Genomic DNA, 121,896 nt, shown 5'->3' with positions numbered 1-121,896 from the left:
TGTGTCCGCATATGTAACTTGAAAACGGCTAAATGGATTTTCTTCATTCCTTCAGAAAATGTATACCTACACATTAATAAAGTTAAAAAAAAAGAAAATATGTTCGTTTCCGACGGGTTTATATGATATTTCCTATAGCGAAAATTACGAGTACCTAAGGTAAAATAAATCGTGAGAAACTAAAATTAAGAATCGCATGGAAATTTTTCATGGGCATTTCAGAACGGGTCATACTGGGTCATCTATAGTATTTAAAAGCAATTATGTCACTGGATTTTTTGGCCCAAAAATAATAATTCGAGGGGGCAATAGTAAAATTTTGAGGATTTTCAAAATAATCTTTAACAAATCCAAGGATTTATTTTATTTATTTTTTCATTGCATTCATTCATTTGAATATGTACACTGCCGCTAACCGCAAGTCAGACTTATCTCTATATGGATACCATGTCCAGATATGTCTGACTTGCGGTTAGCGGCAGTATAGCTGTGAGATGAAATCCAGGAGCAGTAACCCTATAGTGTATGTCAAATTCGACGCTCTGGCTCTCATCGTTCCGTTGCATTTCCTAAAACCTCAAATGCATAAAACATTTATCTTTCACACAAAGGTGTTTTGCTATAAAACTATGAAATCAGTGCAACAACAAAGAAAACATCGAATATGCTTCGCGTACAAGAGCATATTTTTGCGTGAATATTGGTGTCGTCATACTGAAGCAAAAAGAAGGCGGAGTTTGGGCGCGTGTGAATATGTATGAGGGGAAAAGGAAAAGCAAAAACGTACCAACACAACGCCGCACGTTTCTATGCAAGGGGGTGGAAAATGCATGCGCCACCTTCGGTCGTGTATATGGTGATATCGCAACACAAATGGCACTTGTTTCGTGCCATGTTTTTGGACACAGCAACGGGTTTCATACTTTTGCTCCCATTTCGTGATTTCTTGGCTGATTTGTGGAGCTCGTTTTTCCCCTTCCGATATGTGGACTGGTTCAGCTTGAATTTTCCAGCAGCCGTCTTCCAGCGTGTAAGAACGCCTTTTACTTCGGTCGGATGTGATTTGTGCCAGTGAGTGGAGGACTTGAATTTCTTCGGTTTTTTCTTTGTACTTTTGAACAAAACCGTCTTTTTTTATTGGCGTTGGCGCCAAAGACGCTGGCTCCTTGTTGCGGGTTCTGAATGGTTTTCTATCTGGCTATTAGAGTCTTAAGGCGAGCTTGTTGTTGAGATGTAGTGTCATTTTTGCTTGAAGATTTATTAGTGGAATCAATTCAGTGAACCATACGTTGTGCAGTGGAATTGGTTGGTTTGGAATTAACAGCAAGAAGATACATACTACGGAAATATTTGGAAGCAGTGGAGATAATTAGGCATAACGAAAGGGTGTGCATTAACAAAACTCACAAGAATTTGGTGACGGCGTGTGCGTGTTCGTTTTTAAAAGTACACGAGTGGAGTATTGTGGTTACGTAAATGTATAGTCGCGACAGCATCAATTTTAACGTTGGTCAGGAACAGTGACGGTTACAATCCGAGGAATTGGCCCGTCAACATTTTGTAACAATGATTGATCAACATCAGCAACATAATTATTGTAAGTTTATATTTGACACTGATTTTTTTGTTGTACAAAATCACATTTGAGAAAGTTTTAATGGAAAAGTGGATGTTTAAACGATTTTTTGATTGGCAAAAACACAATGCAAAAGCAATGGGAAAGTGGTTTGTTCAAAATTCATCTCTCCTTCTAAATTGTACGTATTTTGTTTCTCGTGCACTATAAATCTTCTTATTTCTCATAAATGGCTATACATTCCTACTGGAATTTGACCTGCTTTCAATTTTTTATGAGCATTTGCACAGTTATTATTTTTGAAAGTTTTTCTATGTCTGCCATTATTGCACGAATAGAATATGTATGTATAGTCTGTCTCACATTAATACTGCCTATGATCGCATATTTCTAGGTAACAATCGGGATGCATGCCTACGGGAGAAATAGAATTATAAAGATTTTGATATGCAATGAGTATGAAATCTCGGTTTTGATTTTTTTTTCAAAACATCATAAAAACTTTTTCCAGTTGTACTTTTTGATAGCAACATTCACATTACTTGATATTTGAGTACAAATTAATTGCGTAAATTTTAGTTCGAGGCAAGGCATACCGGGGACAACATTTTCCAGTGTTACTGTTATGTGGTCAATTTGCTCAATGTTACGAAACAACTTGGTAGTTTTTTCTGATTTTCTGACGACATAGGTTTGACAAAAAATCGAAAAGAATTCCAATGTTACAAATAGGTCTGTGATCGTGGGCAGAATAGGTACACCCCATTTTTTGGGTTACCTTTTTTGTTGAACCGATCATCACCATTTTTTGTGTGGATTCAGAATTTAGTGAACTTTGGTCAGCCTCGACTTGTCCATTTAGCTGAAAATGGATATGTGAAAAAATAGGTGCCCTATATTAAAGGGGCCACTTTGAAAAACTAGTAAAATTGAAATAAAGAGATGAAACCATTGAAAAATTAGTAATCATCGTTTTTCTAATCATATAACGTATTTTAATGTAATTAACATGTATGCTAAAAAGTGCTTGACTTGCTTCCAAGCACTTGTTTTGTCCCAAAACATTTGTTTTCGTTCATTTCATAGCTACTAGAAATAGTCACTGGCGGAGTTAAGCTGGGGCACGTAACGCACCAAATCGAATATTTTCCTTGAAAATAAATTACATACGCCAACATTGTTCTGAAAAAATCATGTTTTCCGCCAATTTTTATAATCACTGGGGCACGATGGGCCGAGTACGCAACACTTTCCTCTCAAAAACTCAAAGTGCGCGTTGATCTTCCACGAGCATTGTCCAGGTCTCGTGTCCGTAGAAAACTACTGGTCTGATGAGCATTTTGTAGATAGTCAGTGTGGTACGGCGGCGAACTCTATCCGTTCTGCAGAGTCCAAAGTACGTAGGATGTCCTCGATATCGTCACCACCCATACAAAGTCGTGGTGGGTGGCTTACATTTTCCTCTCTTGAGCCTCTCCATATCATGTACTTCGTCTTCGACGTGTCGATGACTAGTCCAATCCGTTTAGCTTCGCTTTTCCCCTGAAACCCCTGAAACTCCAACTACGCACATCACTTGATCCATCGTCGCCTTGACCAGCGGTGTTAGTTTATCCGGAAATCCGTGTTCGTTTATTCGTTGTCATAGCTGATCTCTATCGATTGTAACGTATGCGGCTTCGAAGAAGTTGAATAGATGATGTGTGGGTAGATTGTTTTTAAGGAATTGCTAATTAAATTTCCGGAGGAATGTCCAAAATAATTTTCGAAAGAATTCCTGAATGAAGTTCTGAAGAAACTCCTATACGAAGGGATTCTAAGAATTTCTTCCTATATAAACAGTAGAGTGGGGCGCAATTATATGGAAAAACGCAAACATCATCCAATCAAGTGAGATCTAGGTTTTTCTGAATCGTTCTGGGACCCCAATCACCTGTGCCAAATATGAGCTCAATTGGTTGCGTCCTCGCTTTCCGCATCGCGTTTTAATTTTATATGGAAATTGGTATGGGAAAACGTACTTTTTTACATTTTTGCTCTTAGCGGCTTTAATCACGTGATTCAATATGTTAGCTTATAGTCTGAAAGATGTCGAAAGACTTTGCCGAAGAAGGTACGTAGCTAGAAAGCCTACAAAAAATGTGATTACGCTTCGAAAATTGATTGTTTAAACCATATGCAAGAAATTAATGTTTCTGCCAGCACTACCGGACAATCTGTAATAGCATATTCAGATTGGGCTATTTATGACTTTGTTAAGTGAGAGGGTATCCAATTATTACGAGGTGTTCAGACTGCAGCAAGATAATATATCTTGACGTTTCCATTTTCCCTCATTTGCACGGTAATACAGGGTTGAATTCAAGGAGAGTTTTAAAATTTAATTTGCGAAATCAAGCATTTGTGTGGCGACAATTGAACATTTTTTCTGAACAAAGTTTCTACGAAAAAAAAAAAAAATATTTAAAAAAATATGAAAAGGAATTTTCGAAGAATATTTGAAGCTCTCATTAAGGATAATGAGCGAAGCTACATTCATTAGTTGGGTGCGCCGTTCTTCGGGGAATCAGACTATTCCTCAATTTATTTTTAAGTTTAAAAAGTATTTTGATTCTGTATTATGATCGAACGGAGATTTGATAGAAAAATTTAGATACTTTTGGGAATTCTCACAAATAAATAAAAAATGGACGATTGGACCAATTTTCAAGAAATATTATCGAACTAAAATGTATTTCCACCAGTATCTCCATGATTTTTTTCAAAAATGGAAACTGAACCATTGCGTTCTACTCGACAATCAATGATACAGCTTCTAACAAAATCGAATCGTGTGAATGTGATATAATTTAAACTGGATTTTGGATGAATTAATGCATTACCAATCCATGTTTTATTTAAGGTTATTCTACTTTATATATACATCCCATTCAAAACGTACAGTTGTCCCACGTGAAAAATGTTGAAATCCAAAGTATATTAAGCCATTCAAGGAGCAGAATTAAAACAATTTATGAAATCATGTTTATTCATCAAATATATTCGTTTTACAACCATTCCAACGTTTTAAATTGTCTTCCGCATTGGCCCTTGAACTTTGAAAATTTATTCGATTTGTTCTATTAAATCTAGGTTTAAGTTAAATACTTCATGTTAATTCTAGAGAGCATCTGTTTTTTAAGCAATTCATGTTGAATAAGTGGAAAATAAATAATTATCATTATTTTTCATCATATAAAATGCTTTCCACAAAACCATCACAATCCGAGTTATTCTTCAGCGCTCAGAAGATTTCCATCGAACATGCATTCGACCCTGCTGCGACAGAAAGAGCATGACTGTCAACTACGAAACGAAATGAAAACAGAGAGAATTTTCTCTCTGGCAAAGAGAGTGTGACGCTTGTCAGTTTTGTTTTGTTGAATTTCTCCCTGCATTCCAGTTAGAACGAAAGCTCTCTCGTAATAATTGTTCGTAATAAATTCTTCATGACTCTTTTTAGCGGGTATCATTTGACAGCGCAAAATGTATGGAATATTACGTAAATAATGACATCATAAAGCGTATTTACCCTGAAACGCCAATTATTATGTCATTAATGGTGTAATCTGAATAGGCTATAATTGTCAGAGGGCAAACCCCATTTTCCTTCTAGTCGGAATTTTTACTTTGTGAAATCATTCCGAATATCTCCCATTAGCTCCAAAGTATTATAAAATCAATAATACTGAAATAACACTTAGTCAAATTATTATTGGTCCACGTAGTTCGGCAGTGCTGGCAGAATAAATGATTTTTTGCATATGGTTTGAACACTCAATCTTCGAAGCGTTATAACTTTTTTCGTGAACGTTCCAGCAACGTACCTTCTTCGGCAAAGTTTTTCGGCATCCTTTGGGTTATACTTTAGCGCAATGTGCCACTTGGTTTACGATGAACTGAAACCTCTAGAAGTAAGAATGCAAACATATACGTTCTCCCGGGTCCGCGACGTTAGGCATAAGTACGTTGGGCATAAAGACCTTAGGCATAAGTACGTTAGTTATAATGGACGTTAGGCATAATGTCTTCTTCTTCTTCTTCTTCTTCTTCTTCTTCTTCTTCTTCATTGGCATTACATCCCTCACTGGGACATTGCCGCCTCACAGCTTAGTGTTCAATTAGCACTTCCACAGTTATTAACTGCGAGGTTTCTAAGCCAAGTTACCATTTCTGCATTCGTATATCATGAGGCTAACACGATGATACTTTTATGCCCAGGGAAGTCGATACAATTTCCAATCCGAAAATTGTCTAGACCGGCACCGGGAATCGAACCCAGCCACCCTCAGCATGGTCTTGCTTTGTAGCTGCGCGTTTTTTTTACCACACGGCTAAGGAGGGCCCTAAGGAGGCATAATGTACGTTAGGCATAATGGACGTTTGGCATAATTCTGCCTTTTTTATGTCATAGGCTGTTCTTTGGGTCATTTTATGCCTAACGTCCATTATGCCTAAAGTACATTATGCCTAACGTCCGTTATGCCTCACGTCCATTATGCCTAACGTACTTATGCCTAATGTCTTTATGCCTAACGTACTTATGCCTAACAGGGTACACCCCGTTCTCCCATACTAATTTCCATACAAACTTCAAACGAGATGCGGAAAGCGAGGAAGCAACCAATCGAGCCCAAATTCTGCACAGTTGTTTAGGACCCAGAATGGCTTCGAAAAACCATTGATTTTAAAAAATGACCATGACGCCCCACTCTAATAAACAGATTTCAGAAGTATTCTTGATGGAATTTCCGAAGGTTTTTTCGTAGTAATTTCAAACAAATTTCCAAAGAAGTTTATAGAGGGATTTCAAAAGGATTTTCCGAAGGAATTTCTTGAAGAATTTTTGAAGAAATTCCCAAATGAATTCGTAAAAGAATGCTCGAAGGAATCCCTAGAGCAGAGGTTCCCAAACTTTTGGATATGCGACCCACCTAGCAGAATCCCATATTGCTTGCGACCCACCAGGTACCAAATGTATTGATTTTGTGAAATTAGATAAAAATGAGTTCGCGTTAGATTGGACAAATCATAATAAATTGCTTTTTACCCCATCATTGTATTTGTCCAAATTTCGTCATTTTTTTTAATTGGATGTGGATTGGATTTGGATGGGATTTGAATTGAATTTGGGTTGGATTTGGATTGGATTTGAAATTTATTCAGATTGGATTTGAATTGAATTTCGATTTGATTAGGATTGGATTTGAATTAGATTTGGATTGGATTTGAATTAGATTTGGATTGGATTTTAAATTGATTTGGATTTGATTTTGATTGGATTCGAATTGGACTATGATTGGTTTTGGATTGAGTTTAGGGCTTAGATTTGGATTGTATAGGACCTCTTTCTACTTGCCCGAATATCGTTTAACAAAAAAGGCCGTCATCCAATCATAACTTAGATCCTAATTTAAAATATGGATTAGATTTGTGGGACATAATAATAACAAAATTATGAATTAAGATTTGTCTTTCGCGACCCACCTCTGAACAGCCCACGACCCCCCTAGGGGTCGCGACCCACAGTTTGGGAACCTCTGCCCTAGAGGAATTTCCGGTGAAATTTCTGAAAGATTAAAAAAAATCGAGACGCGCTTTTAAAACAAAAATTGATTTTTAAAGGAATTAAAAAAATCCGACGGAAATCCCTAAGTAACAATTTCCGTAGGTATTCTTCCAGAATTTCCGTAGGATTTTCCATATGTATCTCCAAATAAATTTTCAATGGAATTCCTGAAAGAATTTGTAAAGGAATTTCCGAACGGAATTGCCAAATTAAATCCTGAAGGAATTTCCGACATTCTTAAATTTCTGCATGATTTTTTTTTGGACTTTTCTCCATGAGTCCTTTTGGAATATCCTCGAGGGATTTCTTGGAAAAACTTCCGGAAATTACTTTGGAGATATATCCAGAAATTCCTTTGTAAATTCCTCAAGATATTCCTTCAAAAATTAGAATAAGGTAAAAAAATCGGAAAATTCATTAAAAAATTCTTCAACGATTATTTTTACAGAAATTCTTCTAGAAACCCGATACCTGGGGGGTATATAGCCCCTTCATCTATTTTCTTTGTGCTTCTTTTCAAAAATTGTCGAATTATTGTTTTACTACCTCATTAAGTTACCACCTTATCTTAGTGGTAATCCTCCGTAACGCTGTGTAGACACCTTTGCGTTGTGTATTACGGTGTAAGATCTACCACGGTCACTTTGTCAGCTACAGGCAAATCCTGACCCAACGAATACCTTCCCCAATATCCAACTCCGTGATATTTAAGAAGGTGTCGCTGAGTCGGGGGCCTCTCGTTAATTAAGTACTACACCAACATTTCCTTCCCCTCCCAAGTTACGGTGAAGATGGGCGTGGCCAGCATTAGTAATCCTCATGCTTTTGTGATTTTTATCCTAGATTGAAATCAAGGACCACACCCACCTTAATTTCTGATAGCAATCTGAATAAGGTTTTCAAAAGGAAAACCTGAGTATCACTAGTGTCCAATCTACGAAATACACCGTAACTATGGTATGCTACTATACTGACATGTTATGCTCATTAAGTTATCTTAGTGGTAATGTGATAAATCCGGTCCAACCACCTAAGGCAATTGCGGACCAATCACACTCATCCATATTATCTTTTCTCAAGCACGTGCTTTCTGTTGAAGCCCACAGTATCGAAGTGTGTTTGTTTACCTTCCGATCATTCCTACAACGACTAAAATTTATAGCGTATGGCTATTGCGTCTAATTGTAGAAGAGCTTGAGATCCTGGGACTGAGTGAAGTCCGTTGGGCATGCTTTGGAGAACACACGAGGTGAACACGCTCCCCGGCATCGCGGAGTTGGCTTCCTATTAAGCGCTCAGGCACACTCTGCGCTTATGAAGGGGGAACCTATGAGTGAAAGGATAATTGTTGCCAGATTTAGAACACAGGTCAGAAACCTTACTATAATCCAATGTTATGCGCCAACCGATGCTGCCGATTTGCAAGACAAAGAGAACTTCTACAGTCAACTCAATGCCGTCGTAGATGGCATCCCGAAGGGTGATATCAAGATCTGTTTGGGTGGCTTCAATGCGAAGATCGGATCCGACAACTCGAACCATGAGCGCATTATGGGACGCCATGTTCGCAGAATTCTGTGGTAATAACGAAATGGTGATCGGGGTCTTTCAATCAAATCGACCACATCTGCATCAGCCGAAAATGGAAACGGAGCCTTCTTGATGTACGGAATAAACGTAGTACCGATATTGCATCTGATCATCACCTCCTCATCGGCGAAATACGCCTGCGCATTGCGCGAATTCGTCGGAAGGAGGAAAGAGTTGGACGACGATTCAACACACGCCGACTGGAAGATGCGACGGTGAAACGGTCCTTCGTCGAAGAACTGGAGACGGGTGCTGCAGATATTCCGGAAGGTGGCAGCGTGGAAGACCAATGAACCGCCATCAAGAATGTCTTCATCGCCACCAGCGAGAACAATCTGGGCGAACTGCGCATCCAGAGAAAACAATGGATCACCGATGAGACTTGGAGGAAGATAGAGGAGCGAAGAGAAGTCAAAGCCGCGATAGAGCGATCAAAAACCAGAGGAGCCAAAGTCTTAGCCCGTCAACGATACTCGGCTCTTGAGAAGGAAGTAAAACGCCCATGTCGACGGGACAAGCGAGCGTGGGCAGACTCTCTGGCCGACGAAGGAGAGAGAGCCGCCGCAACCGGGGACATTCGCCTCCTCTACGATATCTCACGACGCTTAAGCGGGGCGAAGATGAATGCATCGATACCTGTGAAAGACGCGAATGATCAGTTATTGACCGACCCAACTGACCAGCTGAAACGCTGGTTCGAGCACTTTGAAAAAAAATTTCAAGTGCCAGCCAGGCCATCCCTACCTCGTCATGATCTGCCTAGGATCCGACGTATAACACGCGTCAATACCGAAGCTCCATCAGTGCAAGAGATTCAAACAGCCATCCAAAGCATGCAATCGAATAAAGCCCCAGGGGTCGATTGCATATCAGCCGAGATGCTCAAAGCTGATTCCATGACATCCGCTCAACTACTGCATCGTTTATTTCGTAATATCTGGGACACAGAAACTTTCCCGGTCGACTAGATTCAAGGTATCTTAGTGAAGGTGCCCAGAAAGGGTGACCTGATTGTATGCGGTAACTGGCAAGGCATTATGTTGCTGTGTACCGTTCTCCGTGTAGAGTGCTGCACAATGGGGTCTAGTCCGACCGTATCCGGGTCGTAGCTAGTGTGAGGCGAGGATGTATTCTATCACCGTTACTGTTCCTCATCGTAATCGACGAGATTCTGGTAGATGCGATTGACCGTGAACCAAACCGCGGGCTGTTATGGCAGCCTATAACCATGGAGCACCTAAACTGCCGTCAGACTTATCTGTTTAAGAAATATCTGGAAAAACAGGCAGATAAGTGAACGCACCAAAATACGAATTTTCAACTCTAACGTGAAATCTGTGCTGTTATACGCTACCGAAACATGGTGTGTATCAGTGGAGAACACTCAACGGCTGCAGGTGTTCATCAACAGATGCATGCGGTATATATGTAATTCGGGCCTGGTGGCCTCACAACTGGATCTCAAACAACGAGCTTCATCGTCGTTGTCACCAGAGGCCGATAGCAACAGAAATTCAGGATCGAAAGTAGGGCTGGGTCGGCCACACTCTACGTAAGGGCGGAAACGAAATCTGTAAACAAGCATTAGACTGGGACCCAGCGGGACAACGCAGCAGAGGCAGACCCAGAGGCTCTTGGCGGCGAAGCCTCAATAAAGAAATAAAAGAAGTCGACCGAAATCTAACCTGGCAACAGGTTAAAGCGATAGCTGGACAACGCTCAGGGTGGAGTCTTTCAAGTCGGCCCTTTGCACCACCGGAGGTGTACATGATTCATAAGTAAGTAAGTAAGTGTCGGCATTGATGTATATTTAAACTTCGCTGAAGTTTACGCTATGGTAAATTTCATCATTTTAATGACTGAGAGGTTTATTCCATGTTTGAACCTGGGCTGCCCCAGTGTGCGCTGTTTTTTTGATCGGTGCATATTTATGGTTTCTAATAAAATGAAATAAAAGTCTACACACATGTTTATCTTCGTAGACAAACGTAAAATTTTTTGAAACCCCCCCTAAGAGTCTACGAGGTTTATGGACAGACCCAGAGTCTATTATATAGAGTTACGCAAAGAGGATCTTCTTACACTTATTCTGAATAATGCTCTTGTTAGTCTGTTGCCAACTTTCACTTTTGTTCAACCTTTCAAGTGACTTTTACGGGAGCGTTCACTTCGAAAGCTTTTTAATTCGATAACCTGGTCACCCACAGAGTGCAAACACGTGAGTTTCTTGTTGCTACTTTATTATGGAATGTATTGATGTTTTTTGAAGCTGTTTCTAGATCAAATCTAATACATTTCCATTCATGCGTTTTAATTCGCCATAATAATCATTAGGCGATAACAATACTTCCGCCTCACTAACAAGCATTTGTTTACTTTGCTCGATAGGTAGACGGTTTGACAGTTCAATAGGTAGATTTGGCTTCACTCTTTGCGCAACTCTATATATAATAGACTCTGGACAGACCCATTCCGTAATAAATTATTGGGTGATGGATGTTGAATCTAAGGGTGATTAGCGTTCACTGAAAACATCTTCTTGAGAATCATGGGAATAACAAACTTATTTCGTAAAATTATTATTTTGTAAACTTATTTTGTGTCCATACAAAGCTACAACAGAAGCCGTGATAAGAAATACGCTTTTATAAATATTTTGAAGTTTTAAAAGTATTTTTCATGCATACATTTGGATCTTTTATAAAATTTTGAGCAGTACGATATGCAGCTGAAGGATTAAGGAAATGTAGGACATGGCCCCACTGAATAATTAATATCGTAGGTTTTTTCTTCTGAATCAAAATTATAACTAAACCATTTAATTCTAATAGCAATTTTTAAATGTCTAAACACGTATCGCACCTACATTTATCGGAAAAGGGGTGTCCAAGCCCACGACGCTGACAGACACCACGTGGGTTCTGTCTCTTTTGTCACGATGATGAGATTATCATAAAAGCAACACGATTTAATCAATATGTGCATGCATAATTGTGCGTGTTTTCCCCCTGATGCGCATTAGAATTTATGCCTGCAGACCGTTGTCCTAGAAGGCAACATCAAAGAAGTAAAGTTCATCCAATGTTCCGTGTGATGCACATCCGAGCGAGGGTTCGCTTATTAGGTTTATGTGTCTGTGCTAAGTCTGCCCTACCAGTGAAAGCGAAATCTGATTATGATTGATTAGTTGCGCTACCGACGAGGTGTTTCCAAAACGGAGAACACCCGGATCTAGGACGGAAGACTTAAATGACAGTAATCGGATGAAGCAAATCGGGAGCATATTTGCAACACGTGAAAAGTGTTGGCGTCGGGGGATTAGGCTTCGACTGTTTGTAAACATTTGGCGTGACAAGTGTGTAGAAACAGGTTCGCGGTATGATAGTGTCCATATGGTTGGGCGGATTGATTTTTGAAGGGTGGAAAGTCCACTTATAGAAATATGCGTATTGATTCGCTTTTTTATGAAACTTTAATGGGTTGCTAAAATTTAACATATCCCCTAACTACGTTCCAGGGCACGTGCAACTGAAAAAGCATTTATAAAAAATAGAAAGAAGCAACACTTTTAAGTAAATTTTTCACAAACTTTAAGCTATTCAAAGAAACGTGTAATTTTTGGAAAAAATGTTCCGTGTTTTATTCATTTTTGCCTTTCGCGTATACTAGGTATACGCAAAGGCTATAGGATCACTCCACAAGCGAACTTTTGATAGAAGGCTCGGAGACCCGTAGTGTTTTATACCAATCGACTCAGCCCGGCGAATTGAGGTGATATCTGTATGTGTGTGTGTGCGAAAAAATGTGAGACACACTTTTTTGTACGCTAAGTACATCCGATTTGTTTGCAACAGGTTGCATTCGACGCCATTCCTATTTTCGCTATTGAAAATTGGACCAATCGGCCATTGCGTTCCGGAGTTATTATAAAAAACATTGTTGTTTCCCCATTTTTCCCGAGGCCCCCCCTTGGAAAAAAAAATAATTAAAATCGAAAACATTTTATTTTCAAAAACTGCTGCAATAAATTTAAATGAACGCAAATAAATGTGAATTAATAGAAATAACTATCTATCTCCCTAAAGTGCAATTTTGACCTCTCTTATGTGCTTTTCTTGTTACTCTTATATGTTTTCTTGTTTTATAATACACGACAAAGGCACCATATCCACCGCTAGGTGGATTATTCTGGGCTTTGTATATTTTGAATTATGTATTGTGCATTTAGATTTATTCATATTCAGTCTTCCAAATAAATATACATTTTTTTAATTCTCCAGTTTTTGAATTAGTCATATAATCGATCCATACAATATTTTTAAATACTTTATACAAAAAGTAAGACGAGGAGAAATTTAAAATGCCAAAGTAATGCGTGATGTAATTTTTAAACTGATTTTATTTCTACAAAAAAAACTGATTGATCCACCTATAGGTGTTTCTGCTTTTCTCGTGCAATAGATACACTAAAAATCGTAGTTTGGCCATAACTTTTGATCACATACACTCAGTGAATGAAAAAGGCAAACACAAATTAGTTATATACTTAAACTGATAAACTGTAATAAAAATATCCATTTTTCGAAATTTAAATGAGATTTAAAAATGACCAGATTTTAACCAGAAGTACGAGGAATCAGAGAATTTTATCCCAGTTATTGAGTAAAACGTATCCAAATAATGCTTAATTTTACAAATTAAACAAATGTACGGATATCAATCTCCTAACCTATACACTAACAGGTCGTTCAGTATTCATCGGTTGTGTAATTACGGTCTACTCAACATAACTCCCACTGGCTGCCCGTGTGGCCAGGCTGGTGACGACAACGTGTTCTGCTTCCACCGTCTGCAAAGTGTGAATGGCGCATGTTTGATTTCTGTCGTTTCCATCGTCGTCGCTCTTCCAGGCCCATCATCACTCCGCACGCACTCCGTCTTTTGCAATGTGGCCTCTTAACTCTTTCACGACATAATTTATCGCTTTTGTTGTGCTTTCGTTTTCGGCGGCCCTGAAATAATTAGGTACCATAAACATAAATATCGGCTTCCAGTCTTGATATGCTGACACTTTGTTTCTCTATGCCAGAGACCATCAGTGCAGCCAAAGTGAGGGTGTTTAACCTTTTCCTTCCGACTATCGCATTCTATGCCGGCGGGTGCCTGTCGCCTCCCGTAGCTGCTGCCTGTAGTAGAAACTTTTGAAAATAATAAAACGATCTCCGGCGACATTGTCGGAAGTGTTAACGGAGAAGTTGTGTCGGGCGGCGCGTGGTTGGTACATAATGTACTTAAATATTCATTCAGCTTATGACATTATACGTTACAATGCCCTAATCCTGTCAACACTTTGCCGCTGGTTTAACCTTAGATCATCGCTGACTTGTCTCAGGAACATGCCTACACTTAAATGAGCGACAGCCTAATGAATGAAAGGAATTTACAAATCATTTCTCGTTGAGGCATGGTAAGGAAGTTCAACAGAACAGATGTTTGTCTACGTAGGTGGGCTGCTTGCTTGCTATAAAGAGTATCGCGTCAATTCATAGGAAGATTGTAGAGTTGATGTTTATTATTTCCAATGTGCAATTTTAAGAATAGAGTTCTACCTGCCAATAAAGCTAGTTATCAATACAGGGTGGGAAATATTATCAGTGTTAACTCTTTCCGTTATTATTATATATTAATATTAATGGAAAATGTGAAAACAATAACACAGGTTGAAATATATCCAACGGATTGTCAGCATAGTTTGAAAGCCATTTGTTAAAAATTCTCTGGAAAAGTCTGTTACAAGTTTCCTCCGACAAGGTTTCATCTTTTCTAACACTCAACTAATATATTCCTGAAATTTTACTGTTTGCTTACTGTTTAGGACGTAACTATACTTAACTAGCGAAACATCTTCTTCTTCTTATCTTCTTATTGGCATTACATCCCCACACTGGGACAGAGCCGCCTCGCAGCTTAGTGTTCATTAAGCACTTCCACAGTTATTAACTGCGAGGTTTCTAAGCCAGGTTACCATTTGTGCATTCGTATATCATGAGGCTAACATGATGATATGTACTTTTACGCCCAGGGAAGTCGAGACAATTTCCAATCCGAAAACTGCCTAGACCGGCACCGGGAATCGAACCCAGCCACCCTCAGCATGGTCTTGCTTTGTAGCCGCGCGTCTTACCGCACGGCTAAGGAGGGCCCCACTAGCGAAACAGTGCATGTTAAAACTATATAGACGTTGATCCACATACAGTTTTAATAAAATTTCATATCAATGTACTACAACTATGTAATACAACTATTTGTTGGCCATAAGCTCATCCTAAAATGTTTTTCTTTCTCTATTGCAGTTCCCATGGAAATGAAATGTACGATGCCGAACGGACTAGTTGGTGATGGTCTTGTCGGGCTACCGCCAGCAAATGAAAATAACAACAATTTAAACAACGTCATCAATAACAACAGTGGAAACACCGCCGGACCCAATAGTGGTGCCAACAACAATAGTTGTAGTGCTGGTAAAACATCCTCACTACAAGCAACCTGTTCACCGGTGCAATCAACCGCAGCTGTGACCACACCGCCAACGTCCGGACCAATGCCGGCCATGGGTGCATCGCTGGCCGAACGCTTGGTGGCTGCCGTCGGGGTGGGCGCGGCGGCGGCAACCGTTGAAGCCTTGTCGACAACCCAATCGAGTGCGACGACAACAGGCTCGGGAAATGCAACCGCCACCTCCCTTTGCGGTCAATGCTGCAGCCCCATCTGCGATCGATACATAATGAAAGTTGTGGACATATCGTACCATGAACGCTGTTTGCAGTGCACTTCCTGTGCCATCCGGTTGATGCATTCATGCTTCATGCGGGACGGAAAGTTGTACTGTCGGTTCGACTACGAGAGGTGAGTTTAGTTTCTTTGTAGTACTTCGATGCAGGCTTAACGGCCATTTAATAAAGAACTTTGGTTGTTTCAATAATTTAATCCAAATTCGGAATTCAGGTGTTTAATACTTTTAGATTAAAATAAGAAATTCAATATTCGAACATCGTTAAAGTGCACCATCACTTGTAAATATTTCATCTTAACCTTTGAAAGATTTTTGTTCTTCCCGTACAACGAGATTCTGCAGAATGGCTATCATTTCACTCCATGCGCAGACAATGATATTTGTAAATTCAAAAAAAGAACATTATTTTAACGGCAGGTAATTAGAAATATTTTTGTTTTTTTTTTAACAGATTTTATTTGCTACTAGCTGTATGTACCCAGCCTTGTCCATAATTGCCAGTTTGATTCGCAGTTTGTTTTACGTTCGAAAAATGATAAAACCAGTTGGTCAACAGGGTAATTGTATTTTATTATTGATACATTGTCGTTTGATTAGGAGAAGGAGAAGGCAGACTACACTTTTGAGAACATTGACTCCAATAAATAAATTCTTGTAATAATCTAAATGATTTCCGGGCAAAAGTTGGCATGATTAGGAACAGTAAAAGAGAAATGATTATTTGAGGTATATTTTCACATAGATAAAGTAGATCGATGTGTCTACATTGTATTCTAACATTGTGTCTAACGTTATTAAGCTTAACATATTCATGCATAATCTCGTACTCCAAACCATTCATATACCTTCCCCGTTCCCCAATGACTGTCCCATCTCATCTGTAATCATCTGCTAAGGAAAAAGAATATGTTCTCCAATATTGGTGGAAATCGGTTAAAGGGTTCAGAAGTTATACTGAATTGTTCGTTTTTTTAAGTTTTCTAAACAATGAGTCGACCCATGTGTTAAAAAGTTATACAAAACTGTTCGTTTCATAAATATGCCCTCCCTCAATTTTCTCTATGACAATCCCAGCCAGTCTAATATCGTCTTCCTTAGACAGAGAATGTGTTCCAAATTTGGTTGAAATCGGCCAAAGCGTTCAGAAGTTACACTGCGTTGATCGAAAGCTATACAATACACCTCCCTCTAACCTCCCCCCCTTTTCCAATGACCCTCCAACCATCAAATATAAATATGTCTCCTTAGGACAGATAGATAATAGGGTTTCTTACCCAATTCCCGGCCTAACATGCATACGACTACATTATTTAATTGATATTTATGACTTTTCCTGAATGTTGTGGGCCGTGAAATACTGCAATGAAGTTCATTTCTGCTTAAAAAAGCTATTCTTGCTAAACATTAAACGATGAAGCTTTTATTTGATTTAAATTAACGCTGCACACTCATTTCAGTCATAACGATTGCATTTCCGGCACACTTCAAACCAGTTCCCGGCCTAAGCTCAATTTCACTCAATCTTTCAACATTTTACTCTCATTCTCTCTCGGGACGGTAGAAAATGCGACGTATGTAAACAAAAAGATGCACGTTCTACGATAACATGATGCCAGATGGTATTATTTATAATATTTTTTGTTTGGTTGAAAAGATTCATTCACTCATCCAAATTTCTTCCAAACATTAAAAATTATATTTTTTTCACTTTTTGAAATCGAGAGAATTATAAATAACATGAAAGCGTCAACGTATTAGATAGTTTTCATATTAACAATGAAGGATTATTTTCATTCTAAAAGAGGCTCCTGGCCTTTTGGCAGCACGGTTCGGCTAAAAGTTCTTAGGCTGAGGTGAATTTTTGTGCGGTTTGAGGATACATTTCTAAATGTATTCTTATATGTTTATATAAGTTCTGATGAAACGAACAAATATTAAGGATTGAAGTACGTTAGTTCAGAATTATTGTGTGGTGTTAACAGCGTCAAGCAATGATTGTATCGAGAACTTTGACGATTTTATATGATGATACCGTTTTGTAAAAGTAGAAAGACTCACTCCGGCTCAGTGGTGTTGAAACGAAGAACGAATATTCGGAATCTACATTTTTATTTCCTATAATTGGATCAATTAGGAGTGAAATAAATGGTTGAAAGATATTGAGTATTGTGCGAAATAAATGGAGACTTTTAAAATTATCAATCATAAACCTACGGCTTCCAAACAGTATAAATCCTTAGTTTTTTGTGCAGTGAGCCGGGAATCGGGACCATAGTCCCAAGAAGTGATTTACCCTATGTGCTCCAAATTTGGTGGAAATCGATCAAAAGATTTAGAAATTAAATTGCATTCTTCGTTTTCTAAAGTATACCCTTCCTCCAACACCCTCCTCCTTTTCCAAAGATCATCCCAGCACCACCCCCTACAGCGTCGATATACCTATGCCTGGCGTATTGTAGAGCTCCATAATCGCCGAACACTTTGAAAGTTTTCCGGTCCGCCTCTTATAACGAGTTTTATACAGAGCAAATTTTGTTTCCTTCTATATGTTATGGGGCCTAAGCTTGTTACGTTACCGGTAGAAGGCCCTATTCGCAGCAACTTCACTTCAAATACATTCCCATCAAGCAGTACTGCAGCACCAACACCACTAGGTCTACCTCTATCTCTACCTGCAACCATGTACTTTAACTTGGTAGAGGAACCGGTTAAGCCGATCCTCGCCATCTCCCTCTTCAGTGGGACAAAAGCTTCCGCTACTGCCATGCGATCGTTGGTTACTGCACAGCTGTGTAAAACAAGTTGAAATGCATCATCAGAGCAAGTGATCCCCGTATTTGGAGCTTTCTAAAATATATTTATCACGGGGTTTAGCCTCCCGAATCAGTTCTCTATCATGACAGCTTGCGAAAAAAGTGTATACAGAGATGATAAGTGAGAGACTTGTTCTTTCACTTTAGGATTCAATCCCTGCATGCATCTTTAAGGATTATGCTAGAAATCGATTAGTTTAGTAAACATAACTAATACAGCATTTAAAACACATACATTTTAAAGCATTCATCATTGGCTGAAAAATTCCAATTAAAAATCATGATTTGTTGGAAATTCTTCGGTAAGCTAAGCATCCTGTGCCCCTTTGAAACTTCAACAATTCGTCATCAATTTTTGCTCAAGTTTTACTTAAATTTACTTCATTCAACCAAAATCTCAGAAATTGTATCTGTATTTCTATTGTTTTTACAATCAGCATGAAATGACTGTTTCTGCACAGAGTGATGAACTTTGTTAAAAACTTAAAAATCACTCTAATAAAGCTTGAAAAAATGTTTCTGCACAGTAAACTGTCTATAAACTTGTTATAGTCCAAAGTCATTCTCGTCATATGAAGAAAGCGAAAAAATATAGTCTTCGTCATAACACAGACAAACAGACGTAACACTAGAGAAATTCCCATCGATCATGACTTCAACGCTCAATTTGAAATAGAGCGATTGTGCAATTCACAACTAGAGGCGCTGGAATTGTAATCCTTCGAATTTGACATTTCACTTCAGCGCCTTCTGATGACAATGTCATACGAAACATTGTTTCGTGTAACATGCTCGCAAGATGGTAGTAGAGGAGTTGGGCGATGGATTTTTCTGAAAAATGTTCAAGCTGTTACGTCTGTTTGTCTGTGGTCATAACATTGCACGACGCGACGCGACACCTATTCGGTTTCTTCGCTCCGCATACCTACTACGAAGATAGTTGCGCAGCCAAAAGTTATGACGATTTCCGTCCTCACTCCTCACATAATTGATTGCACGTCATTATAGACAGAGGGGTTAAAATCACAATGGCGTCTCAAATAAACAAATAGGGGAAAAGACGGCTTTGGCAGGTTTTGTTCTATTATTGGCAGGGGGTTTTTGTCGACCAAATTTTATGAAATTTGGCCACAATATTCTTTGATATGCAAAGAATATTTAGGCCAAATTTGAGCATAATCAGTCATAAAAAAACCCCTGACAATAATAGAACAAAACCTGCCAAAGCCGTCATTTCCCCTAGTAGGAGCTTTGGTAACATAAATGGTTCGATACCATTTATAACGTCTTCATACGTTACTTCAAATCCATTATTACAAAGAATTAATAAAAATCTTCGCATAGCAGCGATGTCGTCAAGACGATTTGGTTGCACGACGAAAGCTATTGTCGTGCGCGTCATTGACGATGCGTCGAGCAACAATGAAGACAATACAACTTGTCGCTACTGATAGGCCAAACACAATTGATACGTTTGCGTGCGTTTTGACAGTTTTCCCATGAGAAAACTGTCAAAACGCACGCAAACGTATCAATTGTGTTTGACCCATGAGGCTTTTCGTGCTGCCTTTTACCTATGCCACTATGGGGCGGCTCCATAGTGGTGGCCAAACACATTTTTTTAGTTTTCCGCATTTTTTGATAGTATTCTAGTAAGTTCAACATAAAATTAGTCATATCTATGTATTTTCGTCGCATCCGGAAGGTGTAAGAAGTATTTAACCAAGTTATGAGCTACGTATTCCTGAACAATAAACTTGAAGGTTTGTTTTTATTTTAGCAACAGTTCAAATGCAAACCAAAACTAGAATATGGTTGCTGTGTCTAAGAATTACTAGGAGAGATGGAAGCCCCCTCCCTCCTAGCCAAGATCCCCATTTTTTAAAATATGTTGTATAATAAAATTGTTTTATCAATCATGTAATTTGATGAAGAATTATTTGTCTACCAAACCTCCCCCCCACACACACTTATCTACGCCCCCCCTCCTTTCTGGAAATATGTTTTACCGTACATTATAAATCATTCAAACTAGTCGAAAGGTATATTTTTAATATGTTTTTATTATTTTTACTGGACACATAACAACATCTTTAACTAAGTTGACGATTTGTCTCTATTGTTTATACTGCAAGGATGAATATACTACAAAATAAAACTTGGTGAGCGTGGGGCACAACCGTAGGTGGAGAGATGTGGCCTCGAATCGTGTTAAATTGTTGATTTAGTATTATTTGTTTAGATGTAGACTAAATAAATGAATGAAAACATAATTTTCATTGATAATTGTCATAATAATTGTATTTATTAACTAAATCAAATTAACAAAGACGAACTCGGTGGTCTAGTGGCTACCGCTTCTGCCTTATAAGCAGGAGATCGTGGGTTCAATCCCAGGCTCGTCCCTTTCCTACTTTGTATTTCTATCTAAGTTCTTTCTGTGTTTCACGTTATACCAAAACGATTCCTACTGTTATAACCTTCCACACAATCCAAAAACCTCCCGTGGCACCTATGAGAGGTCGTAGAGTTCTCTGCATCTTTCTTAAGTAGGTGTCCAACAAACCATCCTTCCCCTTCCTCAGCATTCGCAAGGACGTGGCCAGGACACATCTCGACTATTGGAGACTGCATTGCTTCCATCTAAGAGTTAGTATTAGTCCCAAATCAATATCTGTGGTAACGGATGAAAGTGATGCTTCTCTCATACAATAGTCTTGGTTTGTACCACCTACGAATTTGTGCGAAATGCTAAATGCTAATGCTAATGCTAATTAACTAAATCAAATTAACAAGCAATTCTACTCATCGAATCGATCGATAATCGTAATTAACAAAAAAAAACATTTGCTCGGCCTTGTGTCAAAATGACGCTCACTAAACTGTGGTGGTGGTCTCTTGCGACAGCTCGGCCCTGCTTGTTAGATATAGTCTAACTTTGGCAAAAAAGACATTTATTACAATAATTGCGCATTTTTTTTTTTACTATTTTTTTTTTAACCGTGCAACCACAACAACGTACCCAAGCATAGACAATTACCTTTCCAACGGTAATTTATTCGCTGAGAAAATTGCATTTGTTTGAAATGCATTTTTCCTACAATTTTCACAATTTTCCCAAGTCTGATGTCTGTGCAATATGGGGAAAAGGGTGGCCATTAACCATTAACGATTTGCTTGCGCATATTTGCGCTTTTACGAAATAAAGGAAAAAAAAAGAAAAATTGTTTTTCTTCTACAATTTTTTGATAGTAATAGTAATAGTAGTTACGTATACACACGAGTAATTGTGTGCGGATTTTATGTTGAAAATAGTATTATTGCTATACTGCCCACAACCGCCTATTTGTTCCATATGACTAGAAAAAGATGCGATCATAGGCAGTATAAGTAAAGGTATAGGATTGACTGTTTTTTTAAATGTTTTTGAAATAGGTGATGATGTTTTTTGGGTCAATACTCCTAAAATAAAGCAATAATTAAATTTTGAAAGTCACAAAAAAAAATTCTAATCAAAATTTCGTGAGTCAAGTATACTGCCGCTAGCCGCAAGTCAAGCACAACTGTATATGGAGACCCATATACAGATGTGCTCGACTTGTGGTTAGCGGCAGTATAATTATTCTCATGGTTCTTGATTATTAGGTGAAGAATCAATGTATTTGATTAGCATATTGCCTTATTGTGATTGATATAGGAACAGATACCCTGTAGCAGATACTTACTTACTTACTTATGGATCCTGTACACCTCCGGTGGTGCAAAGGGCCGACTTGAAAGATCTTCATCCTGAGCGTTGCCCGGATATCGCTTTAACATGTTTCCAGGTTAGATTTCGGTCGACTTTTTTTACTTCTTTATTGAGGCTTCCCCGCCATGAGCCTCTGGGTCTGCCTCTGCTGCGATGTCTCGCTGGGTTCCAGTCTAATGCTTGTTTACAGATTTCGTTTCCGCCCCTACGTAGAGTGCGGCCGACCCAGCCCCACTTCCGATCCCGAATTTCTGTTGCTATCGGCCTCTGGTGACAACGACGATGGAGCTCGTTGTTTGTGATCCAGTTGTGAGGCCACCAGGCCCGAATAATATACCGCAGGCATCTGTTAATGAACACCTGCAGCCGTTGAGTGTTCTCTACTGATACACACCATGTTTCGCTAGCGTATAACAGCACAGATTTCACGTTAGAGTTGAAAATTCGTATTTTGGTGCGTTCACTCAGCTGCCTGTTTTTCCAGATATATCTTAAACTGGCAAAGGCAGCCCTTGCTTTCTTGATCCGTGCGCCTATGTCGATCTTGGTACCGCCGTCTGACGTCATTTGGCTACCAAGATATTGAAAGCTTTCAACATTCTCCACTGGTTGCCCGGCTACTGTGAAACTGGAAGGAGTCACCGTGTTTACATCCAACGATTTGGTTTTGTTGACGTTGATGACTAAACCTGCCAAAGAGGAGCGCTCGGCAAGGTCGTTGAGCTTACTCTGCATATTAGAGCGCCGTTGCGCGAGGAGTGCAACATCATCCGCCAATTCGAAGTCGTTTAGGTGCTCCATGGTTATAGGCTGCCATAACAGCCCGCGGTTTGTGCACGGTCAATCGCATCTACCAGAATCTCATCGATTACGATGAGGAACAGTAACGGTGATAGAATACATCCTTGCCTCACACCAGCTACGACCCGGATAGGGTCGGACAGGACCCCATTGTGCAGCACTCTACACGAAAAGGCCTCGTACTGTGCTTCGATAAGGCCGATGATTTTCTCAGGAACCCCCTTGCTTCTCAGGGCGCCCTACATATTCTCGTGATTAAGACGGTCGAAAGCTTTTTCGTAGTCAATGAATACCAAGTAAAGGTCTTGGTCCAAGTCCAAGTCTTGGAATTCGTTGGCCTGCTCCAGAATGATGCGGAGCGTGACAATATGGTCCACACAGGGCTAGGATAATTTTGCACAGAACTTTGAGAACGGTATACAGCAACATAATGCCTCGCCAGCTATCGCATACAGTATGGTCACCCTTTTTGGGCACCTTCACTAAGATAGATATTACCCAGATATTACGAAATAAACGATGCATTAGTTGAGCGGATGTCATGGGGTCAGCTTTGAGCATCTCGGCTGATATGCGGTCGACCCCTGGGGCTTTATTCGATTTCATGCTATGGATGGCTGTTTGAATCTCTAGCAGTGATGGAGCTTCGGTATTGACGTGTGTTATACGTCGGATCCTAGGCAGTTCATGCCGAGGTGGTGAAGGCCTGGCTGGAACTTGGAAAAGTTGTTCGAAGTGCTCGAACCAGCGTTTCAGCTGGTCAGTTGGGTCGGTCAATAACTGATCAATCGCGTCTTTCACAGGCATTGTTACATTCATCTTCGCCCCGCTTAAGCGTCGTGAGATATCGTAGAGGAGGCGAATGTCCCCGGTTGCGGCGGCTCTCTCTCCTTCGTCGGCCAGAGAGTCTGCCCACGCTCGCTTGTCCCGTCGACATGAGCGTTTTACTTCCTTCTCGAGAGCCGAGTATCGTTGACGGGCTAAGACTTTGGCTCCTCTGGTTTTTGATCGCTCTATCGCGGCTTTGGCTTCTCTTCGCTCCTCTATCTTCCTCCAGGTCTCATCGGTGATCCATTGTTTTCTCTGGGTGCGTAGTTCGCCCAGATTGTTCTCGCTGGTGGCGATGAAGGCATTCTTGATGGCGGTCCATTGGTCTTCCACGCTGCCACCTTCCGGAATATCTGCAGCACGCGTCTCCAGTTCTTCGACGAAGGACCGTTTCACCGTGGCATCTTCCACTCGGCGTGTGTTGAATCGTCGTCCAACTCTTTCCTCCTTCCGAAGAATCCGCGCAATGCGCAGGCACATTTCGCCGATGAGGAGGTGCTGATCGTACGCGATATCGGCACTATGTTTATTCCGTACATCAAGAAGGCTCCGTTTCCATTTTCGGCTGATGTAGATGTGGTCGATTTGATTTTCTGTAAAGCCAGAACAGCTCTCCGTTTTTGCTCATTTCTACGAGACCATGGCGTCCAATAATGCGCTCATGGTTCGAATTGTCGGATCCGATCTTCGCATTGAAGTCGCCCAAACAGATCTTGATATCACCCTTTGGAATTGTATCTACGACGGCATTGAGTTGACTGTGAAGTTCTCTTTGTCTTGCAGATCGGCAGCATCGGTTGGCGCATAACATTGGATTATAGTAAGGTTTCGGACCCGTGTTCTAAATCTGGTAACGATTATCCTTTCACTTATAGGTTCCCACTTCATAAGCGCAGAGTGTGCCTGAGCGCTTAGTAGGAAGCCAACTCCGCGATGCCGGGGAGCGTGTTCACCTCGTAAACCAGAGTATAGCAGAAAGTTTGACCAACGGACTTCACTCAGTCCCAGGATCTCAAGCTTCATGCGGCGTGCCTCATTGGCAAGTTGTGCCAATTTACCCTGCTGGGCTGGGGCTAAAATGTTCCATGTTCCTTTTCGTGTCCATTGTTTCGCGCTAAGAGTCGTCGCCGTAAAATCAGTCCATATTCTTTCATAATCGGATTCTCGAACAAATTGATGTTTCGAGAACAGTAGGTTGTTGGCCCAAGGTTCCCTATCCACCGGGATGGGGCTGCCATCTTAGGTATAGCTTCCGGGGAATAGCATTTCATACTCAGCCGCTGGATGCCAGAACAGACACTGTTGGAGCCGCACCTCCTTGGTGGACAGACGCTCGATCAGTCGGGTCAAATTTGTTTAAAGTCCCACCCAACACCAGGACTAGGCTAGTGCGCTTTGAGCGGCACACGGTCGCTTTGATAGGGCCTGCTTGGGGACACATGCAGCTTTTTATAGAAGTTCAACAGAGCCCACTGTTGAACCCCACCACATCCTAGGCAGACCCCACAGGACCCACCCTCTTACTCTAGCTGATGTCAGAAGGACAACAGTGCCCAGGCTGCACTACCAGCTAAGTACGCAACCCTTAGCTGGCGGTCAATTGTCATCGGAAGACCCGTAGAAGCGCGAGTATTGGAACTTGTGAGGACCAGAGCTGTGTTAGGCGCCCCTTCCCGGATGTCAACTCACCATTTCGCAGCCCTGTAGCAGATACCGTTGCTTTTTTGCTAACATACGTGCTTACAACTGAAAAAATATCACAAAAAAAAAGAAATAAAGAGAAATTCGTTTACATATAATTGCTTTGATTTTCATGGGATGAATATAGGAGCTATGAGATGAAGTCTAGGAGCTGTAACCCTACCAACAATTGAGAAGTTTTGCATGGTGATTGTATCATTGCTGCAAAAATGATATTGTCTTACAAGGTTGCCCACGTGCGAGGAAACCAGAAAATGACAAATTGAGCATGATTTATTCCGCACCGCATATTCCGGGTTGTCATTAAAATGCAATATGTCATCCATACAAACAATGCTTCTTTTATATTGTGCGCAGTCTAGAACAGCCAAAACTAGCTTTTTAAAGCAGCAGGGTTTGCGTTGTAACAACATCGGAGGGGAACATTTTTTGTCTACCAAATCAAGGGGAAAGGCTCGCTGTCGACGAGCGTCCGAACAAGGAAAAGGGACATTCAAATCGATCATATTTATGCTGATGTAACGATGAGGCGTACCGGGTGTAAAATTACCCTTTCGCAGTGAGTTGTATCGTTAAAGTCACATCTTGTTTCCGCATGGTTCTGATGCTTCTTTCCGTGAGTTTGTGATTTGGTCATTAATTTAAAACTCACGTTCGCTCATCCATCGGACGTAAGTCGAGTGTTCGAACACTTGTTTCCTCGTTTGTACGAATTAAAGTGACTTTTTCCCTCTGGCTCGGGATTTAAGAAGCGAGCTATTGCTTTATGACGAAAGCAAATATGTTTATGTCATCTTAACGACAGACTGTGGAAATGAAATAGGTCGTAAGATAAAATGGATTCAAACTTGGAGGGCGCCCAGAATCTCACCCTCGTTAGGGTCTACTGTCTATGCTCTGTGCATTGTGTAACATGCTGCGCTGGTAGAGCCGGTACGTAACCTAGATAGGTTTTCAAATTTTTTAACTTTGCGGTTCTCTTTTGCTTTCAGTGCCATATATCTATTTAATTTAATGATTTATTTTCAAACTTAGATCTAATGGACTGTGAGGTCTACTCCATATCTTTCGGTCCATAGTTATGCAACAAAAGATTTGTTATAGCTAAAACATATTATAGCTACCTATTCCTGCTATCTATGAGAGCAAATCGAAAACTAAATTTGATATTATTTCCGATAACAAAATAAGTACACAGTTTGATGTCAGATCATACAATTTTCAATCATAATGATTCATATTCGAAAACAAATTATGATTTCAATTTGATGTCAAAATCAAAATATGTTTATATGCTCTCATGTTTCAAACTTTGCTCAGGATAGCTTTCCAGCTGACATTGTTAAAATCATTTTTTGAATCTAATGTAATCAATGCACAGTAACGGAAGCCACAACTTGTCTGTGTCAGTAACGGTCAGAATTGTATCAACAACGGTAGATTGGCCTTTCCGGAAACCGAATCGGTTACTTGGTCAACTACTAGCACCCTCGGTGTACACTTCTGTCTGTTCCAAGAACCGCTGTCTTTTGGATGCTATGGAGGTTATGAGATAGTTCCAGCTCTCCTAAGGATCTCAGAAGAGATTTCGGGACGATTCCGGTTGCTGAGATAACAACCGGAATTATATGCACGTCCTCCAGGTGCCACATCTGCTTCAACTCCTCCGCCAAGTCGTGGTACTTCGTTATCTTGTTGGAGAATGTTGTTTGGACATTATGGTCTAGAGGAACAGCAATGTCGATGAGAGTTACCCACTGCATCCTTTTGTAGTAGACCACAATATCGGGCCGATTGGCACGAATGAGGACATCCGTTATGATCTCGCGATCCCAGTACAGCTTCACGAAACTATTTTCCAGAACCGGGACAGGCACATATTTGTATCCAATTTCACCACAATATCGCTCTTCTTCTGCCATCCACACCCCATCGCCATTGTGTATGACGGGGTTCTCCCACAGATTGGTCCAAAACTGCGTGACTTCTCCAATCTCCAGAAAGCCTTCGACAAAGTCGGCTTTGTCGTTTCGGATGTGGTTGTAGAACTCCCTTTCGTTGATGTTGAACATTCGGTTTTGCTCCTTCCTTTTCGAACATTCTTCATAACGTCGCAATCGTTTAGCAAGAGCACTCAACCGCTGTACATGGGTGTCGAGGAGGCGAACATAACCGAGGCGAACATAACTGAGCTCTGTGGGTTTCACAATTTCAGCAACATTCCGAACCCTGCTTTTGCTGTGTTAATCGACCAATCTTCGACCGCAGTTTGGTGATGCGGGTTTCTGGACTTCGCATCCACGATGGTTTCTTTTAGCATTGCGACAAGTTATACGAAGGCTTACAATCGTGTCGTCCCACCAGTACTCCAACCAGGTTCGGTCGTCCAACCTATACTGCAAAACGTTATGGCGATATATTTACTACTCGATATTCTACATTCTCAGAACGCTTGTCTGAACGTCTTTGTTTTGCCAGCGTTCAGAAGAACCACATTTAACATCGGTAGTGTTTCTAACAACAGCTCTGGCGTTGGTACGACGACTGCCTTAGTCAACCACCCAAGCGTTGAATAAATCACCTGCTGTAAAAACTGGTTTAAAGCTGTTCAACTTTGCCGCAATAGTATCTAAGACACTGCTGTACTGCTCCATCTTGGAGGAGCATTGCAACATTGCAGCCAAGGATGTTAATGATCATTCAGTAATTTGCGTTCGATCATTTAGTAGTTTGTCAATAACATATTCCAGAAGCTGAATTTCAAAATATGTTGTATGGTGGACTTCTAGTGCGAAGGTTTTTCTACAACTTTGCCTAATGGTTCGTTATTAGAATTCAACTAATAACGGAGTTAGAGCGCTAGTTGCAGTAACTTAAACTAAATGATTGGAATTTTGTTATCATTTAGTCTAAGTTACTGAAACTATAGCTATAACTCCGTTACTAGTGGAATTCAAACAACGAACCATTAGGCAGAGTTGTAGAAAAACCTTCGCACTAGAAGTCCACCATACAACATAATTTGAAATTCAGCTTCTGAAATGTGTTATTGACAAACTACTAAATGATCGAACGCAAATTACTGAATGATCGTTAACATCCTTGATTGCAGCTACTGAAAGATATACCATTGACTTTCGCTATAACGATGCCAACGTCATAAGGAGATGATAACGTTCAGATGGCCACTATTCTGAACTTATCCACGACCAATTCGACATTGTTGTTTCAAAAGGGCGAAAGTCGCAAACGTAAACATTGACTTCTTCTGTTGACTTCAGGAAGATTAGAGACATCTGGCGGTATTTTCCACTTCCGTTCGATAGAAAGCGCGGAGCGCCACCAGTTCCAAGTGGTTATTAGCTGGGAGCGGTACTAGTTGTTGAGAAATTTGCAGGAAAAGGCATTGTTTACGTTTGCGACTTTGGCCCTTATGAAACAACCGTGTCGAATTGTTGTAACAGCATTTGAGCAGCCTTGCAGTGGTTTAAGTTTCACAGTGCTTCTTGGCAATGTACTGGGCCTCTGACATTACTAAGGGCCGGTACCTTACAGGCGAAACATTTATGCCCATAACCGAAGCACTTGCAACAAACATGAAGTGGTTGGTGTATGGTGAAGAGAAACGAATGTTCCTTTTGAAAAAAAATGTGCGGAATAATGCCGTTATAACTCTGAGCTTTGAAGAATAATATTAATAACTTGTTGAATTGGAATATCACTCGATATGAAGCGGAATGCGAAGGATACATCTGGGAGTAAACTCTTGCTTGCACTATGATGTGATATCTTCTCTTAGAACAAAAAGTATTTATTTTTACTTTTTTGAGATTTATTCTTTCTTCCAATTACACCACTATTACTTATTGTATATTACACTTTTCTTCCACTCAAAAAAATTCTTCTTAGTTAACGGTGTTACTTCATTGCAGAGCTACCTATTTTTATGTAATTAATTTCCAATATGTATAGCTCTAGAGGCCAACCGACGCGACGTAGAGGTTGTCTGCAAATTATCCGTACAGATTTTGACAGTTTGCTTCTAAGTTACAGAACAAATAAAAATAATAATTGACTGATTCTGTAGCTCTGTGGGCATTACAACTCAACTGTTTGAAACGAATGTACTTTCTGGCAATGCTGGGCGTCAGGTCATGGACAGAAATGATTATTAGAATTAGACTATTAGGAATGACCTTCCAACTCACAGGATTTGAATCGAATTTATCATTCGGTACGGTCCATCTTGATAACAAGAGCAACAAGAACACCGAATATATCACTGAGATATATGAAATCATGTCATCATTAATAAATGAAGCTTGGTGCATACAATCTTATATTATTGTATCATACAATGCATGCTGGTTTTTAATATGTAAAAAATATAACTGTAAAACAGGTTTCTTTGTACGGATAATTTGCACACACCCTGTACAATACTTGACGACTCAAACCCGCCTTTTAAAGTTTTCCAAGTTAATTTTAAACTTAGATCTAGATTCGTGCACTAGTAGATTTTTCCTTTTTTTTGGAAAGGATGTTTAATTTTGATACACATAGTAACCTACTTGGATACCTGGTTGGCTACAGCGTCGATACACCTATGCCTGGCGTATGTGCAACTTATGTAATCGTTCTGCTAAATTTATTTATTTAACGTAGGGAAGACACCCAGAAATCGCCATCCCCCCAGTTTTTGCCCACCTATTTTAAAACTTTAATTTCTCGAAAACTAGTTGTTGGAAACAGTTAAAGTTCAGGTTTTTTCATAATTGATTGATGCTTGTGTGGAAAAACTTAAACTGTAACTATTTTCAACAACTAGTTTACGAGAAATTAAAGTTTTAAAATAGGTGGGCGAAAACTTGGGGGAGGGCGATTTCTGGGTGTCTTACCCTATACAAAAATGGGAATAATTCTATCAGTCGGTATTCCATTTGTAACATAAATATTGAGAACCATAAAGTTGAGAACCCGTTTCCAGCAGATCTATCCAAAAAGAAGCTAACTATTGAATGCATTTTTTATGTTCACTCATTTCTACACTTGGGCTGGGGAAACGATTTTCTGCCCCAGTTTGCACACCCTTCGTATAGGCCGTCTGGCTGGCTGGATGGCTCCAACTGGCCATGGCCAACCAGAAATGGCCATAAAACGGATGACGGTTATTTGTCTTCGGGATGCTTGGCCTTTTTCGTTTGACCATTCTCCCACATTCTGGTTATTGGGTGATTCTTTTCCGCTTTTATTTTGCCATAACCGAACGACTTTAGGTGCACCAATATGCGGGGACATCGTTCATGGATCATTCAGAAACGATTTTATGAGCTGGGACCGCTTTTTACACAACAAACGGTGTCGTTTGGACAGTTGAGGGTTGACGGTTTAAGATTTGTTGCCAAGAATTTCGGATTCAATATGAAAGTGTTATGAAGTTGACCTTAAAGTTGTGCTCTTAACAAAGATGTGTTGGACCTCGGTTAGATGTTCGATAAAAGTAATCAACCCTTTTCAAGAGTAAAATTCATTCATGTCATTTTATATTTATTGCACTTTTATCACGTGTTATTTTTGGCTGATGTTTTTGCTGAATTTGTTCAATATCACAATGTTTTCATGTTTAATCAAGGAAGACAATTTTCCTGTCGCATATTATCGATTCAGCTAATAGATCTATTCAAAAGTCATTACTAAAATGCAGTATAGATCCACACATTTTAATTCATTACAACATAGACAGTATGACCTTTAGATGGACGCAAGTTTTTTTTTGCAAAGAAAAGAAAACTTTTCAAGTGGTTTCGAATGATTTCATAGCTATTATAATTGAATCGGATCTGGTCCGTCTATTACGATATCATTTGCTTTTCTCTTCCCCAGATTGTACGGCCGGAACAGATGTCTGGGATGTGGTGAAAAGATTGGTGCGGACGAGTTAGTAATGCGAGCGTTAGATAATGTGTTCCATCTCAAGTGCTTTATCTGCGTTGTCTGCGGCGTACGGCTGCAGAAGGGCGATCAGTACGTCATCAAGCAGAGCCAGCTGTTCTGCCGGCCGGACTACGAGAAGGAAGTGGAAATGTTCCAAGGATACAATTACGGTGAGGTTTGGGAGTTCCGTTTTTCTTCTATGATTGTTATGTTTATTTAACGAGAAACGGTTATTCCGTAGATGATTATTGCTGTGATGATATTTTTCAAACGAGAATCGACGGCCGACGTGGGCCGAAACGGCCTAGAACGATTCTCACCACGCAACAACGGAGGGCGTTCAAAGCATCATTCGAAATATCGCCCAAGCCGTGTCGAAAGATTCGGGAAGGGTTAGCCAAAGATACCGGACTAAGCATACGAATAGTGCAGGTAGGATATAAACAGCTCATAAATATGACTATTTATCAATTAAAGTTCTTCTTAAACTCATTTGTTATATGAAAATAAGGTAGTTGAAGGATATAAAATCCGGACCAGGGGATCGGAAAAACAAAAACATTCATTATCAATTGTCATAAGAATTTAAAAAAAATCTAGAGATTTTTAGTGAAATGGCAATTTACAGAAGATTTGAGTTTCAATCAAAGCTAATTGTATATAATGTCCATGCTGGGTGGTCAACATGGATCACCCATCATCATTAAATAAATACCTACCATGTTTGAAAACTCGATGTGCATATGCTCAGTATGTGAAAAATCTAATTCGAAAAATGTATTGGAAGTAATCACTTTCCTTTTATGGGATTGATGCATAGAATATTAAAACCTTATCGGGTCGGATTATCAGAAATTTGAAAATCTTTAGTAAAATGCGTGTGTGTATCTTATTCCTCCTCCCTACTATTAATGTCTTCCATTCAGGTGTGGTTTCAAAATCAGCGTGCCAAGATGAAAAAGATGCAGAAAAAGCAGCTCAAGGATGGCAATAAGGGGAATCATAACAGCAACAACAAAGGAAACGATTCACAGGATGAGTTGTCCGAAAGTGAGTCGAAGCTTTCTCTCAAAATCAAGGATGAAAACTCAAGTGAGTACCTATCGTCGTTTTTCAATATCTTTTGCTTGTACATAAATTCTTCAAGATGGAGAAGTCCACCACTTCGAAGAATGACTCAACCAAGTTATAAATAAAATACCTGCAAGGAACCTACTTTGGCAACCACCGAAATTCCTCCCACATCTTCCCGGAAGGAACAGCTTAACACTTCCACCCAAACCACTTGACAGGTCTCTACTCGACGATACAATGACGACGGATCGACACGGTACATGCTTACTCAACAAAGCCTCCCAAAGTTGAAGGTGTGAAGCAACTTTTCATTTGCATTTCGACATACTTCTGTTCCTCTGGATATACATTTTTGACACCCAAGGTGCCATTACTCTCTGTCAACCCGTCGGGCGGCGTCGCAAGGCTTCTAACCCATCTGGAGCGCTCCATCCCATATTGTTTCACATGTGGGTCTAAGCAAGTGGATAGCGAACTCCCCTGGGTTGTCAGCTATGTGGCACTGCCTGGATATATTTAGTTGCCACGTGCGTGTGCGAAAGGTAAAATGCCACACTCCACACAAGGGTTGCGGAGAGAAAAACCTTTTGTTTTGTCACATGCTTTAGCCGACGGAGTCTGAATCATTGCCAGCTATTTGCGGTGAAGCCGGAAGGTGAGTTTAATGTAGTAGAGTTTCATCGTTGAACTTCATTTTGAAGTTCTTGTCGTGAAAAAGGAAGTTGGTTTGTTTAATATGTTTCTGCGCGTTTGTTGCAAAAAAAACTTATTCGCTGGCGAATATTTCATGTTTTTGTCTTTCTCGTATAGTCTGTGTACCGAAGGGCTAAATTTTCGGTTCAAAATATTTTTTTAATGAGAAGCCCTGAGGCCCATAGTATTATCACAGACAAACAGACATAACACATTGAACATTTACTCATCAAATTCATCGTCATTCAAACACTAACGACATCTGTTGATTTCAGTTAGTTGGGCAAATCACGAACCAGATGGCGGTAGTGAGCAAACGTCAAACTCGAGCAAAAACGATGCACGCGCCACGAGTGATCGATTGGCCAACTAATGATTATTTGAATTGAACAGTAAATCAGTGAACGATGGAAATTTGACGAGTGTTATGTCTGTTTGTCTGTGGTATTATGTACAAATCGATTCAGTACGTCCAATTGAGATGATGTGTATGTAAGTATGTTTTTACCATTTTTAGGCACTAATACCGATTTGCTTGTAATAATATAAATTTGACGTGGAAATCTGTCCTATTGTTTCCTATTGAACATTGATTATGGGGTAAACAGTAACAGTTCCCTTTTTAAAAAGCAAAAAACTTGTACAAAAATCTTGTCCATCGACAAGACATTATTTCCCTTAACGGATTTGATTGCGATAAAGGGGGTTCTTAAAAGAGTACATTGGGGTCGCATTTTACGCGTTTTATTTTTGCTTGGTTTTGGCTATAAGATTTAATGAAACATTGAGCTGATCCCACCAAAATCAACAAAAAAAAAACGAAGAAAAACAGGGGAGGCTGGTTGGCCGAAGGGACAGGTAGGTTTTTTCGGCCCTAGTGAGTAAATGTATGCCATTATAAAGTAATGTAACCCGAATCAATTTACATTCAATTTCCATAAACTTGGTACACTGGAAAGGGCTTTGTACATTTCGTCGAATGACGTTCAGTCGAATGACATTTGGTCGAAAGCAAATTTGGTCGAAGCGACATTTGTTCGAATGGACATTTGATTGAATGGACATTTAGTCGAAAAGACATTTAGTCGAATGGACATATAGTCGAAAGGACATTTAGTCCAATGTTGAAATTGAATTTCAGCATAATAGGTCGGTAATAGCAATATGTAATTTAATAAAATGGATAACTAGTCAATGGATTTTTGATTAAATTTGATTGAATAATCCACAAGATATATGGATGAACTTAATGGAGGAACTCAGTGGACCCAGTAAGGATGTGCAATCAGCAGCGGATGAAACGAATACGGAAGCAAATGAGGAGTTGACGCCTAAGCAAACGGAAACTTCTGGAGATGGTGGGATTTAGAAAAAAATATACGATGGGAAAATACCATATTCTATTATTTTTTATTGGCACATGCTCAAAAATCAATGATATTAATATTATTTTACCAACACTTCATCGTAGTCGGCTTCTCGTCAAATGTTTAGTCGAAGGGACATTTAATCGAAAGTAAAGCGCAGCGTAGATTTTGTTATTCTTTTCATTGATTCTCATTCTTTTACTTAATAATAAGCAGCAATTCGTTTATGGTTGGCTGAAAACTCAATTTCGACCAACTGGCCCTACGACCTAATTTCTATTCGACGTAATGTCTTTTCGACCAAGTGTCATTCGACGACACATCATTCTACTAACGATACATCGTGGTTGGTTAGAGGGGTTCGCCAAAGTCAATATCCTGTCGGGAATGTTTACTGTTTTCCTATTATTTATTCTTTTTATGAACTCGTCATTCTTTAGTCATAATTGGAGCAATAATTATGTAACTGTTTGAGACACCACAATGAATCATTTAGTTTTAAATAATTATTGACTAAAGGTACTTTCTCTCAAATATCCATTCGGCGAAACGTCACTCGACGAAATGTACCATGATTATTCATTCGAAAATCTGATTTTGACTAAATGTCCATTCGAAGTGTCGTCCTTTCGACCAAACGCCATTCGACAAAAGTACGATGATTGTCCGAAAACCTCATTAATAAAGACAATAAAAAAAAAGTACGATGATACTGCATTTTAATAGCTGCTTGCGACTAAATGTCCGTTCGACCGAATGTTTATTCGACGTAGTTTCCTTTAGACCAAACGTCATTCGACCAAACGTCATTCGACCAAACGTCATTCAACGAAATGTCTTTCGACGTAATATTATAGATTCCTGGACACTATTCGAAACCATACCCTATTCAATTCCCTACAAAATGGTGTAACCATTTCCAGGGTACCCTTACTCTTCCGTATGTAAATCGTGTTTGTTCTTGAAAATATCCATCGGGGTAGGTTGGCCGAAATTTGTGTGGACTAGATGGCTGAGTTGTAAATTATACAACATACAATGACATACAACCAAATTTGATACACCTTCAATATTTGATCAATTCCGAACCAAGAGTTTCTTGAAATATATGTTTTAAGGTGTCTTTGTGTAATCAAAGGGCTGTTGTTTCATTTCAAATATTGTTCATGCCCTTTGTAATCAACAAAACCGAATTACCTATGCTCTCAAAAATTGTTCCAACTCATGTGATGAATCAATTCTTTGGAGTATACTGCCGCTAATCGCAAGTCAGTCTCATCTGTTAAAAAGTGAAAACGAGAAAATCGTTTGCAACAGTTTAGCATGTTTTCTCTACTATTTATGTGTTTAGACTGATTTGATATAAAAAAAAGTCATGTTATTATACAGAATCAATGGTTTTGCAGTAGAAACATTGTTAAAACTATTAATATCAATCCTTTTTGACCCTTCCTTCGGAAGTGTCTATAATTTCACTTTGTATGCGTTACGCAGGTGTGTTACGTATTATTCTATCAAGAAATCTCTAGAATTATTAAATAAAATGTATAGTATTTGAAACAAATTCACTTTTATATTGAAAATATAAATTTAACGAATGATATGATATGGAAATATGCCTATTTTTCTGATTCGTTTCAAAGAAACAAATTATTTTAATTGAGGAACATATAGAAGCATGTACAAAAAAAAACTGATCGATCCACCTTGCCCGCTGTGCACCTCGCCTTCTTGTTCTCGTTGGATCGTTGTAGAGAACCATTTTCACCGGATTACTGTCCGACATTCTGGCTACGTGCCTGGCCCATCGCAGTCTTCCGATTTTCGCGGTGTGAACGATGGATGGTTCTCCCAACAGCTGATGCAACTCGTGGTTCATTCGTTTCCTCCACGTACCGTCCGCCATCTGCACCCCACCATAGATAGTACGCAACACTTTCCTTTCAAAAATTCCCAGTGCGCGTTGGTCCTCCACGAACATCGTCCAGGTCTCGTGTCCGTAGAGAACTACCGGTCTTATAAGCGTTTTGTAGATAGTCAGTTTGGTACGGCGGCGAACTCTATTCGCGTCTTGCGGAGTCCAAAGTACCGTATTGACTCGAAGTCCGGACACCTAAGCACTGCTGAATTTTCAGTTCAGTATTTCAAACGGAATTAAGTACTTGACACTGAGTAATAGCACACCCTGTCAAGATTAACTTATCAAATTTGCTGTAGTGTACTGAAAATGACATTTTGTATGCACGAAATAGCTAATATAATCGAAAACATTGAACATCGCTTGCTTCGAAATCCGGACACAGTTTAAGGGATGCTTCAAATACCGGACAATTTTGCTTCGAATTTCCGGACACTTCGAGTTTGGCCTATATTGATTCTCAAATAGCCAATTTAATCCGTTCAAAGACAACTAGGATATACCTAGCATTCATATTTCTCGATTAATATAAATCCGTAAGATAAATTTTCTATACACAGTTGTATGGAAATCTGGCATCCCCCGGTTGTGTGTACCATCCGAAGTTTCTGCTCCAAAATTGAGACTACCAAAAACAGCATTTGAAACCAAGCGGGATTATTTAACTGCTATATAACAACATTGGGAATCCAATAATTTCATACAATTTCACGCTCACCCTTTTTGAAGATAGAACACTTTTTTGACATTGGACGTGCCTGTGGGTAATGAAATATTTTCTTCAAAACTACCTCTCAAATTCAATTATGCATTATCTTATCATTGTTAAGATATACTTCGAAATACAGACATTAGTGGTATTTATGTGTCTTTTGAAATCCGTTTCAGTTTGCTATTGGAAATCAAGGATTGAAAGGAGCGATTGAAATAATGACTTCATGCGGATTGATAAATCCAGGCGTGTCCGAGAAATGTTGAGTTTTTTTTATTTGACGCGTGTGGTTCACAACGTGGGTTTTTATGCAATTCTGTTAAAAATGCTAGTTTAACAAACTTGTTTTTTCTTTTTCTACAAAAATGAATGGTTAAAAAATACTTTTGAAGACAACCTTTCACTAGAAACTGATGGCAGGTTTTGCTAATTGTGTGCAATTAAATATTTAATTAACATTATGTCCTATTGGTCTCCGGAAGGTCAAGGGGGTGGGGATAATAAAAAAAAAATATTAAAATAAAAAAAAAATCAAAAAACTCCTCGGATTTGTTAAAGAATGTTTTGAAAATTCTCAAAATTATCCAAATTTTATTTTCTTGCCCCCTCAAAATATTATTTTTGGGCAAAAAAATCTGAAGGGGAGGGGGACATTATTGTATTTAAATATTTGTATCGGCCTAAGTATATATCGATAAGCTGAGAGCAAGCAATGTTCCTTTTGGGGTGTAGCAACTCAAATCTAATGAAATTGTAACTATGCTTGTTCATTACGAATCAATTTTAATTAATGATTTTAAATAATTTAACTGATAAACAGTTTTTTAACATCATTTTAGCATGTCCGGAAATCGAATCAATTGTAAAAACTTGCTTCGAAGTCCGGACAAACAGAAAATGCAATAAAAATTATAAAACTATTAATTCCCAGAGAATTTCTCTAATTCATTACAAAGAGTGCTGTTAGTTATAAACCTTTTCACTGGCCAGATTCAAACTACGGGTCACTCGCGGAATAGCGCGTTTCGGAAGTTGGCTTTAAAAACACGTATTTAAGATTAACTGCGACACGACGGACAATTTATTCTAATCAGAATAACAAACTACATAACGTTCGAATATGAAGTGGACTGTATTTTACTTTCCGACCGACACGGGTGATATGCAAGAGCGAACTAAAAATTCTAATATGTGCTGCGATCGCTGCGATCGACGCGACGGCAGTTAGCTGCCGAAGAGCTACCTATACTTTGACCTGACTCGATGACGATGAAACACACTCGTATTGTCTGTCTTGCTGCTGCCTATCTGATTGCCTAGTGAGGTGCATCTTGGGATGGAACATTCTAAATCTGTACGTAACATGCCGGCGGCCTTGAGTTCACTCAACACAAACTTAACTAACAATTGGACTAACATTCTAACTGACTAACATAACACAATATGTTCAGATGATTGATTGTAACAAACAGTAGTAATTCACATAATACAGAAATCTCGATCCTGTCGGGCAGCTCACTGATGACGATGTCCTAATCACGTAAACGATGAATCCGTGCACTGATGTCATGCGTCTAGCAGAAATGGAATTCGCCACTGGAGACTCCGATGATGGACTGATTGAATCTGTTGAAGATAAACACAACTGTAATCCTAGACACGGACTTACAGAGGAGACACGTAACTTATGGTTCGGCCCCCTGGCGAAATGCGGACGGACTGTCCTAATATTGCCAAAGTTGCCCCGTGGGGGCAATGAATACTCATCTGTTGTGCAGCTCCCTGCTGCCGGTGATACGATGATTTGAACTGATGAACCAACGACGATTGAAAAATGGAACTAACATCCGATGGGGTAGGATCTGCGACTCTTGCACTTCAGTTGGCTAGTAGATACCGATGACTAGCGATGTACAGGTGAACAGGAGATCTGTTGAAGAATACGAAGCGATTTGGATCCAGAACAAACACAAAAGCGGATCGACGTAACTTATAGATCGCCCCCGTGGCGTAGCGGTAATGCACCGCAAAATGCCGACAGTTGCCCCATATGGGGGCGTACTTAGCCTTATGATGATCCAAAAGCAGGAAACAAGAACTGAAGAAGTCTCACTGATCAAGCAGACGATTTGGCAGCGAGGATGTCCGAAGCAGGTGCAGTTGATGGTCACATCCCTAGTGAAGGAAAGCAAAGCAGTAGGTTCCAACAGAATACTAAGAAGGGATGCACGTAACTTGAGAGTCGCCCCCAGACATCAATGGCGAAATAATTGCCGCCTGCTGCCTTAAGCGTCAGAAATACTTATTTTACTTGACGAACTTGACTACTGAGCGTGCTCCACTTGACTCTCATTGTCCCGGATGGGAAGTATACAAATCTTCTGGATACCTCTACGGAAAGTTCCATACTGCGTACGAACTGTAACTACTCGAATGATGTCATCGGCGCCTGGGTGGATCTCCGTCACTCGTCCCAAGTGCCACTGCAACGGAGGCAACTTGTCTTCTTTCAGTAGGACCATCGTTCCAATGTGCAAGTTGTCTCTTCTCCTCGTCCACTTGTTTCGGTTGTGAAGGTCCGACAAATAATCTGTTGACCATCTTTTCCACAAGACTTGACTGAACCGCTGAACTCGACTCCATCTACTCAGTCTGTTTTCCGGAATTTCTTCTAGACTTGGCTCCGGAATTGCAGTCAGCGGTCGTTGAATCAAAAAGTGTCCCGGAGTCAGCGCTTCCAGATCTCTGTGGTCGTTGCTGATCGGAGTAATCGGTCTCGAATTGAGGCAAGCCTCGATCTGCGTTACAACAGTCTGCAGCTCGTCTGAACGGAGAACGGTGTTACCGATGACTCTTCTCATGTGTCCCTTGAGCGACTTAACTGCAGCTTCCCATAATCCACCGAAGTTCGGCGATTTGGCAGGAATAAACTTGAACTCTATCGAGTCGTTGGCTGCTTCCGAAACTACCTTGTTCCGAAACTGTTCTGCTCTGAATAGCCGATGTAACTCACTGATTTCTCGTCTCCCTCCAACAAAGTTCGTAGCATTGTCACAGAAGATCACTTCGGGCTTCCCACGTCGTGCGACAAATCTTCTCAGGGCAGCCAGGAATGCCTGAGTTGTGAGATCAGCTACCATCTCTACATGAACTGCCTTGACTACTAGACAGACGAATACGCACAGGTAACACTTAACTGTAGCCATCTTGCGCGACGCTTGTCGCACGTTGAACGGACCGCAATAGTCTATTCCAACACGAATAAAGGCAGGAGCTGGTGTCACTCGTTCCATCGGGAGGTCGCCCATCAGTTGTTCATGGACTTGTGGACGAGCTCTGAAGCAGGTCACACATTCGTGTACTACCTTACGTGCCAAGTTTCTGCCTGACAGTGGCCAAAATCTCTCTTTCATGCAGGAAAGTATAAGTTGAGCTCCACCATGAAGCAATCTGTGATGGTAATCTTCCATGATCAATTTCGTCAATGGATGGTTGCTGTCCAGAACAATCGGATGTTTACGGCTAGACGACACTGATGCGTGACGAAGTCTTCCGCCAACACGAATTAAACCATCTCTCAACTGTGGATCCTTCGTGTGTAATCTCGAGCTTGCTTTCACTTCACCCTTTGCAACCAGATCTGATAATTCGACAGGAAAGCATTCCGACTGAGCCATTTTTACCAACGCTATTAGAGCTTCTTCATGTTCCTTCACACTGAGAACTCCAATTCTTCTGAGATCACGATTAGCAACTTTACAGTTGAATACGAAACGACGTATCCAAGCCGTTGAACGAATCAATTTGAGCAATGATGAATACCGGATAAACATTTCACTAGTCGGTAGTACCTGCAGTGCTGCTGTCACCAACGGCTTTTCCTCAAGCGTAATTGAATCAAACTGCTGTACTGTGTCATCGCTCATCTTCGGCCATGTACTGGAATCCTCTTGAAGCCACTCAGGCCCATTCCACCAAACAGAACTCTCGGCTAGCTGTACTGGTGTAACACCACGCGAAATAATGTCAGCCGGGTTTTCAACTCCAGGTACATGATTCCAAATACCTTCTCTTGTGATGTGTTGTATTTCCGATACTCTGTTGGCGACAAATATTTGCCATCTGGACGGATGAGACGAAAGCCAGCACTTCACGATCATGGAATCAGTCCAGAAGTATGTTCTCGCTGGAATCTGAATGCTCTCTGCTACTGACTCGTACAAATGCGCTAACAGCAGGGCTGATGACAACTCTAGTCGTGGTATCGATTGTCGTTTCTTCTTCTTGCTTAAGTCCTCCAAAGGCGCTACTTTGGATTTAGCCATCAGCAGACGAACTGTAGTCCTGCCCTCTCGTGTAACACATCGCAGATAGATTGCTGCTCCGTATGCTTTCTCCGAGGCGTCACAGAATCCGTGTAGCTCACTTGAAATCACATTATCGTCGAATGCAATCCAGCGGGGAACGGAAACTGCATCCAGTCGATCCAAATTTGTCTGGAACTGTAGCCATTGTGACTGCAAATCTGCGCTCAACGGTTCATCCCAAGAATAATTTTTCCAAAGCTCTTGGAGAAACATCTTTGCCTGCACAATCACTGGCCCTGCTAATCCGTAAGTATCGAATAAACGAGCGGAGTCAGAAAGAACGATGCGTTGCGTAATTGATAACGACTGCTCCCAGAGTGGCATTTTGAACCAGAACTTATCCGTAGCTGGCTCCCAACATAGTCCAACATAGTCACGGTAGACGACGAATCGATGTCTAAAAGTTCTCGCTTGTCTCGCAAATAATTTGGAATTGCCTTCAAGATTGCTGGCTGATTAGAGTACCACTTTCGGAGATTGAAACCAGCAGAACTGAGTAGCGACGATACATCGCGACAAAGGCTTTGTCCTTCCTTGACAGATTTCGCACCAGTTAGCATGTCATCGACATAGAAATTGCGCTTTACGATCTTGGCTGCTGCAGGGTACGCCTGTTCTCTTTCTTCGGCACACTTCTTCAGACTTCGAGTTGCTAAGTACGGCGCTGACGAAGTGCCGTAAGTCACTGTAAACTGATACGTTCGAATTGGCTGATCGACGGACTCTCACCAAAGAATCCTTTGCAATGGCTGATCTTGTTCGACTACGTTGATCATTCGATACATTTTCTCTATGTCAGTGACTATAGCGTACTTTGGACCACCGGTCCTACCATCAGTGTGTCGTTCAGGGAAATTCCAGAATCTGTAGCACATGAGGCGTCAAAAACAACTCTGAGCTTCGTTGTCTTACTGTCCGGTTTCATGACTGCATGGTGTGGCAAATAATAGCTGTGGATAGGTTCTTCCTCCTCCTTACGTACTTCTCGCATATGGCCCATCAGTAAATACTCGTGGATGAATTCAGTATAGAGAGCCTTCATTTCTGGATTTGCAGTCAGACGGCGCTCCAAGCCCATGAACCGTTTGGTTGCTATCTCCTTCGACCTTCCCAAATGTTCCATCATGAACTGCTTCTTCGGTAGCACCACTCGAATTTTTCCATCAGCGTCTCTCGTTGTCGTCTGCTCGAAAATCGATTCACACGTAGATTCTTCGACGGAAAGACAGCTCTTCGTTCGGCATGACTCCAAGTCCCAAAAACGTGCTAACTGCTCGTGTATCTCTTCTGTGGTGACTGAGGCTGTAACAGCGCTGAACGTGGTGTCTGGACTATCAGTTATTTCTCCAGCAACTATCCAACCCAGTTCGGTGTTTCGTAAAATCGGACCAGAATCCGATAGTTTCAACTGCTCACTCAGCAGCAACTCGTAGAAAACTGATACGCCAAGGACTGCATCTATCGCACTGGATTCGTGGAACCTTGGATCAGCTAGGCAGATGTCTGATGGCAGCTTCCAGGAACTGATGTCAATAGTTGTCTGCGGCAGATTCACAGTAATTCGAGGCAACACATAAAATTTCACATCCTTGGTTTCGAATGAAGAATAACGTGACAGGATCCTCGCTAACACCGATTGTTTCGACACTGTCATAGAATCACCAACACCTTTCACAGGCAAGTTCTCGTGTGAACGCTTGAAATTCAACCTTTGAGACAGGTTCTCTGTTATCATGCATATTTGAGAACCGTTATCCAGCAATGCACGAGCGATGACCGTATTTCCGAAGCGATCGGCGAGTTTCACGAGAGCGGTTGACAAAAGTGTGGTGCTTCGCTGGCTACGAACATTGTGTGAGGTAGCAGTGTGGTGAGAAATAGTTGATGTTTTTGTGGGAGGTGGCTGTCGTGTATGTGGTGGAGTGGTGGTTTGGACGGGTGTTTGTGGAGATATTTGAGTATTATTCATCCGGGATTGATGCGATTGCGAATGCTGTACTGACTGTTGACGAGACTGAGATTGAGCGTTTGAGTTCGCGACTTGAGGCCTGTTTGGGATGCTCGACGTTTGGTTCTGCGTGCTAGAAGCGGATGGATAATACGGATGCAAAAGATGGTGATGACGTTGTCCACACTTTGCACAGGTACATCTCGAACAATCTGCTACAAAATGTCCAGAACACAAGCAATTCAAGCAAAGTCCAAGTCTTCGGATCAACAATTTTCGGTCGATCACTCTCATTTTGTCAAAACGACGACACTGTTCGATGCTATGCGGTCCACCATTGCAGACTGGACAATTACATGAAGCAGAAACAAGCGTGTGAACTGCTGAACTCTTGAATGATCTTCTTTGATCACTTGAACTGCGGGCTGACGTAGAATGCAGAATTGCGCAATGCTTCTCCAGAAAATCATTCATAGCATCATACTGAGGAATGTTCTTCGAACTGTGATGAGTTTCCCATTGACGAAGGGTTGCTGTATCTAGCTTCTGCGACAACATGAATGCTAGAATTGTGCTCCAGTTCTCAGTGTTTTCTCCCAACTTTTCCAACTGCTGAAGATTGACCTTGACCGTCATCAGGACGGTATTCAGGGCATCAAACGACTCCGACTTCATCACTGGAACAGAAAACAGCGCCTTCAGATGTTCGTGTGCTATCAGCTTATGATTCTCATATTTCGCCTCGAGAATATTCCACGCAATGTTGTAGGTGGCAGCACTCACCTGAACTTGGTTGATCTGAAGTAATGCTTCATCTCTCAAAGATGCTCGCAAGTAATTAAACTTGTCGATTGGACTCAAATCACCGTTGTCGTGAATCAACGATTTGAAATTATCGCGGAAAGTGATCCAATCTTGCAGCTTTCCGCAAAACGATGGAAGCTTCAGCTCCGGATACTTCAACCGGGAAGGTTGGCAGGCAGCTTGACGTTCAGGAATCTCTACTTTCGTTCTAGGGCGTTTAGCAAGCAACGCTGACTTCAAACGAAAATACGAATTTTCAAAATTCTTGTATGTTTGCACACTGTCACCGCCGACGGGAGCATTCTTCGCGCTATCAACACCATCGTCATCAGCTGCACTTTCAAACTCTTCGCTGGTTTCGTCTAGAAGCACATCAATGTTCACCCTAATGATACAGAACCGATCAAAAATTTCATCTAGTTTCACTAAACGTAATTCAACCATATCACTGTCACGAACTGCATCAAAATTATCCACAAAATCCTTCACATTCGCCAAAGCTGCGTTCAACTGGTTCTTCTCTTTCACCAGTTGCCTCAAACTGAACTTCGACATTCTGAATAGTACAAAGATCACACTTCACTAGCACTGAACCACGAACGAGACCTCAAGCGGAGCGGATTGACAGAATTGACAGCTCAATTATTAACCACTAACTGTTGAAATTAGTCAAATGGCAAATCGCAATTGTGCCGAACTAAATAGTCAACCGGAGAACTCAAAATTGTTTCTCCAAAATTCCACAAAATAAATTCAATTTGTCCAAACCCGCACCACAGTACGGTAACAGAGCGCTTGCAAATTTAACTCAAGACAATGCGCTTCTATTTGGCTAGCGTCACATGCAGACCACGCTGAGCCCAAGCCTCCTCAACCACACATTCACACACACTCTACTTAGCTGAATTTAGATGGTTGATCCTTCGGGGTATCCAAAATGTCGAAATGCAGCATCAAAATCCAATATTCAGCATCAGTTGTGAAGAACGTTGATTCCAAACTGCATACACGGCCACACAGGATATTTTAAATCACTTTCGCTAACTGCTATCCATTGGCATTAATTAATTTGCTCACTAGCAGAAGACGGGTATCGATTCCGCATCAGAGCACACTTTGCACTCCGCATACAATTTTACAAGTTCACTTTTTCACGCGCAATAACGACGGACAATGGGTCGGACACACAATTAACCCAAGCCACGCGCACTATTCACCAAGACGTGGTCCCGCGGATTGATCTTATCCGGCTCGATCAGGACCAAAAATGTTAGTTATAAACCTTTTCACTGGCCAGATTCAAACTACGGGTCACTCGCGGAATAGCGCGTTTCGGAAGTTGGCTTTAAAAACACGTATTTAAGATTAACTGCGACACGACGGACAATTTATTCTAATCAGAATAACAAACTACATAACGTTCGAATATGAAGTGGACTGTATTTTACTTTCCGACCGACACGGGTGATATGCAAGAGCGAACTAAAAATTCTAATATGTGCTGCGATCGCTGCGATCGACGCGACGGCAGTTAGCTGCCGAAGAGCTACCTATACTTTGACCTGACTCGATGACGATGAAACACACTCGTATTGTCTGTCTTGCTGCTGCCTATCTGATTGCCTAGTGAGGTGCATCTTGGGATGGAACATTCTAAATCTGTACGTAACAAGTGCCATAATACTATGTTTATTAATTACTAATACTCCTTGCAAATGATCGAATATAGAAAATATGAGCTTAGTTTTTTTAATGTTGAGTCTTATGCTACATTCTAAGAAAAACGAAATTCACCGTTGATTATGACATGCCTTCAACTTTCACCTCTAATTTTCAAGTTTTTATCACAGATCACGGATTACTTACATTTGTTAAAATGGTTTCAAGTCTAAGAATCGTTCCCTGCACTGATAACCCAAGAAATACTTCTTGGGATGGTAAATAAAGTCAAATAACAATTGAAGTGTCCGGCTTTCGAAGCGTCCGGCAATTCGAGTCAAAACGGTACGTACGATTTCCAGCCACTATGCGTCTCCGAATTTCTCTGCTGGTATCGTTATCGGCGGTCACCATGGTGACTCACTGCAGTGAGCCCAAGTACACGAATTCTTCAACCACCTCGATTTTGTCACCACCGATAGAAACTCGTGGTGGGTGGCTTACATTGACCTCTCTTGAGCCTCTTCCTATCATGTACTTCGACGTGTTGATGACTAGTCCAATCCGTTTAGGTTCGCTTTTCAATCTGATGTAGGTGTCGCGATCGAAGCATCCACGCTCCGATTAGCAGAGAGCGGTGTACCCGTTACTCGCCATCGGAGCGGATGCTTTCTCCTTCGAACGATAATTCAAGTAAGAGCACTGCTCTCTACTTGAATTGACGTTGGTAATCTGCTTTCTCCAGTGACATTTCAACCCTTGACCCTTCAATAACATGATCACCGTTTTCACCATTATAACTATCACTAATCACTCCAACTTAACACTAGGTCTATTCCCTGTTGATCCGGTGATTAAATTTGCTTCTACGAGCCTCTATTTTTGATCATTAACAGACGTTTCTAAGCTACGTTGCTCAAATGGTCACTGTTAAGGCCTGATTCAAATAGTTTTCTACAAAATAATCCCGGTAGCATCACTTATTATCGTTTTCACCACCATCACTATCATAATTACTATTGTCACTGTCATCACAAATATCTTATTTACAGTCATGAACACACACACAATGAATCGATCTTCAAAACAGCGCTGTTATATATCATATAAGAACCGACACTTCATTGAACATTGAACATTGAACCGAATATTTTACATTATTTCTAGTATAATTATAAAAAATTCCCACTTCTAGCACCTCAACTCAATATTGAATTTCATTCTTCATACTCACTGCGAACATGTTCCCATCCCAAATCAACTCTATCTTTTACCTAGCTTCTTCTGTCACTATGTCTACACCACCAATACCAACTTGTGTATTAACCTTTTCACTAACACTTGCAAAACCACACAACATCACCATTTTCATATCAACAACCATTTTTTTCACAATTTCATCGAGATCAGCAATTATCACTACTATCCCTACTACAATGTTAACGCAAACAAAAACTAGTAAGTCATTTTTATTTTTCTAAATTTGCAGTTTCCATCAAACAAATGAAGCTCAAAAAATAATAAGCTTAAAATCTATCGCGAGAGTCAGTCTTATTGTAGATATGATGATAAAGAGAGAAAACTCGAATAGAAGTGCTTTTTAAACAATAATAACGCACTAGATTTTGATAAATATGATTCGTTTAAAATTTATTTTGGAATCTATTTAGTCTATTTACCAGGCCACACTTCAGAACCGTGCGCCCAGCAATTATCAAAAATTCTCAACTTAACAACACCGAATACTGTTGCTATGGGCCTGTTGGTCTTCAAAAGCTTCGAAATCGCCTCCGAATAAAATTCAACAGGTAATAATTTTACAGACATTTCTTGAGCTTCGAATTTTTGATAGGGTTAGGAAGTCTTATGGTAGATCTTTATGTCTATGGATCTACTGTTAATCTAGTCATAATTATGTCGAATGTTTCGCACTGTGTCATTATCACTCTGTCTGTCTTAGTTATCTTATGTTTCCTACGTTATTCAGTTCAATTCTATACTCATTGTAGATTATGTTACGTTTTGATGTCAGTTCATTGTCTCTATTGCTGAAGGTCATCTCCTCTCAGGCGAGTATCCTAGTTCAAGCGTATAAGTAAGTACCGCTTAAGAGTTAAGCAAACGTGAAAAAATGCAGAATGTCTTGATGATATTTTCTACTGGTTAATTCCTACCTAGCTATGTTTAAGCGTGGCTACGACTCATCATCATCAGGGAACGCCTCTGAAAAGTATTGCCGCATAGCAGAGATCATTATCACTGATGAAAAGGACCTCTACCTGTCTGCACCACCATTCAAGGCTCCAAGATACGAGTCCGTTGAATCACATGCACATGCGTAAAATCAGTGCATCAATGCCAGATTATATGTGACGCGGCATTAAACAAAAATAGTCAACATGTGATATCACCACGACAGGATATGTCTTTGGTTGCCATATCAGTGCTAATGGCGTAAGCCCACCCATCGCGGCAAGATAACCTATCCGAGGGGAGGGAGAAATAATGTAAGAAAAATGCTTGAGAATATCATTTCAAGACCAAAGTCTCAAAACTACCCATACGCTGCTGCAAACAAAGACCCAAACGACGACCCGACGAATCCAACAGCTCTCCCATGCAAACCAACATCATCAACACGCACGCGAGGGTCTCTGCTGTTGACAGTGCTGGTCCGCGCGAGAGCGCCACCAGACTCCCGAAATCGACACTCGAGCTCGAGTCCCCGCCCACAAAGACAAGTCACTGTTCAAACGAATGTTGCCTTAATTGACTCCCCCATCCCGGGCACAGATTTTTTCCGAAGGATACTTAATATAAGTTCCACCGGAAAGCCAAGCACCAGAGATTGAGGAAAATCAGATAATCCAGCATCAGGCGTCTCGCGTCTGTTATTTAAGCAGAGAAGATGTTATAGGTGATATTCTCAATACGGCCGTTCAGAATGGTTCAGCGGATGTAAATTATGGATCATTATTAGGTCTTGTAATTTTGAACAAAACATTCTGAATACACGCGATAAACTATGAATATTATTATATCGGAGTTTTTAATTAGGATCGCGAATCAAGTAAAAATACTGATAAGTATAAGTTTGTAATTACTACCGACATTGTATTTGTGATCAAAACTGACATTGTGTTTTTAGTTAAAACTCAAGTATACTAAATACGTAACGGAATAAAGTAGTGTTATTAAAAAAATTATAATAATTTACATTATAAATTCTGATTAATATCAAGATACTGATCCAACATCACATCTTCAAGGGCTCCTCACAAGCTACACATTTCATTCAGGCACTTTAGAACGTCCATGTAGTAACTTGTCCACACTTGAAATCTGCCCCGACCAAGTTGGCAGAACGCGCCCTTACCCTTTCTGAACCAAAGGGCAGGGAGAAACCAGAATCCAATGTTTTCATATTATTTTATCCTGATATCATTAGATTTTTAACGTCGGTGTCCGAAATTAGTTTTCATCTTTCGCCTTTCATTTTTTCACAGCATTTTCATCGATTTTCTTTTCCAATAATTATTATTGAAACTCAATTCACCCAATATTAGCACATAACTTCACGATTTAATCGATCATTACTAATTTTACAAAAGCCTGTGAACAAAATAACAATCGGCCGTAAGGTTACATAACAATCGCAAAAAAAATGCAAAAGCTCCATACTGCCGTTCTACGCATACTTGTACCAAATTCAAAAAAATGCAACTGAGAAAATCGCATGTAGAATAAAACTGCAATTTTCATTTCTGGCTTCTACCGGGTAGTATATTTAAGGAGTTTACATCACTAGACTAATGGGAGAGCTCCATTCTATTGAAATCATACATATTTTGAATATATAAATATAATTTACGTTCCACATCATAGAAATAGTGTTGCGGTACAGTTATACCACAGACAAACAGACGTAACACTAGAGAAATTACCATCGACCATGATTTCAACGATCAATTTGAATTTGATTGATTGCGTGTTTCACAACTAGAGGCGCCAGCGTCGTAATCCTTCGAGTATGACATATCACTCTAGCGCCTTCTGGTGACAATGTCATACGAAACATTGTTTCGTGTAACATGCTCGCAAGATGGTGGTAGAGAAGTTGGGCGATGGATTTTTCAGAAAAATGTTCAAGCTGTTACGTCTGTTTGTCTGTGGTTATACCGAGAAATAAAGCCCATGTTTGCAGGTTTCTACGCATGTTGGTCCCGCTGAGTGGTCAATTTCTTTAATGACTACTATGAATGACTACTATATTTTTAATTTTACTCTTCACGTGGTTGAATGTGTTAGATTACAATTCTATCACTTAAGATGAAGATCCTTAAATCTGGTCATATTCACCTCTAAAATTGAACAGGCTTGAAAGAATTGATCATTGAATACCATTTCTATAAGCATCGCTCGTTTATATAACAGATTCTTCCCTAATGATAAATTTATTCCCTGCGAGACAAATATGCGTAGAAATTCAACAATGGGACAAACACGGTACCCCGGTAGACCGTTATTATAAAATAAAAATGTCCATCGAAACCAAGTACAGGGCTCGATTCCTGTGGTAATTCTGCACCTCTGGACCAATTTTTAAAAAAATCCCTAGGAGGAATCTCGAGAAATCTTGATTTGAAGTTTTTAATTAAGAAATTTTAAAAGAATCTATATTTTAATTCAATAATATCCCCAAAATACTTTCAAGGCTGAATTAAAACTGATTAAGCTCACCAAACTGACTTAGGTATGTTTTTTGTATTTCTTGAAGCCGTCTATCTTCAAGAATGCTACCTCTCGTTCAGAACCATTAATGAATTCATGTGCAGGCTACAGATTCTTTGTTGAATGCCATTCAGATTAAAGTTTGTATTTTTTTATTGTATTCACAAATGTATTCGAGCATCAGAAATAAAGATTGGAGTATGGAAAAAAAATGATGAAAAGAACCAACTGCTTAAAGATTTGTTTAAAGTAGTGAAGTTGTTTAGCATTATACAACAGGTTAGATCTTTGTCAGATGCTGAAACAATTGAATTGACGGAGCTTTATCATATTCTGAGATTTCCCCGCAAAAGGATCATCGGACTGGTAATGACTCCAAAGATGGCGGTAAGGAAAAGCTACGATTTTCAAGAAGGTGCTCAGCATATAGAATTAGATCTCGAAAATGGTAAAATGCACAAGCGAAAGAAAAAAATTTACAAGCTTTGTCCATATTCTTTTGGGTTTTCGGTTACGACGAAGAAATATTCAATTTTTGAACTTTTAACAACACTCTAATAAAGAAACAAAATTAACCTTTGCTTATCTCCGTCACTACACATCTAGTTCGGAATTGTTAATACGATTTTAAAATTGCTCGAGAAGCGCTATGTTGAGTAAATTTATGGGTGAACCAAATACAGATGAGGCATAAACAAATTGCATAAAGTTCACTAGAATCCCGATCTTTCGGATTACGTCATTACTCTGCTTAAACATCAACAGTTTTCTAATTATTATTTCTATCAGCAGGTTCTGAATGATTTCAAAAAAAGGGTACGCAAGATACAGCTCTTTGAAACTCGAGCATGGTTTTGAGGAAACAATCGATGACTTTGCTAGCAGCTGGAAAAATCCGCAGCTTACATTTACGTCAAAGTACCATATCTTGAATTATCATACTTCAGAGTTCTGTAGAGGTACCGGAATAGGTTTTGGCTTACATATCAAACATGCTTTTTCTAGTCCGTTGATTAGAACTTTGACGAGATTTGGCAGCAAAGATCGGTTAAGTGCTGTGATCGAGTATAACAGCTTCTAACTACTATTATTCTACACGAACTCTGGTCTTACTTCCCTCCATTATGAACATAAACACTAAATTAAAATTAATTTTTACCTTTCATTCTGTTAAACATTGAAAGCAACACTTATACTAAACTCGAGCAAGTTAGCCATACAAAAACATATTTAAGTCAGTTTGGTAAGATAGGTCAGTTGTAAATATTTATTCGCATACTCAGGGCGATCTTTGGCGTTGTGCAAGAGAATGGTATGTGGCGGCGAAGGATGAAACAAGAGCTCGCCCAGCTCTACGGCGAACCCAGTTCCCAGAAGGTAGCTAAAACTGGAAGGGTACGATGGGCAGGGCATATTTCAAGAATGCCGGACAGCAACCCTGCAAAGCTGGTGGTTACTTCCGACCGGCAGGTTCAAAAAGAATTGAAGGACATATATCTAGGTGGATTAATCAGGGTTTTTGGTGATATTTTTGGATTCTTATATGGACTCTTTTGAAACTTCTTAACTAAAAACTTCAAATCAAGATTTCTCAAGATTCCTCCTAGGGATCTTTTTAAAAATTGGTCCAGTGGTGAAGAATTACCACAGGAATCGAGCCTGTACTTGGTTTTGATGGACATTTTTATTTTATTATAACGGTCTACCGGGTCACCGTGACAAACAGCCCAAGTAATATTTCAAGTTTTATTCCGCTCTAAGGATGGTTTTCAAGATCAGTTTATAAGATCTAACAATAAAACCGAGTAATACACGGCAACCTTCTGATGACCACTATAAGAGTAAGATATTGCCAAGTGGCCCTCTCCAGATAACCACTATAAACCTATTATAAGAGCATTTAGAAACCCTTTTTAAACCACCCGCAAAAAGGGAATTCGGCTGCGGCAGCTGTCAAAATGTTGCATTAAAAAAAGAGAAACAAATCTTTGCAGAAAAATAATAACAAAATGGATTGTTGATGAAAATTATGATGATGACAACAAAATAATATTTTATTTCAGGTTGTTTTTCGCTTCAGTGGGATTGAAAAGAAGTGCGCTTGCGATTTTGTGGTCAAATGTTGGGAAAAAGAAGGTTGAACACCACGCGCCGACCATACAACGAAGTTCAGGGAAAAAAATCGAAAATATTGATTACCACAACATCTAGGATGTCCACTAAATCGATTAGCATTTTTGCCCAACCTATTAATTAATAAAATTATTTATCGGAAAAAGTATGGTAAGCGGTGAAAATTTCGTTAAATCATGCATTTCAGTGATATATTTCTCTGACTGCGAAATGCTTTTCCATTTTCAATATGGCCATCATGGAATTTGATCAGAAAAATTTTGCTTTAATAAAACACCGTCATAAACTCTTCGCAATACAAACATTCTTATGGGGGTAATTCATATCACCAAAAATTGTACCTTTATTCGAGCGTTGAAAATTGGATTTAATACGCTCTTCATCACTACCATAGATCAGCTTCGTGATTGCTGTCATAAGTCCTCAATAAGAATTAGATAAATCCAAGTAGCATGGAAATTGTTACTTGGGAGACTTGATCTTGTTTTCACTGACTGTCCGAACAAAGTTCGGCATTTTTCAATGTTTTCGGAAAATATGCATGAGAATAGATCGCTCTGTGATAAAAAGTTGAAATCTTCAAAAACAAACATGGGACTACTATGCGTAGAAGGGCAGCATAGCTCCCTTGGAATCAGACAACCCAAACAGACAAGTAAAATATTTTTCCACGATAAATCAAATCAAACAAGTGTATAAATGCGATATAAACCTATATAGTGGGTGAATATTTGGGATTTTTATGTCTTACGTATGTGGTGACAATTAAATCATCCTTGAGGATAGAAAACTAGAACATACTAACCTGAGAATACTCTCCAGAACTCTTATAACCAATTATTTCACCTGATACGATTCCACGCCCAAATCAAGATTACATATCCTCCTAAGAGATCCAGTTCCTAAGTCCTCCAGCAAAGCTGCACATTGTACCGTACGCCGTAGCACAAGCACAGCCAGGAAATTTCCTCTATCGCGGTTCTTCACTGCAAACTTTGTATTTTTCACCACTATTCACATTTTGTTATTGATTTACATTAGATTATACCTATTAAAAGATAAAACTTAAGCTAATGATAACTGAGATTTAGAATTTGCATAGAAATGGCGGATCGAAAAAAATACGTCTAGCTTTAATCACAGCACACTTTGTTGAAATGGGGGGACCATAATACGTATGTAAACAAACTGTATGTTGCGTATTATGGTCCCGGGGGTGGCCATAATAGGCAATCTGGCTACATTATTCACAGCAAATAATTTTGAAAACTCAACGACGTGTAAAATTGCAGCTTATCCCATCAAACGAATCAACATTCGATATTCAATTAAATTTGATTGAATTTTACAAGCAAGCACCGTATAAATTTATTTCGATTTAAAAAAATAGTGAGATCGATTTAATGTTACGTTTATTTGCATGCTCCAAATATGTGCATGAAAATACATTTAAAACCACAACATATTTTTATCTGTGAATTATTTTAGTAGTAAAAACAGGCTTGTAAAATGTCATCTGCATGTCATTTGACTAATTTGTTCATAACTTTTTTCAGAAGTCAAATTTCCTTCATATTTTTGGATGTCCTCATAACGCTTGAGTAGGGCTATATTTTTGTCCAAAGGTACATTGCTCTAAATATAACATCTAAGGCTGGAGAGTGAAAACTTTCCAAAATGTCACGTGTCATTTGAATGACATTTTGCCTCCCACGCCCCAGATTACATATTTACAGCAATGTCTTATTAGACAATGTTGTAGGCACATTTAAGGGCTATAAGTTCGACATATCTCAGGAGCCGATAGCCAACTTCTGAACAAGTTCTGGAAAAATTATACAAACGAATGCAAATGACATTTTACAACACTGAGTAAGGGGGCAGCAGGGACAGCAGGAACAGCATGATGTCCAAGGGCTTGACGACCCCTCCCCAGCTGTCTGCGAGTCAGGGAGAACTGCCTAGGGCGTGGTGGGATTTAGCAGTGGGCTCTGCTAAAATCCCTCCCAAAACCACAAGTGCCCGTAAGCGGACTCCTATCAAAGCGACTGTGTGCCGCTTCAAAAGCACAAGCCCAGGGAGGAGTGCCAACTGGCACGTGGAGTGTCCCTACTTCGGTAGGGTAGTGCGTGAGCTGCTTCGGCAGGGAGTGAGTGATCTGTTTGTGCTGAGGCAGGAGTGTCATAGCGAGTCGCCGCCGCTATGGCAGCCTCGAAGCGCAGCAGAAGTCTGAGTATGGACTGCACATGCTAAGGTAAGAGTGTCGTAGCGTAGTATCGTTGATTAGTCCCCACATACCGCTATCGACACCTCGAGGCATGGCAGTGGAGTGTTAGAATAAGTTGTGGAGTGTACCTACTTCGGTAGGGTAGCGCGTGAGCTGCTTCGGCAGGGAGTGAGTGATCTGGTTGTGCTGAGGCAGGAGTGTCATAGCGTGTCTCCGCCGCTCTCGTCGCCCTCACGCGCTGCAGAAGTCTGAGTATGGATTGCACAGGCTGAGGCAGGAGTGGAGGAAACCCATCGACACCTCGAGGCATTGGGGTGGAGTGTTGGAGTGAGGACCTGGAAAAGGGTCCCATGGAGCGAATGGTCTTTGGTGGAGCTGCTTCGGCGGCAGGGTAGCAGTGGGTTGTACCCACACACCTACAGTTGTGCACATACATGTGGTGCATGGGGAGTGTCCCTGCTTCGGCAGGGTAGCGTATGGTCTGCTTCGGCAGTGGTGTGATTGATCTGCTCGTGCTGAGGCAGAGTGTCGTAGCGCAATATCTGTAGGCCCAGGCAGTTACCGCTATTGACACCTCGAGGCATGGCAGCGGAGCGTCCGGGAGAGCATCCAAGTAAGACTCAAATGGAGTGAATGGGGTGCGAGTCAGTCTCGCGTGGGACGAGTGCCTGTGTGAGCGATAATGAGTGAGTACGCTTAGTACTGCCGTCCCCCCAGAAGTAGTACTGCGAGGTAGTTCCTGGGGAAACGATGGTGGAGCCCAAGGGAGTTTAGTCGGTATTACCGGTATGGTCGAGTCCGACACTCCAGTACACTTCCGTGTGGTAGTTTGGCAACTACAATGCACGTGTACTGGGTTAGTGTGTAAATGCATTCTCCCTTGTAAAAAAAAAAAAAAAAAACACTGAGTAAAAATGAATGTTGCAGCATGATTTATGTACGAAACGCATTGCTGATAACAGTTACTTGTCATCTGGTGCTACAGAATGGCAATATGTCATGAGTCTGACTCTAGCGAAGCGATTGAAGTAAATGTCCGTCCTTAAGGGGTCCATTACTAGCACTCACTCCCTAATGCATCGTTCGATGCTGTCAACGTCAGCAATCGGTCTAATCGGCACCAATGATTCATTCAACGCCAGTTCAAGATTTTCTAATTTTCACGTAACCGCTAGTTCCCACTGATCACTCCCTTAAATGCAACTCCATTAATGTAACACAGTGCTTCGCATCCATCAATCCTATCATTTTTCGCAGTCCAGTCACGATAGGTCACGATCATAAATCGCCGATTTTTGTTAGAAGTTCATTCGTCAAATTTGGCGTTGATTTTTTGTTGTCCTTTTTCTAAATTCATCGAAGTTAGCTCGGTATCCTATTCCATCACAACGAATCTGTGATACATTTTAAATTTTTGCTTGATCTCTTCTTGGGTTTTTGGAATTTCGCTGAAACTCCGAGAGACTAAGAACCCAAGCCCTCGCCCAAGTCGATGTCCTCAGATTGGGCAAAAGTCCTGCCGTCTTACGAACCATTCGAGCTAGAGGGGAGACCGTCGACGAAAAACATTAAGTTATTGTACCTATTACGCTTTTTATGGAATTGTGGTTAAAGTTAAAATTGACAGCTGATCACCAGCCTGTTCTGGAGAAGTCGGATAAGGATAATGTTGCTTTGAGAATTGTTTTAATTCCGCTTGTGCTGGAGCGTTCTCATTCTTTACACTTTACATGGAAGAGACGAACCAGTCTCCGGCTGAAAACCTCTTTAATAAAGCTATAATAATAATAATAATTTACGACTTTACAAGGGAAACAACCTTAAGGCCTTTACAACAGAGAATTATTGGATGACCTGGAATGGAACACATGGTAATGGCATGTCCAGTTTGATTCATGGATCGCAAAAATATTGATGTATGGACCACTGACCAATAGATGGACCAAGAAGGCCGATAGATGTTAGATTAAGCGTTGAGGCTTGAAAGTTTGAACTCCAGTAAATTCTTGGAAGATCTGAAACATATGATGATAACAATGTATCTAATTTGGGTCTTTGGATTTGTTATGATTGTGTATTATACTTAAAAGTGTTCATAAACTAATTTAAAGTATATTTATAAATTTAATTATGGCGATTATATTTTATTAACTTTGTTACCCCTTTGTTGAATAACCATTGCACGGAGCCGTCGATTTCATTTTCCGGTTGAAAACCGTCGTGGAGGTCGTTTCAGTTGTGAAAGGACTCATAAAAGTCAGAAACTTGTGAAATATGTTGAAACAATACTCAATTGTGTGAACCGCACGCCATATCTAATGCTCCATTCCATGCGTTACCATGGTCTCCATCGTTCACGACTCACACTCGTCCATCTTAAGAGGAAAAAAAGTCATTTTGCTGTAGGGCTTTGTCATGGTTTGAAATAGCTGGATCGGAAAAAATATTCCTCCAAGTAGGTAGGCAGACAAGTGGGAGAGAAAAACGTGCCAGACGACACTCATCCTTCAGTGTTTGCGATCTGTCGTCCTTCACGATTTTCCCCCTTTGCAGCTATGACAAGCAAGTACGGTTTGCTCGTCCCGTTTGTGCAGTGGTGGTAAATATGACACAATAGGGGCCATATTAAAGGCCTTCCTTATGGGGTAGCGAACTAGTTAGTAACTGCTTTGGGTACGTTGAGAATAGGTCGTTTTGGTTCTTGTTAAATCGTTATAAAACTATACTAGAGTATAATTCGAATTTCTTAGCCGATAAAGACAATTGTTTTTGTCTAGCGTGCAGAACTGTAGTGAAATGTAGCAAAATGCAAAACTAGCCTGTTCATTAGCGAAAGAGAGCGTAAGCAAAGAGAACCTTTCTTTTGCACATACACAGAGCGATGGCCCGATCTCTCCCCTAAGGCCCATTGTCACCCCCGTTGACGATACTATGAATTAAATCTCCCTGGAATTTCCCTACAGACGCCTATGTCGATGGGCGGATACACATGTCCGTCTTTTGAATCCCCTTCATAGTAATGTCACTTCACTATAGTTCGGCGGAAATAAAATAAAAATTTGCCGTTATAGTTTACGTTAAACAGATATGCTTCCTCTTATTCGCCAGAGGCCACATTGCTGATGTAAGCAACGCATTACTACATCATTGATTCTCCGCCAATTCTGCTCACTCTCAATATACTAAACAGCTTACTTCATTCCCAGCATTTTAACCACCAGACTATACTTCATTTTGGAAAAATCTTCGTTAGGTTGGAAAAGAGGGTGCCCACAATATCGGTGGATCACGTGAACGTGTGCGTGAATTCAATGTGAAAACTTTACCCTCTGAATAGGGGGTTCTGGGTCGACTGACTGACGCCATTATTGATTGGACTTTTCCACCACTTCGTCAGACGATTAGACAGAACTAAATCCTTCCACCCTTTGCACATTGGAAAAGCGCTGATGGTGGCCGACGACGTTGGAGAGGTTTCTTATCGACTGTTTGTTTGCTTCCATTGCAGGATCCAACAATTATCTTCACGACAGCTGTAGTGACACCGAAGGGGGTGTCAACGATGGTGATTCCTTTGGATCTCGGATAAGTGCAGGTGCAGAGGCATTCAAGCCGGTGAAAGAAGAGCTCGATATGGACGAGGAGTATTTTCGCATGATGACCGCCGCCACGCGGTTTGGAGGGAAATCTTACGGAGGTAAGCAACGTTATAAAACTTTGTATTTAAAAAATATATATCGTGAGATACGTTTCTGATAACTCTGTAGTCGACTAAGGTGTTTAACGGAATTTTACGCTTACTGTTATGGATAAAAAAGGACCCTTCCTTTTAAATTCAACTACAATACGGCGAAGAGTAGTAGAAGCCGAAGCATCTTCACACATTTTTACAATAAACATGTTTCCCCTAGAGGCAGTTTTCCACAAGTTGACAGAAGAGTATTTTCTAAAGTTAGTTGGCTATAATCTGATGTTTACAATACCTTTGGATATATCGAGACATATTTTATTTCGATAAAAGTTAACTGGATGTGAATACTTATACTTGATTTTTAACATTAAAGTTTTTAACATTTAACATTTAACATAAAGAATTATCCATTCTACATTTTGCTTTTTTTATTTTTAGTATGTAATCAATACAAATCAGATCTTATCATTTATTATTACATGATTTTCGCCGGGTAATTGAATTAATAGCCGTCTGTGCTGCTGCGTGAAGCACGAACTTCTTACGAATAGAACGAAAATCAATAAAACATTTTTTATGCCTCCACATTCTTCCTGCATTCGGAAGAACGAACTGAGATTCTTTACAAGGGGAATATAGGTGCATGAATGGACGACATGCTGTGTACGCTTTTTTTTAATACTTTTGCATATCCACATAGCGCAAATTCTGTTCAGACAGAATCAACAATGAATAAGGCGCCACAGATTGGAAGAATAGATGGTTCAGCGGAATTTAGGGGCGTTAAGATATGGCTGTCTGCATCTTCCATAACGATGGCGACGGTACCACGTCAGCTTTAAATAAGTATTAGAATGTTGTTTAATAAAGGTATTATCGAAGATTTTCACGTATTCTTTTTTGCATGCGAAGGTGCATGTTTATGCATAGCCACCTAGTAGTTTGCAGCAAAAATATTGACGTGTAAACATTAACCGCAAATTTAAAAACATCTGAAAATATACGCTATGGAATTATTTGAACTCATATTTTTGTGTTTGATAGCCTTTTATTTTACATTCAACTTTTTCCTGTACACAATATTGAATGCAAGCCGAGAGCGACAACCAGTATTTTTAAAAAATGATTGGAAAAAGAGTCGAATCAGACGAGGCCTCATTTATTACTCCATTGTATTATTTTTATTTATTTATTTATTTCTTCTCTATTATAGTATAATACATCTCGGTCCATGGCTGCACGTTGGCCGCAAATCGTTCCCACCTGACCGATCCACCTTGTTCATTGCGCTCCTCGCCTTCTTGTTCCCGTCGGATCGTTGTCGAGAACCATTTTCACTGGGTTTTTGTTTGACCTTCTGGCTACGTGCTCGGCCCACCGCAGTCTTCCGATTTTCGCGGTATGAATGGATGGTTCTTCCAACAGCTGTTACAATTCGAAAACTCCAAGACTCGTGTTCGCAGAGGACTACCGGTCTAATAAGCGTTTTGTAGATAGTCAGTTTGGTACGGCGGCGAACTCTATTCGATCGAAGCGTTTTGTGGAGTGGTCTCGTTATCGGAGGTCACCAGTGAGCTCAAGTACACAAATTCTTCAACCACTTCGATTTCGTCCTCACCGATACCAACTTGTGGTGGGTGGCTTACATTGTGCAGCATCATGTACTTCGTCTTTGACGTGTTGATCCGTTCAGCTTCCCTTTTCAGTCTGATGTAGGATTCTTCCATCTTCTCAAAGTTACGTACCATAATATCAATGTCGCCGGCGAAACCAAATAGCTTAACGGACTTCGTGAAAATCGTACCAATCGTGTCAATCCTTGCCCTTCGCATTACTCCCTCCAATGCGATGTTGAATAGCCATAACCCTCTACGCGTTTCGAAGGGACTTGAGAATGCCCCTTAAACTCGAACTACGCACATCACCCGATCCATAGTAGCCTTGATCAACCGTATCGGTTGATCCGGAAATCCGTGTTCGTGCATTAGTTACCATAGCTGGTCCCGATCGATTGTTACATATGCGGATTTAAAGCCGATTAATAGATGATGGTTGGGTATGCTGTATTCGTGGCATTTCTGCAATATCTGGTGTACGGCGAACACCTCCCTAGCAGCACAATTCAGACTGATTGAGTTGCAGCAACTCATATGCAACCTAATTCGGTGGCATATGAGTTATAGAAATTTATATACAACATGTGTGCTACTCGGCCTGGTCTGTGGTGGAGCGTTCACCTATGAATCCCGCCTGGTACTGTACCACGTACTCTGTAGCAATTGGTGTTAGTCGACGGCACAATATTTGGGAGTGTACCTTGTAGGCGGCGTTCAGCAATGGGATTGCGCGGTAGTTGCTGCAATCCAGCCACTCCTGCGGCAGTACTTCATCCTCCCAAACCTTGGTAATTACTCAGTGCCTTATCGCAGTGTTTACATAGCTCTCCTGGCCCAGCTGCGTTGTTGTCTTTCAGCCGGCCCATCTCCTCCTGGAATTTTTGGGGACCCAGAGCCGAAAACGTATATTCTGCGCGCGTGCTCCCAAGTTTGCCACCATGACGCCATTCTTTTCTGCTACATCATCATTCAGATGCTTTTCGTAGTGCTGTCACCATCTTTGGATCACCTTTCGATCGATCGTAAGAAGGTTCCCGTTTTTGTGCTTACACATATCAGGCTGTGGCACATGGCCCTTACGTGAACGGTTATGCTTCACATAAAACTTTCGTGCGTTACAGTTACAGTACCGTGCGGGACCGAAATCCGTACAGCACCGTAATCCGTCCACCTCATGAGATATCAATTAATTAAAGGGGGATAAAGGTAATTAATGTAGGAATAATTTACCTTATCCTGTTCAGATACTTGGCAGTAAGCTTTTAGGGCATGGAAATGAAAAGAAGCCTTTGAAATTAAAACAACAAAAATCGAAAACAAGTCGCCACCCACCAAACGCGGCGTTTTTGCCGCCATTTTGTTTTTGGGTAGAGCATAATTGCACCAAAAGTAACAATGTTTTAATTGCTAATTGCGAATCATTACATAAGATAAGCGGAATACAAATCGAAGGGATCGCTTCTCAAGGTGCGTATCGAACCATTTACAGTGGTAGTTTAGTCAATCAGACTGCTTCAATTTGAATATTTAGTTAAAAATAGCTGTACGGATATCGATCTTTTGATTTGAAATCCGTCAACGGTGGACAGATTTCGAGTCAGGAGTAGTTGATTTTATTCATAATTTTATCATGTTTTTCGTAGTTTTTAATGAGTAAATGTGAAACACTTCAAAAGAAAAAGCCTTCATGCTCCTGTGTCAATGACAAACGTTTTATTTACATTCAATTCCTATTTTCTAATGACTTTTTCATAAACTAAGGTGCTTAAGTGTACGGATTTCGATGCCCCACGGTACAGTATTAGCGCGGTACAGTTGCTTGTGTGTATTATATGCTAAATTATTTTGATGCAGATATTCCAGGTTTTCCGAATTGAGATCGAGAACTTTAAATGCAACGAATAGCGATTTACTGTCGACCACAGTGTTATCAAGGATACACACAATAAAAGCGTAATTGCTCAAAAATGCATGTGAAAAGCATAATATAAAACCATCCATGTAAAAGAAAGATAGTTACACGATAGGGTATCTTTTTTATTCTTTCTACCTTTTAGTTGGTTGCTACTCCGTGATTGATCAGAACTGGTGCAAATTACACTACGATCCAAGTAAATAGTGGTTGGGATTTACCTTCTATTCTCGAAGTGCACGTTTCAACAGCTCGCAAATGTTGATCAATAACGGCGCCGGCCAAGTTACAGTCTGTTGAGAAAGGAAGGGAATGTTAGTGTGTGGTTATTGTTGCTACTAGAGACCGAAAATACCTCTGCATCTCCACAATTACCACGGGAAGGAAGTTGTGTTAGTTGGGTGGGGTAATCAGTAACATAGATCGGGATTCACAATGGAAAGTGATGTGACCTATGCAACTTCTACACAACAGTATTAGCATTTTCTTAATTTGTTCAATTGTTCATCCTTCGGAAGAATAAACAATCAATCGCTCAAAGTGAGCGATTGTTTATTTGAATTTCCGATAAGGCGTCCGCGTCATCATTTCTTCAACGTGAGAAAATTGAAAAAGATACGGAATGAAAATTGAAAATAAAGTAATATTTACGGCTGTTCAACCACATTGATTGTAAAGCTAAATGTCAATCAGCATCCCTTATTTTATCTCTATTTTGGGGTTAAATTAGAATGTTCAGCCAGACATATTTTGTTAATTTACCTTTATTTTACATATCGTTTATTTGCATTACTTTCGCGGGTGTGTGTCGCTTGCCGTGACCAGTATACCGTTATCAGGATCTCACTGGTATTAATCCTGATGTGCTGGTTGGCACTCGTGTTGGGCTTGGGTCCGCTTTGAGCGGCACTCGGTCGTTTCTCATGTCGTTTTCGTTTTTGCGGTGTAGCTGCACCGGGTGTACACTTTCTGCACTGAAATTGTTCGTTTTTGGTTTTCGCTCTACACTCAAACCCCACTTTTTCGTGCACCGTACGGAAAGTGTAGCACGCATAAAATCGAGAGTGTAGCTTGTTCGAATGGTGGTATTACCAATACAGCCGCATGCCACGTGCTTGTTGCTGTCAAATTCTGTTGGGTTTTGATGTACCGGGTGCGCGTTGGAGTTAGATTTTTTTAATAAAGTGGGAATGGTAATTGCGCGTTTTAATTCTATTTATCTAATACAAAATAAATAAAAATGTAGTTTTATGTATGTCATAAGAGAAGGATAATTAAAAACAGTGAAGGACATTTACTAATCGATTAGTTTATAAAAGTTAGGCGATGAATCAAGGTAAAAGAAATTGCTTACATTCAACCAGTTGTATTGTATACTAATTCATGTTCCTGCTATTAAATTTTATCTTTCGTTACCTTGACCATTGGTTTGAATATATTATTAGTCATGAAATTATTCTAATAAACAAGTTTTTTTTGTGGAACTTGAAAATAGTTCCAAAATTTTGAACCAACATCAGAACTTGTTCTTCGAAGTATCTTTTGGAAAAATCAACTAGCTTGAGGTGAAGAATCATTCCATAAACTCTTTTGAATTCCAAGTTTTTGGTATTTGCAAAGGATTTTTACAACCTTTTCAGATTTTGAATATTCAGCTTTGATCTATTGAGATTTTGTTAATTTTTATTATCTTATAGAATCTAATGACTCAATAGCAATAATTACAGTCTTGCTTTGCTAGCTCACATTTTATTACATGGGCCACCTTTTAGTTGAGCCTTTGCTGGTTAATCCATGGAATTGAAAACGTAGTTGAGCATATTTAGCATAATTGAACATAATTTGTGAATTGTAATGTTTAAGTTGCAGTACATATGTTCAAATGGCTGACAGGTCACCTCTTAGAAATAAAATTCAATAGATGAGGCGATGTGTTATAGCCTATTCAGATTACGCCATTAATCTTAATAAATATCGTGTACAAGTGGAATTGAAAATTGAATGTATGTGGATGGGCATCAAGTTACTCTTTATCATATTTATTATAATAAATGGCGTAATTTTAAACGGCTATTAGCTCAATCAGCATATCACGAATGTACATGTATAACAAGATTAGTTTAGAATCGAGCTTAGAATGTATAAACTGATTCGAGCTTTTTTAATTCGTTTAATAAATATCTTTGCAAAGCAATATTTTATAAAACTGGAAAACTTTGGAAACCAATTTCATTTATAACACATTCTACTTTCCACTTAATTTGTGAGTGCTAAGAAAAATGTATGTCTCTTACGAACCGAAGTTCGCCGCATTGTTATATAATAGCAAATTAAAGATTAGTACAATACAAACAAACGTTTCCCTAAGAATCCAACATTCTTCTCAAAAACCTGAAATGGCCCAAGAATTTCCAATGAAAACCCAAAAATCAATCTACTTGTAGTTTTGTATTGTGATTAATTGGAATATGCTTTTGTATATTTTAATACTTACATCAGAAACAAAGAAGCTCTTAATGAATCATTGGCCGTGAAATTTTGCAATATTTGATTCGTTTTGAAATATCATGCATCGTTTTCATGATGTCAGGCAGTGAGTACTGTGTTCAGCTTTAGATAATCGATGCAATTAAACAGAAAGTAAAAGTAAAATGTCTATAAGAGTGACACTATTCATACAATTTCAATTTAATCCCAACAAGAATGATTGGAATAACATACATATTTCAAAGCAGGCAGCAAGAACAAAAACAAATATGACAGAAGCATGGAAGATGACCGATGTCACACATACTTTCGCAATCTTATTGGGACTGCACTGAAAATGTTCGTTTATGTGGTGCAAAATTATGCACTTTCCGGTGTAGCTACACCACAAAAACGAAAACGACATCAGTCAACACATCGTACATGGTGCAATACATGTGGAATACACGTGGAACGTTATAGACGGAAGCGGAGACAGCAGACCTGCCTGTTTCAGAAGAAGAAACGCCGCCTGGAAGAAGCGGAGTGCGAAAAGATTGAACAGCGGTGCCGTTCTCAAGAAACACGCAAGTTCTATCAGAAGCTCAACACATCTCGCAAAGGCTTTGTGCCGCGAGCCGAGATGTGCAGGGATAAGGATGGGAGCATCTTGACGGACGAATGTGTGATGATCGAAAGGTGGAAGCAGCACTACGAGGAACATTTGAATGGCGCTGAGAGTACAGGCAGTGAGAGTCAAGGAAGCGGAGGAAATGACTACGTCAGTTCAGCGAACGATGGAAGCCAACCAGCCCCCACCTTGAGGGAAGTTAAGGATGCCATCCAACAGCTAAAGACCAATAAAACAGCTGGTAGGGATGGTATCGGAACTGAGCTCATCAAGATGGGCCCGGAAACGCTGGTCACTTGCCTGCACAAACTGATAGTCAGAATCTGGGAAACTGAACAGCTACCGGAGGAGTGGAAGGAAGGGGTTTTATGCCCCATCTACAAGAAAGGCGACAAGCTGGAGTGTGAGAATTTTCAAGCGATCACCATCCTTAATGCCGCCTACAAAGTGATATCCCACATCATCTTCCGACGCCTGTCACCATTAGTGAATGAGTTCGTGGGAAATTATCAAGCCGGCTTCGTTGACGGCCGCTCGACACTGGCCAGATCTTTACTGTACGGCAAATTCTTCAAAAATGCCATGAAAACCAGGTCCCAACGCACCATCTGTTCATTGATTTCAAGGCGGCATACAACAATATAGACCGCGTAGAGCTATGGAAAATTATGGACGAGAATAGCTTCCCTGGGAAGCTTACCAGACTGATTAAAGCAACGGTGGATGGTGTGCAAAACTGTGTGAAGATTTCGGGCGAACACAAGGCTAACTAAGACAAGGTGATGGACTTTCGTGCCTGTTGTTCAACATTGCGCTAGAAGGTGTCATGCGGAGAGCCGGGTGTAACAGCCGGGGTTCGATTTTCAACAGATCCAGTCAATTTATTTGTTTCGCGGATGACATGGACATTGTCGGCCGAACATTTGCAAAGGTTGCAGAACTGTACACCCGCCTTAAACGTGAAGCAACAAAAGTGGGACTGGTGGTGAATGCATCGAAGACAAAGTACATGCTTGTGGGCGGAACCGATCGTGACAGGGCCCGACTGAAAAGCAGTGTTACGATAGACGGGGATACCTCCGAGGTGGTCGAGGAATTCGTCTATCTTGGATCCGTGCTAACGGCTGATAACAATGTTAGTCGTGAAATATGAAGGCGCATCATCTGTGGAAATCGGGCCTACTACGGGCTCCAAAAGAAACTGCGGTCAAAAAAGATTCGTCATCGCCCCCAATTTGTTATGTACAAGACGCTAATAAGACCGGTTGTCCTCTACGGACACGAAACATGGACAATGCTCGAGGAGGACTTGCAGGCACTCGGAGTATTCGAGAAGGTGTGTGGCGGCGAATAATGAACCACGAGCTCCCCCAGCTATACGGCGAACCCAGTATCCAGAAGGTAGCTAAAGCCGGAATGGTACGATGGGCAGGACATGCTGCAAAAATGCCGGACAGCAGCCCTGCAAAGACGGTGTTCACTTCCGATCCGGCAGGTACGAGACGGCGTGGAGCGCAGCGAGCGAGGTGGGCAGATCAGGTGCAAAACGACTTGGCGAGCGTGGGGCATATTCGAGGATGGAGAGATGCGGCCTCGAACCGTGTATTGTGGCGTCAAATTGTTGATTCAGTGTTATCTGTTTAGATGTAAACTAAATAAATTAAAGAATTGTATAGATGACATAAAGTGGTCGTATCATGGTTATACTTGGTCCTTAAAACCACCAAGTCTGAAGGAGTAGCATGTGTTATGTGAGACTTGAAGTATATATTAATATAAAATCGATGCTCCTAAAATGGAACGCATATCAAGTTTTAATGATTGCAATAAAACTGGGCCAACTGGCCATGATATTGCTGTATAGTGGTCTACAAGAGGTTGCGAGAACTGGGAGGTCTCATGGGAGGTTTTGAGATTGGGTTCTGAAGTACGCTATAGAACTCTGATATGTAATCAGATTCCGATGCTAATTTAGTTGTACAATATGGTTCTACGTATTGACATCTGTTGACAATCATAAATTTTAAAACAACACAATTGCCCCTTTTATCTCTACCAGCTTAATTTAACTTTAAAGTTGAGCTAACAAAAACTTTTCAATCAGGAGGCAACAAATCGACCATGTGATGCTACAAATGACAGTTTTTATAGTGACGGTAAACCGGACAAATAGAACAAATAAAATCATACAAAAAACAACGATGTCAACAGTCGCAAAAAAGTTCCTTTTATCCACATCACAGCAAGAGTCCCGCCAGCAACCGAGAAACCGACCCATAAATATGTGCGGCATCAGCGGATTATAGAGTCATGTAATGGATTAGCTACCTGTGCCCGCATGTGTGTAAGCTACGTACCGCCGGCCGGGATCTGTTCCGGCAAACTGTTACCAGAGCAGGTTTTTTTGTCCCTTCAGTAGTGCGAGAGATGCCTCCACAGGAAGTAGCAATAGCGATTATGCTCGTGTGTGTATGCAACCGTTGAGATCATGTTTGCCATAAACATAAATATTTATGAGCGATTTGTCGCAACATTGGGCCTCCCTTGCTGAAACAAAGGGACAGAGCCTATAAGCGATACGTAGGTATTTTTTATTGGTGGGTATTTTTTTTAACTGCTGCCACTCCTGAGTATAAACGAGAGTTCACTAAAGAGAATTCTCTATAAGAAACAATAAGCGAAGTGTTTTATTTTAGTTAGAATTTTTCTAAATATGTTTTTTCTTTGCTTGGTAAATAAATCTTCTATTTAAAAAAATATTTAATGCGTCCTTTGTCACGATTTCACCCGTGAAAGGATAGCCTGATTTGCAAGTTTTTATCACTAATCGATTCTCCACAACAAACATCTCATCATATGTGTTGCAGATAAAATTGAACGTGATATTGTTTTCATCCTCAGGGACTGTATTCACTACTTTGTGTAGTCGAATTTAAGAAAATTTGATCAACTTAAATCCTCCCTAATAACAATAGCACAAAACCAGCCAATTACGCCATTCCCTAAAACCGTGTCAAATAATTATGTATTTCGCGTCGAATATCATAAAAAACGGGTGATAGGCTGCGCGGCTGCAAATCAAAACCATGCTGAAGGTGACTGGGCTCGATTTCCGGTTTGGTCTAGGAAATTTTCGGGTTCGAAATTTTCTCGACTTCACTGACCATAATGTACTATTGTGTTAGTCTCATGATACACGAATGGAAAATGATAACTTGACTTGAAAACCTTGTAGTTAATAACTGTGGAAGTGCTTAATGAACACTAAACTGCTTTTAAACAGTAATAGGAACTGCAACCCTGTTTGTTCAATTACAAGTTTGTGAATGTTCATTTACATATTTGTTTTTCACTAATATGAATCCATGCAAGCCTTAGACGGCATGCCAACCACTTCCCCATATGTTCAACATAATTTAGTAACAGAATGTTCTCTTTTTCTTTACAGATCCCTCGAACATTGTGAAAAGTGAAAATATTCCACTTAACACAATGATCGGCATGGAGTACCCTTCGCTGCAACAACTGACAACAACGCTGACCCCTGCCCACGCTCAACTGTTAAACCCGATTGACAGGCTTTACTCAATGCAAAATTCATACTTTTGTGGTCCGGATAACGGAGCCACGCCACCGGGCAGCAACGGATCCGACCAACCACCACCCAATAACAGTATGCACCACTCCCATCATCCGGGTTCGAGTGCTCTCCATCACCATCAGGGGTCACCGTCGAACACCGGAACACTGACTGGGTCCGCGTTGCACCATCCTCTTCAACCAGCGGTACCGCCGACGCTACTACTTCCCGGTCATCCGCTACATCCACTTCAACAGCAGCAGCAGCACCACCATCACCACTCCCATCGCCAACAGCAACAGCAGCAGTAAATCAATCAAGTCGCGTCGAACATGTGACTGCAGAATATACAACAAGTGGACACGATCCTTGTTTCCTGAAAGAGGGAAATCGTTGCATGCGGTTCACAATAGGACCGATCTATAATATCGGCAAAAACATTTTGATAATTTGGAGGAAGCTCAAATGAAATTGTGGTCTTCTTGGACTTGTTCGTACTGTTGACCTACAATCAATGTCGAGAAAGAAATTAACAAAAACATGTTAAATTAAAATACAAATGAATAACGTTTTCTTCTTGTTAGGTTCTATATTATACTAGTCGACCCGGTAGACGTTGTCCTGCAAAGTATTCGAATCAATTTTTACTATTTACTTAACTTTACTCGTAATGTTCACTTGAGGAAACTAGAATGAACATATTTGTAGAAGGAATAAAGAATATCCATCCAGTCGTTTTCAAAGCATTCGGATACGAACTCACACCATTTCATCTTTATATATATAGATATGGGCGAAAAATACTTTGACTACAAAATGCAAATTCCCTAAACGAAGATCCATTATTTAAATAACGCTGACATTGGCCATTTTCAGCCACCTCCCTCCTATGTCACACTTTTTGTATGAAACATCTGAAAATTTTGTTTGGACTACAGGCAACCATCCCCCTATGAGCGTTACCTAATTTATGGATTTTTCCTAATCTAACTAAAAGGTAAATATCAATTTGTTTTCGTTCATTTTGATGTGAACATTTGTAGTGCATCTATTTGAGCTTATTATATACTTAAAACTTGTTATTATCCGTAACAAACAAAAATAACTAGTACACAACATACAGAAAACAACATCATTATACCTATACATTTTTTGATCCACAAATCTGTTCTGCCATAGCCGTAATCACACTCGAAGATTGTGGGACAACATGATGAACATTTCCTCTAAAAATACCATATCCATGTTGGTTAAACAAAATACTCATTCAGGTTCGAAAAGCTTTCAAGAATTGTTCTTCCGAACGGTCCCATTGTGCGCGCGGTCTCGATTGTAAAAAAGCAACAAAATGTTAATCGATTTATCGTAACATATTACATATAAACAGAGGGGCAATTATGCTAATCAATACACACTATCGGCGATGTGGAAACGATTGATATATGTAGCGACGGCGGAAATGGACGACACCGTGCAAACTTCCCAATTGGCGCCCATCGTTGCTTGCGCGAGAAGGGGATATGTATTTATTTCCTAAATTGATTCGAAGCGAACGACGCGTCGAGCTTGATTGGTGATTGAGATTGATGAGCGGTTGATTTACAGTCGCTGGGGGTAAATCTGATGAAAGTGTTTAATCCTTTCGGAGACTATTATTCGACAGGTAATATGACAGGAGCACGTGGAAACGATTGTTTTGCAATGTGTGATTGCAAGTAATGATAACGTTTATGGTTGTGCCATTCGTTGACTAAATGCTAGCTGTGTTCGATAAATGTGTACAAACGTAAAATTCTGATTAGGATATCTAAATTGTTGTTCAAAGAATGCTTAAAATTGTGTAGCCGAAACATTAAAAAGTCCTTTGTGAATAAGGGAATAAATTTTGTAGATATGCATATACGGACTTATTATCATTCATGTCAGAATATCCCACCAATTGAACGTATTCTTTTTTTTGCACTTGATGACAATTGAGTTCTCTCAATACAGTCACGAACTTTAAAATCACTGTGCAACATTAAGAATCCGTCAAGAAACTATTCATAACCCAATTAGTTCAACCTTTTAGTTTTATAGAGCTGATTTGTATCTTTACAAAACAGCTATTTTGGTATTGATATTTCTCTGGATCAATGCTGATGCTTTTAGGGGAAATTGCGGCTTCGGCAGGTTTTGTTCTATTATTTTCAGGGGGTTTTCTATTACTAATTATGCTCAAATTAGGCCTAAAAATTCTTTGCATATCAAAGAATATTGTGGCGAAATTTCATAAAATTCGGTCAACAAGAACCCCCCTGACAATAATAGAACAAAAGCTGCCAAAGCCGTCATTTCCCCTATTTGAATTCTGAAAAAAAAAATCATTTTCCATTGTTTGTTCCTGTTGTTCTTTATGACGCGTTTCGCTTTTTTAGAAGAACGCCATTGTATCGTGCCGTGCCAGCGCATTGCCGGCTTTCCAGGTGGCCTTACCACGCCCTATGTCCTCGGAAGGGGGGAAGGGTCGACTTCGCGCCTGCTTCCCTCTGCACGGCTGGTATCAAGAATAATGATGCCGCACCCCAAATTGACCTCTCTGCGATAGGGCCAATTCGCCATCACACAGAGGGACTTACCGACGCGGTGCCTACGCCTGCCCCTGCCTTGACGAGGCCCCCTTTCCGTCCTCGGGCACGGAACCCGCCTGGTTGACCGACGCCGCGATAGGGCCACATGATCGTTTGAAAACTAAGTGCGTACTCTTGCCCCACTCTACTCTAATGTTTATACTATGCAATGTTTAACAGTAAAAAATAACTGAACAGATTAATTTTAAAGCCTTTACGGGTTTATTTTATTTCTGAGTGTTCTTGAGCCGAGGTGAATTTTTGTTCGGTTTGAGAATACATTTTCAATTGTATTCTAATATGTTTATAAAAGTTCTTGCGATAGGGACACGGCTGGTATTTTCGTCTGTTCGTCATAGTCTCGAAAACCACTTTTTGTAAAATTCATATGTACCAAATCGTAAGCTCATGAGAAACGTTCTGCTATAGTGGAGTTCTAGCAAATGTACGTTGCTTTCGTTGGTATTAGCCACTACGACGATGGACGGAAATACCTGCCGTGTCCCTACGAATAATTAGAAAAGATTGAAGTGCATGAGTTCAGCATTATTGTATGGTGATAAACAGCCTGAAGCAATGGTTGTTTCGAGCACTGTGACGATTTCCAGGTAGGTGTTTATTTGATTATACCGTTTTGTAAAAGTGGAAAGAATCACTCCGGCTCAGTGGTGTTGCAACGAAGAGCGAAAGTTTGAAATCTACATTTTTATTTTCTATAATTGGATCGATTAGGAGTGAAATAAATGGTTGAAAAATATTGAGTATTGTGCGCGATAAATAGGAGACTTTTAAAACATTATCAATCATAAACCTACGGCTTCCAAACAGTATAAATCATTAGTTTTCTGTGCAGTAAGCCGGGAGCCGGGTCCTAAGGCCCAAGTAGTGATTTATACCCTACCTGGTTTACAATTCGTCTTTGAGTGATAAAACGGGCTACTTTTCCATACCAACGAAATGGGTGCTTTAATGACCATTACGCAACCCAAATGAGTTGCATAATAGTAGTTTGTGCAACAAGTTGCAAAAAGATGATTTTTTCAGCATGAGTTGTACGTTCATCCAACGAGGCTTGCCGAGTTGGATAAATACTACGAGTGCTGAAAAATCGAGTTTTGCAACGAGTTGCACACGTTATTTGCAATGACAAAAAATGGACTTAAATTTGATAAATCTGTACCAAAATTGTACAGTCTAATTTACTCCACATGATCATTCTTGCCAATAAATTATGTTGCTGCGCAGAACAATCAGATTCCATGTTACCGTGCCACATTGCATAGTTCGATACGCCGTGAAGCGATAGATATACTTGACTTTGGAAATTTTTGATGTCATGTCCACCAAGCTATTTAATTTATTACGGGGCGCATAGAATACACTATTTGAGCACTTACCGAAGCTAATTCAGCAAAATGTAGTCATGTAACTACTGTTCTGATGTTGGTTTTTCATTATAGCACCCAAATGAGTGCTATAATGAATATTATGCAACCCATTTGAGTTGCATAATGTTCATTAAAGCACCCATTTCGTTGGTATGGAAAAGTAGGCCGTTTTATCACTCAAAGACGAACTGTAAACCAGATATTATGATCAGGAATTGCAAAAAATCCATTATAGCACTCATTTGGGTGCTATAATGAAAAACCAACATCAGAACAGTAGTTACATGACTACATTTTGCTGAATTAGCTTGGGTAAGTGTTCAAATAGTGTATTATCTGCGTCGCGTAATAAACGAAATAGTTTGATGGCCATGACATCAGAATTTTCCAAAGGCAAGTTCATCTATCGCTTCAAGGCTTGTCGAGCTATGCAATGTGGCACGATAACATGGAATATGATTGTTCTCTGCGGCAACATGATTTATTGGTAAGAATGATCATGTGAAGTAAATCAGTCTGTACCGTTTTGGTACAGATTTATCATATTAAAGCCCATTTTTCGTCATTGCAAAAAATAGCGTGTGCAACTCGTTGCAAAACTCAATTTTTTCAGCACTCGTAGTACAGCTCGTGCTGAAAAAATCATCTTTTTGCGACTGTCGTGTCCTCAATTTCACTAGCGAACTAGTTGCACAAACTATCACTTTCCAGCCTGTTTTTCTTTTCCAAAAAGTGATTTCTCTACGAAACTTTTCGTGATCAAAAATCAAATGAATCCGCCTTGTTAAAAGCACTTATATCCGAAGAATGCCCGTTCGCCTGCATCCTTCAGGATGCAAAACAAGGCAGCTGCGTTTGGCTCGTCGTCTGCTAAAGCCTCACGAATGCTGGCTGGGATACCGTAGTGTATCCTGGGGTATTCATATTTCGAACATCTGCACACGAAGTACTCTACGGTATTTCTGATTTCGCACAGATCGCATTGAGCCCGGAAAGGCCCCCACCAAAATTGTAGGAGACCCTGGTGTGTCCGGTCCGGAGTCTCGACAGAACAATCTGCTCTTTCTGTGAAGTAGAGTCGTGCCAGGAGCCGGTAGTGTCTTTGACCTTTCTTAGGGGTAGTGTATTGTCGCTGTTCCAAACCCGTGCCCAGTCCTGGCCAACTACACTTTTTCATTTTCATTAACGTCGGCCAGCGGGACGGAACGGGTGTAGGGCGAGTCTTCATGCCCCACGCAGGCGAGGGCATCGGCTTTCACATTTCCCCTTATGCCGTAATGGCTGGGAATCCAGGCAAAACAGGTGTCAGGTGCCATACCTGCAAGCAGTGGCGTAGCCAGAAAATGGGTTTGGGTGGGAGGGGGTTGGGTGGTCTTTTTCTGAACATTTTTTTTCCGAAAAAATAAATTTCTTCTAAAAAATTTGTCTCTGGGGGGGTTTTATGCCCAAAACCACCCCCGTGGCTACGCCACTGCCTGCAAGGATTACTTGGATCCACGGATGCTTTGGTGTGTGGCTCTGGAGGGCAGCCACCACACTGGCAGAGTCCGTATGAATCGCAATCGGTTTGTTGGCTGGAAGGGTGGCAGCGACAAAGATGACTGCAGCTTCGGCGAAAAAAAACGCTGCACTGAGGCGGTAGGCTCTCGGACCTGGCGAAGTTGGTATGCCAAGTCGCATATCGCCTATCACTATGAAAGCTGTTTCTAGCTCATGTGTGTTGCCGCAGCTCTGGTATATGGTATCATTGCATCTCACATTGGTTCACAGAATTCCAGACCCCACCACCCCTTACCGCCAATTTTGTAATTCATTTCAACATTTTTATTGGGGATACAAAAAAAAATAAATTCGGGAAAACGTTCCCTGGAAAGTATCTGTAAATTTAGAAGAATTTCCCTTGGATATTCAGAAGAGTTTCCCCTGTAAAGTAGAGAAAAAATCCCCTGGAAATTCGTAACAATGTTCTTATATATTCAAAAGAATTTTTCTAAGAAATTCGGTAGAATTTGGGTGATTTTTTCCCAAGAATTAGGAATTTCTCCTAAAAACTATAATTATTTTTCTTGGAAATTCGGAAGAACTTGCATTGAAAGTTTGACGGAGAAATGGAAAACCGAACTGAAGAGCTTTTCTATCATATTTAAAAACGCAATAGAAAGATCGCTAGTTGGATTCATATGTATTTTGTATCCTAAACGTTCTTATAATATGCGTCTATCATTATTATCTTCACAAAAGTAATAAAATCGAAAGAAGCTTTAATACAGGTTACAAAATAATGTGCGCTGTGATCTAAATGTGAAAACAGTTAATATACTTTGAAAGTTCAACAAACTTAAGAAAACATATTTTTGATTGTGTGAATAGATATAATAAGAATAAGAATTTTATTTGTTACGAAGTAGATAAGTAGAAGTTAATGTTGAGCATATTAATTCAATCATACGGCAATTTAAACGCAATCTTTCAATAGTGCTCCATAAAAGATAAATCTTTTTCGTTCCTTATTAAGTAAATAAAATAAAACGCAAATATGGATTAGGAAATAACTACAGTTCCAATTTCTTCTTGTTATTTATCCTTTCACGATAACTTTCCCGTAACGGATTGACTGTTGTCGTTGTTTGTAACCAGCGCAAAGTAGTGACGCGTGTCCTACGCCATGCGTCAATTTTCCGAAACGTTTACTCCACCTACCCTGCGTAGAAAAATATTCCAATCATGGCACATGTTGTCGATGACTGGCGATGATACGGATTATCCGGTATAATTTTCCAGCTCCAACTGGTTTGACCTTATGCTGTTTGTTCGTCCGAAGATAGCTTTTTGAACACGGACTCGATAGACAGTTGCCGCCGCCGTTGTTCGACATGTGCCAAAACGAGGAAAGAACATTCAATTTGAAGTGGTATCACAGTGCTATTTGCCCTCGATTTTTTTCCGCTTTGAATATTCTCCCGCACGCACGGCCGTAGTTGGTATGCTACTACCGCGCCGATACGATACGAGGTATCAACACATCATCCCCTATCCACTGTGGCTGCTGTAAAGAGACACAGCAGCCAGTCAGTGAGTGGAAGCCGTGGAAGCCTGCAGCCAAAAGGGAGCATCACGATGTTTTATTGTCTGACGTTGCTCTGAGCCTTTGCACCACAGGTATTAGATGCTAATCCTCAACAAGACTACTGTCGGGAAGCGCGCATTCTGTCGACGCACTAGGTGGTAGGTATTCGTTCGAATATTTCACCGACGGCCGTCTTTCCCCTGCTGTCGGAAACAAATCCCATAGTGTTGGATCAGGCGATGATGGCGCATAACGTGTTCTTCTTAGGTGAGGTATCGGAAGCTGTTCCGGATCCTATCTATACGGCATATTTGATGGTATGGAAGCTCTCATCTTTGATGTCATCATCGTCTATTTAAAGGATCTTCTTTAACTTCCTTCCCCGAATCAGGACATTGCCACCTCGCAACTAATATAATAGTAGGTAATATTTCCACAGTTATTCGCGTGGTTTCGAAGAAAACCATGCTATTATTTATGCCTTGTATCATATAAATAGTATAATAAACATAGATCTAGCCAAAGATTAGAAAATAGTCACCTCCAACACGATCTGTAATCAGATCAGTGGTTGTGGTGTTTTTTGGACACATGCATAGAACGATCAATGAACGCAGCAATCAATGGCAGCAAAAATAAAGCGATACATCATTATTACTGAAACATAATCGTACTGGAATCTGACTTGGCCCATCGATAAGATGCTGAAGGTGGCTTCTTGAAGTTTGATACCCATATTGATATGGTTCTGGACGTTTGTCAAACTGGGCACTTCCCCCGGGGCACCTGGAACCTACTACAGAGTGGTCAGGGCAATTGTTCGTCCTGAATATGCTTCCTGAAGCATCTCCATGAAAAATCTTGAAGTTTGATACCCATATTGATATGGTACCGGATAATATACACATGATTGGAAGGATTTTATTTATTTATTTATCATCAGACTAAGGCCGGAGTGGCCTGTGCTGCACATAAAAGACTTCTCCATTCAGCTCGGTTCATGGCTGCACTTCGCCAACCACGCAATCTGCGGAGGGTCCGCAAGTCGTCCTCCACCTGATCGATCCACCTTGCCCGCTGTGCACCTCGCCTTATTGTTCCCGTCGGATCGTTGTCGAGAACCGTTTTCTCCGAATTACGGTCCGACATTCTGGCTACGTGCTCGGCCCACCGCAGGCTTCCGATTTTCGCGGTGTGAACGATGGATGGTTCTCCCAACAGCTGATGCAACTCGTGGTTTATTCGCCTCCTCCACGTACCGTCCGCCATCTGCAACCCACCATAGATGGTACGCAACACTTTCCTTTCGAAAACTCCAAGTGCGCGTTGGTCCTCCACGAGCATCGTCCAGGTCTCGTGTCCGTAGAGGACTACCGGTCTAATTAGCGTTTTGTAGATTGTCAGTTTGGTACGGCGGCGAACTCTATTCGATCGGAGCGTCTTGCGGAGTCCAAAGTACGTACGATTTCCAGCCACTATGCGTCTCCGAATTTCTCTGCTGGTATCGTTATCGGCGGTCACCACGATTTCGTCACCACCGATAGAAACTCGTGGTGGGTGGCTTACATTGACCTCTTATGAGCCTCTTCCTATCATGTACTTCGTCTTCGACGTGTTGATGACTAGTCCAATCCGTTTAGCTTCGCTTTTCAGTCTGATGTAGGCTTCCTCCATCCTCTCAAAGTTACGTGCCATGATATCAATGTCGTCGGCGAAACCAAATAACTGGACGGACTTCGTGAAAATCGTACCACTCGTGTCAATCCCTGCCCTTCGTATTACTCCCTCCAAAGCGATGTTGAAAAGCAGACACGAAAGACCATCACTTTGCCGTAACCCTCTACGGGTTTCGAAGGGACTCGAGAATGCCCCTGAAACTCGAACTACGCACATCACCCGATCCATCGTCGCCTTGATCAACCGTATCAGTTTATCCGAAAATCCGTTTTCGTGCATTAGCTGCCATAGCTGGTCCCGATCGATTGTATCATATGCGGCTTTGAAGTCGATAAATGATGTGTGGGCACGTTGTATTCGCGGCATTTCTGCAATACCTGACGTATGGCGAACACCTGGTCTGTGGTAGAGCGGGAGGCTGCAAAGTTTATGCATCGTTGGCCGTTGTCGTTCGATACGGTATGCAGACTATCCGGTCCGATGACCGGTCTATACATTTCCTCCCTTCCTACCTGAGCGTTCATGTCACCGATGACGATTTTGACGTCCCGCAGTGGGCAACCATCATATGTCTGCCACAGCTGCGAATAGAACGCTTCTTTCACGTCGTCGGATCTCCCTTCGTGTGGGCAGTGCACGTTGATGATGATATAGTTGAAGAAACGGCCTTTTATCCTCAGCTTGCACATCCTTGCGTTGATTGGCTGCCACCCAATCACGCGTTGGCGCATTTTACCCAGCACTATGAAGCCGGTTCCCAGCTCGTTGGTGGTGCCACAGCTTTGGTAGAAGGTAGCCGCTCGATGCCCGCTTTTCCACACTTTCTGTCCTGTCCAGCAGATTTCATGCAGCGCTACGACATCGAAGTTGCGGGGATGTAATTCATCGTAGATTATCCTATCGCAACCTGCGAAGCCTAGCGACTTGCAGTTCCATGTTCCAAGCTTCCAATCGTGATCCTTTATTCGTCGCCTAGGTCGTTGCCGATTGTATCGAGTCGTATTAAGTTCTATGTCGTTCGTAATAGTTATTTTTAAAGGTGGCTTATTGGGCCTGCGCAAACCTCCTGTCTCGTCGGAGGGCCGTCGTGTCAGGGCTGTTTAGCGTCCCACCTAACACCAGGACTTGGGCTTGTGCGCTTTGAGCGGCACACGATCGCTTTGGCAGATCCTACTTGCGGATACTTGCAGCTTTTTATAGAGGTTTAACAGGGCCCACTGTCAAACCCCACCACATCCTAGGCAAGCAGATGGCCTGGGGAGGGATCGTCAAGCCCTTGGACATAGTCCCTGCTGCCCCCAATGATGGGAAGGATACGGCAGCCCTTTACTTTGCACCGTTAAATGTGCAAAAACGATCCATAAAAGAATGAAAAACGATCCGTAACTAACATCTGAATGTTCCATAAAACGAAACCATAAATCCATAAAATAGTTCGGGAGATTCCATAAAAAATAATTTTATGATCCATAAATCTTTGAAAAATGATCCATAAAAACTATATTTTGATCAAATTTGCGCAATTTTCATCCTGATGATGATCCATAATTTCAGTAATATGATCCATAATTTTGGTCATATGATCCATAATTTTGTTTATATGATCCATAATGCTTGGAAAGAAGGCCAATGAAACCACACATTTTATAAAATCTATGGATCATTTGCCAAAATTTATGGATCATATCACCAAAACTATGGATCATTTGAACAAAGCTATAAATCAAATGGCCAGAGTTATGGATCATATGAGTAAATTATGGATCATATTACTGAAATTATGGATCATCATTACGATAAAAAAATGCTCAAATTTGAAGTTTTATGGATCAAAATATAGTTTTTTAGTGATCATTTTCCAAAGATTTATGGATCATTTGTCATACGTTCATGGTAATATAGCAGGAATTGTATTGTTTTTCTTGACTATGTTAATGGAACATATTTTCCCAATAATTGCTGAATTTTAGTTTAGTTATGGATCGAAAAAATATTCTTTATGGGATCTCCTGAACTATTTTATGGATTTATGGTAGCGTTTTATGGAACATTCAGAAGTTATTTATGGATCGATTTTCGTTTTTTTAAGGATCCGTCTTTATTGTTTATATGCAAAAGTATGTTTTGCCGAAGGATACACATAATTGACCATAGTATCCGGAAACAGGTTTACTGAAATGGCCATATCTCGGATGTTTTTCTACAGATCTTAGCGCAACCGCCCGCATTCAATTTTCAATAAGATCTAGTTTCTAGGAAAATAGTGTTCATCGATGTAACTTCAAACCGCACAAAAATACGAGCGGCAGAAAAAATGTGTTTTTGACATGGCCTCCGAAAATCCGGAACATCTCCGGTTTCCGGCGGCCAGTATTCGTGACCGAGCATGTTCCTAAATCTTGTCTAAATTTGCCGTTGAATGCTTCCGGTTTTGTCCAATTTCATCAATTTTTCAAAAAGTTATTATAATTTGAATTTGGTCCAAATTTTGCCATTTTTTTAACTAAATTTGTTTGCTAATTATCTAATACATGTATTCATCTCTTAGACTAGGTGTTCCGTGTTTTCTTAACACTATCATCCTTATTTGCTATGTTACTTTTTAGTTATTATTAATACATTTCAATTGCCTCTGGCAGTTAGGATTTTTCCTCTGGTTTAATTGAACCATGTAGGAATTACAATGTTTTTAACTTAAACTAAACCTAACCTAATTTATACTAAGGGTACAAGGAGCTAATAATTGCAATAGAAGATTGCAACGATTTTTGTCGAAAATTGGAAATTATTTTGTTGGAAATTTGTTGCAATGTCTCAATATTAGAAATTCTATGAAGTTCATTGGTACTATACCACGGAGGCAACTTCAGAATCATTTTTAAAATTGTATTTTGAATCCTCTGAAGTGCCTTCTTTCTGGTATTGCAGCAACTAGTCCATATTGGCACAGCATACAACATGGCTGGTCTAAAAATTTGTTTGTAAATCAAAAGTTTGTTCTTAAGACAAAGTTTTGATTTTCTGTTTATAAGTGGATATAGACACTTAATATATTTGTTACATTTGGCTTGAAGGCCTTCAATGTCATTTTTAAAAGTTAATTTTTGGTCCAGCAGAAGTCCTAAATATTTGGCTTCGCTAGACCAATTAATTGGAACCCCATTCATAGTGACAATATGTCTGCTAGAAGGTTTCAAATAAGAAGCTCTCGGCTTATGTGGGAAAATTATAAGCTGAGTTTTGGAAGCATTCGTGGAAATTTTCCATTTTTGCAAGTAAGTTTTGTCGTCGTATGTGAAGAATTTATGGCGCTTCTCAGTTAAATACTGAAGAAGACGTTTGCGATCGTCAAAGGATCTCGGCAAAACACGGCAGTCACCCTTCCTAGCAATCTGAAATGAAACCTTGATCCCCTGAAGGTTACTTAAAATCTCATTCCTAAAGCCAGAAATATCGGCAACATATACCACAATTGGCGGAATCCTTTGCTTTTTCGCATGAATCGAATCACCTGGGCTAGAGGTAGATTCGATTTGCTCAATATCATCATTAATCAAATCGAACTGATTGCTCAGTTCGATAGGAGAAAAATTATTTCCGACATTAGAGTTAGAAGGAATATCTGAATTCTCCAGCTTCCTTCTATTTTTTCCGCGCTTTGGCAGGACGGTCTTGAAACCTTGTTTCTTAGAAGGAAGTGGAGAATTCAAAGACTCCCCCTTCCTCTTGTTTTTATTAATACTCATTGCTGAGCGTGGAGACGTGACCTTCTAAGAGGTTTTTTCCCAGAACGGTGTCACTGTAGACTATCAGCGTTAGCAACAAATTATCAAACAATATAAGAACTGTATATACAACTGAGGAATTTTATATTACATTTTATTAGGGTTACTGCTCCTGGAATTCATCTCATAGCTCCGATATTGGTCTCACGAAAAACAAAGAAATGAAAAGGTATTTGGTTTGTTTATTATTTTGTGATTTTTTCAGCAGTGATCTCGCGTGTTAGCAAAAAGAAGCGACGAATTTGGTGTCGTATTTCTTTGTTTCGCGATGAGATGGATATATGTTCAGTAAGATGGAAAACGGAACAGTTCCCTACCTTCGTTCAAAACTTACGGCGGCTACTTGCTGCCCCGGAAAAAAACCTTTCCTAAAGGCAAAATCCACGACAAATCGAATGGTGCTATTTTCATTCGCCGGAAATTATTAAAATTATCTGTTTTGCCCCATTTACCTCTAAAAATCATATTTTTTCTATGACAGCTACAATTTAAAATTGATTGTGGCTAACTATTTCTATGTTTTCTGATGCTAATTTAGAAGAAAGTACGAGTGGTATCTATTTAGACCTTTTATCATTACTGGAAGAACACCTGAATGGCGATGTGGTAGACGATTATGGCGGTATGGCGATAGACCTGGGAGAACGCGCGTAGGGCATAATTTTACCGGCGCCGGATCTCCATGAAATCCAGGAGGAGATGGGCCGGCTGAAGAACGACAAAGCCCCTGGGGTTGACCAACTACCAGGAGAGCTACTTACACACGGTGGTGAGGCACTGGCTAAAGCGCTGCAGAAGATGGAGGAAGCCTATATCAGACTGAAGAGTGAAGCTAAGCGGGTCGGACTAGTCATTTTTATCTATTTCATTTATTCGACAGGTTCAGGCGTGTATAACACTTAACGGAGCCGAGATTCTTTTTGATATTTACAATTGATATCATTATTATTTACAGCAGAGATGCATCTGAACACGAGAACGCGTGTTCATGTTCAAAAAGTTCTGAACACTGAACACTGTTCAAGAGCACTGACCTAACTTAGCAACTTGTATCCTAGGAAAACAAACTCAAGCGACGGCATGCTACTTATTTTTCGGCTAGTAATGGAACACGTGGGCATCTAACGGATAGTAATCAAGCATGCTTGTATGTTTTTGCATAGTTCCAAATCTAAGGAATCTTAGTTACCATGATCGTTTTGCTTGCGTACCAACCCAGTGCACACTGAACTGTGTTCATAGTTCAAAACTTAGAACACCAAAGCGCGCTCTTGGCTCATGTTCTGTTCAGGATGCCTCTGATTTACAGTTAGTATGATGAAGGGACTTAGACCAAGATACTCGTGGCGACTCAAGGTTAGATTACGTAATTTAAGGACGGACGGGGTTGGGATTTAGGTTTGAGGTATTTCAGCTGCTCATCCGGGTATTTGACATGACTGGTATAGCGTAGCGTTGTGCTCGAGGTATGGTTTTTCAGGGAGCATCTTCCGGATGGCCAGAGCTTCATGGTACACGGAACAATAAGACAGAGACTCGGACTAACTCGTATCTCGGACTCGGATCAACACGTTGAAGACGAAATACATGATAAGAAGAGGTTCAAGAGAAGACAATGTGAGCCACCCACCGCGAGTTTGCATCGGCGGTGACGAAATCGAGGTGGTAGAAGAATTTGTGTACTTGGGCTCATTGTCGACAATGATACCAGCAGAGAAATTCGGAGACGCATTGGGGCTGGAAATCGTACGTACTTTGGACTCCGCAAGACGCTCCGATCGAAAAGAGTTCGCCGCCGTACCAAACTGACAATCTTCAAAACGCTCACTAGACCGGTAGTCGGACACGAGACCTGGACGATGCTCGTGGAGGACCATCGCGCACTTGGAGTTTTCGAAAGGAAAGTGCTGCGTACCATATATGGTGGCGTGCAGATGGCGGACGGTACGTAGAGGAGGCAAATGAATCACACGATTTGCATGATCTGCTGGGAGAACCATTCATCGTTCACACCGCGAAAATCGGACGACTGCGGTGGGCCGGGCACGTAGCCAGAATGTCGGACAGTAACTCGGTTAAAATGGGTCTCGAAAACGATCCGAAGGGCACAAAAAGTCGAGGTGCGCAGCGGGCAAGGTGGATCGATCAGGTGGAAGATGATTTGCGGACCCTCCGTAGACTGCGTGGTTGGCGACGTGTAGCCATGAACCGAGCCGAATGGAGAAGACACTTATATACCGGACAGGCCACTCCGGCCTTAGTCTGATTAAATGAATAATAAATCATTACTGGAACTGGCCGTTTTGCTCTATTCACCCTTGAAATCGTATTTTTTCTATGACAGCTACAATTTAAAATCAATTACGGTTGAGTATTTTTATATCCGTCTGCTAGAAGAAGCAGCCGACGAAAGAGGAGGAGTCGTGTCCAAGTAGGCACTAATAATGTCGGTTTCGATGACTGCAGCATGAAGGTGTTCATTTATCTGTCAACGACCAACGGTACACGCTAACGATAATTTACTCATTAAATACCAAGAACTCCACATTTACCACCGAACATTTGTTTTTTGTAGTTACAATTTAAAATCGCTTGTGGCTAATTATTTCTATGTTTTCTGATACTAATTTGAAAGGAAATACGATTGTTATATATTCCGGCCTTAAATCATGACTGGTGACCATTTTGCCCCATTCGCTTCTTAAAATCGATAGCGGCTAGCTAATTCTATGTTTTCGGATGCTAAAAGTAGCCTCGCACCTCGGGAAAATCCGCTCATCTCAATAATTAAAATAGAAATAGTTAGGTGCAATCGATTTAAAATCGTAGCAGTCATAGAAAAAATGATTTTTAGAGGCAAAACGGCCACTTGCAGTCATGATCCAAGGCCGGAATATGTAACAACCGTATTTGCTTTTAAATTAGCAATAGAAAAGATAGAAATACTTAGCCGCAATTGATTCTACATCATGGCTATCATACAAAAATGATTTTTTTTTTGAATATGGGGCATAATTTCCCATTTTAGTCACGATCCAAAGCTAGAATATATATTACAGTATGGTCCATAAAGAAATGCGAAAACATCAAAATTAGTTACATATTTTAGAGACTACGTTACATAGTAACATTTTTTTTCATCAATACATTCACTAGATACAAATGTTTTTTTCATGATACGTTTGCTTACACGCATATATATGAATAGTAGAAATAACCCTTTAATGTACAAAAACATATGTAAGTTAAAGAACATTTTCGCATTTTTTATGGGCCATACTGTAGTTCCTACTGAATTTGCATCAAGAATCATAGAAATCGATAATCGATAATCGATAATTAATCTTAGCGATCATATGATAAATTGGCTCTTAGAGGTAAATGGGGCAAAACAGCCATTTGTGACAGTCCAAGGCCAGATTATACACAATTTATACCATTCGTATTTTCTACCAAATAAGCATCAGAAAACATGGAAATAGTCAGCCGCATTTGTTTTTCAATTGTAGCTGTCATAGAAAAATACGATTTCAGGGGTAAATGGGGCAAAACAGCCACTTCCAGTCATGATATAAGGTTGGAATAGATATCTTTTGTACTTTCTACTGAATGAGCACCAAAAAACATAGAAATAGTTAGCAGCGATCGATTTTAAATTGTAGCTATCATAAAAAAATATTATTTTTAGGGGTAAAGGGGGCAAAACGGCCAGTTCTCATAATTTCCGGCGAATGAAAATAGCATCATTCGATTTATCGTGGAAACGTATGTTTCCGGCTGCAATAAATAGGGTCGGATTTTCCCCACTGGGGAACCTCCCCCTTCATCATTATCTAAAATTTATTTTAAGATGAAAAACTGATCGCGATGGAAAGTGTAACGTATATTCTAATATTGTTTGCGGGCCGCAGAAGAAGAATACATTCTGATAGACACTGGACTAAGAAATATAAGGAATTGCAAAAAATAATTCTCTAAGAAATCACTTATTTTCTAGCATGATATGTGTACATGCCTCATACAATTCAGACGTCGTGCTGTACCTACACGTGACAACAGATTATGATGTGGTGCCAATATTAAGTTGCATTTCCGGTTACCATGGAATTTTTCCTTCTCGGTTCGGCAACCGCAGAGGGTTGAACGTTCACAATTCACACGCACATGACATCCCAGCCATCATCCGTCCGTAAAACGTGGCATAATCCTACGACGATTAACTTTCTTAACTATCCCACCCTCTCTGTAATGAATGCATATCGGCTTCCACAGGCTCTAACATTGTGCTGGCGGGCGGATCCTGCAAACTTATTAAATATTTATGACGTCGTCAGTTCGAGCCTCCAAATGGGCGGATTAGAACTGGTATTAAATTAGACATTTAGTGGTGGATGACTCACTGGCTGGATTAATGTGGATTTTATTCAAATGAGTGAAACCGCGCCCATTGACACCGATTAACGATATAAATGCGATTTTACTGCAGGAGCTTTAAACTGAAACGCTTCTTAAATCAAACCAAGAGGCGTAAATACATAATTTTCCATCGGAGCCTGGGAACCGCAAACAAGAGCACCAATGTTCTCATCAAACCAAAAACCGCAATTTAGAGGGCAATTTTCATCTAGCCTTAGTCGTTTATACGAGTTCGGTGCTTGCTACTCGTTGATGTTTTCCACGTGGGAAGAGTAATTGGCGCAAAAAGTGGATAATCACTCATATGCCGTTTCGGAGCAGTGCTAAAGCCGTTCAGCACATGACGAGACGCGTCTCGTAGGTATCGCACATTTTCGGCAGACCAATAGAGCTTCACATCGGTCAGAAAAGTTCTGCTGGGTTTGATGAAAAACAACAAAGCTGATATGCCTTCTAAAGAGTAGGTATTGCTGCGTACCGGCTTGAAAGGCTGCTCTTTTTTGGGAGCACTTCAAAACGCATATATTAGAATCAGCTTTATTGGTTTTGCTCTCGTTCGAATGTTGGCCAAGAACTCGACGTACTGGAAATGAAAATAAGCACCATTGCAGTCATGTAGGAAAGTTACGTCAAGATTATTAAAAAATATTGTGATTTTAGGATATTTCTATAAGTCTATAAAATTGCGGTAAAGTAAAAAGCATAGGAGTGTAAGTGACAAGAACCTGTTTTCTAGAAAACGGGCTTCGTAGTTTTTTTCGATATTTTTTTCGATTCATATAAATCGCATGAAAATTTCAAAAAACCTATTAGGAAAAAAACATATATCATTATTTGCGTAGAAAGTATATAAAATATTTTCCACACAGCACTAAAATCAAAGCACTATTTTTATTCTTCATTTGTGTGAAGCTTTTCACTTGTCGTAGATTTCGCCAGTGCTAAAGAAGCATCTTGCGAGGGAGGTTGAAGAATCGATTCACCTAATCCCTTAAAATCGTTCAAAAATATAGATAGAGATTAAAAGCTGGACGGCCGTACAGAAAAAATGACTCCAATCACAGTAGAGGTAAGTGTCTTCCACGGTGGAATAAATCGAAGAACGTTGGCCGGATTGGCTAGTAAGGGGATGTACAGTATGATCCGGAAGTCCGAAAAATGAAAAAAAGGCGCTGGAGACGAGCCAGCCTCGGGCTGAAAAACACAAAAAAAAAAAGAAAAAAGGCGCTGATCTCCAGAGGTCAGTCGTTGGAAAAAAAAACTATTCAAAGCTTAACACTTAACGGCATCGATCCATTAACCCTTTCTCTCCTATGCCAGCTTGAAATTTTGCACCATTCACCTGTCCTTATTAACTATTAACTATTAAGAACAATCAAATAAGTATTGATTTATAATCAAACACTTTTTTTTCGTTTCCATTAATTTCGGCTATACCAAATAACTATTGTTCAAAAATATCAAGCAAAGATGATTTCTGCCAAGGGGCTGTCCATAAACCACGTAGACTCTTGACAGGGGGAGGGGTTTCGAAAAACTCTACGTTAGCCTACGAAGAAGGGCGGGGGGCGTATACCAAAAGTCTAAATAGACTTTTTTATTTCATTTAATTTTTGTGGAAAACGCTCTATACAGCAGCTTTGTACAAAGTTCACTTGTTCACGGTTTTTTGCAAGACTTTACAAAAATAATCTTTTCAATTTCTCCAGAAAAACCTAATAAATTTAACTAAAGTAATAGTCTGAGTTACGGCTTAATACTACAGTCGACTCTCTACATCTCGATGTTCTATATCTCGATATCTCTCCCTATATCGATGGTTTCCTCAGTCCCTTCAGTCTACATACATTTGGGCTTTCTACATCTCGATAACCTCCTTATCTCAATATCTCTCTATCTCGATGTGTTCTGATCATATTTTGTTCAGGATTCACTCTAGACCAACATTTGAAAAGGGCGTAACAGCTAAATTTTATTCCTTTTGATTTTTCAACTACATATATAGCTATATATGTAGACGAGGAATCAGAAAAAATAAATTTTGGCTGTTACGCCCTTTTCAAATGTTGGTCTAGCACTCTCCTTATGTCGATATGTTCAATTTTTTAGACTACCAGACCATCTTTGGATAATAACAAACATCCCAAGTAACAATTTCCATGCTTCTTTGATTTATCTAATTTTTGTTGCGGACTTATGACAGCAATCACGAAGCTGATTGCTCAGTTTTATTCGTGCTCTTATTGCTATCAATAAACCTCCCATAAATCTGCTGAAAAATGCTTCAAACGTCAAATGCCTATTGACCATATGAACAGATCTATGGTAGTGATGAAGAGCGTAATAAATCCAATTTTCAACGCTCGAATAAAGCTACAATTTTGGGTCATAATGTGGTCAAATGAATTACCCCCATAAGAATGTTTGTATTGCGAAGAGTTTATGACGGTGTTTTATAAAAGCAAAAATTTTCTGATCAAATTCCATGATGGCCATATTGAAAACGGAAAAGCATTTCGCAGTCAGTGAAGTATATCACTGAAATGCATGATTTAACGAAATTTTCACCGCTTATCATACTTTTTCCGATAAATAATTTTATTAATTAATAGTTTGGGCAAAAATACTAATCGATTTAGTGGATATCCTAGATGTTATGGTAATCAATATTTTAGATTTATTTCCCTGAACTACGTTATATGGCTGGCGCGTGGTGTTCAATCTTATTCTTTTCACAACATCTGACCAAAAAATCGGAAGCGCACTTCTTTTCAATGGTACTGAATTGAAAAAACAACCTGAAATAAAATATTATTTTGTTATCATCATCATAATTTTCATCAACAATCCATTTTGTTATTATTTTTCTGCAAAGATTTGTTTCTCTTTTTTTAATGCAACATTTTGACAGCTGCCGCAGCCAAATTCCCTTTTTTGCGGGTGGTTTAAAAAGGGTTTCTAAATGCTCTTATAAAAGGTTTATAGTGGTTATCTGGAGAGGGACACTTGGCAATATCTTACTCTTATAGTGGTCATCATAAGGTTACCGTGTATTACTCGGTTTTATTGTTAGATCTTATAAATTGATCTTGAAAACCATTCTTAGAGCGGAATAAAACTTAAAATGGTACTTGGGATATCAACAACAGTAAACGACATTTGTTTTGTTGTCGTTTTTCATAGCAACCAGCTTTTTTTTTGGATCTAGTACCCATTTCAATTTTTCTTCCATTCCTCGATCTCTCCCTATCTCGATGGTCCCTTCAATATCGAAATGTGGAGAGGCGACTGTATCATGGATTGTACCAGGAAATTTTTCTGTGTTGAGCAGGAAAAATCTACAAAGTAGAGGGAGATCCCCCAGCGCCGGACACCTCCCAATACCGGACACTTCTAAAAACGGCACTTGCAGAGATCCCTTCATCATCTTATGTAGTACAAAAGAAAGCTATTGAAAAGTCCTTTACCTGCATGGAATATCAGATCCCCATGTTGTAAACTTTGTACAAAATTTGAAATTGAACAAAAATGTCAAAAATTTTCATGTTTCGCCTTATTTTAGAAGGTTTGAATCAACAATATTAAAATCAATCGAATGCATTCTGATTATGTCGAGATGGTCAATATTAGTCATATTTCAAATAGCGATCATGATTTGTTAGATATATAATGTATCTATGGTGCAAAATCAATTTCTGTATCCGGTAGCTGTCCCCCGGGTCCGGACAGTGAGTTTTTTCATGTGATCAAATAGCCATTCTTTGCACCTGTTTTGTTAAACTTACTTCAATTCAATTGTTAAATATCTTGGCTGTGCATATGCACAGCACATGTTTCGAAATGGACAAATTGATATGAAATTTGCGAAAAAGAATCCACGTGTCTTGGAGGTTCTCGAACCCTCAACCTCCTACTCTCTAGATAGGCGTGATAAACCCCTACACAACAAGACCACTTAAAGGTCACGTTTGCAGAAAAGCCATCAGAATCCGAGTACCAACCTCCACCGCGGTTAGCTCTCTTTTTTGCAAATTGATTATCTTTCGGATGCTTGATATGTCCAATCTCCACATGTGCTTTACTGTTGTATATCCACAGTCAAGCGAGTGCACAGAGCTAACTTATAGGCCCAAACGCAATACTAGCGGAACGGCGACGGAAACGGCAAATTTGACAGAAAATATATGGGCTATCAAATCTTGCCGTTTCCGTCGCCGTTCTGCTGCATTGCATAGGGGGCTATAGTGTCTTTGGAATTTCCAAAAGATATTTTTTGGAACTTGTAAGGGGAATTCTCCAAAAAAAATCTTCACTGGAAATTTTCTGAGAAGTCCCCGAAAAAGTTTCTTAATTTCTGAAATTCTTCGGAATGCCCACGGGAAATTCTTTGTAAATTTCAAGTCAATTTTTTCGGGAGTTTTAATGCAAATTCTTTAGAATTATCGATGGAAAATCTTCAGAATTTCTAAAAAAAAATGTTGAAAGCTTCCACGAGAAATTATTTGAATTTACCACCAAAAACTCTTTGAGTTTCCACAAAAACAAAAATTGCCTTTGTAATTTCCATGAAAATTTATTCGAAACTTTTGCGAGAAATTCTCCATAATTTCTACCAAAAATTATTTGGAATGTCCATCGTAAAAATATCATAGGAAACAATTCTAAAATTTCACGGAAAATATTTCAGAATGACCGTTTAAACTTAAAATTACCTCGGGAAATAATTGTAAGTTTTCATGGAAAATTATTCGGAATTTCAACGGGAAAACTTTTGGGATCTAGAAGAAAATCCTTGGGATTTCAACGGATGAATATTCAGCGGCATGGAGACTCTGAATTTCAACTCGAATTTTTTCAAAATTCTGAAAATTCTTCGGTTTTTGCGCAGATGCAAAAAAGTCGGCGGCGGTGGCGCACACCTCTAGGAGAAATTGAATTCAACAGAAAATAAATTAATTGGCTTTGAGATCTGGTTTCAGGAGCTGAAGGGTGTATTCGTTAAAAAGGGCACATACATATTTACTCACCAAAACTTATTGAGTTCTCCAAAGCCAGAATCACCAACACTAATGTCACTGTGTAGGATGTATAAAATAAAAGTGGGTGGTAATCCTGTTGCAGCAAAAACATCACAAATACTACGAGAGGAATACAGCGGAATCACGCACACTTCTATTCATTTGGAGAAGTCAATTATCGGATTTTCTTGAAATTTTCAGGGAATGAAAAACTTTTAATGAGTTATGATTTACAACATTTGTTTTATTCGATTTCATCACCCATCCCGAATGCGCGCACATTCCTTTTCACTCCAGCCATCAAATTTTGTACAATCGATTTTCCCAGTGTTTTTGTTGTTTTTACTCAAATTTTCTTTAACTTCAGCTCTATTTCAGTTCTGTACCTGGTCAGTAGACCTGGTACCTGGTTATGTAGAGCGAACTGGTTTGAAGTATTTATTGCGAACATGCACATTCCTTCTAATTATTCTGAAAAAAACAGCCCCTTTTTACTAATACCTATGTATCTAGATTTATCAGAAACTAATAATAACATTTTTGGACAAATGAATATTGCAATATAATGTATTATTGTTGTGGTTCTGCTTTCAGCATCTCTGTATCATACCTACATATGAACTCATCGAACACCCCCTGGGGCAAATCCAGAAACCAGTTACACCTAGCACGTGACTGTGATTTATGAAAACTTCCCTGAAACCCCTTTCCAACGAAGAAAAACATTTTGTTCTCGATGGATGATTTCGGGCCAACGAGATGTTTGCAGAAAAGGAGAACAAAACAACCAATTCCAACGATATAAAAGCGACCTTGCTTTATTTGTTTTCGGCCCGATTTATCTGGATTTCATTTTTATGAGCGCATGTTGGCCTCTTTCGGTACCGTCGAGCATAAATAAACATCCGAAGAACATCTCACTCCTGCTGGTTAACGTTCGTTGGCGCTGACGGAGATGTGACAGTGCAGCAATTCCGGAATCGTAAGCAAACAAGTCAACATTTTTTCCCAGTCAGTCACCACCCGAGCTGGGCGCAGTGCCTATCCACTGTTGCATGTTGGCGATGGATGGGAAGAAGAGCCCAGCCATGCTATATCACACCACACACTCGGATTCCCGTTCGATTCACTGCGGATATGTAAGCACGGTATTTCACAAAAGCGCAAACGACAAAAGTGAGCAAACAGTCAAGTACCGTAAGTAAAATAAATATTGGCAGCAGTTTCCAATGCAAACAGTTGTAAACAAAAGATTGTACTTTTTCTCGTGTGACAAACATTGACCCTCCGAACCGATTCTGGTTGGTTGATTTTGATTTTCATCTGCAGGGCATCAATAGTAACAAATTTTCATGTAGGGGATCTGTTCCCATTTCCATCTCACTGTACCAAATTCATCTAATCTCAAATGACGAAATGAAGCATCATTTTTTTGGTTTTTGGCTAACTGCATGGCAACAGCTCTATTTCGTTCCATTGTTTTTGATAGGATGAATAATGGAGCACTGACATGAAAAATCGGAACAGTTGTCTTAGAAGTGCTAATAAAATTCATGAATTGCACAGAAGACTGTTCACATTCACCGAAGATTTTTTATGCGAGGCTACCTTCCTCATAAAAAACGGCGATCATTCAAAAATCCGTGTTAACAGGATAATTCAAAAGTCCACGTAAATAAAAAATGATCGAAGTCCAGAAAATGAATGGAAAAGACTTTATTGATAAGTGATAAAGATAGAAACGTGCTTGTTAAGTAGAAGCCGGAGTTTCATGTTTGGCGCAATTCCGAAATTCAAGATTCCGGTTTGCTAAAATAACTACAACTCTATGCAATATTGATATTGCCATAACGGACTCGATGAATAGAAGCCGGGGAGTAATTTTTGGAATCGTGGCGAAATTCGTAAAATCCTGTTTTGTGGTAGGTACGATAGGTTATACTGCGTTAGCTTAAGTATGTTAGGCGTAAGCAGGTGAGGCTTAACAGGCGTTAAGCATAATGTACGCCAGGCGTAAAGGACGATGGGCTCTTTCAGGGACTCACCATCAACCAATTTACTCGCAACGAGTTGCATTCGACAACTGTCTGAAACAATGATCCTATTAAAAATTGATCACCATATCAGACCATGGGCTCAAAACTTATGGCCAAAATACTATTTTTTTAAATGTACAAGAAAGGCACTATACTAGACTTAAATTTCACTGAAACAACACTTACATTGTTTGTATCTAACTTCATTAATTATGTTTATTGCTTCAACTGTACCCATTTATAAGTTCTTGAACCGTGATGAATGATTTCTTGCTTCATCCACCATTTCATGCACTTCAAAATGATTCTTCTACAGTTCTATGTTTTCTTAAGATTTTATTCATCTCGAATGAATGATTTCTGCATCATCGGCACCAATAGAATGGCAGTGACTGAAAATTAATTAAAAAAGTAACCACCTCCACCAACAATGGTGGTGACACATTAAAATCTTATCTTTTCTTCTTTTCAAACTGGCTTTCTTTGAACAGCAGTCAGTCGGAAGACAAACCCCAAAGAGTATTGACACCCTCCTATGAATATTTATGGATGTTTGACACATTTGACTAAAGAAATTGGAAAAAGGAAACCCGATTCCCGGACAGCTAGAAGGCAACTTTTATTTCGGTTTGGGGGTTAGCTTTGTCTTTTGATTGGGGATGAGCTGCAGTAGGTGGATGAAGCATAATTTGCCCTTTTTAATGAAAATTTATACAATATTGCAAGGAGTTATTTCTTTGTCTTTGTTTTCTGGTGTCAGATTGAATCTGCGAACAAACCAAATGCTTTCTTCTTCCTGTAATGTTGATCATGATTTGCATATAATTTCAATAAACTGCTGGAAGAATGGTTAATGAAGAAACGAATGATAGTTGAAAGATTTGTTGGTTATGTATAGACAAAAAACAAAGTTCTACGAGAAATTCAACTATTGATAGACACAAAATACCTTCTTCTTCTTATTGACATTACATCCATACACTGGGACAGAGCCGCCTCGCAGCTTAGTGTTCATTAAGCACTTCCACAGTTATTAACTGCGAGGTTTCTAAGCCAAGTTACCATTTTTGCATTCGTATATCATGAGGCTAACACGATGATACTTTTATGCCCAGAGAAGTCGAGACAATTTCCAATTCGTAAACTGTCTAGTCCGCCACCGGGAATCGAACCCAGCCACCCTCAGCATGATCTTGCTTTGTAGCCGCGCGTCTTACCGCACGGCTAAGGAGGGCCCAAAATACCTGAAAGGTTTAAACCATAGGACAAATTCAGATTAATTCAACAAGCTATCTTTTGCGTACCATTATACATTGTAATGATTATTATTTGTCAACAGTTTGCTCGAAATTCATTACATAATATATAAGGCCACGTGGGTCTCGAGTGATAGCTTTATGGAAAATTAAATCGACCACATATGCATCAGCCAACAATGAAAACGAAGATACATCGGCCCATTGCGCGGTTCGTAGGTAGGTTGAGAAAGTTGGATGACGGTTAAAAACACGCCTACTGTAAAATGCCACAGTGAAAAGGTCATTGAAGAGCTGCCGAAATTCCGGAAGGGGACAGTATAGAAGACCAATGGACTGCCAACAATAATACCTTCAGCAATGGGGACATTCGCCTCCTCTTCGACAACCCACGATGCCAAAGCGGACGAAGATGAATGCGACGATACCTGTGAAAAACGCGATTGGTCAGCCATTGACTGAACCAACTGTGTGTCCAACCCAGACCATCAGTGGACCCAAAGCTCTTCAAACAACTTTTCCAAACAATTAAGAACGTGGTCGATTTGTAATTCTTTCTGGACCGGAATTATTCATGTGTACCGATACGGAAGGCTGTGTTGGAAGTAAGGTGTTGCAAATGGCCTTGTGTTTGGAGGCGGCGAAATCAATTAGTCGTCCGTTTTCGTTCGTTCCGTTCGTCAGGCTCTGAACCTTCCAACAGTCGGCATGAACTCCTCCTTCTGGCCAACCTGAGCGTTTAAATCTCCTATGATAATTTTGACGTCATGCCTTGGGCAGCTGTCGTACTCTCGTTCGAGCTGCGCGTTGAATGCGTCGTTATCATCATCAGTGCTTCCGGAGTGTGGGCTATGAACATTGATTATGGTAAAGTTGAAGAACCGACCTTTGATGCTCAACCTGCATTTTCTCTCATTGATCGGCCACCATCTTTGCATATCGCCTATCACTATGAAAGCTGTTCCCAGCTCGTGTGTGTTGCCGGAGCTCTGGTCGATGGTATTTCATTTATTCATTTATTTAGTCTACATCTAAACAGATAACACTGAATCAAAAATTTGACGCCGCAATACACGGTTCGAGGCCGTATCTCTCCATCCTAGAATACGCCCCACGCTCGCCAAGTCGTTTTGCACCTAGTCTACCTATCTCGCTCGCTGCGCTCCACGCCGTCTCGTACCATCTTTGCAGGGTTGCTGTCCGGCATTCTTGCATCATTTCCTGCCCATCGTACCCTTCTGGCTTTAGCTACCTTCTGGATACTGGGTTCGCCGTAGAGTTGGGCGAGCTCGCGAGTTCATTCTTCGCCGCCACACACCGTCTTCTTTCACACCGCCAAAGATGGTCCTAAGCACCTGTCTCTCGAATACTCCGAGTGCTTGCAAGTCCTCCTCGAGCATTGTCCATGTTTCTTGTCCGTAGAGGACAACCGGTCTTATCAGCGTATTGTACATGACACATTTGGTACGGTGGCAAATCTTTTTTGACCGCAGTTTCTTCTGGAGCCCGTAGTAGGCCCGACTTCCACAGATGATGCGCCTTCGTTTTTCACGACTAACATTGTTATCAGCCATTAGCAAGGATCCAAGGTAGACGAATTTCTCGACCACCTCGAAGGTATCCCCGTCTATCGTAACACTGCTTCCCAGGCGGGACCTGTCGCGCTGGCTTCCGCCCACAAGCATGTACTTTGTTTTTGACGCATTCACCACCAGTCCAATTTTTGTTGCTTCGCGTTTCAGGCGGGTGTACAGTTCTGCAACCTTTGCAAATGTTCGGCCGACAATGTCCATGTCATCCGCGAAACAAATAATTTGACTGGATCTGTTGAAAATCGTACTCCGGCTGTTACACCCAGCTCTCCGCATGACAACTTCTAGCAATGTTGAACTACATGCACGAAAGTCCATCACCTAGTCTTAGTCCCCGGCGCGATTCGAACGAACTGGAGTGTTCGCCCGAAATCTTCACACAGTTTTGCACACCATCCATCATTGCTTTGCTCAGTTTGGTAAGCTTCCCGGGGAAGCTGTTCTCGTCCATAATTTTCCATAGCTCTACGCGGTCTATACTGTCGTATGCCGCCTTGAAATCAACGAACACATGTTGCGTTGGGACCTGGTATTCACAGCATTTTTGAAGGATTTGCCGTACAGTAAAGATCTGGTCCGTTGTCGAGCAGCCGTCAAAGAAACCGGCTTGATAACTTCCCACGAACTCGTTCACTAATGGTGACAGACAGGATTTAGCCGGAAGGGGGCCCCATGGCCGACGGTATGTGGGGTCCCCAAAATGTACAAAAAAGGTTGGTTTTGGTACATAAGATGTGTAGGGGCCCGGGGCCACGGCTCCCCTGGCCCCCCCATAAATCCGGCACTGGTGACAGACGACGGAAGATGACCTGTGATATCACTTTATATACGGCATTCAGGATGGTGATCGCTCGAAAGTTCTCACACTCCAGCTTGTCGCCTTTCTTGTAGATGGGTCATATAACCCTTTCCTTCCACTCCTCCGGTAGCTGTTCAGTTTCCCAAATTCTGAATATTAGTTTGTGCAGATAAGTGGCTAGTTTTTCCAAGCCCATCTTGATGAGCTTAGCTCCGATACCACCCTTACCAGCTGCTTTATTGGTCTTTAGCTGTTGGATGGCATCCCTAACTTCCCTCAAGGTGGGGGCTGGTTGGCTTCCATCGTCCGCTAAACTGACGTATTCATCTCCTCCGCTGCCTTGACTTTCACTGCCTGTACTCTCAGCGCCATTCAAATGTTCCTCGTAGTGCTGCTTCTACCTTTCGATCACCACACGTTCGTCCGTCAAGATGCTCCCATCCTTATCCCTGCACATTTCGGCTCGCGGCACGAAGCCTTTGCGGGATGCGTTGAGCCTTTGATAGAACTTGCGTGTTTCTTGAGAACGGCACAGCTGTTCCATCTCCTCGCACTCCGCTTCTTCCAGGCGGCGTTTCTTGTCATGAAAAAGGTGGGTCTGCTGTCTCCGCTTCCGTCTATAACTAGGCTGACCATTAGAGTGATTCAAATTTTGACTTTTTTATTCCCCGGTGCTTAAACGATTGCATTTGCCATTTTAATAATCCTCCTAAATTTTTAGCAATTTTGGGGGCAAAAAAGTCAAAATTTGAATCACTCTACTGACCATACGTACCGTATTTAACGGGACAGTCCCGTTTTTTAAACCTTTTTGTGCTGTCCCGTCGTAATCTAAAAAATCCTCAATTTGTCCCGTTTTTTCATTGATTCTTTAAGGCCGGAATCTGATATTAAATACCTACAAAGAAAGTTTTTTTTATGTCTTCATTAGATAGTTTTACAGCCATCGGCTGGCTCATCTCTCAACAAAGAAAGTGGACGAAACCACCCATAAAAAAAGTGTGAGATGTTATTTTATTAGTGTTGTATTTAAAAGAATTATATCTATGCCGTTTTGTATTTTCTATTGATCAACTTTTTCAGTTGAGAAAGTTTTTTCACAGTTAATGACAATGTGAGCTTCTACGGGGGATTTTTTCATAAACTTTCATTTGAATTATTTTTTCTGCTTATTCCGGAGGCATGCATTAAAATGTGGCCAATTTCATTAGTGGATTGATCGAAATTAGTAACTTGGAAGGCAAGTATTTCCTGAAAATCAGGTCACGCCTCAACGTCAATAAAATAAAGCGCAGAGACAGACATTCTAATGTTCAGATTAAGCTAATTTCCTATTATTCTTTTTGAAGCTTCCGAAGTAGGTTATCAATTTTTGCCTTTCTCGTACAACAAAGTTGTACCGAAAGGCTATCATTTCACTCCGAAAACGAACTTTTTATAGAAGCCTCTGAGACCCATAGTATTATATACCAATCGACTCAGCTTGACGAGCTGAGCACATGTCTGTCTGTCCGTGTGTATGTATGTGTGTATGTATGTGTGTGTGTATGTGTGTGCACAAAATCTATAAAACGTTTTTTATAGATTTGTGCACACACATACACACACACATACATACACACGGACAGACAGACATGTGCTCAGCTCGTCAAGCTGAGTCGATTGGTATATAATACTATGGGTCTCAGAGGCTTCTATAAAAAGTTTTAATGTTTTAGGCAACTTTTCGTATAGTAATCCTTAACCGATTTTCTCGCAACAAGTTTCATTCGACAGGGGACAAAGCCTTGTTGATCACTATTGAATTTTATAACGAACGGTCATTGCATTTGAAAGTTATGAAAAAAATGGTACATCGGACCATATAAACCCCATATAAGGTTGGTGTCTTAACTAAATGCGAGAAAGGCACCACCAACGCTAGGTGGATTGATCTGGTTTTTTTTCAAATCTGCTTTACCACATATTTTTCAATCATTTGATTCGTTTCGAACAATTAAAGATTATTTAAAGTCTTTCTGAATAATTTTGAATCCTTCGAAATCATTCACTATAAAAAAACGACGTCATGAGAAAATAATTTATATATCAACTGAACAAAATCGAGTTTAAGGCAGTTTCAAACCGAGGGAAAATGTGGTCGGATTAAAGGCAATATTTATTGTCCGCACGTACTTTAAGGGTAGTTTACACATTAGGAGCTTGTCTCAAATTTCGCTCCCATGTGTATGGACGAGTTTTCTTTAGGATCCCGTTATAAAAAATTAGAAATTCGACCTGATTTAAAACACAATCAGGCGGAAATCTCCGAGAGTCCGAGCTGGAAACAGGACTATTGCCCATGATGGTTTTTTATCTTTCGCGACGAAATTGCATGAGTCCCGTTTTTTGGGAGCACATGGGCACAAATCAATGGACAAGATTTCCGAGGTGTGAGGCTACTTTTAGCGTCATTTAAATCAATTTCAATAAAAAAAGGACTGTGAATGGATTAGATTTGACATCTCATGTGCCAATCATATTCATGGAAATAATTAAAATTACATTTTATCAATGTTCTTTCCTTGTTGAGATTCTTATTATTCTTATCCTAAGATTTGTTCCCACTTATATTCATGAAAAAGGGATTTGGCACGGAAAATCAATAATCCCGCCCTATTGCTCTTTTCGCATTTGTCTTTTGGCATTTTTTCTTAAAACTATTTTTTCTTAGCCTTAGTAGGGTATCCAATCATGGTTTGAACAGAGCGAATGAGTTGTTTTTGGAAGTAAATCGAACCTCTCGACCGTATGGGGCATTACAGACTACAGCAGACTACTACTATTACAGGGTGCAATCGTTAATGCGAACATATTTATATTCGGTTAGTTACTGCAAATAAATTCTTTTCCGAATCGCTATAATCAAGCAGGTATCTCAAGCATACCACATCGTAAATTGTTGCATGATTAACCGTTTGGTTTTGATAAAATGTCCAAAACAAAAGTGTGCATAAAAATTGCCATAACAAAAAGGTGGTAGAGAATTAGCCAAATCCAGATGTCGCACATGTCGGGCTTTACTGTTCCGCTTTCTACCGCTGAAATTCTGTATGCCTTATGTGCCATCAAGACTACGAGCTATATCACTTGAGCACACTGATCACATTGACGAACATGATCGTTAAAGTATATTTTAACCGATATCTCGTTTATATATATGACGTTCACTCACGTTACTGAAACTCAGCAATTAAGTTTGCCATAGTTTTCGGTGGTTTGGAATATACCCGAGTTTCGGTAATGTCATCTGTCAAACGTTTAACTTCTATTGTGATCTTATGCCTCTTGATGGAAACACGTGAAAAGTAAGAAAAACGGGAGAAAGTACTTTACCACTACTTTTTTGTAAGTATTCATTCCGATTTCAATTTGTCGTTTGCAATCATCTATTCAAAATTAAAACAAAATTTAATGCTGAATCGATCATAAAAAATATTTGAAATAATGTACGGATTTAATTTCAGTGGATTCGCTTCATCTGTGTTTTCACGCCGTAGAACAACAGCTTTTCAAACAAAGCATTTCCAACGGAAGTCGCTTCCCACGCGTGAAAAGGCCGAACTATAATCATCGCTGGGAAAATTGTATGAGAAAAGGTTTATGGAATCGTGAAATATTAGATAGCTGCCGGATTGAAAATCGTTTTCATATAAAGTGTGTTACCACAACACAAAGATTGCCGTGGTTTTTCGTTAATATACTATTATAATATACCTAGGTATTGATTGCACAATGATAAAAGCAATAATAAGCTGGGTGATAACGCTCATTTTACGACCATTTGGCATTTTGAACTTTTACCAAGATTTTTACCGATATATCAGCTGTTGGATTCTCGGCAATTTAATTTGCCGGCCTCGGCGAAAAAAAAGTGTGCTTGACATCAAAGTTCACAAATCTAATTTTCACTGTAAATAATGCATATGATGTCTCACGTCAAGATTCTCTATATCAAGTAGCCATATCACCAGTCTGAACGTAGTCTTGATTCTTTTTGTGTTTTACGTTCTACCAGAACAATTCCTACTGTCATACCTTCCACACTAACAGCTCCACAGCCTCCCGTGGCACCTATGAGAGGCCGTACAGTTCCCTACACCTCTGTAGTAACGGATGCAGTTATCTGTGGTAACAGATGGAAGTGAGGCTACTTGCTTACACCAGAACTGTGGCCAAAATCAGCATTTCCTATTTGTCCTACCTACGACTCGGAACGTGGACGCGCCTCTGCAAGGCACAATATTGTGTTTTGCAACAAAATGACAACTTTCGTGATCATTTCCCAAGGCTATAAAGCCTGTCCAAGTTAAATCTCGGACACTTGGATAATGTCCATGTGATTTGTCGCCATTTCATATCACATGAAGTGTAGAGATTCATCTGTTATGAAAATAGATCGTGTCAGTGGTTTGAGATTTTTTTGAAATTCACATTGGAAGATGGGTATCCGTGATTTAACGTGAACAAGCTTTAATAGATGTTTAAAAATTATCCACAGTGCATATAGCACGTGCTATCAAAGCATTTACAATTAGCATTTTTTTAAATAAATATCATAGTAGCTGTTTTCACTGCAGGTATGTTTTTCTTAGGCACCAATCTGACGCTTATTTTTCACCCCATTTAAGAGATGCGGCTTTCATAACTCTTACTATGCTTCTGCTTCAAAATTTTCCGAAGCCGTCCGCTACATTTCTCTTGGAGGAGACAGAAAAACAAAGTTGAGGTTACTGAGACAAAACGCAACGAACCACAATGTTCACGATTTCATGTCAGTATATTAATGATAGACTAAATTATCATTAGGAGGTTACCAAAAAAAGGGTTTCAAGAGAGATTTTGTAAAGTTATTAATTCCTCAATAATAAGAAGTTGAAACAAGCCCAGAAGGTATTTGGCCACTGCTATGGCAGAAAGAAAAAGTTTCGTTAGAAGTTGTTCAACCGAATCTTGTGGCTTTTAGCTATTCTCATTAACACTCGAAGGGATTGCATATTTCAATAAGAATTCTTTGTTACAAACTTTTGGTTATTTTTGCACCCAGCCAGCATCATCACCATCCAAACAAGCTGTTTTCAATTTCGCTTGAGCATTGAGATTTTTTCTGCTACGGCGCAAGAAAACGCTGGATACGTACTCATTTCTTCCCTGATGACATAATTGTGCCAGAATTGAAATGCATATCGACGACGCATTCCAGCCGAACGAGGAAGGGTCATATCAATTGCGTGCACGTGTTACCACACCATACCAAATCCGTATGCTCGGCCGAGGTGGCATTAGACAGGCCACTCACTACGTAGGTACGGTTGGTAGGCAGAAGAAGGGGACACAGCATAACCAGATCGGCAGCATCAACTACCCCAAATATATAGCCCAATAGGAAAACTTACGTAAAACCACCCAGCTGACGACAACGTGCACCACGAAGGGCGCGTCACCTGTTTTGGCTGTGACAAATCCGGAATTTTGCGTGTCATCGTATAAACGGGGGATGATTCCAAGTTTCCGACTCGTTGGTGCTGCGACACGCTACCCTTGCTAGCCCAGCAGAATCTGAGGATACGGTCTTCAATGGTAATATGGCGGGGCGAATTTATTACGACCTTATAAAATTTTATCCGCGTCCTTCGCTTTTGTGAGTTTCCCTCGTCTCGTTTCATTTCGTGTTTTAGGTGTCGCTTTTACTGCAAAAGGTTTTTTTTAGTTAGTCTTTGCTCTGAAACTATAACAACAAACGTCACCAGTTGTGTTCTCATTTTTTTGGTCAAACAATTCTTTCAGTTATTATCGTAATTTATAGATTTGGAAGTTTTATAATCATATTGTGATAGTTTGTACAATGTACATTCGATATTTCAGTAAAACTAGGGAGTGAGTGCTAGTAATGGACCCCGTGCGTATAATGGACCCCCTGAACAAATACCGAGAGTTTACGCTTGAATCTACAATTTCCTGCAAACTTCCATAGGATAAAGTTGCTTCACTTATCAGGGTAGTAGTTCCATAAAATTGTTTTGCACTGGGAGACTGAAATTTAGTTATATTAACTAATTTATGAATGTAAACGCGCTAAAGGGTCCATTACTAGCACAGAAGGGGGGTCCATAATAGGCAACAGGAACATGTGGAAATGGAACATGTAAATCAAATGGGGGGACCATAATACGTATGTAAACAAACTCGATGTTGCGTATTATGGGCCCCGGGATGGCCATAATAGGCAACCTGGCTACATAATTTTAAAATACATATTTTAGTAGTAAAAATGAATGTTTTACCATGTGTGATGTACGAAACACGATGCTGATACCTGTTCCCGAGCAAAGCTTGAGAGCAAATCGATAACTAATTTTGTTCTTGTGAAATCGCCTAATTTTGATAACTCAGGGTGATATCCTTTTGGTCGTTTTAACGGTTAAAAGATCAAAATCTACAGCAGAAAAATCTTACTGTGACATCAAATCGAAAACTATTCCTGCTATCGATGAGAGCAAATCGAAAACTGATTTTGATATTGGTTCCGATAACAAAATAAGTACACAGTTTGATGTCAGATTATACAATTTAGAAATCAACAGCAAAATGAGATCAAAATATGTAATCAGTCATGATGATTCATATTTGAAAACAAATTATGATTTCAATTTGATATCTATATCAAAATATGTTCTCTATATGCTGTCTGTATGTTTTCAGACTTTGCTCGGGTTGCGTGTCATATAGTGCTGCAAAATGAAAATTTGTCATGAGTCTTACTCTAGCGAATCGATTGAAGTAAGTTTCCGTCCTTAAGGGGTCCATTACTAGCACTCACTCCTACATTTCAGATGTGGACGTGAATCAGTTTTGAATTTGGTTGTGAAAATGTGAAAAAAATATTTGTATAAATAATAAATACTAAAGACTAATAATAAAGACTAGACAGTACATCTAGACCAACATTTGAAAAGGGCATAACAGCCAAAATTGTGGGCTTCGTGGCCGTGCGGTTAGCGACGTCAATAGTCTAGACGCATGTGCTATGGAGTGTGGGTTCGATTCCCGCCCGGTAAGGAGGAAACTTTTCGTGATCGAAAAATTCTCCACTGGTCCACTGGGTGTTATGTGTCCGTTGTCTAATGCTAGGTGTTAAGTGTTCAGTCTGTACGACCTCTGGTCGAAGACGGTGTTCCTGTCTTTTAGACTTCAATGCCTTTAATCGTAAGGCACAGCACATTCCATAACTTGATCTCCGAAGAAATTGAAACACATGAGCTGGACACAACTGGCCGGCTCATTCAAAATCTGTCGGCGTTGGTGAACGACGAAGTAAACTTCTACCTGACGCAGTTCCTGTCGGGCCACGGATCCTTCCGAAAGTATTTACATCGGCTCGGACACACCAATTCCCCGTTATGTCCAGAATTCAATAATGTTGAAGAGACATGTAGTGTTCGATTGTCCGCGGTTTGCGGAAATTCGTAGAGGAATGCCTGTCCCAAGGGCGGATAATATCGCAGAGCGAATGTGTCACGAGGAAGACACGTGGATATCGGTTAGTCGGTAAGTCGTGACCCAAATACTGTCGGAGCTGCAGCGTAGATGGAGCCCGATCAAAGCTTGAGAGCAAATCGATAACTAATTTTGTTGTTGTGGAATCGCCTAATTTTGATAAGGATGAAATCGCCTAATTTTGATAAAGGATGATATCCTTTTGGTCGTTCTAACGGTTGAAATAACAAAATGTGTAGCAGACTCAGTTTGATATAAGTTCATATATTCCAAAAATCAACAGCAAATTGATATCAAAATAAGTTATGAATCATTAATATCAAAGTTTAAAAACAAATTATGATTTCAATTTGATGTCGATATCAAAATATGTTTTCTTTTTGCTCTCATTATGATGTCAGACTTTGCTCGGGAGGCGAGGCCAGCGAATAAGTGACAGTTCTGAGGAGTATTCAGCATAGTGGGCAGTGTTTGGCTTCGGGTCGTCGGGACGCCAGTGAACTGGAAGTCTGCTGCCAACTGGAATCGTCGGACCGACCTCGGCACTCGGACAGTCAACCTGCTGAAGAAAGAAGAAGAAAGCGCTTCGGGTATGTAGGGCACCCGAAGACGAAGTTGGCGCAATGCATGAAAGCGTCCCCTGCGATAGCCGCCGGTAGTCAGGGCACCATCAGTGCAGAAGTTTCCTTCACCGGAACTGTTGGACCACCCTCGACGCCGGGGGGAGACAGGAGGATTCGAGTCAGGAAGTTTGGTGCATCACCGCCGAGGGATCGAGACAACGTTGTAGTGAAGCAGTGGATCAGCCAGCCAGTCGGTGAACTATTAGAAGACCGGAATTTTAGAAGAAGTGCATGAGCGCACACACACATAAGTTTCTAAAAGATTAGTTTTATTTTGCGCACACACAGACATCATCTTAATTCGTCAAGCTGAGTCGATTGGTATACAACACTAAAGGTCTCCGGGCCTTCCGTCACAAAATCGTCTTTGTAGTGAATATTTAGTATTTTCGTTACACCTTGGTGTACGAGAAAGGCAAAAACATTGAAATGACGAATATCTATCTTTATATCTTTCTTTATGTATATATAAAACTCAATGTTTGTATGTTTGTATGTATGTTCCAGCATAACTTCTGAATGCATTGACCGATTTCAACCAAATTTGGAACACTCATTCTTTATCTTAAGGAGACGACGATAGGGTGGTTATGGATGTTGTTTGGAAAAGGGGGAGGGGCACTGCTTAGTCATCGATCAACTCAGTGTACCTTCTGAACCCCATGGCCGATCTCAACCAAATTTGGAACACACATTTTTTATCTTAAGGAGACGCGAATAGGGTGGTGGGATGCTGTTCGGAAAAGAGGGAGGGTGTGGGGGGAGGGGTATTGCTTAGTAATCGATCAACTCAGTGTACTTTCTGAACCCCTTGGCCGTTCTCAACCAAATTTGGAACACACATTCTTTATCTTAAGGAGACGACGATAGGGGGGTTATGAATGCTGTTCGGAAAAGGGGGAGGGTGTGGGGGGAGGTGTATTGCTTAGTACACAGTGTATCTTCTGAACCCCGTGGCCGATCTCAACCAAATTTAAAACACACATTCTTTACCTTAAGGAGACGACGATAGGTCGGTTATGGATGCTGTTCGGAAAAGGGGAAGGGTGTGGGGGGAGGGGTATTGCTTAGTCATGGATCAACTCAGTGTACCTTCTGAACCCCTTGGCCGATCTCTACCAAATTTGGAACACACATTCTTTATCTTAAGGAGACGACGATAGGGGGGTTAGGGATGCTCTTTGGAAAAGGGGTATGGTAAGGGGGGAGGGCTATTGCTAAGTTATCGATCAACTCAGTGTAACTTCTGAACCTATTGGTCGATTTCAACCAAATATGAAACAGACATTCTTTATCTTAAGAAGACAACGATAGGGGGGTTAGGGATGCTCTTTGAAAAAGGAGGAGGGTGAGGGTAGCGGTATTGCTTAGTTATATATCAACTCAGTTTACCTTCTGAACCCCTTGGCCGATTGGAATAAACATTCTTTATCTTAAGGAGACGACGATAGGGGGTTAGGGATGCTCTTCGGAAAAGGGGGAGTGTAAGGGGGGAGGGATATTGCTTAGTCATCGATCAAATCAGTGTAACTTCTGAACCCCTTAGCCAATTTCAACCAAATTTGAAACACACATTCTTTATCTTAAGGAGACGACGATAGGGGTTAGGCATGCGCTTTGGAAATAAGAGATGGTATGTGGGGAGGGGTATTGTTTAACAATCGATCAACTCAATGTAAGTCTTGAGCCCCATGACCGATTTGAACCAAATTTGTATCAAATATTGTCTGTCCTAAGGAACCGATTTTAGTGGATATTGGTAGGTCCTTTTAAAATGGGGTGGTTGTGAGAGAGGGGTATTGTTTAGTTAGCGATCAATTCAGCATAACTTCTGAACCCATTTACCGATGTTCACCAAATTTGGAACCCATATTCTCTGTCTAAGGAAGACTATATCAGGCTAGGAAGGATTATCATAGCTGAACGAGAGAGGGCATATTTATTAAACGAACAGTTTAGTATACCTTTCTATCGCATGGGTGAATTCAAACCAAATATTTAAACACGTATTGTTTACCGAAAGGAAATTATTTTAGAGAGGCTGGGAGGAGTATTTGAAATGCGGGAGAATGTTGGGGTTGGGTATTGTATAGAAAACGACTTAATTTAAAATCCCTCTTATTTAGTTCATCCGAGGTTCTTTGACATTGTACAATGCTCCGAAAACAATTCTTCAAAAATAGCAAATCCTCGACAATAACATTTCCCTAAAAATGACATAACCCTGAATGAAGCAGGCCATTAACATAACACTATTTGGCCTAAGGTCATTCAACATGAAGTAAATTTGGGATAATACTGAACATCATCAGGAAAAATTTCATATAAAGCATGCATTTGCTGGGTATAAAGCAATGGTAATTGTTACCCTTCATCGGAATCATAGTTTGCCCAGTGAAAAGCAGTGAATAATGTGTTTCCTTCTGGATGGTGGATGTGATTGCTCCTTTAAAAGTATGCATTTTCTCGGAATAAGGCAATGGTGGGTGTGATCCCTTCTTTAAAAATATGCGTTTGCCCGGAATAAGACATTGGTGGATGTTTTCCCTTCTTTAGAAATAGACGTTTGCCCGGAATAAGGCTATTCAAACCCACAATCCCTTCTTCAAAATCAGTCAATATTTCCAAAAGCCTTCTTTTAATCAAATGATGAAGTATCAACAACTAAACACAATTACCCTGTTAACCAATTGGTTTTATTATTTTCCGATTGTGAAAAAGAACTGCAAACCAAACTGGCAACTCCGAGCAAGGCCGGGTACATAAAGCTAGTTCAACATAAAACAAAGCATTATCATCCCCCCTCCACTGTAGTCCCTTACGAAAGGCATGACGATTTATTCTGCAAGCTTTCTAGTTATTTACACCATCGTGATGCCAAGATAAGTCCTGCCTGACGAGAAAACTTTGCCATTCTGTCTGACACTGTCTGAACCATTCTCTACAACAAAATACGACCCAAATACAGCCAATTGGTTCCGGTAAATTTTATGCTACTCAAATAACCATTTCAAGTGATTATGTTTATCCGGTTAACAGCAAAAGTCGCGAAGCGTACAAGTTCGATAGGGGTTGACGGCTACGTTACTACAAGGTGAATCCCCTCCGTTTGAAGAATTGCTGATTGTTTTACACAGACCATTTATCACTAATCGGATAGACTGCCGGGGGAAGTAATGCAACATCACTGACTATGTGGCAAGCGTGTTAATCGGATCAGATGGGTACCGTTTTGAAAGTTCGACTAATGTGACATTTTTTTAATTTATCAATGGCAGAATAAGGAATCAACCTGAACTGAACTGTGCGAAAACTCAACTGTCTAAGACGAGTGTAGTGCTTGTATATTTTATTTTTTTTTTTTTGGACGCATGCAATAATTACACTAAAGTCAGTAACACATACTTTAAGCGTGTATCAGTATTAGGGTGACCATTAGATTTTTTTCCAAATTAGGACAATTTACCCAAACCATAACGAAAAAGGAGGACATTTGGTTGAAAAAGGAGTACTTGTTAAACAAGATACCATATACAAATCTTCCCAAGTTTACATTAGTCATTTTTTCCTTTTTTCATTTGTTAAAGAATATTGTGTTAGTTTGAATTTTGTATACTAAAATCTCGTGGAAAACGTTTATGTAAGTCGAGGCAAATACTGCACTTCTTCCTTATTGACATTACATCTCAAACGGGGACTTTGCCGACCAGAGGTTCATTCTTTATTAAGCACTTTTTCAGTTATGACCCGCGAGCTTCATCTTTATAACGAGAAGGTTCTGTTAAACTTGCTTCAACTATTTCAATGTCAACAGTGACCAAATGTTCAATATTAATAAGTTGACATTTACAGCGATATTCCATAGCATTATAGCAAAAGAAATTAAATTCTTGTGAATTCAGATTGAATAATCGCATACAACTGGAAGAGTACCTACCAAAAATGACAAGCACGACGACTGCTTTCTGCCTCACATATTCTAGGGAGTAGTGTGCTTACTCGCAGTAAACCATGAGAAGCATTTACTTTTTTCCTAGTCCATTTTTCAAAACTTCGACGCATGTATCACTGTAGTTCACGTATTGCATTGAATTTATTCAAAACTATCAAAAACGCAAACGTGTGCAATTGTACTTTTTATTTGCAAATGTTTTCTCAAAATATCCAAAAAGTATACACTGAAAATATTGCACACGTTCACTCAACTGGTTTCACATATGATTTTCCACTAAATGGTGAATACATTGAAACATGGTGAATTTCCAGTTCCAAATGTCAAAATGAAGATCGCTACATTTATTTGAACTGCTTGAAGAATTAAAATGCGAAACACGTTAGATTGGCAAGGAATTGTGGAATATTTCAAAAGGCGTTCCACGCTTAATTTCAAGGGATTACACTTTGTGTCAAATGATTAAATGATTAAATCAAAGTAATAATTAAACTTGTTAAAAATCAAAATATATATTTTTATTGCTATCTTAACAAGTTTGAAATTATATATGCTAACATTTTCGGCGATGATGAATTTATTCATGTTGATACGGCGGATCCGAAAAAGTGTTTTCCTTCATGAAGATTTCGTATTCCACCATTTTCAATATACACTGGATTCTGTTTTTACACGATTTACATTTTCTCAATTTTCCACTCATCCAAAATGTTTAACGTATATTAATTATCATGTGATTTTTCTTTGATTTATTCTGGATTTTTTGAAACATGTTGCGAAGAGTTTGGTGACAAATTGAAGTCACACGATCAAAAATACGAGCGGAAAAAAATCGTGTAAAAACAAAATCCTGTGTACCCTGAAAATGAGAATTTGTTTGATAAATAATTTTAGAAACAATTCAGACTTGAACTCACCTCACGCTAATCGTAAAAATGCATACCCATTCTGAAGATGTTGAACCGAAATGGATGAAAAGAGAAATTTAATTTTTAAGAATGTCAAAAATTGTTTCCAACTTCACCCAGGAGCTATTACGACTAGTCGCCATATTCCTATTTTCGCCAATGCGTAAGCTGGTGGAACGAAGTTGAAAACACGTTATATTAAACAGTTTATGCATGTGGTTCAAATTCAATAACATTTCTGCAGAATCGAACGTGGATTGTTCATAAAAATTGCAAGTGATGAAACAAGTTCAATGTACGTGAAAAAGAACATTAAACAAGCGTGTAGGATATTTTCAGTGTAGGACATTTTGGCAAAAAAGGAGGACAAGTCCTCCGTTTTACGGTTTTGACTCCAATCCCGAACATGACTCATATAGACGAATCCAAGTAAAAATAAGAAGAAGACACTCGACGGTGACAACTTTGACATATCCTACAGCACAGCATAGGGAGATCATTGGTTATAACAAATTCTAGACAAAATGTAATTAAAATCTGATTGATTTACGGTACGGAAAAAGTTCTGAATTACATATCTGAAAGCTTATCTCAATTTTTTGAATATTTTCCAAAAATGTATCTATCATACAGTTCGGAACTTTTTCGTATCATACATCAATCAGATTTTAATTACATTTTGTCTAGAATTTATTATAAGCATTTTAAAATGATCTCCCTATGCTGAGCTGTAGGATCTGTCAAATCTAACACCATCGTGTGTCTTCTTCTTATTTTTACTTGGATTCGTCTATTCCGAACACTGGCATTTTAGAACATGAGGATCAAGATTACAAACGAATTAGATTTCCTGTGGAGAAAATTAACCGAATGAAATTTCAAACCGAATGTTCGAAAATTGAGACATGTTCGGAATTTGAGCCAAAACGGTATATCTTGGAATCCAGGATTCATTGTGAATTCATACAATTGTTATCGTTAGTATAAACTAGAGGCCTGGATAGGAGAAATGCGGATATAGATGCCGCCAATAGTACCGTCCCTAAACAGCAGTCAATCGAAGAAGAGACCTGCCAACATAGGGGGGAGTAAGCCTGTCATCCACGAACAAATCAAGCCTACCTAAGGGAAGATCCATAAAGTACGTCACGCAAAAATTGGCGATTTTCAACCCCGCCTCCCTCCTTCGTCACGCTTTTTTAACATACCTCTAAAATGTATGTATGAATCGTCACGCTGCTCTGAACCCCCCCCCCCCCCCATTCTTCTTTTTTTTCTTCCTAAGCAATGGAGAGGGAATCTGCTCAACAGACATCCTGGGTTGTCCAGGAAGTGCGGGGTTAGGGGCCACCTCCAACGAGGGAGGCAGGACTGCATCCCCGACCCGCTAAACCGTTTCCATTGCCGCCAAGCCCATCGTTCCTTCGGTACAACCAGAAAGTAATGCTTCAAACGGGGGCCAGTGCAGAACGCACCCTCGAGGTTAGCGGCATGTCCTTGCAGCATCGAACATCGTGACTCGCTTTTTTAGAAGAACACCATGGTATCGTGCCAGCGCATTGCCGGCTTTCCAGGTGGCCTTACCACGCCTTATGTCCTCGGAAGGTGGGCAGGGCGCCTGCTTTCCTCAGCACGACTATCAAGAATGATGATGCCGCATGCACCCCAAATTGACCTCTCTGCGATAGGGCCTATTCGCCAGCACACAGAGGAACTTGCCGACGCGGTGCCTATGCCTGCCCCAGCCTAGACGAGGACCCCTTTCCGTCCTCGGGCTCGGAACCCGCCCGGTTGACCGACGCCGCGAAAGCGACGATACCATGTTGTTCCCCAGTGAACCACATATCGTATAACAAACAGCAAATAAAGTCGCATTTGCGTCCATCAATAATCTGAATCGCATTGTAAATCAATCTTTGTCAGATTATTGTCAAAGGATGTTGTATTGAATGCATCGTATACGATAGTTTTTACCGTAGTAAAAATCAATCGTAATTGTGTGAATAAAAACTCGTAATGACTAATACTCTTTGCAATATCCTATATGAGTGCGAATGAATGTCTATGCGAATCGTAATACAATCGAAATCACTTCAGTCCAAACGGCTTGTTGAAGTTTCAAGCAATTGTAAAGATATAACTTGTGTAGTTTATGTTGGGCAAACATTCTAGTTAGTTCAAGATGTGCAGTATGGTGCAGTGGTAGAGTATATGCCTGCAAATCTAAAGATCGCATGTTCGAGACTTGGTGCTGGCAGGATTTTTTTTTATTTTTCATATTTTTATGTATAATCGTAATACTGTTCTCATGATGTCGGGAAAAATCGTATAATAAAACTCGTATGTACCTATATCGCCTCCACTTTGGTACGTATATAGCCAATCTGTGCATTATATACGATTAAGTTGGTTCTTATTTAATAACCTATATCAAGAGATATAGGTACCAAAATGTTGACTGGGTCTTCACGCGGCCACTTGTTCGATAAAAGGATCGAGTTCGACCACAGGGCACCGGTATGACCCATGAAGCCGATTCCGAACCTTTGGACCACCTCTTATTTGCGCCTGAACTAGCCATTCCTCGAGTCCACGCGCCACCTTCTGTGTAGCTCCGAGACGATTTGGACGATAGCCGATAAAACGGCGTTCAAGCCAACTTCATCTTTACACATCATCCGGACTAGGTTGTTGACGAACAACACGTGTTCCGCTGTTTCCTCTAAACCTACGCACACCGGACACTCGGGCGAGGCCGAGTGCCGCGCATTTCGAAGCACTCTATGTTTTCACCTATAACGATGTCAATAGGCATCATACCGGTGATGACGCAAAGTGCATCGTGCGACACGGTACGGTACGTGCTCGCAACTCTTAGGCACATGAGCCTATACGTACTTTCTAACTTCGTTCTGTAGCAGTTAATACGCAGGGCCGTGCCCCAAGCTGGCCCCCATACCTCAGTATGGACAGAGCAACGCTAGCCAGAAGCTTGCGCTTGCTGGCATAAACCGCAGAGCTATTGGACATCATCCGGAACAATGCCACTATAGCTGTGGAGGCACGCTTCCCGGGTAGAAGCTATGAACAGAATAACAAAACATGATATGGACTTGATTGATATAAGAGATAAAAGAACAGCCAACAATATCAAAAATTTGCACCGAAATATCATTTAAATATCAAGATATGCTATAGATAAGAACAAACTAATGGCACATGATATTGATCACTTCTTACAAATAGCATAATAGCATAATAGCATCTTCTTATGATATTTTAGTGCAAAATATTGATATTATCGTCTGATCTTTTATCTCTTATATCAATCATATCCATATCTCATTTTGCTATCTTATCAACATTTGATATTATTGAGCTATTTCCGTCTACTCGGGTTGCAGGCGTAATTGACGTGGCTACCAAAGGTGAGCTTATCGTCGATCATTACCCCCAAGAGTTTGATGGAGCGTTCAGAGGTGACCGTGCAGTTGCCTGCCCTTATCACCGCTTGTTGCTCCGACTTTCGGTTGTTAACAACAACCACCTCAGTCTTGTGGTGAGCCAGTTCTAAATTCCTGGAACTCATCCACTCCTCCACAATTGCGATCGAGTGGGCTGCAGTCAACTCCACCTATTCGATCGATTCGCCGTAGACCTCCAGCGTAATATCGTCAGCGAAGCCGACGATTACCACGCCCACCGGGAACTTCAACCTCAAGACACCGTCGTACATGACGTTCCATAACACCCGACCCAGTATGGAACCTTGCGGAACCTCTGAGGTTGTGTCAACGCACTTCCGACCCGCCTCCGTGTCGTACACCAGTACCCCTAGCAGCACACATGTTTCGCATGAGCCACTGCAACTTATATGTGACCAGATTCAGTCCCAATCAAGTTGCTGCAACCACTTTTGTCTAACTGGTGCTGCTCGGGACTCGATTCTGGAAGTAGCTTCCGAGAATCTTGTACAGGTACTCGGGAATTCCAAGACGCAGGAGCGTATCTGCAATAGCTGCCCAACTGGCACTATTGAAAGCATTCCTCACGTCGAGAGTCACTACTGCACAATAGCGAACTCCCCTCCTCTTACGCTGGACAGCTATCTCCGCGGATTTGGTAACCGACAAGATAGCGTCTACGGTCGACTTACCCTTTCGGAAGCCAAACTGGTTACTCGATAGACCATCAGCACCCTCCGCGCGTATCAACAACCTGTTGAGGATGATCTTCTCGAGCACCTTCCCCGCCGTATCAAGCAGGCATATTGGTCTATATGCCGACGGATCCCCCGGTGGTTTTCCCGCCTTTGGCAATAGGACCAAGCTCTGCCTTTTCCATGCTTCAGGGAAGACTCCCTCGTTCAGGCATCTCTGCATGACAGATCTGAACATCTCGGGAGCCTCAGCAATGGCCGCTTTGATGGCCAGGTTCGGAATACCATCCTACTTACCTACACTAAGGGACTGTGCAATCCCCGCAAGTTCCGCCACAGTTACTCTTCCCTCGTCGGCCTCCCTGGCCCCTGGCAGCTCCACGAAGGGAGGCCAGGGGCTTGGGTCGTGACGTGGGAAGAGCCCCGCGATGATCCTCTCCAGCATCTCTGGAGACCGCTCTGTAGGGGCCATCGCCCCACGTGTCTTGGCCATTACGACCCTATAGGCGTCACCCCATGGATTCGCGTTGGCACTTTGACACAGGCCGTCGAAGCAGGCTTTTTGCTTGATCTAATCTCAGTCTTCGGAGCGGCTCTAGCAGCCACGAACGCCACCCGTCGTTCAACACGCTCCTCTTCTGTGCGTGCTCGCTGCATCCGCCTCCTTGCCCGTAGGCAGGCGCGGCGCAGGTTCGCAATTGCTTGAGTCCACCAGTAAGCCGGTGGTCTCCCATTCCTAGGGTGGACTTTCCTAGGCATGGTGGCATCGCATGCACGCGAGAGTACTGTTACCAGCTGCTCGCCACTCAGACCGAGAGTATTGTGCTCGCGGCGGAGCGCTTCCTTAAACACCTCGTCGTCGAAGTATGATGTCTTCCACATACGAGGACTAGGCCTCGCCCTTCTTCCGTCCGCTGAATGCTGGTCGTATAGTCGATACTGTAGCGAACCGCCAGGTGGTCGCTGTGAGTGTAGCCATCATCTACCCTCCAGTTCAAACTACTCGTTTGGCCAGGGCTCCAGAACGTAACGTCGATAATCGACTCGGCCCCGTTCCAGCTGTAGGTACTTTTGGTACCGACATTAGCCAAGTCCACATCCAACATGGCCAGTGATTCCAGCAGGATCTGCTCCCGTTGATTCGTGGATCGGCTTCCCCATTCCACGGCCCAAGCGTTGAAGTCCCCCGCTCATCAAGTTAGCCGTCAAACAATCTAGCATTCGACCGAACTGCTCGATCGACCATCGAGGAGGCGCATAGCAGCTGCAGAAGATTTTGGCAATGACGAAGCCCTCGTGTGTCGAAGACACCAACTCTTGAACTGGGTATTTCCCGTTGTCCATATCGCTGCCATTTGAGACCCATCGGTGACCCAATTACTGTTCCTGGCGGGTACCCGGTAAGGATCCGCTATGATGGCGATATCCGTCCCCATTCAGCAACTGTCTGACACAGCAGTTGCTGGGCTGCATCACAGTGGTTCAGGTTTAGCTGCGTTACCTGCACTGTGATTTTGCAACACGCTTAAACGCCGGGCACTTCGAACCCCCCATGGGGTGCTTGCTGTTCGCAGCTTTGCTGGAACAGATCAAACAGTTGGGAGGGTTCGTGCAGCATTGTGCCTTATGTCCCTCCAATCCGCAGCGTCGACAGAGCTTGCTTCTGTCAGGGCCTTTGCAGTCCCATTGCTTGTGCCCCGGTTCCAGGCACTTGAAGCAAGCTTCGGGTTGCTCGTATATGCCCACAGGGCATACCGACCACCCCACCTTGAGGCTCCCTAACTTGACTACCTTGGAGGCGTCAGCTGCAGGTAGCCGAACCAATGCTACCTGCGTCCCTGCTGGACCTTTCCGTAGCCGAACGGCTGCGGTGGACGCCTCCACTTCACACTGTCGCCGCAGTGCCGTGACGAGCTCTTCGACTTCGGTGATCTCGTCCAGGTCTTTAACCCTTAGATTCACCTCCGTCGTGAGTGCCCTCACCTTGACCGTCTCGCCTAGGACTTCCTCCGCCAACTTCTTGTAGGCGGTGCCCTTTTGCGAGACACCCCGCTTCAGCTCGAGGATCATTTCGCCCGTCCGGGTATGTCTTATTCGACGTACGTCGGCGCCGAGTTCACCGAGCTTGACGTCACTCCTCATCGCCTTCAAGACGTCCGAGTACTTAGCCTCGTCCGTTTTGATGACTAGGGCATCGCCCCTGGAGCGATTGGCGCCTACCCTAGACTTTCTGCTACCCTCATTCGCCTGGGCCTTCATTTCGGCCCTTGACGTCTTCGGTTTCCTCTTATTCTTGACCAGGGTCCAGGAGGCGTCATCCCCCTCTATTTCCCTGGTCTGGGGCGGCTGAGAGCTCTCAGCCTGCCGTAACCCCTTACCACCGTCTTTCCTGGGTGGACGGACCTTTTCAGGTCCTTCCTCCCCGGTTTTGGAGGTACCTGGTCGGGGTTCGGCTTCCAGCCCCACTACCCTTGTTCGGGGTAGTAACCTCCGCGTTTTGGGGCGGCCCCAGGGAGCTCATCCCCTGGAGACTGTCTCCCCGTTTTTGTGTCTGCTCCGTTGGAGCAGTTATTTCGACGTGCCCGCGAATACTTGAGCCTCGGTCTGGGCAGACTTTGGCACCACCGTCTTCGCTGGCACGTCCTCGGTCGATTCGTCCTTGCCCAAATCCGCGAATTCTTGGGCCTCAGTCTGGGTAGACCTTGACTCCATGGATTTCACGGGTTCGCACTTGGCCGTCCTGACCGCCTTTTCCAGCTTGGCGTCCAACATCGACTTTCGAAGTTTCTGCAAGCTCCTCTTGAGGTCCTTACTGATATTATGCTTCGATGACGCAAAGTCGATGATGGCGTCCAGCTGTTCCGTCGCCACCTCGAAGGCCGAAAGCCCATCGCGTTTGCGGTTCATCGCCTCCACAAGCCATGGGCCGTCAATAACCTCTGCCGGCGTTTTTTAGCCGAGAGGAAGGTTAAGTGACCCACGCTGGCGCTGCGCACTGAGCTGCCGACTATTGCCTCTGGCCTCCTAGGCGGAGACCTGAACAACCCACCTCTTGCGAAGGGGTTGTCGCCTACACTACTACCACTAGTTGAAGAATTGCCTTGGTTTTCCATTTTGGTCCCACGAGTTGCTCGGGAAAAGAGGTCCACCACGCCAGAGCCCAGCATGACGCGGTAAGGGACAATTACTGTGGAGGGTGCCCAGGTACCCCACAGGCTCCGTTAAAGGCCTAGCTTATTATTTCACCCCCTGGCCATGCATCCCTCGGCACGGGTCGCTTGACGCCTTGGGATTAGGGGTTAGGGACAATGGTCCCGGTCTGACTCGCAGTGGCCATGGGGAGGGGTCGTATATATATATATTTGTTTCCAAATTTGTTTCCGTAATAGATTTTCACCCTGTTTTGAATTTCAAGATTGTTTACTGCCATTTAAAATAATTTTATAAATGTACGTGTGACACTTTAGATGGCAACGATTTTCGGTTTCTGTTGCATTTTGTTCCCATTAATAATGGTACTTGTGTATTTTGTTCCACCAAGAAACTTCGCATATTTTTCATAACTACATTTAAGCACATCAGTCATAACATGTCGGTACAGTTGAATTGCAGAAACATGCAAATTTGAATTTTATTTTCGAAGCATTTGGAAAAAAATGCGTCTCCTGTAAAATTTACTCAATGTATCATGTACCACTTTCGCTGGCACCGGTTCTAATAGGGCCCTATCCCGTGTGAAATACTCTTCTTCTCAAGTAGCACATCTCACGAATGAGCACCTATTCAAAATTACTTTTTGTTACAATTCCTATCGCTGATCAAACTCCACAAAACATACCAAAGCGGCGATATAAATCGTAAACACTGCCACGCTCCTTATTTTTCCATTTCACACATTCATGACTTCATTATTTAATATTCATCTCCCCCCTAGTCTCATGACATCGCCTACACGCTGTGAGCCCATGCGTTGGAAATAGATACGTCGGTCAGTCGCCTGCCGGCTATTAGCGTTCTCAAACGATCAACTGATAGAAATGGTTGCACCTTTCCCCCTTTTAGAGCTAAAAAGGGCTCCTAAGTCCCTATGAATGGTGCGGTGCTCTAGCCTGCAGGACACATCAGATTAGATCGGCAGCCAGTCAGACTGTGCAGTGCCCTGAAGAATCAATAAAAGCAAACCTGACGTCAACGGTGCAAGAATCAACAATTTGCCAACTACCTCCACTGGCACGTGACTCGCCGTTCCGCTGTAAACAGTAGAATTAATATATTAAACTACAAACAGTTTAACGGTTGAGCAAAATTTACAAACATCCCGCTCGTATCATCCAGGGAAAATCTCAAACGGTTCATAATAGGCAACGACGCCCGGCCCCTTTTCGCCACATGCTACAGTGGGCAGCAATCCAGCTTTTACGATTAAATCCATGAAATGCTGAAAAATATATTTAGCCCTTTTAGTGGAATGTATTCAACCGTCTAAGACGAATTAATTTTCGATATCTTTGCAGATACGTATTTCGACCACAACTGTGTGGTCGTCTTCAGTGTCTCGTACTTGACTCGACGTGTCCATGAAATGGTTAAACACACAAACTTTTAAATTATGTTTAAAAAATAAATACAGCTGCATGAAAGTGCAGAAAGCAACTTTGTATAATTTCACTTACAAGGTGCTGAGGGCAAAGTGGACACACGTGATCCTCCTGCTTCCTTATAATTTAAGCTGGATTCTGTCACACTATATGCCTATTTCAACCCAAACATTTCCTAGACCATCAAACCTTTAGCGTATTTTTATTTTCTAGTCGCATATTTTAACGCTAGGCTAAGAAAGTCCCTAAGCGTCTGTATCTGTACAAACATTTTTTTACCAGAATTCGATCTGTAACCCACTGTCCACGCACACTTTTCGGAGTGCTCGATTTCCTTTCCACTTTTGATGTGTAGCATATTTTTATAACTGTATCAATGCAGAGGGAAACCGGAAGAAGCGATACCGTCGCGTCGCTCATTTTCCAATGGTAACCATCCGAGATGGGGCGCGAATACAATGCTAATATCTAACAAAGAGATCAACAACACCGTATATCAAAGGATCGAAAAGATGAAACCATAGCCGGGAACCTGCGAATCGTGCTAGCGCCACGCTGGCTGCTGGTTGCTGCCACGGTGAAAGATTAGAGATAATAAAATGGTTAGAAAATTGCTTTTTAAAACTGGTGAATCGTCATGGTTTTCCAGGGGAAAACAAATAAAGACAATGCAGGCGTAAGAACGGGTCACGTGCCGGCGAATCCTGAGAGGCTTATTGACACGTGATCCAGGCCGGTGTGTTGGCAATGATTATGTGCCTTTCGTTGGGAGTCATGAATGCGATGACTGACATTTTTTCGCATACCCACGATTGCAATCGATGAATATATTGAGTAGGAATTGAGAATATGTTACTTGAAGTAGAGATAGTACACGATAATAGTAGATTACAAAAATGGACTGTAAAGTTTTTGGTTGATCAGTTTAAAGGTGGTTTGTTACGGAGTATGATTTACCAACGATAGAAGGATGTTTATAAAATTGCTGAAAAGTTAAGAATTTAAATTTCAGGTAACTATGAGAACATAATTCTGCCTTCTTTATGGTTTAGGCAGTTCTTTAGTGACGTCTATTATGCCCATAAATTCTATCACTATCACGATAAAAATAGTTGAAAAAGGCATTACACTCTTTTCGCATTTCTAGAATGATCCAAATTCCAAATTCTGGACGAATTAAGATGGAATAGATAACTATTCGGGTTTTAAAATGGTGAGTTGACATCAAGGAAGGAGCGTCCAATATAGCGCTGGTTACCACAAGTTCCTATCACACCCTCCACGGGTCGACCGATGCATGGCAAGACCGCCAACTAAGGGTTGCGTACTCAACTGGTAGTGCTGGCTGGGCACTGTTGTCCTTCTGACATCAGCTAGAGTGAGAAGGTATGTCCCGAGAGGCTGATTGACGAAACGCAGTACCGCGTCAGCTATACCTAAGGTGGCAGCTCCACCAGCGCGATGTAGTGAACGCGACCCCTGTAAGTTAGCTTACTGAAGCCTTTCAAATACCACGTTATTTTTGGCAACCGACCCGGCAGCGAAATAAGGACTGTGATTGGAAACTCGGTACCTGAAATGTTAGAACCCTAAATGAACCTTGTCGAGCGAGCTTTCTAGCTCTTGAACTGCAGAAAGTTGGAGTTAAGTAATTACTCACGCCTTGCATGATGCCAATCGAAGAACAACTCAGTTTGACTAAACGATTGGTTCGGGCATTTGATACATTCGGGTCAATGGTCCATTCAGGCAAATGGTCCATTCGGGCACATGATCCATTCGGACAAACGGTCTTTTCGGGTGTTTGGTCTTTTCGGGCATCCGGTCTATTCGGGCGAATGGAATTCGGGTTTATGTTATTCGGGCGTTTGTGATAGAACCGACAAAGTACATGCTAGTGGGCAGAACCGAGCGTGACAGGGCCCGTCTGGGAAGCGGTGTTACTTACGATAAACGGGGATACTTTTGGAGTGGTCGATGAATTCCTCTACATTGGATCCTTGCTAGCGACTGGTAATAAGATTAGTCGTGAAATTGCGAAGGCGTTTCACACCCGCTAAAGCCGGAAGGGTACAATGGGCAGGGCCAAGAATATCGGACAGCAACCCTCCAAAGATGGTTATCGCTTCCAACCCGGCAGATACAAGAAGGCGTGGAGAGCAGCGAGCGAGGTAAGCAGACCAGGTACAGAACGACTCACAGTGCGTTGAATATATGCCAATTCGGGACAAAAATCATAACTGGATGTTTTAGGCTTTTTTACACATATCTCGGGTACTTATTCAAAAGGACGTATGTGATTTTGTAAACAAAGATTCAAACGGCGATTTGTCCAATCTGATGGAACTCCCACGCAAACCAACAACACCAACAGGTAGCCGAAGGCTTCCCTTACCTGTCTGTGGTGATGGTTTGCGTGGGAGTGCCATCAGATTGGATAAATCGACGTTTGAATCTTTGTTTACAAAATCACATACGTCCTTTTGAATAAGTACCCGAGATATATAACATAGGAGGGCTTTACACAAACCATTACCGATGCTATTAGCATAAATGTCACATACGGGTAATAGCAAGAATGTCTCAAATGCCAAATTCCAAAAGAATTATAATAATTGTGAAGGAATTATAACAAAAGTCTGAAGTCTGTACTTTTCTGTGGAGGAATATTGCAAACTTTGATCAAACTGTACGTGTTTGAGTGAAATAATAAATATTCACTTTACCGTTCTGCTGTTTTAAACCATGACTTTTGTTCCGAATGAATCACTAACATTGGGTGTCTATTTACAAACTTTTAAAATGGTAAAAAGTCAACGAAGTTCATTTAACCCACTGAAAACATTTTGATATGATATAACATAGTTGAGTTTTCATATGTAGAACAATATCTATTCAAAAGATATTAATTAAGATAAACTATAAATAAAATAAAAATAAAATAAAAAACCAAAAATTCAAGATGACCACTATTATGACTATGACAATTTAAGCCACACTTTTTCTTTTTTTCCAGCGGAATGTAGAACAAAATTAAATTGGTTAGAAAATGTTCGTGTTATCTCTGAATAAAGAAACACGAGGGGTCAGGGGAGATGATTCCATGAATAACTAACGGACCAACAATTTGAAGATCTAAAAATGGTTTTGACATATACTCGACCACCTCTTTCGATTGTGTAAAAAGTAGCTCGGTATCTGAAATATCTGTTTCTCGCATACAAGGTCTAACTTAACTGATTTTTTGTTTGCAATACAATATTTTAGGTTTAATATTAGATATTTAATTTACGAATTTTAGCTTCGTGCAGTATAAAATCCGTAGAAACATTTTTATGGACCTTATCATTTCAGTGAAATTTCTGATTGATGCCTAAACATTCATATAAGTTTTTAAGTATTTCGTGATAGATGTGATTGTTCTCTATGTATGCTTTGAACACTCGTTCGCATTACAGGAACTATAGAGCAATTCTCTGTGAAATCACGATTTTTTTTTGTATTTTTTGATTAAAAATATTGAGTATTGTGCGAAATAAATGGGAGACTTTTT

The 121,896-nt window shown here is 40.7% G+C and overlaps 1 protein-coding gene across 1 annotated transcript; it reads left to right on the top strand.

Annotated features, from left to right (window-relative positions):
* Window positions 1–940: 940 nt before the first annotated feature.
* LOC134215784 (LIM homeobox transcription factor 1-alpha) lies at window positions 941–70,772 on the top strand. Its single transcript, XM_062694901.1, has 7 exons — window positions 941–1,597; window positions 15,128–15,680; window positions 31,345–31,565; window positions 31,637–31,827; window positions 32,322–32,487; window positions 58,537–58,725; window positions 68,793–70,772. Exons 1-7 carry the CDS (start codon window positions 1,567–1,569, stop codon window positions 69,233–69,235), a joined length of 1,794 nt encoding a protein of 597 aa, XP_062550885.1. The 5' UTR covers window positions 941–1,566; the 3' UTR covers window positions 69,236–70,772.
* Window positions 70,773–121,896: the final 51,124 nt, after the last annotated feature.

Source organism: Armigeres subalbatus, chromosome 2 (assembly GCF_024139115.2).
Source record: "Armigeres subalbatus isolate Guangzhou_Male chromosome 2, GZ_Asu_2, whole genome shotgun sequence".
Classification (NCBI taxonomy): Eukaryota; Metazoa; Arthropoda; class Insecta; order Diptera; family Culicidae; genus Armigeres; species Armigeres subalbatus.
The sequence above is the reverse complement of the archived record's forward strand: the minus strand, read 5'-3'. Positions and strand labels throughout refer to the sequence as shown.

Coding starts and splice junctions, on each gene's coding strand:
- LOC134215784 (XM_062694901.1), top strand. CDS start 1,567: ATGATTGATCAACATCAGCAACATAATTATT. Junction 31,828..32,321: donor TAAGCATACGAATAGTGCAG/GTAGGATATAAA, acceptor TCTTCCATTCAG/GTGTGGTTTCAAAATCAGCG. Junction 32,488..58,536: donor AATCAAGGATGAAAACTCAA/GTGAGTACCTAT, acceptor CTTCCATTGCAG/GATCCAACAATTATCTTCAC.